This window comes from Ascaphus truei, chromosome 1 (assembly GCF_040206685.1).
Source record: "Ascaphus truei isolate aAscTru1 chromosome 1, aAscTru1.hap1, whole genome shotgun sequence".
Classification (NCBI taxonomy): Eukaryota; Metazoa; Chordata; class Amphibia; order Anura; family Ascaphidae; genus Ascaphus; species Ascaphus truei.
The window spans coordinates 94,137,844-94,261,975 of record NC_134483.1 but is presented as its reverse complement, the minus strand read 5'-3'; the positions used below and the strand labels follow the sequence as shown (position 1 = coordinate 94,261,975).

At 41.6% G+C, this 124,132-nt stretch overlaps 4 protein-coding genes across 8 annotated transcripts in view; 3 read left to right on the top strand and 1 right to left on the bottom strand.

Moving 5' to 3' along the window:
• Positions 1 to 1,036: 1,036 nt before the first annotated feature.
• Positions 1,037 to 5,824, top strand: LOC142490159 (baculoviral IAP repeat-containing protein 1-like). Of its 2 annotated transcripts, XM_075592047.1 has the most exons (4): positions 1,084 to 1,178; positions 2,512 to 2,617; positions 4,116 to 4,280; positions 4,502 to 5,824. In XM_075592047.1, the coding sequence occupies exons 2-4, from the start codon at positions 2,614 to 2,616 to the stop codon at positions 4,864 to 4,866; spliced, it is 534 nt and encodes a 177-aa protein (XP_075448162.1). In that variant the 5' UTR covers positions 1,084 to 1,178; positions 2,512 to 2,613; the 3' UTR covers positions 4,867 to 5,824. The 2 variants fall into 2 exon arrangements, with proteins under 2 accessions (XP_075448152.1, XP_075448162.1); XM_075592037.1 differs by lacking the exon at positions 2,512 to 2,617 and having other exon boundaries at positions 1,037 to 1,178.
• Positions 5,825 to 14,297: 8,473 nt separating this feature from the next.
• On the bottom strand, positions 14,298 to 27,465 carry LOC142490144 (survival of motor neuron protein-like). The gene is made up of 9 exons (XM_075592010.1): positions 27,276 to 27,465; positions 23,327 to 23,398; positions 22,572 to 22,700; positions 21,843 to 22,043; positions 19,243 to 19,398; positions 18,841 to 18,912; positions 16,348 to 16,458; positions 16,142 to 16,216; positions 14,298 to 15,326 (listed from the first exon to the last, which is right to left on the bottom strand). Exons 1-8 carry the CDS (start codon positions 27,324 to 27,326, stop codon positions 16,166 to 16,168), a joined length of 843 nt encoding a protein of 280 aa, XP_075448125.1. The 5' UTR covers positions 27,327 to 27,465; the 3' UTR covers positions 14,298 to 15,326; positions 16,142 to 16,165.
• Positions 27,466 to 39,964: 12,499 nt separating this feature from the next.
• On the top strand, positions 39,965 to 114,577 carry BDP1 (BDP1 general transcription factor IIIB subunit). 4 transcript variants are annotated; one of them, XM_075591996.1, is made up of 46 exons: positions 39,965 to 40,522; positions 42,638 to 43,220; positions 46,702 to 46,811; positions 47,474 to 47,536; positions 48,998 to 49,123; positions 50,306 to 50,436; positions 54,033 to 54,127; positions 57,656 to 57,710; positions 58,945 to 59,082; positions 60,092 to 60,370; positions 61,541 to 61,825; positions 63,054 to 63,231; positions 65,340 to 65,496; positions 67,502 to 67,581; positions 69,677 to 69,824; positions 69,910 to 69,951; positions 70,509 to 70,588; positions 71,221 to 71,452; positions 72,097 to 72,290; positions 75,263 to 75,479; positions 75,759 to 75,934; positions 77,623 to 77,857; positions 79,288 to 79,502; positions 80,001 to 80,223; positions 84,446 to 84,639; positions 85,252 to 85,420; positions 86,316 to 86,503; positions 88,094 to 88,232; positions 88,425 to 88,633; positions 88,986 to 89,205; positions 89,892 to 90,085; positions 90,396 to 90,753; positions 93,315 to 93,419; positions 93,991 to 94,024; positions 99,528 to 99,611; positions 102,020 to 102,242; positions 104,786 to 104,943; positions 105,482 to 105,617; positions 106,139 to 106,208; positions 106,563 to 106,632; positions 107,028 to 107,211; positions 108,890 to 109,067; positions 109,874 to 109,910; positions 110,832 to 111,123; positions 111,587 to 111,875; positions 112,427 to 114,577. In XM_075591996.1, exons 1-46 carry the CDS (start codon positions 40,155 to 40,157, stop codon positions 112,553 to 112,555), a joined length of 8,070 nt encoding a protein of 2,689 aa, XP_075448111.1. In that variant the 5' UTR covers positions 39,965 to 40,154; the 3' UTR covers positions 112,556 to 114,577. The 4 variants fall into 4 exon arrangements, with proteins under 4 accessions (XP_075448111.1, XP_075448083.1, XP_075448094.1 ...); XM_075591968.1 differs by having other exon boundaries at positions 106,028 to 106,208; XM_075591979.1 differs by lacking the exon at positions 69,910 to 69,951 and having other exon boundaries at positions 106,028 to 106,208.
• A 4,280-nt stretch (positions 114,578 to 118,857) lies between these two features.
• Positions 118,858 to 124,132, top strand: part of MCCC2 (methylcrotonyl-CoA carboxylase subunit 2) — a 55,132-nt gene continuing 49,857 nt past the window's right edge. Inside the window, exon 1 of the mRNA XM_075591956.1 lies at positions 118,858 to 119,077. Coding sequence (XP_075448071.1) covers positions 118,946 to 119,077 — 132 coding nt within the window. The 5' untranslated portion in view covers positions 118,858 to 118,945. The remainder of the gene's footprint in view (positions 119,078 to 124,132) is intronic.

Genomic DNA, 124,132 nt, shown 5'->3' with positions numbered 1-124,132 from the left:
CTGGACATTGAGGGACTGCGGATCAGGTAAGATCCAGGTGGGATTGCTGCTTTAGATATTGTGAAGCGGGGACGTCCAGACACTGGTTAAGGGGTACAGGAAACTAATGTAATACAATAAATACATTTATGTCAAAAACGAATGTTGTTCTGACTAGGAATTTATTAAATGTATTTTATTTATATATTTTATTTTAAAGCGGGGTTGGGGGCGGGACTAGGCGGCGAGTAGATTTTTTGGTTGGGCGAGTAGATTTTTGGGTGATTTGTCGAACACTGTGTATATATATATATATACTTATATATATATATATATATACTTATACATATATATATACTATATATATAGTATATATATATATATATATATATATATACAGGCATACCCCGCATTAACGTACGCCAATGGGACCGGAGAATGTATGTAAAGTGAAAATGTACTTAAAGTGAAGCACTACCTTTTTCCCACTTATTGATGCATGTAGTGTACTGCAATCATCATATACGTGCATAACTGATGTAAATAACGCATGTGTAACAGGCTCTATAGTCTCCCCGCTTGCGCACAGCTTCGGTACATGTAGGAAGCTGGGTATTGCTGTTCAGGACGTGCTGACAGGCGCATGCGTGAGCTGCCGTTTTCCTATTGAGCGATATGTACTTACTCGCGAGTGTACTTAAAGTGAGTGTCCTTAAACCGAGATATGCCTGTATATATAATGGAAAATATTACTGTATGCTCATTTTGCATTGTCTTAGACAGGTCTGCAACCCCGTCTTTCACCATTATCACCCAGCACACAGCACTTCCACTACAGCAAGGGATTCTGGGAAATGACATGCAAATGAGAACACAGTGCCACCTTTTGTCTCAAGCTCACATTACATGAACAACCCTTAAGCCAATGCATGCTGCTATAAACACAGCTTTTAAACATAGGCTGGGATGAGGTCATTTCCATTTGCTATATGCTTTACTGTGCAGGGTTTTTGTCACTTTTTACCCACCATAACCTTAATAATAATTATATATATATATATAGTTCAATAGCATGCTAACAGTTTTTGTCCTTGACTTATTGTTCCTGTCAGCATCAGCATTGAAGCATTTTAAATCCTTGAAGGTTCTGGACCTGGAGAAGCAATCCATTACTGCCACGGATATTTCTGAAAACTTCGGTAAGATCGGCATCACATCCCTCTTACTTTTCTTGTTGTCTTTTATTCTGTAAACAGAATCTGAGCTGTAACTTTGTACCAGAAATGCACAGCAGGGTGTGAACTGCTGCAGCACATCGCACAGTAACTCCTTTTACGGCCAAGCTTCGTGAAATGGTTCAATGGGTTGTAGTCCCATCCAGCACATTAAGGACTCACATAATTCCCTAGAGACCCCTTACTAGTCCTAAAAAAAATTAAAACCGGGTAACGGGTACCCGGAGGATTTGGCACCTCGTACCCGGCCGGGTACCCGACTACACGGTTTTTCACTTACCCAGGGGTGGGGGAAACTTACCTGGGGTGGAGGAAGCCCGCGGCGACATCTGAACAGGTAAGCAGAGGTGCAGGGGCGGCATCAGCGTCAGTGTGGAGCCCGCGCGGGAGCTGGCTGTCCAATAGGAAAGCTTCTTCTCCTGCTCCGGTCACATGGTCCCAGCTCACAGTGCAGTATGGAGTCCTGCAGCTCCCGCGCGGGCTCCACACTGACGCCGCCCCACCGCCCCCGCACCTCTGCTTTACCTGTTCAGATGTCGCCGCGGGCTTCCAGCAGGTAAGTAAGAGAAACTTTTCAACTACCCCGACATTACCCGGATACCCGGCGCCGGGTCCACTTCCCAGCAGCCGGGTCCGGGTAATTTCCGGGTAGCTGAAAAGCGGCCGGGTAACGCCGGGTACCGGGTAGTACTCGGTACATCACTACCCCTTACAGGTTAGGGGGGGTTCCTGCGGCTGGTGAACACAAGAAGAAGAACATCGCTATGACATGCAATGCACTCGTTAGTCATTGTCTTGCTGCATATACAGGATTGCTTTAATTGCATTCTTAGACTAGTAAAGATAACAAGTCCGTGCGGCCAATGAATGCTGACAAATTCTGGCCAGATTATACAGCGGCTTTAAAGCAGCAGTTCCCACATTTTTCTTATTTTTTTAGAATAGGAACTGGGGTATCCCCTGGCGCTGAGCTACGGTATGCTCTTCTCAGCTGTTCCAAGCTCGTGGGTCCCCCATTCGCTGGGATATTTATTTGCCTTTTCAAATTGCCAGGTAAAATTAAATCAGAAAATCAAAATGGCCACCGGGGCCGCCCTTTGAAATATATATTTGCCTGGATCTGGTGGCCCTTTGAACTGAGATTTGTAAATAAACAAGGGGTTAGGTTAAAGGTTTTTAAAGGTGCCTCCAGGCTCCCTGGCACCAGAAACAGAAGACCTCCTCTTTTTGTACTGATTGTTAGGCTCTTGGAAAGCCACAGTTAATTTACTGGCCAACGTATGAAATCTCTTTACAGGGAGGCCTGACAAAAGTTCTTTTCTTCCATTGACTTGCACTAAGATTAGGAGAGTTTTTCTTCACTGGGAACATAAAAAATTTGATACATTTTCAGCAAACTATGGGTAAGTTTGCAAAGAATGCCAGCCAGTTACAAGCAAATATGTCAGGATGTTAAGTGAACGTTGGCCATTCGCACCCTGCTCACTGGGTCGGCTTGTTCTTTTTGCGGGGCTCGGTACAGGGTTTTTCGCGAGGCCTCTTATCTGGCTGGGCATGGAATCTCCTCCTCAGACATGACATGGCAGCACAGCGTCATGTGACATCACCGCACCATGTGGCATTACGATGTCATGGCAACGTGACGCCATTTGATGTTGCGGCACCATGATAACCGGACGCTGAAAGAGGAGATGCCGCTGGACAGGTCAGAGACAGTTACATTGGCCCCACGCTCTCTCCCGGCAATCAGCTTTATTGTCGTGGGAAAGAGCGCGGGGCCTCTGTAAGGCCGGGGCCATGGTTAAAAATACAGCGCTCAGCCGCGCTGACGCTCATGCTCAAGCAGGAGCTTTTTTGTGTCCTGGCATGAGCGTCAGCGAGCGCGCTTGTGAGGCGGAACTAGCGCGTCACGGCGTCGACGTCACGGAGTGCCATTGGCTTTTGCCGGTCACGTGACCGGCCCTCCGCTTCCTTCAGCGTGAAAAATAAAAAAATCAGTCGGCTGCAATTCAACACGCCTCCGCACGCCTGCGGAAGCGTCTACCAAAGCCCCACACATGCCGGATGCAGGAGGTAGTTTCCTGGCTCAGCGCGGCTGAGCGCTGTATTTTTAACCATGGCCCCAGCCTAAGCAGGGGGCTCGGTGCGATGGCATCGCCATCACGCTGGCCCTGCCTGCCCCTTTTACCGTTCAGTCAACATCATAATAGGGCACTGTACAACTTAAAGGGGCATTAACTCTATGAAAAAACGTTTAGGCGCTACATTAAAGCGTTATCAAAATGTAAACTATGAGGAAGATGAGATCACCCTGTACATATAAACTAAATATTAAGTTACCCCTTAGATGAATATATTGCTGCCCCTCCAGAACAGTCCAGTGAGTCCCACATACAAATATCTTCAACCAGAAGGCGCAAACATAAAACATAAATTAAATATATATAGTGTTGTGGTTCCGAACTAACAAACAGTGAGGGGTAACCCAACGCACTCACATGTACACAGTGGAATTCTAGCCCTCAATCCATCCTCCTGACCATCATAAGGGGTATGTATAGGAACGAGAGGTATGCTTCTAGTGTGTAGTATGCTCGATACCAACTTAGAATTGAAGGACTCACACTTACAAACAAAAGAAAAATGAGCTTTATCAGAGATCACCAGGAATGCTGCTGCATGTGTCCCGCGTTGTCCTCATTTCCGGTTCTCGGATCACATGGTTCACAACACGTCAGGATCTTGTTTTAAATTTGCTTTGATACATTACACCCTTGATCTCAGTAAAATTATGTGCATTTTCGTGGAAAACGGCGTGCAATTCATTTGACACTGAAAGGGTTAAAAAAAAAAAAAGTAAATACACAAAGTCAACTGTACTAATGATCGCTTTCTCCCCAGCTCTTGCTTTGGGTTCTCTCGTTCACCTGGAAGAGTTGCGGTTGCCAACGGGGGAGGGGATGGCACAGGCTGCTAAACTGTTTATAGCACAGTTGCAGAAACTTCCTAACCTCCGAATTTTGATTCTGCTCGAGATTTTAAATGATGAAAGCATTTTGGAGTTGGGTAAGTCCTATTTAAACCCTTCACCCCTGAAAGGGCTAACCATGCATCGCATCAGTAAAAAGACAGCAACGCAACACAAAGCTTAACAATTGCAACACAAATCATGTTTATTCTATTTAACCAGGCAAAGGAACTGCTGCTTTTAATTAAACTTGTGAAGTTTTTATTGTCACTGTTGCAAAAAAATGATTAACATTTACATTTGTATTTCCATTTCTTAGCAAGAGCAGCAAAAAATGGATACCTGAAAGGCCTTCGTCAACTCGACTTGAAAGTGAATGTCAGTGTCACAGAATCTGGCTGGAGAACCTGCTTCCAGACAGCGGATAACATGCCTGAGTTATGCAAGCTGGATTTGGGCAGGATGTACACTCATCAAATAAAATGTCACGCGACCACAGTGAAGTCCTTTGTCCAGTTTGTGTCCAGACTGCCCAGCCTTGTGACAATCGTCATGCATGGATGGCTGCTGGATGCAGATGACTTGAACATGTTCAACAGAATGAAAGACAAGCATCCTCAGTCCAAAAGCCTACATATTGTTTGGCAGTGGTTCTTGCCCGGTTCACCAAATATAGAGCAATAGGACTATTTTGTTTATTTTCCTTCTACTATTTAGAAAAATTGCTAATATGCAGACAGTCTCGTGAATAGAGAGCAAAACTCTCAAGGATGCATTTGCAACGTTTTAGTAATGTTCTTCCTGAGTTTAATTTCCTGCTGAATGCTTCGCCAACCCTCAAAGGGCTTATAATTTAGCAAAATCGGTACGCTTTCAGTGAACTATGAAGTAGTGAGATAAAAGAGCAAAACTTGGTGTGTGTCCCCTTATGTATAGTCTCAGCATTAAGGGAATCAAGTGATTGTAGAGTATGTTGCAATCTGGTATGTTAAAAGATATAGCAGTACACATTGGCTTAATTCTTGGTGGATCTTGGACTTGAAAGCTCAGCTGTGGCATTTTCAGCTACTGAAAGGCGGCACATTTCCAACCTCGTGTAAAAGCTTTGCAAATCTCTTCTAGTGGACAAATCCTGGTCTTTTCAGGGCAGGAATTAAAATGGCCTTAAAAGTATATACATCAATATTCAATATGTGTACATTCTCATTTTCTATAGGAAATGAGACACCAGTGCATAGACTGGAAGAGTAGAAGAGAAGTCTAAAGTACTATCTGAACAGAGATTGTAAAGTCTGATTAACAAATTTCCACCAGCTATACAGAACCAGAGTATCTTGGCTTAAAGGAGCAATGTTGGCTCTTTTTAGTTTCCAAATATCAGAATCAGATTTCATTGATGCTACAAAAAAAAAAAAAATTGATGTTTAATTACTGAGACAATAAGGGATTATGTTGTCATTTAAATGTGTTATTTTGTAAAAATTTTTTTTTAAAACATATGTATTTCATCAGCATGTTTAACTTGTATCTGTATCAACGATTGGCCAAAATGATGCCCATTTTTACTAATATGTTGGGAACTGGCAATGAGTTTCCAGAGATCATTGTGCTTACTAATAAAGAAAAAAAATTGTAATGTAAATAGCCTTGTTTCTCATTCTTCTGCATAAAAGGCAGGGTTTTTTATGCTCATATTGTGATCAAATAATGTTTTAACATTAAGAAAGTGGTTCCCAATAGTTTATATCCATAGGGTTCCCCGCAGCAATAAAGCAAAAATGGGTTATGAAAATAGTTTGTTTACTTACAAGTAGAAAAACATACAATTAAATGTATTATACATATAATCAGTGTATAAATTAAATAATCACGGAAACACACAGTTTTGTGTGTCCAAAAAGTAGACAAACACTATGTATTATACAGTACACAGGTCAAGCTACAATAAAGCTATATTAGAGACATCTGAAGGTTAGATGTCCAAAGGTCTGTGTCTCTTTGTTGCAATGTTGCTAAGAGCATACGTTCAAACCCAGCATAAGAGAGTCTGGAAGTGTAAAATAAACTTAGACAAAAATATATAGACTATTTAACCTGATCAGAAAAGGGAACACACCAAAGCAGAAAACACAAAAGGTGAACAAATATAGTCGGCAAACAAAGGGGGGGAAATCGGTACCCAATAGTTTTACACCTGAGCCTCCAAACAATTTTGTTGTTGACATTTTTGACCCCCTTTTTTTTAATATTTGGGCGTTACCCTCGACCCTCCTCCCCTACCCCCCCCCCCCCCCCCAATCCCCCTGCAACACCAAAAAAATCCAATTTTATTGGGCACATATTTTTACTTAGTGGGTTAATGAAGCCGTGACATTGCCTTCTTTCTCTCTCATTATCTTTTGCTCTCTGATATCCTCTTTCTCTTTGTGGCTCTCTGTCCTCTCTTATGCCTCACCCAGTGTTCATGTCCCCCTCGTCACTCTAGACCTCTCAGGTTGGGAAACTCTGCATTAACAATTATAACATGATGTGGTTTAGAAGCATTACAAATGTGAGCATAGCATACATGGATTAAAAACATGGGCAAAACAAGTCAAATCTTTCTCTTCCAGAGGGGCTTATAACATACTGCAAAGCATTTCCATGTCTTGGTCAAAGATCTAGTAGCCATATCCGTCTTGGAGATATGTAGCTTAAGACGAACAGAATCCCTATATAGCACTCTCTTCCTGTGTGAGATGGTGAATGAGTTCAAACATAGTTATTCAAAAAACTTCGTTAAAACAATGGGGTTTAAAACATTTATTAAATAGTACCAAGTGTTTTATAGACTCTTGGGGTAGGTTACTCCAGAGGAGTGTCAATTGGATATTAAAGTCCAGTGTTGGTGAACTCACTGGCCCTAGTAACCCTCGTATAGAGCGATTAGCTAGAGGTTGGTGTTGTATAGGAACGATAGTAATGCCCCGAATACTGGCCTTGAAGAAGCATACTCGCGAAACGCGCGCATCGGCACCACGCAGTCACGTGCACGCGCAGAGCCCTCGCTCACAGACGCTGACTCTATGCAACTAGGAAAAGTCAGCGTGGCTCGGCTGCTGCACAGCTACTGGCTCTAAACAGACCTGACAATCTTGTGAGCCACTATAAGGGAATGATCTAATATATCTGGCTCACTACTATCTATATTAAGGGAATACTATCCTGCTATTAACCTACAACTACATTGAGTTAAAGGATTCTACTTTGCAAGCAAACAGTATCCAATCCAGCTATTAACATCTGGAGTGCCAGTTCCTTACCATATATGGAGTAGTACTACACCAATTAGCGAAAGGTTTTATATTATTAACCTGCATACTGGTCCTACAAGGTGCAGTACTTAGCAGTTACTCCTTATTTGATCATACAGGAGTTTCAGCAGTGCCCTCACTTATCAGTAATTAACCTCCTGAGTACTAGTGTTAACTTCAGATCTGTATACTTCAGATCCCAGGTTCACACGTTATAATATTACCGTTCATTCCTTGCACTCACGCACAACTAATCCTAATTGGCATCAGTGAACATCATTTGGTGCACAACTACCTAGAATTGTACACAATACAATCAAATCTGTATAACTGGCTGCAGCATCTAGCAGCACAGTAACAGGTTCTGTGTGTCAGTGCACCAATTAGTACTCAATTACTGTGGCATTACATATATGGTCATTACTATCGTTCCTATACAACACCAACCTCTAGCTAATCGCTCTATACGAGGGTTACTAGGGCCAGTGAGTTCACCAACACTGGACTTTAATATCCAATTGACACTCCTCTGGAGTAACTTACCCCAAGAGTCTATAAAACACTTGGTACTATTTAATAAATGTTTTAAACCCCATTGTTTTAACAAAGTTTTTTGAATAAATATGTTTTAACTCATTCACCATCTCACACAGGAAGAGAGTGCTATATAGGGGTTCTGTTCGTCTTCAGTATTACCACTATTTTGCCCCTCAAAGCACCATTCCCTTCACCACAAGCTGTAGCGGGGGTAGCTAACAAGTGTAAGAGATATGTAGCTTAGTTGTAAGTTGTGACACCTTTCCAGAGATATAATAGGTCTTCACAGATTAAACTATAGTGTGTAGACCTTTCAAACCCTTACAGGTTTCTTCTTCATGCGTGACTTGGGGATAAGAGAGATGAACAATTAACATATACCAACATGAAACATAAAGATATCTCCTAATCCTGGACCCAGCCATATACATACCTGCTCTCGTTCAAACCTCCCATTTAATTTCATACCTATTCCTTGTTTTTCTTCCTTCTCTCTTCCCTTCTCATTTGCCCTTTGGAATGTCTGCTCTCTGACTAACAAGGTTCTGATTGTGCACAACCTCTTCTGCTCTCATCCTCTTCATCTCTTTGCTCTAACAGAAACCTGGCTCTCACAACATGACTCTGCTATGGAGGTTGTCTCCTATGGAGGTCTCTTTTTCTCACACTCCACGTCCTGATGGCCGGGGTGGAGGGTGTCTTCTCTCCTGCTGTCAATATAAGCTCTGCCCTATGCCTTCATCTCTTTCTTTTAGGTTCATGCTATCCACCTTCTCAACCCTCTCTCTGTGCACGTGGCAGTCATCTCCACAAACCACAAACCTCTACAGCCTCTACCATCTCCTTTCTCTCTGATGTTCCTTCTGACTCTCCTATCTTTTTACCGGGGCACTTCAATTGTCACATTGATGATCCCTCAGTCTAAAGGGCATCTCACCTCCTCATTTGGTCTCCATCAGTGGGCCAATTTCTGCAGCTACAAGGATGGTCACTATCTAGACCTGGTCTTTACTAAAAACTGTTCCCTTTCTGATTTCACTGTCTCCCTCTTTCCACTCTCTGACCATCACCTCCTATCATTCACCATCACTCATTCCCCTCCTACCTGTTCTATTCACTACTCCCGAAACCTTCGCTCCATTGACCGCTCGGCTCTGGCATCCTCCATGAACGTTAACCTCTCCTCTCTGTCTTCTTCCTCTGAACCTGACCGTCTTGTCAACTCTTTTAACTCTATTTTCTCCTCCTCTCTTGATCTATATGTCCTCTTCCCATTTCCAGAACACCTATCCTTTTAACCCATGGCCTTGAATAAATTCACAAACACACTTCCTTCACACCTACACTTGCTCCCCTGAACCCATTTGGAAGAAATCTCACACTTAGGCTGTTTTTCTGCACTATAGATGTCTCCTCTCCTCTTTTAACTCTGCTCTCTATAAGGCCAAACATTATTTTTCCTCACTCACAAATCCAATCCATTACTCCTTTTCTCTGTATTTGACTTCCTCCTCCAGCCTTCTCCTTCCTTCACATCTCCTCAAGCCTTTCATTTGTCCTGGGCCCCATGATTTCTGTTGGCGGCCTTGCTCTCCCCCGTTACATGATACTCATTAACTCACCCACTGAGGCTAAGGCCTGGGACCCGCTGCGCCCGGCGGCGCGGGCGGTCGCACGAGCGTTCCCTACCAGCAGGGGAATCCTCCCGAGCCGGTCCCGGTCCCCCCTGGCTGCACAGCTCACTACATGCTGTGACGCGTCAGCCGCTAGGGGATTCAAGAGAATTGTAATCCCAAGCGTCGACGCGTCACGTGGTGTGGCTGTGAGCCAATGAGGAGGGGAGGCTTCGAGAGGAGGGGAGGCTTCGGGGAGCGGGGAGGAGAGTGTGGAGGGAAAGCAGTGCGAGTGCCTGTCTGTGTGTATGTGTGTGTGTGTCTGAGTGCCTGTCTGTGTGTGTGTGTGTGTCTGAGTGCCTATCTGTGTGTGTGTATTTGTGTGCCTGAGTGCGTGAGTGCCTGCCTGTGTGTGTGCATGAGTGCCTGTCTGTGTGTGTGTGCCTGAGTGTCAGCATGTGAGTAGGGCAGCCCGCAGCAGCTCCCTCCTGCAGCCCGGGAGCCCAAGCCCGTGGAGGGAGGGGGGGGTAGCGGGTCCCTCCGCTTAAACCACGCCCCTCCCTCCCACTCCAGCCCCGCCTCCCGCTCCCTACAGACCGCATATCGCGGTCTGTGTCTGTCAGCGCCCCGCCTGTCTGCAGTGCGGGCACGCTGATTGAGGGAGCGGGGCCTTAGCCTTACTTACCTTGAATCCACACAGATTACGGCACAGCAGCTGACTTTCAGCTACTCCTGTTCACAGCGGATTGCTGCATATAGCTGATCTTGGTAATCTTTCGCCACCAAGGGGAACCAACAACATTCATACCAGATACTACGCTGGAATGTATATCACTTAGTTTTATTGGATATATTATATCACGCTGTATCTGTGTCTCATTTATTTTAGTTCTGGTCTATGGACTTATTAAACTTGGATTTTAACGTTTACACTAACATAGTTCTCCACCCGTCAGGGACGTTCCTTATGCCATTTGGTTGCATTATGGGCACTTAACCCTTTAGTTACTCATACTTTTTCATATTACTGGCAGCGAGTGCATGCTATTAGGGGGCTCTCGTTCCTCGCCCAGTCTTCATCTCTGAGGAGTATCTAGGACTTTGGTATTTTTTTTTGTCCACATATCCCTCCCATAATGCACCCTCCAGCTCACTCATTATTAGGAAGCTGAGTGGGTTCTTTCATTTCTGTCTTTATACGGCTAACAGGCCTTCCTTCCTCTCAAAGTTCTCCTTTGCAACCTATCCAAAATTCTGCTGCTAGAATAATTTCACTTTCTCCCAAAAGTCTCTGCTCCTCCCCTGCTTAAAGGCCTGTCCTGGCTTTCCATCAAGTTTTGGATCACCCACAAAGTTCTTCTTACCTTCAAAGCTCTCCACTCATCTTCTCCTCCCTAGATATCAGCTAAGATCTCTCCTTATACCCCTGCTCATCTCCTGCGTTCTACCCACAACTCTCTCCTTTCACCTCTACTGCCCTCTCGCTTTAAAACCTGTTTCCCCTCACTGTCCCTTACATGTGGAGCTCCCTCACACTAAGTATACGCCAAGTACCTTCCTTCCCCACCTTTAAGGCTAACCTTAAAACTCACATCTTAAAGGATGCGCTCCAATAGCTTAGACCAGGGTTGCGCAAAGTTTCAGCGCTGCGCCACCTGCCACCGCTCCAACCCCCCTTGCCTTCCTAGAGCATCAAATGACGCTGCAGGGTCATGTGATGTCATCACGTGACCCCGCAGTGTCATTTGACGCCACAGCAACGCGTCTTCTGCACCATGGTAGGAAAGAGTAGAGAGGCCTTGCACTGTCCCCGGCATTTAATTTAAATGCCTTGGGGAAGAGCAAGGGTCCTCTGTATGCGCCGCGCCACCCCAAAACAATCTTGCGCACCCTTTGCTTAGACTCATGGCTACTGTCACACACCCAGTCATTCCTAATATTGACTTATCTACTGCACTATTCCCTCACCTGCGGTCTGTGTAAATTTACCATTATACCACTTAAAGATTGTAAGATCTCCGGGACAGGGATTTCCTTTCCTATTGTCTAACCTTATTTGTTGCACTTCTTGTACTATAATTCCCTGTACTGTATTGTATGTCTTTATTTATATAGTGCCAAAAATGTACTCAGCGCTTCACAAAGAATACAGTACAGGGAATTTTAAAAATACAATAAGTGCAGCAAAAATCAGACAATGGGAAAGGCAATCCCTGCCCCGAAGAGCTTACAATCTAAGAGGTTTGAGGAGAAATTTACAGAGACAGCAGGTGAGGGAATAAGTGCTGTAGATGGGTGTGCTTGACCACAATGGGTGGTATTAGTGACTGTGGGACAATAGCCATAAGTGCAGACTATTGGGATGCTTGATTTGTTGGGCAAGTTTTAAGGTTAGTCAGTGTTAAATGAAAAGGTTAACACCATTTACAGGGGAAGCGATGGCAGGGAGGCGTGGGTAAGATCAGGTGTGTATGTCTGGGTATTGCCTCTCTTGTAAAGTGCCAAGTACAGCTGTGGGCACTATATAACGATATACAAACATGAGTAATTACAAGAAAACAAGTATAATCAGGTCAATTTAGCAATAGTGTGCACTGTATATAGACAGAGATACAACTAATGGATAAGGATATGAACATATTCAATATGAATAAGTAGCCATATAAGCAACTATATAGTTTTATACATCACTGTCACGAAAGCACACAACTAGTTGCAATATAGAAGGTAGAAATAGATTATTAATGCTTGCTTTACATCCAGGTCTACACTCCATGGAAACAAGAAAAAGTGGGGAAAAAATATCTAAGACCCCAGTCAGGAAAAATATTTTAGCAGTGACATAGACGTAAGAATTTCCACAATAGGAGGCAAAAAACAAAAGACGGAATGCTTATTAGATATTGCTTGGTCCAAAAAGGGTTGTCAGAGATTAACTTAAAATACTTCTGAAACTCTCATGTATAAAAAAGGGAGTGGTGGTGTCATGGAATGTTATTTGTTACCTATTAAAGTAGGAAAACGTGAATTATTATGTTTGTTTCTTTTAATAAAGAAGTTTTGTAGTATTAGATAGTGACGTTTTTTGTTTTTATTCAACTCAATGCCATTTTTAAGGTGTTTTAAAGTATCCTTTGATTTCTATAGCAGGTTTGCAACACTTTTCTTTTTGGGATAATTTGTTGCAAATGTTTCCAGGAGTTTGAACTGTAACATAACTAACTCCCTGATGAAGTGTCATTTGACGCAAAACGCGTTGAGGTTTAAGTCATCACGCTGTAACTACGTCAGACGCCATGACGGACGCATAACCTCCATCCACAAGGACGCCAGCTGTAGTTCTTGGACACTGAAGCGGTTTAGGTTTTTTCCCTTATACCATCAAAGACTTTGTCTGGGACCTGTTCATCTTAGGACGTTATACCCGGCTAGGGACCCCTGTTGAAAAACACTATTAACCAGTGGCAGAATAGTTTCTTCTAAACTGTGGTGTTTGTCAACTCATTCTAGTATTGATGTTTAATAGCCATTAATAAATCATCGCTACCACCTGTGATGAAACCCTTCCGTTCCCACAAAACTCTGGTGTGTACCCAATCCAGAATAGCGACCACCTCCAATTGAGCGTTTTCTAGCCACCTATTGATTCGATCAGTGCATGGGTCCTTCTTTAGTGTTATTGGATTCATTTTATTTTTACTATACACATACCTTTTCACGGGACAGAAAAGCCAATTTAAATGTAAAAACCCTTGTAATGACTTACAACAGGTCTTAACACTGCCCTCTTAAATCTCAACCCTCATCACCAAATACATACATAAACCCTCCCCTTTGTTCTGCCCACGTCAACCTTTCCTCCTCACTCCCACAAAGTCTCCCGTGCTGCCCCCTCTCTGAAATTCCCTATGATCTAGATAAAAAAAAAACCCCTCTGAAAACTCACCTTTTCAAGGAGCCAAACAGCAGCCCCCTTAGGATCAGCTATGCAGATGGACGAATCCTCCTCCTCCCCCCCTCCGTCCATACCCCCAAAACAAAATCCTAATGGAATCAGCTGTCGGGCTGGGCCATATTCCAACCCGAAATACTTTATCCTACAAGAAGCAGCCACTTTACATTCGTGTCAACATTGTCCCTCAGATTCTCTCTAGATTGTACAGCGCTCATGAGAAGGGCTCTCATTACCTTTGTATCCGTTTGTGCAAGTGCCCCATTGTACCGCGCTGTGGAATAGGTTGTTGCGTTACAAAGTCAACGATCATTGTACTCCCATATAAAAGGGAGAATTCACTGTTATCTGTATTGCATCCCCCTTCTGTTAACCACTTATTAGCCCAGACAAAAAGTTTTCCTCCGAATACACACTGTGATCAGTCATGTTAATCTCAAAAATCAAAGATAGCGTTGTCATGATCAAAGCTATACACCAGCCCCAGACAGGGATAGAGCCAAATGGATGTGCAGTAATCATACGCTCCAGGTAACATTAATGTTGCAAATGTTCAGCATAAAAACATTGTTGAACAATGTAAAACGTAAATAAAGTGACAAATACGTCTATGTAGAGAGCACTAAGGAGGTCATCTGATACAGTATGTTTTTTATTGGTATACCAACTGACATGATTGTGTAACAGAGCCCCTCAATGTATAAGAAAAAAATCAAAATGTTGACGAAAAACGTAATTTTATTGTTTCCTTATTTTAAAAAAAAAGTATACTTATCAAAATAAGTAAATTTAAGATGTAAAAGGTTTGACAGCCTTATCTGGACCTTCTTGTATCATTCATAAAATGGTTTAAACTTTATGGGAGAAAAGATTAGTAGTCTACAAACTTAAAATTGATATGGTGTGACCCTTAACATTTGACCCAAATTATTCAAAATATTAATCTTCTTATGTGACCTGTAGATGCAGATGAACTAAACAAAAAGGAGATTATTAAAACATTGTGAACAACTAGAGAGCTCTCAATTTGTCCAATGTTATGTCTATAGCCAAAAGCTGGAAGGCACCATGACAATCTGTAGCCTGTTTACTATTACATGGGTCTAGAAAGTGATCTGCTCCCGTCTCAAATACTGCGCATTGATTTTTCCGCACACAATTTAACATACTGGTAACTAAACATAGTAACATTTACGGCTTCGTTTGCATTGTCGGGAATGTGCCACAAGGTGCCACACAGCTTAGCAATGTTTCGCAGAGGGACATTCCGGCCGTATGAAACATTCGCTCCGGCTATAATTAAACCTCTGAAGACAAAAAATATTGTGGAGCCCCAAGGTACATTAAAACAAATGACTATATTTCACCTACAGAAATCATAAAAAATAAAGTTTCTGAAGGACAAATATGAAATCTGAAGAAAAAAAAAAAGTGCTCTGTACACAAAGATTTTACATTTCCTGTTAAACATAGTGTATAAGACAGATGAAATGATTAAATTAATAACAATGAATAGGTTACTGGGCAGCATCTTAAACAGAAATATATATAAAAAAAATGCAATCTCAAGCTATGGCAAGAAAAGATAATCTTGAGCAATGTTACAGTTTCAATGATCGGGGTAACCTGTAACCTACAAAATAGCGAGATAATTCAATGTAGAATGACAGATGAGATCCAGAAACTTGTAGTTTTCATTGTTCAGTCTTAACAGCCCAGAAAGACATGTGCTCTCCCTAGGAGAGATGCCTGCAGTTGGGAAAAAATAAATAAAAAACAATTATAGCTTTGCATAACTAACACACACACACACACTAACACACACACACACACTAACACACACACACACACTAACACACACACACACACTAACACACACACACACACTAACACACACACACACACACACACACACACACACACACACTAACACACACACACGTTGTTGCGTATGCTAACATACAATGAATAGATAACCATATACATCACCCAGCACTAATACCACGATTCTCATCTCAGTTCTCCCTGAAAGGTCCCTGCGAGGACCGAAACGTTAGCTATGTGGATAGACTGAAATACTATTTTTCCTGTAATTTCCCTGCGTAGTGCTACACTTGTCTTCTAGTCTGATCCCCCCAAAAGAATAAGGTTTTTTTGGGGCTAGGTGATCTATATATAGAAATAAACAGCACCGGACATTGTGGGATATTACTATCAAAATGTACCACTGTGCCCTCCCTAAATGCACAGTTATTAACCCATCGTGGAGCAGGAGCTGATGAACGTGTGATTTCTAAGGATTGATTCCAAAATCCCTAAAATCACATTGCTACATTTTCACTTGTGCTGGACAAGTAGCTTTGTCAAAGCTCCGAACATTAAGACAAATGTATAAAAATTCCGTTCTGAGGGAGAAGACTGTTACTTGCCCATGGTCACGAAGAATTAACCTTGGGATCTGAAGGGGGCTTCCTCGCTGTCAACGGCATCATGTTACCACAGAATCATACTTGCCCCACATACTCCATGCTATGTATTTCCCCATAAGATACTGGGATACTTACATGTTAGTGAAGGTATGTTTGATGTTACTTCTGATTAGGGTGTTTAGCAGCTTCCATCCGGCTCTGTTTTAACCCCTATAAGAAAATACACAGAGCAGGATTCCCTAAAATGTTACACGCTGGGACTGGTAGACTTAGAAAGGATACAGCAACAGAGAATAAGGGAAGATAGGAGATCTAAGCAGAGTACATGACTTGCAACTTACCAGGTAGTAACCAGTGTGATACCCACTCATGTACCACGAAATTAACATACTTCCCAAAGCATCTTCATCTTCACAGGTATCAGGACCCATTGGAGGGGGAGGCGGAATCAGCTAAAAACAGAACAGAACACAGAGCTAAGAGAACATGGGACCATAAATCGTCCCCTCCACCATGTTCCTATTCCAGATAAGCGTTTGTAAATATTAAGAAAAACACCTCATCACTAAACTGCTTACAACAACATGTCAAAGTAATTTGTGCCGATCTGTCCTGAACATGACACAAAGGAATGCATATCTATATCAATTCTTGAACCATAATAAGAGAGTACAGAATCCAAGAGACAAACTGTAGAAACTCCAAAAAGAGCCACTCAAAAATAGGTATAGCAAATTACTAATTATAATATTTATTGAAAAGTCAAAGATCCAAAAATGGACAAACCGTAAAACCAATTAAAAAACATATATAGTGTCTAAACCAGATCAGTACAAAATAAGACCAAATGTATGCGGCAAGCAAAGAGAAAACAGGGTACTAAATAAACAGCATGAGAAGTTGAATGTAAATGAGAAATGCTGCAGAATGTTACTGGTGCATAGTAATCCCAGTGACCCCTACAAAACAGGAGGGGTTCAAGAGAAACCTCTCCTGAGTAGAGGGATGACTATCCAGCTGTAAGCAAATGCATGAATCTAGAAGCAAAACCATGGTGGAACATATGATCAAATGGTCACAAAATATAACGCTATATGGCGAGATGTAATACAAACCAAATTGGTTGCAATGATGTGAAAAAGCACAGACTGGTTATAAAGGAGTACCGGAGCGTTAGTAAGTCCGTCATAGGCAAAATATATGTTTCAATCGATGGCTGCTAGTTTGTGGTCTACAATCTACATTTGCTGTAAATAGTGGCACCCCAGAACGAACACCGAATCAACGGCGCACCACGGTCACGGTTTACTTGTACGTCAATGAACAACTGCTAGTTCACGATCCGTGGTCAGCGGTGGCTGTAAATAAAAGCACCCCAGGGCAAACAAAAGAACCGCTTCAATGAACGGCTGTTACTTCAGGAACTGTGGTCAGCGGTCTACGATCTGCAGAGTGCTATGACCAAGTGAAGGCCCACCGGGAAAAAACCACCAAATCCACTGCGCACCATGGTCATAGTTTGCTTGCGACTGATCTGGAACGTAGGAGGCGGCGGCGCAGATCGTAGACCGCTGACCACGGTTCCTGAAGTAACAGCCGTTCATTGAAGCGGTTCTTTTGTTTGCCCTGGGGTGCTTTTATTTACAGCCACCGCAGACCACGGATCGTGAACTAGCAGTTGTTCATTGACGTACAAGTAAACCGTGACCGTGGTGTGCCGTTGATTCGGTGTTCGTTCTGGGGTGCCACTATTTACAGCTAAATGTAGATTGTAGACCACAAACTAGCAGCCATCGATTGAAACATATTTTGCCCATGACGGACTTACTAACGCTCCGGTACTCCTTTATAACCAGTCTGTGCTTTTTCACATCATTGCAACCAATTTGGTTTGTATTACATCTCACCATATAGCGTTATATTTTGTGACCATTTGATCATATGTTCCACCATGGTTTTGCTTCTAGATTCATGCATTTGCTTACAGCTGGATAGTCATCTCGCTACTCAGGAGAGGTTTCTCTTGAACTCCTCCTGTTTTGTAGGGGTCACTGGGATTACTATGCATCAGTAACATTCTGCAGCATTTCTCATTTACATTCAACTTCTCATGCTGTTTATTTAGTACCCTGTTTTCTCTTTGCTTGCCGCATACATTTGGTCTTATTTTGTACTGATCTGGTGTAGACACTATATATGTTTTTTAATTGGTTTTACTGTTTGTCCATTTTTTGATCTTTGACTTTTCAATAAATATTATAATTAGTAATTTGCTATACCTATTTTTGAGTAGCCCTTTTGGAGTGTTATGGTTCATTTTCCTTTCTGCTCCTGGGTGCACCGCCTATAACATTTATTTTTAGGTTAGATAGGTTATTTAATTTATTTTTAGGTTAGATAGGTTATTTAATTTACTTTCTACATGGTACTAGAGCTCTTCTCAGTTTTTTCTCTACATCAATTCTTGGATGGAAAAATGTATGCATCAATATTTTAAATTAATCTATTTTAAAAATGAACTGACAAAAGAACTGACTTTTTTAAACAATACTTTTTTTTATTATGTTAGCTGGTCACCACAAATTAATCTACCAAGTAATAAAATTATAGCCAGTGGGCAAAGCAAGTAAAAAAAAGCAGTGTACAACGGTGCATTTCAGTATATACATAAATGTGCTAAATTTCCCTCAGGCCCGAAAGAGCGTTTTATACAATATATCATGTAAAAAATTAATTATGTGTAATATTAAAAAGCGATCCCAATTAAACCTTTCACTATTTGTATAAAGGGACTGTGACCAACAACATCCCAATGCTAAATTCCCATGACTTACAGGGGGTCCCGCAGGAAATGGTGGGGGCCAGCCAGCCAGGAAGGGAGGGGCTTCATTTGGCTTCTCCCCATACTGCAAAAAAGAAATACAGATTACATTTGTATACACTGCAACTAGGAAATGCATGTGTTTAAGATCATTACTCCTTCCATGCCAAAGGGTCCTGCTTTACAACATGCAGCAAGAACTGTAAGGTTAGCAACTTTCAAGCGAGAGAAGCAGGGACACTAATGGTTATTAATCAAGCCTACTACAAAAGCTGCATTTGGCTGAAGCAGGCAGTGGTGACAGGTAGCTAGAAAACTGTTTTAGCTCCGTCCATCCTCTGACTTTCCTCCAGCGGAGGAATTCAGACAGACCTTGTGCTGTAAAAGATATCAAAAAGTGTCTTAACATTCTTACCCTGCCCAGGCCAGGCACAAAAGGAGGTGGAGCAGGGGGGAAGTGGGAGTTCCATTGAGATGACTTTGCTGTGGTCCGGTGAGGATGATTCTTGTTTTCAGGGGATCTGGACGACATGTCACTTTCATCTGTTGAATTCTGATCTCCATTCACATCCTGGGAAAAAAATAACAGGGTGTAATATCAGTGGACAAGTGTTGCATTACTAGAGTAAATGGATAGTCTACCTTTAATGGCAAATGTTACTGTTAATTATCAACTGGACATTAAATGTAAGAGAGAATAGTATTAGCGTCACACTATACAAAAAATAAATAATATTTATCAATAAACTTTATTTTTCTAAGTCCTGAGATGAGTAGAGATACATAGATACATATATACACATACACACGCGTGCTACCTTCAGTGAGATAGATACATATATACGCGCACTACCTTTAGTGAGATAGATACATACACACACACACACACACACACACACACACACACACACACACACACACACACACACACTACCTTCAGAGGTGTGGTTCCCCCCCCCCCTTTTGCCATGTGGTTAAATTAAGCAATATGTATATTGGGGTTAGCTGTATATTGGACACCACATTTGCATGTAACTAAATAGATGACGAATGATTTATCACAATTTATAAAATCGCGAACGTCAAAATGGGGGCCCGATCCAAGAATTTCACAAGTCAAAATTATAACATTTGCAAATCCGTTCCCCACATTCCCCACATTCATACATCCCCAACTGTTTGATCCGTGAGGGGAAGGTCATGGTAAAGACACGGGGACAACAGATGTCCTAGTGGTTGTTCCCTCACTGGGATACAAATTGGGCGCTTCTGTATCATGGGTACCAGCCAAGTCTGCATCCAGGCCCAAGACCTACCAGCGTTTCCTCAAAACATTACAGATGGCACCAAATTCCAAACTAAAATTAGTAAAAAACTTAGGGGCCATATCTTTGCCTGTGGTAAAACGCACCTAACCAGCATGACTTTTTCTGCCTTTATATTTAAAGAGGATGAAATAAAACTACCACACTTTTGATAAACCTGTTCCAAAATCCACGCTGAATAGCCACGTTCTCTAAACCATTAAATCTGATCGACAGCAACCCCCCCCCCCATTTTTAACCTTTCCTTACTTTAGGCAATCCAGGGGTCCTGCACAATTCAGTCATACTGCTTCAAACTCCAGGGACCCAATGGTTGCTGATAAATATACATCTTTTACATGTTGCTAAATTATAAAAAGGCTCATCAACAGAAAGCCGCAACACCATCGGCCGGCTGCTGGAGCCAAGGCTGACCCGGCAGCCATATTCTTCTCCTGGGCAAGTATTTTTGTCTGGGAGATTTAAAGGTTAATTTTAACCAGCAACCGGGGAGTCCCTGAGAACAAGAGCGGTGCGGTTGAACTCTGCAGGGTCCTCCGAGATATACAAAAAAGGTAAACAAATTAATAATGTCACCCCCCCCCCCAAAAAGAATGAGCAGCACAGAGTGCTGCTTTAAGTACTGTAGCTCAGGAGCCTGGAGTGTTCCTAGAACTAGCACCATCGACCTGGGGCAAGTCACCAACTTTGCTAAGGCCCCTATTAAATCCCAGGGAAGCGGCGTCACTGCATATTGAATCAAGCCCATGTCTCTGGCATCACAAATCAGATTGCGACCTGCCTGTAAATTAAACTATGTACAGCAAATAAAGTTAAAAATGCTCATAATAAAAACCGTATTCAAACAATGAAGGGGAAAAAAAAGTTTTAAAAAAACCTGCTGCTATGTCCAAAGAGACGTTTCAAATTTTCAGTGCAAAATTAGAGTTTATTTTTGGGGAGTTTCTACAGTTTCCCTTTATATATTGAGGAAAGATTTTTTTTTTTTTTTTTTTTTAAATTAAAAAAAAGGTTTCAGTGTTGGTAGGGATTCAGTGTTGGTAGGGATTCAGTGTTGGTAGGGATTCAGTGTTGGTAGGGATTCAGTGTTGGTAGGGATTCAGTGTTGGTAGGGATTCAGTGTTGGTAGGGATTCAGTGTTGGTAGGGATTCAGTGTTGGTAGGGATTCAGTGTTGGTAGGGATTCAGTGTTGGTAGGGATTCAGTGTTGGTAGGGATTCAGTGTTGGTAGGGATTCAGTGTTGGTAGGGATTCAGTGTTGGTAGGGATTCAGTGTTGGTAGGGATTCAGTGTTGGTAGGGATTCAGTGTTGGTAGGGATTCAGTGTTAGCACATTTTTGCCTGTTACATAGTCACTGTATCTTGGCCATGAAAATCACACTGACAAATAGCAAAGGCAACACCTTATTCTATTTTGTCCCTACCTAAAACGAGAAGAAAAATCTCCAGTTCCAAATTTACAATGATTAGGACTGAATTATAAAGTGGTTTTGTTAATAATAATAATTTAAAAAAAAATCACAATTCAAGATTAATTGTTTTCACATCACTTTCTCCAAGACCGAAACGACCGAGTGATTTTAGAACAAGGTATGTGATCACAGGGAAAAATGCAAAGCAAAGGCCATTAGCACAAGAGTTTTTGATTTGATGGGAAAATACAGTGGGGATTCCTCTTCAGATTTCCTACCTGTCCTGGATCCCTCTGATCACTCTCTGCTTCAGAAGTGTCCGGGAGGAGCAGGTCGGACAAGCCTTGCTGCTCGGTGTTGCCATAGCCTGTATAAATAACCATGCAGGTCCCTCTTTTTGTATCAATGGCAGAGATGGTAGCTGGGTAAACACTGCCGTCCTCTGACCAAACTGCGTTGCACAACTCTCCTACTCGCCACTGGAAGATAAAGATTGGTACAAGTCTTGAACTGGCTGAGCCACAAAGCTAATGCTATGTGAAGCGAATTAAGAAAAAAAAGAAAAGAAACTTAGCACTATTTTGCAAGTATAATAATAACCTTTTATTTCATATAGCGCTTTTCTCCCAATGGGACTGAAAGAGCTTCTCAATTACAATATAGTGCGCAGTAATTAGCATTGTACATAGGATTATACAAAAACGGGTCCCTGTCCAGATGATTTTACAATCTGTGTTTTTGGTGCCTGAGGCACAGGGAGATAAAGTGACTTGTCCAAGATCACAAGGAGCCGACACCGGGAATTGAACCAGGCTCCCCTGCTTCATACTCTCAGTTTCGCTATCAGAGTCAGTGTGTTTACTCTATGGTTAATATAATAGGTTTGTTCTGAGCACAGGTGTTTTATGTCTATACAAACAAAATCAATAATTGCCTTTTAAAGGTCAAGAAGCCCAGCAGCATGTAAAACACAAGCAGAAAAGCTAGACATTTCCATTACAGATCACCTTTTTTAAAGGGGCTGTGTTACTCTTCTTCCTGCATTTGTTTTTCTTGTTATTCTTTCTTTTGGTGCCAGCATGTTTTTCTTCCGGTCTCTTGGGGGCAGCCGTACATTCTCCGTTCTTCAGAGCTTTCTGCAAGCGCAATATAATTCAACAAAAGTAGCAACATAAACACCAACAAGTGACGCTGCGGAGTACGAACGCTCCATCATCATGTACACATTTTCTCCCGACAAAGCAAGAATAGTCTTGCAAAACACGTAGAGCAGAGAGCAGAGACCTTGGAGGCAGAGGCAGCCATTCAGGCTGTCAGCCGTTTGCTGTAACAGCTGCTGTGCCTCCGAAGGCACAAGCAGGGAAACCCACTAGTGACGTAATTCCACCGTCACGAGGACGCCGGTGCAGCCGATACCTCCCAGGCCACCGACTGCGTGGAGCGGGACGCTGATCGGAGGAGACTGGAGAGTCGTGGCGGGTCCCTCCCGCTGGGGTAACACTACATGCTGTTTTAAAGCTACCTGTTGGTAACTGCATCCAATTAAAATTAGGCTTTACACTATTAGGGGTGTCTGTGTGCTCTTCTATCCCCTTGTTCCCATCTACACATTTGGAGTCACATTATCTTTCCAATTAAAAATGGATTCGCCCCATGTTCCATAAATTAGTTTTTATTCAAATGTTTGAATGCCGCTTTGACCACTGCAGACATGTGCAAAATAAACAAACCACACAAAATAAAAGAAAGCAAACATTATTACCTTAAATGATACCACCGCCTTATCATACGCTTTGATCAATGCCGTATCGTCCCAGATATCCGAGTCGTCACTCTGGGGAGGGAACGTTTCAGTTTGTGAGTCGCCATAACAAGAGAAAGAGCAGAGTAACTTCTGTGACACCTCAAATCCCATCTAAAAGCTGCAAAGCCCCATAAGTTGCTTTTGTAAGTCGCATGGCTGAGCTCCTGGCATACAACAGTGTGGGATCAAAGCGAATACCTATACTTTGCTTGCTCATTTCCAAACCTAGTGTACTACTTTAATAACTAAAGAAATATAATTCAATAGTAACTATAAAGTTAGTTATTACTGATGTTAATTTAAGTTTATTATCTATAAATATACTTGAAGCACAGGCTATTCAAAACAGGTCCAATAAAAGCAATTTCAGCTAAAGTATATAAAAACACAAAACACCCAAAAATGGGGTTAAACTCCACTAATCGGCAGATTTTTTTTTTTTTACACAAAATAAAATTATTGTAGCAATATCCATAGAAAAACAAATTAAATATCTTAAAGCAGCAACCTCTTCTGGGAACATCTATATTTTTCTACTCTTATAGGGGTCCTCAGTACTGATATGTAATCCCTGACCTGTCTTTTTTTGTTCAATTTTGACACAAAAATAAAAATATGGTGGTGCATCACAAACATGGACGATAAGAGGCCACAATATCAGCCGCTTTCGCAAACCCTGACCCAAACAGCCATATTGTTTCCCCCAATTAGCCTGGATGACTTACAAACACTATAAGGGTATTGATAATACAATAATTAATATATTTTTTTTAAAAATACAAAATTAAATGTTTTGTAAGCTTTATAATTTTACTTTTTAATTATATCCCGTTTTGGTAGATGAAGCAATTACTTTGTAAACACTAGCTTTTTATACCAGCTTCTTGCCCCAAATGCCTACATCTGATGCTCCCACAAATTCACAAATATACACTGGTGCACACAATCTAAACAAAGACACACTGATGTGAACATGCACATTGATATACACAGACCCACACATTACATACACATATAATAATACATACATATAATATTGTAATCCTGGGTTTTGCTTTTTGCTTATATATGAGTGCCATCTCCCTTCAAAAGGAAAGCACTGTGTCCATAAGGTGCCCCAAATATTAGACGCTTTCTGCTACAAGAAGCTCGAGCGGACTAATTACCTACAAACTAGTAGGTAGACAAACGAGCCATGGCCGTCTCAGTCTGTCTCTTCCCAGCCCAGGCAAGAACAGTGCATGTAAACGCAACCTGCAGCACCGTGATTAATGATGAGCAGGTTCCAAGAAGGATGATATGTAGCAAAGGTATAAAATGAAAACGCAACCGTTCGTTTGATTTAAACACTGCATTATAAAAGCATGACGTGGAGCAGGGCTGCACAAACTGGGGGGCGCGGCGGTTGCAGCGGTTCCGTTCTCTTCCCCCAAGGCATTTAAATGAATGCCGGGGGATCGCGTGAGACCTCTGCAACGTCACTTACCTTGTCTTCGGCGGCGCGTCACCATGGCAACGTGACGTCACACTGCGGCGTCATTTGACGCCGAGAGCCGGAGATAAGGTAAGGGAACGCAACAGGGAAAGATTGTGCACCCGACGTAGAGCAGAGGTGCTCAACTCCAGTCCTCAAGCCCTCCCCCAAACAGGTCAGGTTTTCAGGATATCTTAGCTTCAGCACAGGTGGTTCAATCAGGGGCCTCTGAAGCAGGGATATCCTGAAAACCTGACCTGTTTGAGGGGGGGGGGGGGGGGAAGAGAGCTTGGTCCGGGCCCTCAAACATGCAAAGCATACACACAGTTATATTTGCTTTTAAGTTGAGGCTTTTAAAATCAAATGTAGTCTCACGTTTTTTTTGTTTCAAACTTCACCACCCATCATCCTTTGCATGACTTATTCAGAGCACAGCGCATTGCATCAGCAACCTATTACTAGGAGTGCTGAAAGCATTTGCAATGATCCCATTAACATATGCCCAGTCTGTAAAACACAAATATCCCCATGCAAGTATCTCCTTACCAGGGCTGCACTTTATAGTTACGGGGGATGGACGACTCTGCTATAGTTCTTTATATTACCCTATTTCCTCGATTCTAAGATGCACTTTTTTTCACATGTCTGAAATCGGGCTGCGTCTTAGGCTTTATCCCAGCATGCTATTGCAGCGCCCGCTGTGGTGGACGCTGCAGGGACGAGAGCCCTCCCCTCAATGGCGCCGGGCCCGAGGGGGGGCCGCAGCGCTGTGGCGAGAGTTTCTCCTGCTCTCAATAGAATTGGGAGCAGGACTCGTGACGGAGCACTAGGCAACGCCCCCCGGTGGTTCAGCCAATGAGGGCAAACCTGCTGGGTGACGTCATGGCCGCGCCCCCCTCACTCCCTCCCCCAGTCTCTCTTCCTGCAACTCACTGCAGACCGGGGAATCGGCTGCACGCGCCGCCAGCCTCGCGTGCGTGCAGCGGAGGCACTGGGACCTTAGCCTTAGAATCTATGCATTTAAAAAATTTAAAAAAAACAAAAAGTCTACAGTACCAACCCCCTCTTTTCACTTAGCAGGTTTCAGGAGAGGTCCCATGTCAGCGGAGGACGAAGAGGGCGGCGGCAGGAGAGGTCCCACGTCTGCAAATGGTTGAAGATGGACAGCGGCCGGGAGTGCGGCAGCAGGACAGGTCCCAAGTATGCAGGTAAATGAAGATAAGACAGCGGGCGGTGGCGGCAGGAAATCATAATAACAGGAGAGCTGAGCAGGAGCAGAGCGGCACAGGGGAACGGCTTGGGAGGTGCACACTGTAACCGGAAGTTAGATACCGGTCAACTTCCGGTGTTATAGTGTGCACCTACCAAGCTGTTCCCCTATGCCACTCTGCTCCTGCTCTGCTCTCCTGCCGCCGCCTCTTCTTATCTTCATTCACCTGCAGATTTGGGACCTGTCCTGCTGCCGCACTACCGTCCGCTGTCCATCTTCAACCACCTGCAGACGTGGGACCTCTCCTGCCGCCGCCGCCGCTTCATCCTCCGCTGACATGAGACCTCTCCTGAAACATGGCAAGTGAAAAAGTAATTTTCCTTAATTGTAAGGGCCAAAATCGATGGCGCGTCTTACAATCAAGGAAATACGGTAAGTGATCTGGACAAATTAAGTGCAACAGATGGGAGGTTCATGCAAAGGCCACATCAGTAAGGAAAAAGGAGCAGCTCTCGCAGATAGTGGTGTGGCATTCATTACCAAACGTTTCGACCAACGCAGTGTACCCTTTTCAAGGTGAGCAGCTCCACTGCGTTGGACCGAAACGGTGATATTAAATGCCACGTCGCTATCGAAATGTATCCGGGAGAGCTACTCTTACTTTACGGCTATTGTGGACCTTGCTTCCCGAGTTCCAGCACCCGCAAGTATTGATCAGTCCAGTCTTTGAGCGCACGTCTACCGTTATATATAGGCCCGTGCAAAGAACACGGATGGAAACCCGGAGCACATACGCATCAGAGAGGAAGGTGTGCGAGAAGAGATGGGATGAGCACACACAGGAAACATATATGCAGATAAGATAGCACGCTATTTTATTACAGCTTATCCAGGGGTAGAAAAAAAGTGCAACACCTTTCCTGCCAGAGGGGCCAGCACCGCATTGCAATTCTCAGAGCTTAGAGTGACTATATCTCTACATAGGAGGGGAGTACACTAATGGAGAAAGAGTGATATTGTTTTTCCCCTCATAGTTTTGTATTTGTAAGTTCTAAATACAGTATAATCCGTATAAGGATGTGTATTTGTGTCCGTTTAGTAAGTTGCGCCTCTCCTGAAGTCAGGCCCGGTTATACTCCACTAAGCAGTGACGTCACAGCAGCCAGCCCGGCTCCCTGGGTGAGTGCGGGGCTGCGCTGACTGTCTCCTGCGGCTCACCGTACCTGTCCGGCTCCGCGTCTGAACAGCGCAGCTTCATCCTCCGCGCCTGCCATCAACACGCCGCTACCGCCGCGCGTGCACACACGCACGTTTTTTTAATTTTTTTTTACAGCGACCGCCCGAATGTTCCTTGCGACGTCATAGAGTTGCGACATATAAACCAAAAAGCCTTGGGTGGGAGGCGCCTTGTGAGGCAGCTGCCGACGGCCTCTCCCGACTCACGTCAGCCAATCATCGTGGACGGCACGCGCCATAGCACGCGGGCGCTGCCAGCCCTCTTTGTTGAAGGCTGGCGCCATCTGTAATGTGGGCAAAAAAAAGAGTCAAACTTATAAAAGCGTGAAATCCACACGGCAGAGACGGGAATCCACGCGATTCATTAACGCAGCAGCAGTAGTAGTTAATGACTGTTATGTGAGAACTGGCCTTAGTGCCGGACAGGTCGGGTATTCTGGCAGCTCAGCCATATTTGTAATCATTATCTGGAGATGTCTGCAGTGCACACAGATAGTGAATAACTGCTGTTTGATGATATAATTTCCCTATGAAGTGCTGATTATGTATCCCAGCTCAGATAAATATTACACAGTTATCATTTTATTTTCAATGCACCTGTGAGTAAAGTGACTAGTAACAATTTCTGGACAAACAATACTCGGCTATCACCTTATGTCACTAATGAATAGAGCAGAAATAAGACTGAAGAATGAGAAGAAAATATCTGCCTTAGCCCAGTGTAGGGGGGAGAGGTGTAGTCGCACAATTTGCCATTAGTTCCCTATTCAACTCGCCTTTTTTCACCTCAATTACATATGTAATGGTGAAATTAACCGGTATTTGAGTTGGCATTTTGTTACTAATGGTAATGAAGCATTGTTGCTGTTGATGCCATTTGAGAACTTCTAAATCAGTGTTTTTCAATGGGTTTCCTGAAATTGTCAGATCATTTGAAAATTGTACAAAATACTGTACAGAAGAATTTACAATGCATTTGATCCCAGACACAGTATTAGGGTTGGGGTTCCTTACAATGCATCTGATCTCACGCTATTAGAGAGGGTTGGGGTTCCTTACAATGCATCTTATCTGAGATGCGCTATTAGAGAGGGTTGGGGTTCCTTACAATGCATCTGATCTCAGACACAGTATTAGGGAGGGTTGGGGGTTCTTCAGAATTTCACAATATAATTATAGGGTTCCTTAACCAAAAAAAAGGTTAACAAATCCCCACTGCTCTAAATACTAATATAACTCAGCCCCAATCTCTTAAACTTTGAAATTGCAGCAGCATTCTGCTCTCTACGATCTGAAGAGTGATATATTACTATGCTTTTCAGTCTTTTGGGCCTACCTTTTAAAATATCTTACAACTGCAACACCCCCCTTTATCTCCTTTTTCATATTGCCAAAGGAAATCAAAGTACCTAAAATATTCAGGCCCCACTTAAAACTTTTTGTGAAGCATCTTTGGAAGTTGCTTATTGCGTGTTTAAACATGACGGAGGAAACAATACTTATTAGCTTAAATAATGCAGCTTTTGGTTAAAATGCATAATTCCATTTCAGGGCTGGTTTTACGTAATTGCATGTGTGGCCATGCTAGGGCACCACACACCAAACTATGGTCAATTACATTAAATTGTCACAAAATGAGGAATTCAGCTTGCCTTGTTACTTAGATTTACTTACCCAAACTTTTCCAAGGAAAGTAGGGACATTCAGTCATGATTCCCAGGTAGCCGTAGGTTAGGTCCACCTGTAACCAATTCTGTAATAGCAAAAAGTAGATAAACCCTCTAATACCTTTGTATGTCACTAAATATACACTCAGAAGTTACTATCAGTTGGCACACTTCTAAACAAAAAGAAAAGGGTACCTCAAATAAAACCAGATAGTAAACTCGGGTTGCTCTGATTTCAGACACGCTATTAGAGAGGGCTGGGGTTCTATATATATATTTATATATATAGCCTGGCCTTCGGCAGCTATTGCTAATTCTGGGCCTTTCCTCTGTCAGTCCTGTTAGAACAGGCAGTGGAAAGGTTAATTCCTTCAGTTGGCCTGTTTGTGAGTTTCAGCTTGATGTGTGTGTGAGCCAATCGGTATCCAGCTTTGAGTTGTAATGAATCAAAGTTAGGCCTCGTTCAGGGTGCTGGCTTCGGAGGGAGGGCGTGCTGCCGTGAGAAACAAAGTATTCAATTTGAATACTTGTTGTCAGGGTAGCAACTGCCCTGTCTCCGAGGCCAGGAGTTGAAGCTGACTACAGTTTCAATAAACGAAAATTTCGTTTTTTGGAACTGCAGCAGCGTCACAGGAACCTCGGCAGCCAATGAAATCATTCTTCAGAATTATTTCATGACTGCAACTTGGATACTTACCCTGCCGTGTGTAACCCCGCCCCCTCCCCAACGCTGAAAAGTCTGCTGGGGGATAAACACAGATCGCCCAGCAAACTGCAGCACTGCCTCCCTCACGCCCTCCCTCCGAGTCCTGCAGCTGGCACCCTGAACGAGGCCTTAGAGACACTCCCTGAGGATATTCAAATTGAGACGTGTCTCCAAAAATATAGTATGTCAGTTAGTTAGTAGGAGTAGGAGAGAAGAGATTGAAGAGAGGGGACAGAGAATCGTTCTCCCCCTCTTGCCCCACCTGGGTAAGGAGGGGGGGGGGGGAGTTAAGCTGCCATGAGCAGAAATGCAGAGAGCAAGATCAGGCCTATGATGTTCTGCTGTATATGCTGCTCTGAATAAAGAACCACAGAAAGAAGCTGCTGTGTGTGTATCACTGTTCCTGGTGTGAGGAGAATGGAGTGTCAGTGGGGGTCTCTCCTCTGGAGACCCCAGGGGATCCCTACTGGCTGGAGGCACTGCACCATCCAGAGAGAGCAAGGTAACCTGTCCCACACCTCCTGTCCCTGTCCTGGGTTCTCCCCACAACACCGCGGAGCCCTCAGCCCTCCTGTTTACCAGCAGGTCACAGCACCCAGACCACTCAGAGTGACCAGAAGGAGTGTACCCCCTAATCTCATGTCGGGTGGGGTACCATAGAAGGGTTACAAATATATATATACTTACCCCGGTTTAAGGACACCCACTTTAAGTACACTCACGAGTAAGGACATATCGCCCAATAGGCAAACGGCAACTTGCGCATGCTCCTGTCAGCACGTCCTGAACAGCAACCCTGAACGCTCTCTACCTGTACCGAAGCTGTGCACAAGCGGGGAGACTATACAGCCTGTTACAAATGCATTATTTATATCAGTTATGCACGTATATTATGATTGCAGTACAGTACATGCATCGATAAGTGGGGAAAAGGTAGTGCTTCACTTTAAGTACATTTTCGCTTTACATACATGCTCCAGACCCATTGCGTACGTTAATGCGGGGTATGCCTGTATATATATATATATATATATATATATATATAACAGTGTTCGACAAACCTATACATTTGCTCGCCCCGGGCGAGTGGATTTAACCCCCGGGCGAGTAAATATTGGCCCAAGCAGCACACGTTTGGTATTAGGTGGCGAGTAGATTTTTTTGTGTGGCGAGTAGATTTTTTGGTGATTTGTCAACCACTGTGTGTGTGTGTACATATATATATATATATATATATATATATATATATATATATATATATATATATATATATATATATATATATATATATATATATATATATATATATATACACTGGCGACACACTTTATTCGAGTTCGGCTAGTCCCACGAATTCGGGTATACCCGGGTGTATTGAGGTTTGTGACTGTTTTGTGCCCGAGTGCATTGGGTTATTTTCCAGGCAGGGATTGAAGCATTTTATTCCCGCTGGCTGCAATACTGCACAGTATATATATATATATATATATATATATACTGCATTACAATTCATGAATTTATGCCATCTGGTAGACACACGAAGCATTGCAGCCTATTAAATCCTAATCATTATCATTTAACAAATCAGCCGCCCGTCAGCCAGGCATGAACCCAGGCTGGGAAGGCAAACGCAACGGGGCTTGTCAGAGGTGAGGAGCGGCGAATTCCAGGTATCTGCCAGGTACATACTGGGTATTTGCTTGAATAAAGTGTGTCGGTGCAGTATACACACACACACACACACACTATAGATGAAAAGACTGTCCAGTGATAATGTGCAATAATCAAACAATGATATAAAGCCCCTTATACCTGGGCTAGTAGTATAACTGAAACTCCACTCCACTGCTCCGAGCATCTAAACTGTTTGCCACGAGTCTTCGTCCAGCAGGAACTCGCGATGTCAGTAGCTGACACATGCTTCCTCTGGAGTCAAACCTCCAGTGTTTTTGCACAGCACCACGTTTGGCAAAAAACAAACACAGCATATCAGCACAAACACCTCATACTAACTGTCAAGCACAGTGGTGGAGGGGTGATGATTTGGGCTTGTTTTGCAGCCACAGGACCTGGGAACCTTGCCGTCATTGACTCGACCATGAACTCCTCTGTATAACAAAGTATTCTAGAGTGAAATGTGAGGCCATCTGTCCGACAGCTAAAGCTTGGCCGAAATTGGGTCATGCAACAGGACAATGATCTCAAGCACACCAGCAAATCTACAACAGAATGGCTGAAAAAGAAAAGAATCAAGGTGTTGCAATGGCCCAGTCAAAGTCCAGACCTCAACCCGATTGAAATGCTGTGGCTGGACCTTAAGAGAGCTGTGCATAAACAAATGTACGCAAACCTCAATGAACTGAAGCAACGTTGTAAAGAAGATTGGGCCAAAATTCCTCCACAACGATGTGAGAGACTGATAGTCATACAGAAAACGATTACTTCAAGATATTGCTGCTAAAGGTGGTTCTACAAGCTATTGAATCATAAGGTGTACTTAGTTTTCACACATGGCTTCTCCATTTTGGCTTTATTTTTGTTAAATCATGACACGGAGTAATATGTCATGTGTTGTTGTTCATCTGAGGTTGTATTTACCTAATTTTAAGACCTGCTAAGGAATTGTTATGTCCTGATAGGTAAAACCATAGCATTCAAAGAGGGTGTACTTTCTTTTTCACACCACTATATATGTATATATATATGTATATATATATATATATATATATATATATATATATTTTATTGTCAGATATACATTTTTGGTTTCCATATCCACGCATATAATATTCTGGGTAATTAATGCTTTATTACTGTTTTATTCATTCTCAACCAGTATCTGTTATTGATGTGTTATAAGACACACTACTAACGTCCATGTATGTAATGTTTAATGATCACTATTATCCTAATTGCAGTTTTATATAAAAAAAAGGTGCTGTTGGGAACATATATATGTACTGTATGATTTGTAAATGTATAAATTAAGAAATTTGTGTTAGGTCTAGTAACCTTTATACAATTTCTTATATGGAGTAATTCAGACAACTATAAATTAGATCTAAATGCATTTGTAGAATCAGTCTTTAGTAATTAACAGTTGACCCCAGAGTGATTATCACGTTTTTAAGAATCTGTAAACAACTGTGACCAATGAAACATAATGCCTGCAAGGGTATAAGAGATACGTCTGCTACACGATACCAACAGGAACCTAACGAAGCACAGTTGTTTGCGAAACGCATAGTTCTGCGTTGGGACGTGTTTCTTTTTGTCCATCGAAGGCCACAGTAGCCTTCGCAAGCGTTCCGTCTGCAGTCCTGTCAACCGGACGCAGGAAGTAACTGCACCAAAGTATTCAGAGTGGCTACCTGTACCGGAGATGTTTTGTACATGTGAGTTATTGGATACTCTTACTTTTTAACTATTAAATTGCAAAGTTTATACCTTTCCTGTGGCTGTCATCCTTATTGGGCCCAATGCAAGGACGCTGGGCGTCTACACATGCATGACACCAAGTGACCGAGGGACGAACAATCCACTGGTGAAAGAAGTTACAGACAGTGCACAAAGAAACACCTTATGTGAGCTAGTCTCACACACGGCTGTGAGAGTACAGTCTTTATATTCACATTTCTCCCCCCCCCCCCCCCCATCTACAACATATTTTTTTATTACCATCTTTGAGGAAACTATCACCACTAATAAGTGTTACTATTTATTTATTCTTTTTTGTGCTCACCGCCACTTACCTTTACCGTTCTACGAGGATCAAGGGAGGATCCTTTTTGGTTGAGCAGCAGCATATTATAGGGCCAGTATAATACCATTTGGTTTTCTGTGCATATTTTATGATTGGTTATTTTTACATATACTGAGGGAGCGCCACAGTTATTTTCTATAGCTCTTTAACTTTCCCCCACTGGTGGCAGCAACCCTATTACCTTTACGCTTTCCAGTTCTACACTTTAAAAAGATCTCCGCAAAATATCAATTGTATGGAAGAATCAGGTGCAATTATGTAAACACTGAGTGAACAAACTGAGAATGTTTTCACTAAGAGATTACAGAGAGGTAATGATATTGAAAATAAAATGAAAATCGGTAGAAAATACAAATCTAAGTGAAACTGAAATCATTAACGGAGTTTGATCAATTAGATAAATTATTGAATAAAGAGACAAAAAAATGGTGGGATCTGATTTATCTTAAAAAATATTTGTCAACAAAACGTATTCCGAGAGGCGTTCGGGTCTTTAAAAAGGCTTCTTTTGAATTATATGAAATTGAATTCACTGTAGCATGGGAAAGAATTTTGGACACATGTTCTAATGATTTAATGCACCTAATTTTTAGACACCGTAGGATCACCCTAGCAGCGATTGACAACGAGATAAATACCATAAGAGAGAAACTAGAACCACTGATAGATAATCCTGCCTTTACTAGCAGAAATAAAATCTTATCAGATGAAATTGATGCTCTAGAAACGATTATTCTGGAGATTAAGAATAAAAAATTCAGAAGAGACGAAAATTATTATGTAGATGGTAACCATAAAAAGTGGCAAAAAACTACTCAAGAATAAACCGTTTGAACAAGAACGATTGATTTTAGAGATAAAGCTAGTGATTTTATTAAAAAAAAAATACAAATTTTAATGACAATCATAGAAGAGAGAAATCAAAGATATTAGAAAGGTATACTTTACCAGAAGAAAGGCATACAGTTAGGTCCGGAAATAATTGGACACTGACACAATTTTCATAGTTTTGGCTCTGTACGCCACCACAATGGATTTGAAATGAAACAACTGAGACGCAATAGAAGTGCAGACTTTCAGCTTTAATTCAAGGGGTTGAACAAAAATATCGTATGAAACGTTTAGGAATTGCAACCATTTTCATACACAGTCTCCTTATTTCAGGGGCTCAAATGTAATTGGACAAATTAACACAATCATAAATAAAATGTTCATTTTTAATACTTTGTCGAGAATCCTTTGCAGGCAATGAATGCTTGAATTCTGGAACGCATGGACATCACCAAACTCTGATTTCCTCCTTTGTGATGCTTTGCCAGGCCTTTACTGCAGCTGTCTTTAGTTGTTGTTTGTTCGTGGGTCTTTCTGCCTTAAGTTTTGTATTCAGAAAGTGAAATGCCTCCTCGATCGGGCTGAGATTAGGTGATTGACTCGGCCATTGCAGAATATTCCACTTCTTTGCCTTAAAAAACTCCTGGGTTGCTTACGCAGTATGTTTTGGGTCATTGTCCATCTGTAAGTGAAGCGCCGTCCAATCAACTTCGCTGAATTTGAGCAGACAATATATCCCTATACACTTCAGAATTCATCCCGCTGCTTCTATCTTCTGTCATATCATCAATAAACACTAGTGACCCAGTGCCATTGTAAGCCATGCATGCCCATGCCATCACACTGCCTCCACCGTGTTTTACAGATGATGTGGTATGCTTCAGATCATGAGCCTTTCCAAGCCTTCTCCATACTTTTTTCTTCCCATCATTCTGGTACAGGTTGATCTTAGTTTAATCTGTCCAAAAAATGCTGTTCCAGAACTGGGCTGGCTTTTTTAGATATTGTTTGGCAAAGTCTAATCTGGCCTGTCTATTCTTGAGGCTTATGAATGGTTTGCACCTTGTGGTGAACCCTCTGTATTTGCTCTTGTGAAGTCTTCTCTTTATGGTAGGCTTGATAATGATATGCCTACCTCCTGGAGAGTGTTCTTCACTTGGCTGGATGTTGTGAAGGGGTTTTTCCTTACCATGGAAAGGATCCTACGATCATCCACCACTGTTGTCTTCCGTGGACGTATAAGTCTTTTTGTGTTGCAGAGCTCATCAGTGCATTCTTTTTTTCTCAGAATGTACCAAACTGTTGATTTGGCCACTCCTAATGTTCCTGCTATCTCTCTGATGGATTTTCTTTTTTTTTTGCAGCCTAAGGATGCCCTGTTTCACGTGTATTGAGAGCTCCTTTGACTGCATGTTGTGGGTTCACAGCAACAGCTTCCAAATGCAAATGCCACACTTGGAATCAACTCCAGAACTTTTACCTGCTTAATTGATGATGAAATAACGAAGGAATAGCCCACACCTGTCCATGAAACAGCTTTTGAGTCAATTGTCCAATTACTTTTGGTCCCTTGAAAAATAGGGGGCTACATATTCCTAAACCCTTCCTCCAATTTGGATGTGAATACCCTCAAAGTAAAGCTGATAGACAGCACTTTAAGCCCATATTCATTATTTAACTGTAACTTGAATTTATTTTGGTAAACAGTCGAAATAACAAAACTTGTATCAGTGTCCAATTATTTCCGGACCTAACTATATGGGAAACCCCTCTCCTTACCCGGCTCAAAAGGATGGTGTTGCACAGTGAGGAAGTGCAGATGTTATGCACTAGACTCTTTTAGCATACAATACCTTGATCTCTGGGTCTTCTTACAGCAATGCTTCCCTGGATACAACACACTCTATCCAGGGAGGTCCACATGGTTTATGTCATCCTTGTGATGCACCTCCTCAGAGGGAGGAACACACTGCATACTATTGATGGCGCTAATACTAGGGGGTACTTTCCCTACCTAATACAACATAATAAAAAGGTGACCACACTTACATTGAACAAGTTTCACACAAACACAGATGAGACCCCACTCCTTCCTCTACCCTCATGTTGTGGGCTCCTCCTGGAGTCTGAGGCCTTAAGTCCCCACCCCCAATATTTATATTGAATGGTGACATAACAGATGACCATGGATACCTTGGAGGTATTAGAGACCCCTTAATCTACACCCTGTATGACAGAGTGGGTCCTTTCTGGAACAGGGGTGGGCCAGACTGTCAGTTGCTGAACTGCAACATTAAATGGAAGTCTTATGACTTACTTTACCAACACGCATTAACCCTTTAACTACCTAATGATAATCCCAACAGGAGAGTTACATATACATATATTTATATATATATATATATATATATATATATATATATATATATATACAGTATTCGACAAATCACCCAAAAATCTACTCGCCCAACCAAAAAATCTACTCGCCACCTAGTCCCGCCCCCAACCCCGCCCCTAGTCCCGCCCCCAACCCCGCCCCTAGTCCCGCCCCCAACCCCGCCCCTAGTCCCGCCCCCAACCCCGCTTTAAAATAAAATATATAAATAAAATGAATTCCCGCAATGTTATAAGTTGGAGGGGAGGTGTTCCCTACCTGTCTTCTGGGTTAGGGGGGATTCCGATGTCTTCCGTGTGAAGCTTGAGTCAGATCTGGAAGAAAGCAGTATAAGTTATTTTGGTGTAGTATAGGACAGTTAAGATATATAGGGTAAATAAGATATCCAGATACAGAGAGGAGGAAAGAGAGGGAGAGGAAGAGATGGAGAGGAAGAGAGGGAGAGGAAGAGATGGAGAGGGAGGAAGAGAGGGAGGAAGAGAGTAAGAGAGAGGAAGAGAGGGAGAGAGAGGAATAGAGAGGAAGAGAGGGAGAGAGAGGGAGAGAGAGAGGAAGAGAGGAAGAGAGGGAGAGAGAGGGAGAGAGAAGGAGAGAGAGAGGGAGAGAGAGGAAGAGAGAGGGAGAGAGAGGAATAGAGGGAGAGAGGAATAGAGGGAGAGAGAGAGGAAGAGAGGGAGAGAGCGGAAGAGAGAGGGAGAGAGAGGAAGAGAGAGGAAGAGAGGGAGAGGAAGAGAGAGAGAGAAAGAGGGAGAGGAAGAGAGAGAAAGAGAGAGAGAGAGAGAGAAGAAAGAGAGAAGAAAGAGAGGAGAGAGAGAGAAGAAAGAGAGGAGAGAGAGAGAAGAAAGAGAGGAGAGAGAGAGAAGAAAGAGAGGAGAGAGAGAGAGAAGAAAGAGAGTGGAGAGAGAGAGAGAAAAAAGAGACATAGGAGGGAGAGAGAAATAGAGACAGAGGAGGGAGAGAGAAAAAGAGACAGAGGAGGGAGAGAGAAAAAGACAGAGGGGGGAGAGAAAGAGAGAGGGGAGAGAAAGAGACCAGAGAGAGGGGAGAGAAAGAGACCAGAAAGAGACCAGAGAGAGGGGAGAGAAAGAGACCAGAGAGAGGGGAGACCAGAGAGAGGGGAGACCAGAGAGGGGGGAGACCAGAAAGAGGGGAGACGGGGGGGACCAGAGAGAGGGGAGACGGGGGGAGACCAGAGAGAGGGGAGACGGGGGGAGACCAGAGAGAGGGGAGACGCGGAGAGACCAGAGGGAGGGGAGACGGGGAGAGACCAGAGGGAGGGGAGACGGGGGGAGACCAGAGAGAGGGGAGACGGGGGGAGACCAGAGAGAGGGGGGCAGGGGTGACTGACTGACCGGGGCAGGGGTGACTGACTGACCGGGGCAGGGGTGACTGACTGACCGGGGCAAGGGTGACTGACTGACCGGGGCAGGGGTGACTGACTGACCGGGGCAGGTGACTGATTGGGGGGGGGGGGGTACCTCTGGTGTCACACACATACTCCCATACACACATACACATTCTCCCATATACACACACACACACACACACACACACACACACACACACACACACACACACACACACACACACACACACACACACACACACTCCCATATATACACACACTCCCATATATACACACTCCCATATATACACACACTCCCCATATATACACACACCCACATATATACACACACACTCCCACATATATACACACACACACACACACACAGGAAAGGCAGCGGGACCGAGCACCACCACTGCCCCCCCCCATGACCATCTCCAGCCCGGAGATGCCGGGACAGGGCGAGAAGGGGGAACACCCCCACTGCAATCAGCGGGACGCGGGGACGTAGCAGAGAAGGAGCAGAGGGGCCGCAAGACGGAGGATTGGAGAGTACTTACTTACTCTCCAACAGATCTCCGGCCAGAAAGAATGGCCGCTCGTTGGGGGCGGGCTCATATAGAGCCTGGCCGCGCGCCCACAAAGCCTGGGAGCTCGCACCAATCAGCTGTCAGGTAGGGAGTTTTTTTTTCCAGCCAGCGCGAGCAGGGAAATTTCAGCGCGAGCGGGGGGAAATTTTAAAAAAACGCACGTGGCGCTGCTTGGGCCAATATTTACTCGCCGGGGGGTTAAATCCACCCGCCCCGGGCGTGTAAATGTATAGGATTGTCGAACACTGTGTATATATATATATATATATATATATATATATATATATATATGTGTGTGTGTGTGTGTGTGTGTGTTTGTGGCAATGTAATCTGTGTGCAACAATTGTCATCAGCATTAGTTAAAAATAATAGAAATTACTTTAGGTACAGTAATATACACTTCCATATATCATTAATGCAGCAACAGTGCCCGCAACAGCAATGTCCCCCTGCAAATACTGTCAATTTGGCTGCGCGACATCAAATGGCACTGCGTTGCCATACGAACGGGAAAGTCACGTGACGTCCGTTGCCATGACAATGAGACGCTACATGATGTCATGCGGTGCCACGTTGTCATGGCAACTTGACGCCGAATGACGTTACATAGCATCCTGTTGTCATGGCAACAGTGTCATTTTTTTAAAAAAAATCTCCGGGTTGACCGTCAGTCGAAGGTGGCAACCCTGGTTGTAGTTCCCCATAGAGCTTTCTATCATTGGGGCCACGTGCGCGATCTGTAATGGCCGCCACTGCTCTCAACTGCGTAGGCGCAACCTTGGAAAGCCCCTGTGCTACGGAAAGCCCGTTGCCATTTCCCAAACACTGTTATGGCCGCCGCGACGGTTCGCAGAAGCGACACATTAAACATGGCAGCGTCCTGCCGCAACTGCCACCGGGAGCCCCCGGCAACACGCTCGCCCCCGCAGCAGCACACACGTAAGGGAGAAAGGAACCGGGAGACAGGGGGACCCTGGCTACATACATATATATATATATATATATATAAAATGTAGAGGTATCTGTACCATGTTAGCCGAGCTTAATAATCAAAAAGAAATAGACGATACCGTTCTGTGGCTAACAAAATGCTTTTATTTGTGCGAGCTTTCGCACAATATAGATATTATTCAGACTATCTCCTCAGATTCTCGTGATATTTCCTGGTTTTCCTATGCCAATACCAGTGCACTCAAATCCTCAATTGTCTCTGATTTTCATGATCTGTGCACATATGAAAAAGAAAAAAAACCCCTAGGACGGTAGTTTACATGTATGAGAACACACATAGTTTACATGTATGAGAACACACACGTTACGTGGCCTACAGTATGTGCTGCCGTGTGTGTGTGTGTTTTGTCTCCACACTGTTCCATAGACGAGACCACGGCGTCTTTGCTTTCATGACGCCAGTGGAAGTCGCCGCAATATGACCTCATTGTGAAATCCCTCCACGCCTCACGTTCACCACATGACGTAATTTTCAGGAAAGCCAGGGCCTGGCGGCGAAGTGCCGGATCGGGGCTCGCGCGGGATGAAGAGCAGCAGTTGATCCCACCGCGCGACACCATGTTCCGCAGAGCGAGGCTCAGCGTCAAACCCAACGTGAAACCGGGCGGCCGCGTACCGGGGCCAGGAGGAGGAGTGGGACCGGGGACTCGGGGAGCAGGAGGTGGAGGAGTGGGACCGGGGACTCGGGGTGGAGGAGTGGGACCGGGGACTCGGGAAGGAGAAGGAGGCGGCGGTGTCGAGCCCGCGGCAGGTGGAGGAGCCCCCGGGCCACCTCGCCCGGAGAATGAAGATCACAGGGATGATAACGCGGCGGCGAGTCAGGAGGTCGGGGGTAGCAGCTTGGCAGGGGAGGTCAGCACTGTGCTGCCCGCAGCGGAGAGCGGGGACCTGCAGGCCCGGGAGGCGGCGGCGGCGGCGAGAGGCCTGTGAGTGCTGGCTCTGAGTTATTCATTCATAGGGGGTGTGTGTAACAAGATCTGTCTGTCTCTCGTGCCAGTGGTACGGTATGTGCATCCACTGTATACCCTTTATATGTAGGGCTCGTGCCAGTGGTATGTGCATGCATTGTATACCCTTTATATGTGAGAGGGCTATCAGATGTGCAGGGTTAGATTAGTTTTTAAAACACTTATTCCACTTGGTGACACCGTCTGTAAAAGCTTAAAACAAGCTGTCCAATCATTAGAGGGGCTCTCCACCATGTGTCACACTTGCGGACGCGTCTTGTGGCACTGGGCTGGAGCTCTGTACTGTACCGGTCATGCTGCCCAGGAAAGTATGATGTGATTTGTTAACTCCTTTACATCAATTATGTGTGACGTGTGGCTGTAGCATATGCTTCAATATTTAAACTTGGGTTCAACTCGGTGTATATGTCTACAGTATGTGTATGTATATGTACAGGCATACCCCGGTTTTAGGACACTCACTTTAAGTACACTCACGAGTAAGGACATATTTTCAATAGCACCATGCCCCTGTGTCTGTACGCTCGCTTCGCGAGTACGGACATTTATTCTGCCTTAGGCCGTGCGTATAGTGCCCGTGACCGGTGATGGGTGACGTCACCCGTCGCCGCTAGCGAAGTTATATTTCGCTTTGCGGCGGCGTCATGTGCTTCTGGTCATTTGATTTGTTCAGGGGATGTCACATGAGGCGACAGCCCTTGAAAAATCAAATATTGCGGCTATTTGCACTCAACTGTGAATATCCACTGCCTGCATTATGAGGCAGTGTATTGATTACGTCTAGTTATTGTGACTCGGCAGTCTCATCCTTTGCCAAATTTGCATTATTGTTTTTTTATGATGTCTTTTCTTACTGTGCTAACGTGATCTAAAATGCTAGTCTAGCTGTCGGCTGATATTGATACTGGAGAGCTCCTTGATTCTTTTTTTTAATGAATGTTGGTTGCAAATTTTTTTTGTTGGGAACTGTTTAGTGATTTAGTGATGAAACTGATTCTTGTAGCTGGTTCAGTCCAGTTAAAATTGTGAACAAAATTAGTACTTTACTACTACAGTAGGTGATAAATTGAAGATCACTACTGCCTGACCTGAGAGAGAGATCATTGCTTGTCTTTAAAACCTAGTACTTTAGAAGTACTCCTTCACTTATTAACTGGAGCACATTTTCATAGCATGAGGGAGAGTAGCCTTCCCTACTGTATAGGTGAACCCTGAGCATGAGGAATGTTTTTATGTTGGAAACAACTGGAGGTTTGAGAATAACCGCTGAATGTACTGACACGGGCACCTTTGCCCATTGTGCTGATCAAGTGAATGGCAAATGTGCAAGCAAACGTTTTTTTTTTAGCAATTACACTTGACAGATGAGCTCAACAATGTAAAACTTTTAGTTATCTGAATAAGTTTCTTAAATACAACCTGTTTACTACTAGAGGGGCCCGCAAAGTGTTCTATTTGGAGTGCAGGAAATGAGAAAATTGTAAAAAGGGCCGATAGAGTTGCAGCAGAAATTTGAGTGGATTGCTGTACATAAAAGTAGAACAAGGAAGGTAACTGAGTTAGGAAATGAGATTAAACTGACTTGTAACTAAAATGCAAAAGGAACAGTTAATACAATAAGCCAGGGATGCGCAAACTTTTGTTTGCGCCCCGTGTCTGTTCTGCCCCCCCTCTACTTACGCCCCACCCCCCCCTCTTAACCGTCTCTCTGGCATCAGTGACGTCGCGTTGCCATTTGCCTTGTCATGGAGACGCGTCGCCGAAGAGCGACAGAGCAGGTTAGAGGCCTTGCGCCTCCCCCGGCATTTAATTTAAATGCTGTGGGGAAGTGCACTGGGCCTCTAAACGCCGCCCCCTCCCCCCCCCAGAAAATCTTGCGCACCCCTGCAATAAGTAAACATTGTACAACGGTCAGTTATGTAGGTTTTTTGTGAAGGATTGGTTGGGGATGAAACAAAACATATCAGCAATGATGCTAAATTGGCTAGGGCAATAGAATAAGTCATTGCATTTTTCACTTTTCTAACACTTCTTTCTAATCCTGTTATCTCAACCTTTTTATTTTATTGATAGGGATGAAAAGACGGCCAGTGCGAGCAATGGAGGTCGACCAAGTAGACCACCTTCTGCAGCACTGCAGAGAAGAAAGCGAATTTCTACTTTGCCCAACCTGGCTAAACCAAGGGCTACCAATTCCGTACCTGCTATTACTCCAGCTCAGAAGACTTCTCAGGGGGAAACCCCTCCATCACTACCCAGCAACAGTATACCTCTAAAGAATGACGCTTCTCAGCCTGAGAAGACAAAGTTACAGAGCTGTCCAAAGTCTCCCACTCTGAATGGAGCTTCTCAGGCGCAGCACCTGTCTCTGCCTGAAAAGAGGACCCCCGTACCTCAGGTGCCCCAGTTTTCCCCTTACAAGAAATCTGTCCTTAAACAGCCAGAAGTAGGTCCTACCAAAAGTGTTGGGTCTCCCCAAAAGGAGGAGCTGTGTCCTCTTAAAGAGAGACCCTCACAGGACTCTAGCATCCAAGAATCATCTCTGTGTAGTACCAATCCTTCTCTTGTGAAGAAAGTGGGTAATTTGGAGCACGAGAGACTGAAAAGAGCCAGGAAATTAAGGGAATTGCTTAGAGATGAACTGAGGAAAGAGCGGGTAAGAGCCATTTCTTTCAATGTCATTACTAGCTGTTGATGTCTCGTGAAATCCTAAACTAACCTCTTCTATGCTTGCGGGACCTGTAACCCATTGCAGTAAAAGCTCTTCAGCAAGGTGCAGGATATATGCAACTAAGGGCGCGCGGCAGTTGTAGTTGGCTGAGGTTAGTCAGACTTTCTATAATGGTGCCGCACACGGCAGTTTGCATGGAACCAGCCGACAGGGGGGAAGATGAAGAAAACACACACACACACACACACACCCTCGCTCACAGCATACACACAAAAAGTGTGTGGCGCACAGGGTTGCGCGCACGCACGGCCGCACACACTATAGAACGGCCCTTAGCCATGAAATGTTACAAACTTGTGTGCCCTATAGGAGCAATATGTTAGAAATACAGTTTATAATAAAATGACTGGGATTTTTCCTAACATTAGTCAAGAAGTGGCTAACTTTGGCTTATGATTTAATGGCAGGTACAGAATGGTGCAGAAGGCCTATACAGTAGCTTTGGGTTTGTAAGCAGTAGTTACAATGTAAATAATTCTGCATGATGATGGCGCCATTTTATGTGCCTGTGCTGTGGTCTCCGAATACAGAAAGGAGGAGTCTCAGCCAGAAGGGGTTTCTTGGCATTAAATTATAACCCTTATGACTGTATTTCTTGGTACATAGTTAACCTTTGCTCCAGATGCATCACAGAAACAATTCTATTGACTTCTTTCTTTGATATGTGGTGTCGTTTTTGCACCAAAATTTTACCCATTTTGTCTTGATACAGACTCAAGTTTTCTGTGTTGTGCAAGGCAAAATTATTTGGGTGTTCTCTGTTGTTTGTGGAAACAAGATCTCTCGCGCTCTCTCTCTCTCTCTCTCTCCCCTGTGTACAGTGCTGACTCACCTGATTGACAGGTCAAGTCACCGCTGCACAGCTCAGTGGGGATCGGAGCGTAGGTAGCACTGGGGGTGGGGCTTGTCGGAGCGGAGATGCGAGTGCACGTGTCTGTCTTTGTCACAGATGCAATCTGTCCTACACACCGGGACACAGAGCAGATGATGGGTGGGGAAGGGTAGCTGGAACGCCCCTGCGCCTAACACAATTCTAGCTCCTAAAAATTCTGTCTTGACTACTAAATATTTTGTGTGCATGTGTATGCATTGTGATGCTTTTTTTTTTTTTTTTTGGAAACCAGAACAAAGACAAAATTATATCTAAACAACAATAAAGAATACATCTTTAAATATGAAGCCGAGACAGGCAAAAGCAGGAAGCTCAGTCTCCCACAAAAATAACAAAATGGCAAATAAGTATGTCAGAGGCCCTATTGACGTACAAGTTAGGTCAGGAACGCTATTTTTTTAGGGAATAGTTGGCTAAATGTTGAAGTAATCGCATTGCTGGAAATGCCGCTGCACCTTTGGCACGAAGGTTAATCTGTAGCCTCTATAGCTACAATGGCAGCCTTTAGACTGCACTGGGCCCTGGGAAGGGTTTCATTTTAACCACGGACACTTCATATTTCATAAGCTTGTATCTCCTGAGCCAGGGACAGCTTGTAATTTTGTGGGGCTCGGTGCAGGGGCTTTCGCGGAGCCTCTTACCTGGTCCGGCAGGCCTTTCTCCTCCTCAAACGTCGAGGTGTCACGTTGTCATGGCAATGCATCATGTTATCATGGCAACGTGATGCCACATGACATCGCGGTGCTATGATGGGACACTGTAGGAGAGGAGATGGCGCCAGATTAAGTAAGAGATGCTTAAAGGAGCCCTGCGCTCTCTCTCCGACAATCAGTGTAACTGTTGTGGGGTCAGAGCGCGGAGCTCGGTGTGATGCCACCGATATAACCACCATCAAGCTGGCCCTGTCCTGAACAAAGCATCAGACGTGATCACCTAAAGTAAGTAAAAATACAATGCAAAAAATGGTGATCAGCCGGACTGTTGCTTTAACCCTTTGGGTGCCCCACGATGTAGTCACTACATCGTGCTGTCTGGCACTCCAGGTGCCCCATGACGTGACGGTCATACCCAAAGAGGGTTGTTCTTGCTGCGTTCCCATGGATCTTTCCAGTAGTGAAACGGAGGACTCCTTTTCTGTGTCCTGAAAAACCACTGCAGTCACATAGGGGCCGTGGCACACGCGTACTGCGAACCCTCTGGAACGCCAAGGGTTAAATGCACAATGGGTCATTAATGGATTTATTTTCCCATATCTACATATTGATTCATATAAGCTTTATTAATGCCTCACTCAATCTGCTATGCAATTCATGCCCATCTAACTACAGAATAGTTAAATGTGTAGTCGGTCCCACGTAGGACCATCTTGAACCAATGAGTGTGCCCGTAAATCAGATGTGTGTATATATAGTGTAAGGTTCCTGTTGACGAGCGAATTGGTGACTACTTATAATGGAATCATTGTTACTGATGTCATGCAGGCAGAAAGTTTTGGCTGATGGGCATATAGTTTATAAAGGGCCAGTCTAATGAAGTGGCTCAAACAGTGTGGTTTTTGTTTTTTATTTTTTTAAAGCAACGTATTAGTGTAACTAACTTTCTTACAAAAATATGAAATCACAGGGCATTGCACACACTATGGGAGCAAAAGGTTCAATGTATTACATGCCCCTCGGGAAGCAAAAGGGTTAAAGTAACTGTTTTTCTTTATTTGCATCTTGTGACAAATGTGCATTTCTCTAAACACTGCATTCAAGCATATTAATTATAAACATAACATTATTGAAAAAATAAATACACATTCTCAATTCGCTACATTTAATCTATTAAACATTATTTTAAGGACAACGTTTCTTTGAATAAAAAACAAAAATGGATTTTTGTGGTCTGGAGATCTCTTGGTGTGTAGGATCACTGCAGTTTCACACCACACAATGGTTTAATAGTGTTTATTAACATAATAATGAGGTATTACTGTTCTGAAGGATGTTTCCAGTCACCAGTTAATCTGTTCAGCAACTACCGGCTCCTGCTTAGTGGCCATAGGCTTTTTGGTGTTGTAACAAAGTTTTAAAGACCTCTGTTTCTTAAAGCAATCTGCGCTGATCACCATTTCTTTTGTATTTTCTTGCCCTTTCCAACAGTGTTTTGTTGTTTTTGATCTGGTGCTCCATTCAGGAGATGTGTTAAAGATATTGTGTGTGTGTGTGTGTGTGTGTGTTAAATGGAGTCCTTCCCAGGGCCCCGTGCAGTCTATAAGTCACCACGGTAACCTCTGATGCTAGAAATGAAGAAAATCATGACATTCTAAATTGAAAACATTTTTTTTATTTAAAACGCATAATTATATAATTACGTGAGTTGAACTTGTATAGACTTGTGGGGGGATTGCTGCTTGAAGGTATAGACTGTCACTGAAGAATAAAATGACACATTTGTCCTTTCATCGACTGAAGTTTACTACGGATGACTTCCGCTTGGTATTTACTATGAGTGTTATCTTCTGCTTTGTAGAAAGTATGGAAACAGATGCATCCCATTATGGACACCAGTACACAGCCAGAACGCTCCAAAATGATTATGAGAGACTTCGTGTACTTCATCCCATTTAACAACCCGATGACGTGAGTGAGGCAGGCGCACTGGCCTCGTTTGGTTTCTGAAGGAAGTGTTAGTTGGTTTTCTTGTCTGCTATGAAAAGAGGTCTGAAAATAAAAGGGGTTGCAGGGTAAATGTAAAAAAAATAGCTATTCTCAGGCAGAAAGTAAGGAAGGAAGAACGTGGCACCGTTTTATGGACAATATATATTTAATATTTATAACAGCATTTTGAATATCTGTACGATGAAGTATGAGTTACATGGGGAAACGATTTTGTTTTATATTTGGTTTTCATTTTTTTTAATCCTGATAATTTAATTGTAAAATCATGAAGCAGATTCCTATTTTGGTGAAATATTGATTTCTAGTTAACATTTTGATCATCAGCAAAAGTATTAAATGTGGTTTCCAAGCTCTATTGAACCTGCAGCGTAGGTTCAGGGCACTCACGGAAAGCACAAACTCTCTATTCTCTATTTCCATGCTCTATCACCTGACTCTGATCATCAAATCATTAATTTTTCATTTACAAAGGAATCTACTGTTATCCTTGTACTTAAACATGTGTTTTATTTTTAGAGGTGACACTCCAACTGTTACTGTAACATTGTGTTTAAAAGTACTAATTGCATTACAAAATCTTGCTTACAAATGTTTTCTCCCCCCCCCCCCCCAACCTTCTTTAGATCTTCAATTGAGGAAAAAAAAAGTTGTGAAAAGTCGCCACCTGCAGAGACTCAAACCGCTGTGTGAGTTCAGTCTTCAGCTTTCAACTATTCTTGACTGTCTGTAGCATGTAATCCAGCTCTGCCAACCTGAAAGAGTATGTCCTGTGCATGGAATGTGTTCGGCTATGGCCATATTTACGAAGTGGTGCCACTTCATAAGAACCCTCCTGTACTGAGGGACACTTACCAGCCGGACTCATTTGAATGGTCCATAAAGCGCCATACTTGGTAATCGGTGCTCTACCTTCTGTGCCAGAAGATACTTTACAGCCCATTTATTTGAATGATCCATAAAGGGCAGTATTTACCAAGCTGTAATAAAATGTCTTGCAGAGTAGCACTGCTTGGTGAATATGGTCCATTGTCTTAAACTGTGGTGCTTCAGTAATGCGTCTGCATGTTCCAGGGCTTAGTGCTGTCACGTGTTTGCAGTCTGGCTGCATGACACGCTACAGTGACCCTAGTGGACTTTCAGAAATATTTTACAGCCCTAATCTGACATCAGCAAACCACTCGGTGATGATAGTATTATTAGAACCTGTGTGGGTTGTTAACCATTAATGCGTTGTAATGTATTGGGTTGCTATAGCAACTACTTAACAATCACTTCCTCTTTTGAAATGGGAAGCCATATTCGGTGCCCTGGGAAACTGGGTGTTTGCCGATCAATTGGCAGTTTAGGTAATTACGTTACCTTTATAGCAGAGATGGTAAAGTCCCAGGGGCCTAAAATGTAACCCCTGGCGCCTGTGCTGTGCGCAGTGATGACTGACAAGATTGATGGGTCAAGTCACTGCTGCACAGCTCAATTAGATGAGCGGGAGGATTGGAGAGCAGGAGGCGTGCGAGGGCTGGGGGCAGGGCTAGGGAAGGTGTCGCAGAGTGAGTGTCGGGGTCACAAGAGACAGAGGGACGGGGCTAGTGTGAGCCGATACCTGAGTTTTTAGTGAGTATGTGAGTGTGTGTCTGTCTAGAGTGTCTGTGTGAGGTACGCACAGACATACAGAGTGACACATGATGGGTGGGGAGGTCAGCTGGGTAACCGTAAAACTCCCCCCTCCCCCCCCCACCGTGCTTGCGCCGAACAAAACGTGGATCTATATTTAAAAAATAAATAAATAAAATACTTCTGGCAAGAGCCAATGCCACTTGAAGTTTCAAACTCTGACAGTGATTAATTTTGTCCTACTGTATGTTTCTTTTTATATACTATTTCTGCACTGTTTATGCAATCCCATTTGTACGCCTACTGTATGTTGGATATGGGGTTGGTGCTAGTTACAAATGAAGTCTCATGTGCCTGGTAAAGCCATGAAGGCAGAATGTATTCTAAAGTAGTGACCAGGCCTTTAGTTGGTGTGATATGTCTTAAAACTCTAGTGAGAGAAGTGGCCTGGAATAATTATTCTCCAGCCACCTGCTGACCTACGTCTGTCTGTCTGTATGTAATTTTTTTTTTATTCCTACTATTTTATACTTCAGGCCAGAACCAAGAACCATTCCCAATGAGGAGGATGGTGATGCAGACGAGGAGGAGAACGACAGCCAGTTAGTTGTCCCTCGTGTGAAAGTGGCAGAAGATGGGACAATTATTCTTGATGAGGAGAGGTAAACACAAGAACAGTGTGAGTGGTTGTTTCTAGAGTGATACACAGTGGGAGTTGTTAAACATTGAAGTTGCCTAAATGTCTCCTGTGTGTAAAATGGGATGGATACTTCACTAGTTGCAAAATTAGTGCTTTACAATCTTTAAATTACTTTATGTCCAGTGATCTCTTGCAGGATTTATTGCTCAATTTACAAGTAAGATTTAAGAGTGGCAAGTGTAAGAAAACTTTGAAACATCTCCGTGCTAAGCGCACTTACAATCAGAAACATTTTCTATGAATATAAATAATTCTTCTCATTTTACCACCCAACACGTTAACTCCCCCCCCACCCCCAACTCCCCAAATCAGCAGTAAAAAGTGTATGCACTTAAACTAGATGTACCCATGCTTTCTTTAATTATGAATAGCAAGAGGTTTGAATTCTATGCAACGACCATTGTTAGCCATTGTTTCCCTTGTTTAAACTATTTTTGGTAGTTTTAAGGATTATGGGGAAAATGAATGATTTGATGTACTTAATCCACATATCTTACATTTTGGACATCCACAACACACCATTTCTCCTTCAATGCTCTATGAAACACTATTATGACACACCTGAAAGCTTTTACATGTTAGACTCATACCACTAAAGAGCTCATTATGCTTTGTTCTTGTCAAGGTGTACTTGTTCTAAGCATATACATTCATAGTCGGCAGTTTTCTAAACAAAATTGGCCCAAGATGATTTTGTGCAAGGAGGTGGGGGGAGCTTGAATTGACATTTACAAGTACATTTACATCAGAAGAATAAAAGGTTGACAGCGGGTCATTGTATAAGGGTCCTCTCTCAATTAGATTTTTTTGCTTCCATTATATATACATAGTGGTTCTAAATTCCCATTCACATTCTAAGCTACAAAACATATATGTATATCTTGAATTATATAGCGCCACCATGTAAATAGTGCTTCACAGCAGTAATACACGTGCCAATAGGAATAAGAGCGTCATACATAAATGTAGGTATTGGGAAAAGGAGTCCCTACCCCAAAGAGCTAACAATCTACGTAACAAAATATATCCTAGTCTAACTTTTTAAATTAAGCTCTAATAATTGTACACCTATAAATGAATAATACTGCCAATCCCCTGCAATCTTGGTTATTCAGGAAAACAAGAAGAATGTCTGTTTTTTCAGTTTAACAGTGGAAGTCACAAGAATCAAAGCTCCAGTGGTTGAGAGCGACGATCCCATTTTTGAGCGAGGCTCCACGACCACCTACTCCAGTTTTCGAAGGAGTAATTACACTAAGCCTTGGTCGAATCCAGGTAAGGACATGTTGAGGGCGTTGCACACAACACATTACATCAAGTGCTTGCCAGCCACCCTAGTGTTAGAGGTTGTGTTATTCTATCATATACGTATCATTGTAAGATCTGTCATACTGACATGGATATTGGTTCATTATTATTATTACCTGCTCGTTCACACTGACATACTTACAGGATCATCATTATTATTGATTTAATTTCAGGCATGCAGATGAGAACCACTAGGCCCACCTAATCTGTCCATTTATCTAGATGCTGAAAAACCTCAGAACCCTTTGTGGCCTTCTTTTACATTTCCAAAGTCGTAATCCTATCCCAAGCATTTTTAATTGACTTACTATATTGGCCTCTACCATCTTTGTTGGCCGATTTTCTTTTATTCCATGAATCTGCCACCCTATCCATAAAGCAGTACTTCCTCTCATTGCCCGTAGCCTGCCACCCCGCAGATTCAGAGAATTACCTCTTGTTCTAGCACTTCTCTTTCTCTGAAATATGCTTTTGTTGAACCCATTTGTAAATTTTAAAACGTTTCTATTATTCCTCTTTCTCTCCCCCCCCCCCCCCTCCCAAAAGCTGTACAGATTCAAGTTCTTCAGTCTGTCCTGATAAATTTGGCTGTAGCCTGTGCACATTCTATCATTTGTCCTTGTGGAGATTTGATTGCCAGAACTGAACACAGTACTCTATATGAAGTCACACCAATGACATATAACGGAGCCTCTATTTCTTGTGCCAATACCTTTGTTTAATCAACCTTGCATCTTACTTGTTTTCCCCGTTGCTTTACTACGTTGCTCGCCAACTTTTAAACCAGCTGAAATTACTCCCAAGTCCCTTTTCCTTTGTAGTAGTTGAGATTATAGTGCAATTCATCCTGTATTCTCCCTTTGGGTTTTTCTGTCCCAAGTTCATTATTTTGCTCTTTTTGGTTTTAAGTAGCAGTTACCACACTCCTGACCATTCCTCTAATCTATCTAAATCATTAATAATGTTGTTTAAGCTCCCGAAGCGTCATCCCTGTTGCAGATCTGTGTCATTTTTAAAAATGGCATACGTTATCCTCCAGGCCATTTGTAAAGATATTAAAGAACACCAGTCCCAGTGCAAATCCATGAAGTACTTGACGTCACCTCCCCTCCCCCCCCACCCCTCATCTGAATGCAATCCATTTGTAACAACTCTATGCCATATATCCTTCACCCAGTGTCTTATCCATTCAACGAATTTACAACTTTGGACTGTGTCAAAGGCCCTACTAAAATCTTAGAAAATGTCCTTTAGATTCCCCACTACTACGTCAGGCTCTCACTGGCCTGTAGTTAGCTGCTTTACCCTACTGCTGCTTTTGTAAAGTGGGACTATGTTTGCGCTTCTCCAGCCATCTGCAACTTAACATGTTAATAGTGACTTGTTAAATAGCTCCTTTAATAGCACTCCTCTAAGATCTCTTCATATCATTGGATGTATTCTATCTGGCCTCATTGACTTGTTCACTTTTAATTTTGACCGTTCCATTAGGATGGTCGCCTGTATAAATGGGCAAGTCTCCACACTTCCTTCACTTGTGAAAACTGAGCAAAAACTAAGGTGATCTTCTATGCCTCTGTCTCCCACAAAAGGACCATCCTCTTCTGTCTTTTAGTTTTACAATTCCTCCTTTTTGTTTTTATCCTTTAACAAAACTTTTGTTTGTTGGTTTAAATCTCCTACTAGGGTCTTTGCGCACCTGATTTATATGTTTATCCTCCTTCTGCCTAACCCGATACCGCACACTATCTTCTTTCTACCCTGTCCTTTTTGTATAGCTGTGTCCCAGTCCTGATCTTCATTGTACCATGGCTCTAACAGGCATAATATCCAATTCATTCATTGCAATTTGGTTCTCCTATTATATTTCCCGCATTACAAGCATTTGTACCCATAGAACAAAGACTTCGATTACTGCTTATCTTCATCCTTCCTGTTTTTCCCATACACCTCATTCTGGTTGTTGTGGTCGGTGGTCTTTTTATTTTTAATAATGGCTCAATGGCTCACTGAATATCTTGGACTACATCTGCTTTGGAGGGAGCTCACTTATAATATAGGCCCATATCTAGGGATTCTGTTTTTTTTATTTTTTTCCCTTCCATAAAATCAGTGTTTAGTTATGTGTGTTCCTGTGTTTCAATTTTTTTAGACATTTTTTTTAAATATAAATCAAATGAAAACACAGGAACACAAATAACTAAACACTGATTTTATTGGAATAAAATAAAAAATAATCTGTGTATCAGTATTAACAATCAAAAACGAATTGCCACGCATTTGTATTTGGTGTTTGTTGGTGCACTTTTTTTAGTTTCTAAGTTCTCATGTGATGCCCTTTGTCTCCTTTCTGTGGACGACAGGCTGCCACAAGAGGCAGAATTTAATAGGAACTGATGCTTTATTTCCTATGTTTTATCGGTTTTAACCGAAAGTGCAGTGGCACAGATTGGGATGTGCCTGTGATCTAAAACTCTCACCCTTCCAGAGCCCACAGGAGGAGCAGCAGGAGAGATGTTTTGTCTTGCAGGCAGACGCGCTGGGGGGTCGGGAGGGGGGGGAGCGTTTCGAGGAGCGTGGCCGTGACGTCACGGAGCTGGTTCATCCTCATTGGGCGAGGGGGGGGGGGGGGAGCGTTTCGGGGAACGTGGCCGCGAAGTCACAGAGCTGGTTCACCCACATTGGGCGACCCGCTCAAGTGACCCGGCTGTCGTGCGGCAAAGACAAAAAAGTTTCTCTGCAAGCAGCTCTCCGGCCAACGCTCGTGCGTACATGCGCACTATACACAATCACAATACCCTAATGGGATTCATCGCGCGCATGCAGCATGGACGCGGCCTAACAATCTCCTCCCGCAACAGAAGTGCCAACTGTTGAGACAGTAACTAAATGTTCAGAATGTCTAACATAAAGTTACTGCCTTGCAACATTACACTGTACAACACTAAACATTGTAGCGGGTTGTAAATGCTACCGACTATGTGCTTTGTTCAAACGCTTGTTTAAAACGCTCACTTCTAAAACCAGCTGCACTTGGAACAATAATTATGGGTCTGACCGAGTTTCCTTTTAAATTTTTATTATTATTTTTTTCCCAAGTGTATGAAACTTTATCTGTAATGAGATCAACTTTACATCTATTTTGAATATTTCGAGGAAATTCAAGTTTAGTTTTGAGAATGAGTTTGCTAATAACAGCTGAGCTTTAACGGCTGATTTGAACTCATTTTATATTCGCAGCACGTTGTTCCACATGCCAGTATGTTTCTAATGAGACAAAAAAAAAACTAGGGTAATAAGGTAACACAAGTACTTGTACTGTACACAATAGGACATTGTCACGTACAGTTGGTAAATGAATACTGCGGGTCCACCAACAATTGTATAAATATTTTGTTATTCTTTACTCTTTATTGCTCTGTTGATCGTTGACTGGGGGTAATTGGGACAGTTTTGGGGAATTGGGGTGTTCCGTAGGTCTGTATTGCATAAACTGCTTTATAACTTTTGTTTCCCTGGAAAATGACATGAAATCTTAACTTGTTTTTGACTGTTTCCCTTAGAAACTGAAATGTTCTTCTTGGCTATCAGCATGGTTGGAACAGATTTCTCTATGATCGGCCAGCTTTTTCCTCACAGACAGAGAATAGAGATAAAGGTAACTGTCAATCTTAAATAGTTGGACATGACAAATTTTTTTTCTTGTTGAAGTTTTATTCATAGGTTGCAATCCCCCATAAAAAAAACATTTTTTATTTTGCATTCTTTGACTCTTATTTGGACCTTCAAAGGCACTGGGGGACTACGGGAAAAATAAAAACTGTGTGGTTACTAAGGGAGTTTGATTCTGGTGCCCTCAGGATATAGATGCTATTTTTTGTCTTTGGTACTGAAATAATAATAAAGAGATATATATATTTAAGTAAAAACAATCAGAGCCGCACTCATTGCTGCGGAAATGTGAGACTAGTTCATGTTGGTAATATTGCCCCTTTAACGCACCCAGTTACTTTTGAGTAATATAGAATCTGAAGCTTGGTCTGTCCTGAGCGTGAAAAAGATATTGATTTGAGGTTCAATGCAAGGAGCCTGTCCTCCATAGTATAGTAGTTTACTTAAAAACACAGAAAGAATAACCAGAGGTGTTGCCCTCACAAACACTTGAAGTGAATAAAGCACGTGTCCGGTTGCTTCCTTTTCCGCTCGTGACGTTACGCCAATGGGGTTTGTAGGGCCGCCCCTCCACCGCGCTCATATGTAGTGGCTAGCTGGGTTTTCTGATCGTCCGTTTAGTTCCGTAGTAAGGAACAGATCCCATATCCGTGCATTCAAAAACCTTTGTGGTATTACAATATAAACTGTATAAATGTTCTTGTGTTTCCAAGGGTCTTCCTCTTGTTAGAAATTAAGGATTTCCATAAAATCAGTCAATAGAAGCATCACTCCAATATACACTGTGACTGCAAGGGTTAAATGACTGCACAGTAACAAGTGGGTATGTCACATGATGGATTAACCCTGTTGTCACAACTGGAAGGTGCATTGAGTGCAATTAGTGAGTAGGTATGAAAATCAGTTGTCCTGTGGCAGCCAGCCCCCAGTATTGAAGTACTCGCTGAATCCTCACGTAATCCTTGGAAATAGGAGTCCCATCAGCGTGCTGCAGCCAAGTCACAAATGCAGCAGAGAAAAAGAGCAGCACTGCGGTGCACAGCTTGAAAAAGGGCCGGACTGCTTAGAAGATAAAAAAAAAACTATTTTATTGGCACGTAACGAACCTTAGATAGGGAAAGAGTAGTACTCTAACCTGTTTTGCCCGCCTCTTGGCGATTTATCAAAGTCATTATCTCTAAGCAGTCTAACCCTTTTTCAAGCAGTGCACTGCCTTGATTTTTCTCTGCTGCGTTGTTCATCTTCAAGCTGCAAAATTGAGGATCGTAATGGTTATTTACCTAACGTTTTCTGGTAAAAGGATGAGGGTGCTCAAAAGGTAGTGTTGCCTATTCAGGTGGTCCTCAGTATCCGACGGTCCATTTTTCGTCGAACGGCTCATCCGACGCCTCAAAACGCAATTCGCTGGACGCATTATCGGAACCGCTTATCTGACACTCGCCGCTGCGGATTTACATGAATCCGATTGTCCGTTATCCGACGACGGATAAGGGTGGAGCCGCGTGTGTGTATATGTATGTATGTATGTGTATATGTGTGTGTGTGTATATATATATATATATATATATATATATATATATATATATATATATATATATATATATATATATATATATATATATATATATATATATTCATGTAGAGGTATACTGTATATATATATATATCCATGTAGAGGTATCAGTACCGTGTTAGCTGAGCTTCAATAATCAAAAAATAAATAGATGATACCGTTCTGTGGCTAACGAAATGCTTTTATTTGTGCGAGCTTTCGAGATACACTGATCTCTTCTTCCGGCGATGTTACAATGAATGAAGCAAAAGGTATACTTAAAAACAGTGTCTCTTGGAATGTTATCTGTGCTGTTCCTTCCCCCGGTGTGGATGTGTTTTATGGCTAGAGGTGTCAAAAGGTTACTGAAAGCAAGTGAAGAAAGAGTGTGTATGTGTATCAGTGTGAATAAAAATGAATGGAGAGCCCACAGTATATACAGTGCTTTACACAAGGTGTGTGTGGAGTGGGAGTGGATATAAATGGTGTGAGTGGGTGTGGAAATGTGAGAGTTTGTATCACAACTAAAAGTGTGTGTGGATACTTAGTGGTCCCTATGTGGTTCCATCCCTATTCACCAATAGGGACCACCAAGTATCCACACACACTTTTAGTTGTGCTACAAACTCTCACATTTCCACACCCACCCACACCATTTATATCCACTCCCACTCCACACACACCTTGTGTAAAGCACTGTATATACTGTGGGCTCTCCATTCATTTTTATTCACACTGATACACATACACACTCTTTCTTCACTTGCTTTCGGTAACCTTTTGACACCTCTAGCCATAAAACACATCCACACCGGGGGAAGGAACAGCACAGATAACATTCCAAGAGGCACTGTTTTTAAGTATACCTTTTGCTTCATTCATTGTAACATCGCCGGAAGAAGAGATCAGTGTATCTCGAAAGCTCGCACAAATAAAAGCATTTCGTTAGCCACAGAACGGTATCATCTATTTATTTTTTGATTTTATATATATATATATACACACTAACTAAACTGCTTAGAGATAATGACTTTGATAAATTGCCAAGAGGCGCGCAAAACTGCAATACAACTCTTTCCCTATCTAAGGTTCGTTACATGCTAATAAAATAGTTTTTTATCTTCTAAGCAGTCTGGCCCCTTTTCAAGCCGTGCACCACAGTGCTTCTCTTTCTCTGCTGCATTTGTGCATATCTATCTATCTATCTATCTATCTATTATCACACACATACACCCCCCCAAAATTATCTAGCAAAAACCCTATCGAGCAACTACAAAATGGTCTCCGAACAGAATGAATAACTTTCCTAAATAAGTCAAAACTGTATATAAACCCGGATAAATAACATTTTGTGAGCAGCAACTACGTATCAAGGAAGAGGACACTTAATTGGAACTACTTCTGGAAGGACTTCCTTGAGTATTTTTACTAATGATACATTTTGGATTACTGTTTGGGGGGGGGGGGCAGTGTATATATTCAGTTTTTACTTATTTATCGGAAGTAAAGAGTAAAGGTGCACTCTTAAAGGGTTATCCGTGTTAACTTTCCGTACACTTGTGCTTTTTAAGCAGGTTAGCCTGTAAATCTGTGCTTTTTAACGTGTTCCTGAAGGAACCCCAGCCAGACCATAGGTGTAGGCAAATGTATCTACTTTTATGTTAGGGTGTCCTTAGTAGACAACTGTGAAACCCTGCTGTTTCAAAACCACTTCTTTCTGGCGGTGTATTCCTCTTCAATGCTTTGTCTTTATCGGTAAAGAGGTTAATGCAAGCATTTTTTGGTGTGTTAATATACACATTCTTTTGAATCCAGCTTTGCTGCTGCGGCTGCTGCTGCTGCTGCTACTCTAGTTGAGTGTTTGAGTGTAGCATTCACGTGTTGAACTGTACAGTTATAATTACCTAAGCCTTATTCCATAGATCATTATTTATTTATTCCCCCCCCCCCCATCACTTTCAGAACAAATTCAAACGGGAAGAACGAGCCAATGGATGGAGGATAGACAAAGCTTTTAGTAAGTACTTTGGTGTATCTTAGGCCGCGGCCAGACTGGGAATTGAGCGCCGTGACGTCATTTGCTGTGTTTGGCCATGCGATTCCTGGCCAGCTAGTTGCGTGCGTGTGGGGGTGCGGCCATGATGTCACAGAGCTGGCACGCACGCACCCGCACAAGCACATTCAGAGTTACCACTCTGATCGTGCTAAGCACGAGCGCGCGGGCCGTTTCGCTTCACCCTGGCCACAGCCAAAGTCTCAGATTTCCCAAGACAATCGTGTGTGTGTGTGTGTGTGTGTGTGTGTGTGTGTGTGTGTGTGTGTGTGTGTGTGTGTGTGTTACAAGGTGTTTGTAAGAGGGATGGATAAATGTGTTTGCTCTTTGGGTGAGTATGTGACAGTATTTGTGTAAGATGCATGTTGAACACTGATTTTATGATAAAGATGGATGTGAACAGAATGAAATGTTCACAATGTAAATTGAAATTCTAAAGCAGCCTCTTAGTTGTGCCTCTAGCTGTTGGATCAGGTACTTTTATTAGGATCTTGACGTTAACTCCCGAGGACACTTTTCCTCACGATTCACTAAGCTTCGATAAGTGATATTGGAGCTCAATCTGACATTAACTGCTACTAACTTCTATAGCAGTTCATATCGCCTCGAGCTCTGATGGTCCTTATCGGAGCTCAGTGAATACTCCCCTTTGGCAAAATAACATGTTACTCTACCTGCACGTGTTTCATGTGCCAAATTTAGATTATTAAAGCAGCAAAACAGGTTTCATTTATTGTGAGCCTTTTACATGTCGTTATTATTACAGAATTAAAGCAGGGGGTCTCCAGAGCTGAACTGTGTTAATTTCAGCTGGGGACCCACTGCTACCAGAGATACTTATCTTCATAGTGGTGCCAGTATCTATGCAGCCAGGGAACTGTGTGCCTAACGAAATGGCGACGTTTAAATGTCCCATGAGCCAATAGGAAACAGTGACTTCATCCGGTTCGGCTTTCTATTGTCTTGCGTGACCAGGACATTTAAACTCCACATAGATACCGGCTCAGTGTAGAGATTTATTGTGCCTGTATTGTTATGTCATGCATAGTGCAGTATACAATGGGACATTTGATAAAGTCGTGTTATTATGAGTGTTGTGCTTTTGCTGCCAGATGTATCTTCAATGCGTTGCAGACCCCTCTGGCAGTGAAACGCTTAGGCATTACATGCACGGTGACGCTTTCTTTCTGTTACACAGGAGAAAAGACAGCGTTTGATTTTCAGTTTTTTGCAAAGCTTCTTGAAGGAGCCCTTACACAGCAAAAGAACAAGAGGCCGGCAAAAAGTAAAAAAACACAGGAGAAAAGGACTGCTAAACCCCGCAAGAAAAAAAGAGGTAACGGCATGAATCTTACTACAGTATGTTTTAAACAACAAAAGACAGAATAGCCCAATGCTACATCCAATGTGACAAAATATATAGTAAATAGTATAGAGATAAATACTTCAATAATAATATTATCATGAGTAAGGGTCATTTAGTTAAACCCTTTGGCCAAAGCGGTATAAGCCTGCAAGCCGCGTCAAGGCATAACCAAATTTGCAGGTTCTTATACTAAACTGTGAAACTTCTCTCTTACCTCTGTTGGAGGGAGAATGACCGCAGTGGTTCTGTCCATGCTGCAAAATTAAAAAGTGGGCAGGGGTGAGTTTAAACCCTGGGAGGAGGGGCCACTAACCTCCAAACAACTGATGCCAGTTGAAAATAGAAATTAACAAACACACAAAGGTTTTTCATGTTGCTGATTAGTAGTAAAAAGTGAGTTATTTATGTTGTATTATTCCTTTTCTGTTGTACCTACATAGTTTTGCACCACAAAGAATAGAATTCTAACTGAACGCATTCCTTAAACCGCACCACTAACACAAGACACAAGTAGGATTGTGGTACAGTTCTCCTACTTCGTAAATAACTCCCAAATGCTGCAGTGCAAAGCTCTGGAAATCATATATATTCGTCCTGTTGAAGTGTCTTTTTCTCTTAGGTTGGTACACACGATGATTGCATATAGAAAGAACAAATCTTGTAGGTTTGCTAAAATACGTGACAGATGTATGCTTAAATGGAAAGTTCTCTAATTAGAACAGGTAGCTGTTTGCTCTTAATAAAACATTTCCACATAGCAAAGGTAACTTGCAAATAGTAGTGGAACAGAGGTGGATCTGCTCTAAGACACCCAGGTTCACGGTCCGATTAAAAAAATATTTTTGTTGTTACTTTGGGGCGATGGGGGAAATATTACTGCACGTCTCGTGTATCACCGTGTAGGAAAGCTCTCCTACAGTACGTTTGAATTACAGTTTTGCTATGTATGCTTTGAATGATTAACTGTCAATAATCCCAGGTAAATCCACTGAAGAACAGAGGAATAGCCTTAGTGATCCCGAAGCAGACAATTTGTCCGAAGGAGAGGCAGTAGATGCCAGGACAGCTGAGAAAGAGAACGAGGAGTCTCCGTGTGTCACAGACGGTCAAGCTGCTTCCGATCCTGTCCCTGGTAAAAAGAGGAGAGCACGGAAGAAAAAAGACAGTGACACCAAAGAGCCAGCAGCTGAGACTTGTTCGGAGGGTCATATTGACCTGCCTAAGTTATCAAAGAAGGGAAGGAAATCCAGCAGGAAATGTGAGACACACAAATATCATGCTTTCTAAATGCACAGAAATAGTATTTGGGTGGGAAATCAAAATACAATGTTTTGTATTCTAGTAAGTGTGCGACTTGAACGTATGTATGAGAACTGCTCATTTTCATAACAATCCTCATTTTTTTTGTAGTTCTGTACATACGTTTATTAGTGTTTAACAACTTTTTATTAAATCGGACAGATTTATACATAAGTTAATACATCTCCTACATATTTTTTAGATGGGCTTTTAGATTATGGTTTGGAACAATAATTTATAGAATTGCTCATTAGTCCGTTAATAAGGTGAAGGTAAGTGTTAAGATGGTGTCTCGTTACTTTTCTCTCGGAAGTAAGAGCAGTAAATGAAAGCAGTATTCCTACATTATGTTCTATATTAGGCCCCCTTGTTCATTCATTATAAAATTAAACTAAATGCAAACCTAGAAATCCTAGCTTGGTTATATAGTCATCAAGGTTTCCTCACATCCAAACACACTCTTTACAATCTAATCACTTGTTTCTCTCTCTCTCCTTATGTGTGTTTTACCGTCCTCTTTTTCCTTCTTTATCATGTCTGTACACTTCTGCAGCCAATGAGTGGGTCTTCTGATCAGAGCAATCCCTGTTGAGGCTGTTCATGTGAGGTGTCTGTTCTGTGGATCAATGGTATCTGCAAAGGGTTTGCTAAACAAAATAATCAATGGCGTATCCCTGAGCCCGTGTGAGGACTGCACACTTAGTAAAGCCCCAAACGACCTACCCTGAGTGGTATAGCTGTCAATTACAGCAGAAGCTTCCAAAGTCGCTCCCCACAATGCTTTGTATTCACAGCGGCAAGGCATGGGCGGCCATGGCTTTGGAAGCTCCCGCAGTAATTGAGAGCTAAAGCACCTGTGCTGCCTGCACAAAGAGATGCAGTTTGGGGCCTTCTTAAGCATGTCCCCCCCCCATGAACTGAGGGCACTATGCTGACTGGGATCAGTCAGACAGTTTTGTTAGAAATAGTGTTAGTAAGCAATAAGATGGAGTAATATTTTCTAGCAATAGGTGCATAGTGTAAATAATAAAAAAAAAAGTTGGGAACCCTTGCTGTAGAATAATGCAGTACCCTTTGCTCTTTTAACAGATTGTTTTTATTGTCTATTTGTTTTATATGACTTGTACAGGTATTGTCACCGCAGGAGAGGAGGAGAATAGCCCGGGTGATCCTGAAACAGCGGGTCTTTCTGAGCGGGCAGCAGTAGCAGAGGGCGATATTGCAGGCAATGAGAAAGAAAGTGCGAATGTTGCAGAAGGGCAAACTGCTCCTGACAGCATCCAAGGGAAAAAGAGGAGAACACGGAAAAATAAAGGCGACACCAAAGAGCCAGAAGGGGAGAGTCCTTCAAAGGGTCCTGCAGATCTGCCACCGTTATCCAGGAAGAAAAAATCCAGACGAAAAGATAGAACAAGTAAAGACCAGCTGTATACTGTGTAGACATAGTAAAAATATCAATATAATTGCATAGCCTTCATTGTGTGCTGAAATTCTAAGCTTCAGCATTTATGTAATGCTATAATAATGCCATATTAGGCACTTTTTCTTATAAGGAAAAAAGGCTCTGAGGCTTAGTCCCCACTGGCTACTGCAGCGCCCGCTATGGTGGGCGCTGCAGGGACAAGAGCAGCGCCGGGCATGCTGCGAGGGGCGGCCGCCGCGCGGTGCGTTTTCCCAGGAGACTGGAAAATTGAGATCAGACCTAGCGACGGAGCGCTAGGCCACGCCCCCGGCCATTCAGCCAATGAGGGCGAACCTGCTGGGTGAAGTCATGGCCGCGCCCCTGTCACGCGCCCCCCGCCCCCCCCTGTCTTTCCTCCTGCAGCTCATTGCAGACTGGGGAAGTCGGCTGCACGCGCCGCCAGCCTGGCAGACGCGCGTGCAGCGCAGGCACTGGGGCCGTAGCCCAATATTGGTGGGTAAGAATACATCTTGGGCCCCAGGCAGTCTGTGAGCCCTTTTGACCACGTAGTGCATTACAGCACAAGGCATGCTTGGTGTATTTCAACAGATGAATGGAAAGCAGCAGCTCTCCCTCTGGAAACACTGTCCCTCTCATGCCCATCACTAATTGAATAAGCCACTAAAAAATGGCACCCCATCAAAACTTTATATGCACACAGGCATCCATGATGTGGCCTCTGCTTCTGTTGTATCTAGAAACCCTAGAAAACTGCATGCACTATAGAGATTTTGGTTTATAAAGCCTGCATCCTGAAGCATTATGCTGGTCTACACAAGTATATTCAAATGCTATTGTTATTAAATCAATGAGGTCTATATGATAGTTTTCAGGTGTGAGACCTGTTTGAACAGCTTCAAACATTTGTGGTTATCATTTCACAACCGTTTGGTTACTGCTATAAAAAAGGACTGACTGCAATGCTTCCGTTTTGTTCTGCACAAAATAATATTAATAGTTGCGCTGGTCTCTTATTTTGTTAGACTGTAAAAAAAGTTAATAAAAAGGGAGTGTGAGAGAGTTGTCAAAACAAAGTTCAAAGGTTTCTTTGTCAAAAAACGTCCTTTTCTGCCAAAGAAATGCAGTGTTTAAAAGCTTGTACACTGTATTTTTTCTAAAGCTATCACACCTACTTTTCTTCTACTTAAACATTTATATTTTGTCCTTAAATGGTTTTTAGAGAGTTGTGAGGTACTGGAGGACAGTGTGGAATCTGTTGATAATGTCTGTGAACTCCCAGAAGGCAGTTTATCTCCAGCAGCAGTAACAGCAGACGGGCCTTCTGGAGAGGATGAAGAAACACTTGTACTATTCGATGAAGATAACGAGAGCAGCATGGGTCTTGATCAGTTATCCAGGTATAAAATGTTAGATGTGCCGAGATCATCCACTGTGAAATTAACCTTTATGCCTAGGCACATACTGTATATGAATATTTTAATGGCTGGCACACACGTAGCCGATGAACACTTATAAACATTGTTGCACTTCCGTGGCCACCGCTCCAGTGCATACGGGGGTTTTACAGAGCTTGCGTTGTTACCTGAGCATGCAAGGTCGTCCTTTACCCCAGATGCCCATCATTGAGGATGGCAGCGTTAACATGATTCAGCTTCTCTCCCTTGTGTCTCTCTCATTGTTTGTTGTATTTGCAGAGATTTGTCTTCAGCCTCTCTCCGTTGTCACTAAGACGCTCTCACTCTCTGAGATATTTACTTATTTGATCTTTACATTTGCGTTTTATTATTTGATCAGTAGGTGATCTAAAAAATATTTCATTTGTATTTTATTACTGGGATATCTTAACATTTACTGTTGATTTGTATATAACTTTTTTTTATTTTGGTGAATATTCCTAAATTCCTGCTCAATTAACCGTGCAGAGAGTAGAATAGTATCCTAACTGAATACCCCTCGGGTGTATACTTTTAAAAATCTGTGTATAGTTTTGCTGGGGTATTTTGTGATCTTGGGGCGGTTATGCTTTGTCAATTGTTATATGGGGCATTATACTCTGACATTGTCCAGGCTGGAAACATCCACATTTTGAACACTTAAATACCCAAAGCATCTATAAATATACGTTATTCCTATATTCAAGAGGAATAAAGAATATGATTCTGGGTACCTTTTTATATTTGTAAAGTTTCAGTTTCTAAACATTTACCAATTGTAACACATTGGCAAAAATGCAAATGAAAGATGACACTTTTTATTGATTTATCAAAAAGTAGCAATTTATTATTATATTTTATATTACATTACATTACTCTCCAAATATATAAAACATTTGTGAACTAGGTATCATATTTATTTGCACAACAGTCATTCTGTATTTTGTTGCCTTTATCACATACAGGTCATTTTTTATAAAATTGCACACGTCTTTGACTTAATGTTTTTTTTTTTTTTTTTTTTTAATAAAATATATTTTTCTATGTTGCTTTTTATTTCTTGCCGTTAATTTGGCAAGCTTTGGAAAACATTGTTACTTGAACAGTGTAGTTTGAAATGTAATCCTAAAGAGTTTAGCCAAATACATTGCTATGTAATGTCATTTATTGCTAAAATTAAAGCACAAAATTATTTAAAAGCATAAATAACATTATTAGCCAATACAATGGAGTGCAAAAAGGGAAATCAATGATTTGTCATAATACCAAGATGGAAAATGCATTTGGCCATGCAAATAAAACATGATTTCTTATATAGTTGTACCATAACATTTCTGATGAATAAAGCAATTAATCAATGTGTCACTGTTGAGACTCTTGAAGTTCTGTGAAATAGGATAAGAGGTTGGAATACACATAAGACTTTTATTTTTTCACACCACCTACCTAAATCACGTGGCCAGTTATCCATGCACAGATGGCATCGGTTGAAAACTCCTTATGTGCTGAAAAGAGACAGCAGAGCAGAAATGTGAACATTGCTTTGGACATGTCAACGAAAAAGTTTAATTAGGTCAAAATCATACCTCTCCTAATTCTGCTATACTTAAACACTAAACCATATAGAGGTGTGAAATGCAAAAATGTTTCTCATTGTTGGGGAATTCTGTGGCATTTCTATTTGTCTCACCTTCACCTCCTTACTAATCCTAATTGTGTTAGGTTTTATAGCCAGTCCAAGATGTAAAATGTTTAAAGCTTCAGCATCAATGAGACACTAGCTTGGTCACATTACTATACTTAAAGAATGTATTCATTGCATTACTGGTCCAGCCTTTCCATACACATGTATATTTTCATCATGGTAAGTACTGTATGTGTGTATCCTGATGAAGGTATAACTGTTTCTAAACTGATACAATGCTCTGAGTATATTTTTGTTGTTATATTGATGTGCTCGCCCTATTGCCCCTTACAGTTGCTGCAGAACATAGATCTTTGATGTAAAGGGTCTCCTGTGTCTGGTTTTGTTTTTAGTAATAACATTTGTGTTTTCAATTGATATTTTTCAGCATGTTGGAGAGTACCACTGTTTCAGACGTACATGATTCGCCTGTGTCGGGGGCTTCACAGGTGTCCTTGATTGATCAGAGCTCCAAATCTGAAGGAGATGTTCAAATGGAGACGACAAGTTACAAAGAATCCAATAGTGAAACGAGTGGCTGCAAGGTAAATATTCTCTGTATACTTTCAACCAGGCCACCTGAATTTAAATGACTAAATAGTTGGCACTTACTGGTCTTTTAAATGATAATCAAGTGTTTTATTAAGTCAGCGTATCAATGTTTTGGTCCACACAAGGACCTTTTGTCAAGAACGAAATCTTGATACACTGATTTAAGAAAACATGTTTTGCGATCATTTACAATGATTTGAGTGCGAAATGGGATGTTTGGCCGCGGCCAGTTCGTCACAGGTGCTTCGCCGCCAGGACTACTCTCCGCATGCCGCCATCAACAATCTTTAAATGTCCTCAGCGCTGCTTGGATCTCCCCAGCCGAAGGGCACCACACTGAAGCCATTTTGTGAGGGCGCGGGTGCACTCACAAATGGCGTTGAAGCAAGGTGCCCTGCGGCTGGAGAGATCCGAGCGGCGCTGAGGACATTTAAAGATGGCGACGAGGTGTCATGTAGAGAGTAGTTCTGGCTGCATAGGGCAGGTGGCGATTTGGCCATAGCAAAACGTCCTAGGCCGGATTGAGTGCCAGTTTTCTGTTCTCCTGTGAATATTACCAGCCTCACAGGTAGGCATGGGCGGTTGCATGGAATAATATGCGAGTGCTCTTGTTTTCAACATTATCTACTGAATTTACACTCCTTGCTGGTAAGAGGACTTCTCATGGACCAAAAGTCACAATCTCCGGAAAGTGGTTTAGTAATTTATTTTATTGTACAAACTACAGCATAAAACAGTCACGTCTAGGACATAACTTCTAATATAGCACAAAGGCAAAAATGAAATGAAACTAAAAATCATATTGTGGTTTATAATAAAATATGAACTGTAATTACAACAGTTTAATAGAGAAATGGTATGTATTTGTTCTGTTACGTACTACATTAACTACTGTCTCTGTACGTTCTCCCTCCCTACCAATTAGACTGTAAGCTCCTCGGGGCAGGGACTCCTCTTCCTTAATGTTACTTTTATGTCTGAAGCACTTATTCCCATGATCTGTTATTTATATTATCTGTTATTTATTTGATTACCACATGTATTACTACTGTGAAGCGCTATGTACCTTAATGGCGCTATATAAATAAAGACATACAATACAATATTAAATCGGCATAATTTATTTTGGTTATGGCTTTGGAATAGACCATGCCAATAGCATTAAATTAATCCAGATATTGTCTCAACTGATAATTCACACACACACAAAAGTAGACTACAAGACTGGGAATATGTACAGCTTGGATCTGAACTGGCAAACTGCACACCGTTTTCTTGACTTTGACGCAGTCAGTGGAGCACGGTGGTAATATAAAATACAAATGCACCCCTCTGCTCGCATTTTCAATGCTCCTTTAGGGCTTGCTCCTGTGAATGCTTCACATTTCTGAAAAATAGTGTATTTCTAGGTGTAATAGATGTGGGCATTGTTATGCTGGGACTTGTGATTTCCTGGCTTTTGACCGGCACCTGGGTGGAAGGAGTTGGCATGCAGCGTCCCGATTACTGCGAGTTTGAGATTTGTATTTGCTTTGCTCTATGTGCAGTTTGTATAACTTGGCGTTAAACGAAAGTTGTTCTATTACAAACATTACATTTTTGCGACTGACTTGTGGACAGATTTTTTTTTTTTCTTAGTCAGTTGTAATTAAATATTATTGGAAATTTGAAGGCCCCCCCAAAAGTTAGTCATTTTATTGATGCCTAAACTCCTACGATGGGTCATAACAGAAACCTATGGTAAAAGGGTTTGAAATGACATTGAATGGATAAAACACAAGTTGTCACCTGTGCAGTCAGTGTACCGGGATAGCATGAATGAATAAGCCTCCAGTGTTTGATGCCAGCTGTGCTGCGTTATATAAAACCTGTAGTTGTTGATTATAGAAGTGACTTGGTTATCCAAATGTAAAGTCATGCAGTTTTAAATGGCTGTGTTCTGTTATTTGTCCCTTCTTTGGGTAATATTTTGATGAGCATTTTTCTTTGTGCCATCAGAGTGATGTTGTGTCTGCTAAAGTTCCAGCTGAAAGAGCTTGTGCACCTGATCACAGGCTGGATTCAGAAGCTAAAGACAGGTAAGTGGTCACGCGTGCATTTTGTCCTTAAGAAATAGACGTGTTAACCCCCTGGGACCTGTACATTTTACGATGAGGTTACAACTATTGAAAAACAAAAGCGAGTTGTTTGATTCCAGAATATGTGCAGACCTGGTCCTGACCAGAATTGTGGGATTTGTTACCCTTATTAAATTATTAATGTAAGTGTTGTGTCCCTTCATCTATTAGACATGATAGTCCTAGCAAAATGTAGGTTTATAGCAGGTCATTACGGGCCATATTTACTAGCAGTCTTCTATCATGAGACATCTTCTGACACTGGAAGGCACCTTACACTCCATATCAAGAAGACATATGGTATGTTATGGCAGACGACTACTTCGTAAATATGGGCCTATATGTTATAGTGCAGCCCTATGGCTGCCGTAGGACTGAAGTAGTAGTTGCAGAGAGAACTTACATTGGTCACTTCCTGATGGGACTCTGGGAGGGAAGATTACATCGTAGGCATTGTTGATATTGTCTTCTCTAGCCAATGATCTTGTATGCGTACCCCCTTCAATACAGAGCACGAAAAAAGCCTGAAATAGTGGCGGGTCTCCAAGCTCTTGTTTTAGCATATATGTTTTAATATATATGTATTAATAAGACATCCTCAATACATCAGTTCCACTTTTCAAAAGTATTGTAACCCCACACTGGTGTTTAAAGGTGCATTTTAATGTTTAAGATTTCCGTATACTACTGTAGGCTCACCAGTAGGGGGAAGAAATATTTAAAAAAAAAGGGTATTGGACAGCAGGAGTTGGCATGTGAAAGTTCTCCATATGAAAAACCACTAGAATAAAAAAGAAAATACCATCACATTGAGCTCACTTTCAAGATTTAATTTTGAGGTGGAAGAATTGTCCCCTTAAACTAATAGACTATATCACCTTTTATAAATGTTCTTGGCATCTTTCATATCAAAGAAACACAATTGGGAGGAAGTTCTTCCTCCCCCTCCCGCACCCTCCTACCCCCACTGTAATAAAGTGAGTTTCTGATGTCTGGTGTTCAGGGGCTGATTTGCTAAATCCCCTGATTTTACCACCATTGGTCTAAGTCTTAGATTTTAGACTCTAAAAGACAATAGGATAGCTTGGTTAGCTACAGAAGTCAAAATGACAGTCAAAGGCTCTTCAGCTGTCTGGGATTGATCATCTGCAGGCAACAGTTTAAAGCCGCAATTTAGAGCAGCCCATGCAACACATTCATGCTGACATATATACAGTAGCTAAGCACTGCTCATTTACTATTTTTTTTTTTTTTTTTAAGACCCTGGGAATCCAGAAATTAACGACTTCTACCAATAATGAATTATAGCCGACTACTCCTAACAGCAATAGGAAAATATACTTGACAGTAGAGAGACTTTCATGCTGACTTTCTCTGAGAGGGCAGATGAGCATACACCTCTGTTTTAGGCTTATATGATTTTTGCTACTTTTTGTCCCCTCTATAGCGTAATAATAGTTTTTAGACACTATGTGCATCATTATACAGTGTTGATGTTCATTTTTAGGGGAAGGGTCATACAATTGCACCATGAACAAGAACTACAGCTTTGCACCCGTTGAGCGTATAGTGGTTGCTTAGAAAACAAAACATAAAACAACTGATGCTAAAACCACTGTTAAATTTGTCAATAATAATAATAACTTATTTCATATAGCGCTTTTCTCCCAATGGGACTCCGTGCTTCACAATTACAGTATAGTGTGCGCTAAGTAGCACATAGGATGTCTACAGACACCATCCCTGCCCAAATGAGTTTACAATCTATATTGTTGCCAAAGGTCAGATGGAGCTGATACTGGGAATTGAACTAGGCTCTCCTGATTCACGCTCAGTTGTTCACAGAGGTAGTGTCTTTACTCACTGAGCCGCTCCTTCTCCTTAGGTCGGTCACTATTTTTGTAGCTTTTCAAAAAAGGGTTTTGATACCAAAGGGGTTATCATCGGAATATATTGAGATTTGACATATGCTTAGAACAATATGTACTTTTAAAAGGATACTAAATAGCTATTGACATTTTGTGATGCAACTAAAGAATGGGTTTACTGTTTGTAGTGCGCCTTCCCAGCCAGTGAGAGGGCGCCTGTCGAGACCCAAACCAAACTTGGCTAAAGCTTCTGGAAAGAAAAAAGCAGCTGCCCAGGATCAAGCTCTTACAGAAGTGGAGACATGTCCGACTGATCATACGAAAGATGCTGGAGAGGTATCTTGGCTGAATCCAGTGTACTGTAAATGCCATGCTAAACTTTAACTATTCATCAGAGAATTTAGTATTAAACATTTCCCAGACTTTGGGGAGAAAAGTTGACATTTCAGTTAACCTTGATTGTGTATGTAATTCGGTACCATTTGTAGCAAATGGACATCTCTTAATTTGAGCACTCTAGGGGTGATGTATGAAGCAATGTTTGGGCAAATTGCGATTTGAGGGGTGTCAATAGGAAGAGTTTGAGAGGACTGTACAGATTAAGGTGCATCAAACTCTGCTTCTCCGTCCATCACTTTTTTAGTCTTGTATTTGCATAAAAAATAGTTTCCGGTTCTGAGGTAGGTGGTGAAAGCTTTTCAGAGAAACCATTTGCATGAAATAGACACCCTTCCATTTGGCAGAAAGGGGAGCAATGCATCCAACCCCTGTTTTATATGCACTTACTTTACATTGGTCAATCTGCACTACTGTTTGCACATATGGAATTCCATTAATTAGGTGCAGGAGCTGCACTGGTTATTATAGTGCTACATAATGAACATTGCTGCACTTAATGACGTAGCATTGCTGTCTTCTAAAAGAAGTCCTCTTATTTTACTGAAGCTCTTAGCGTTTGTGTTCTGTTGATTTGTGTCTTAAAGGTCGTATAAGATCTTCTCTGCTGTTTTTTATTTTTAGATTTCTGTTAAATCCAATGCTGCCCAAAATCCTCCTGAAGAAGACAGTGCACTGCAACAAGGAGCCGAGGCGGGAGCTATGTAAGAGTGTAGTGGATAGAGCGCGTTCTAATACAGACTAATAAAGTAGACTAGACGGACGCTGCAGTGCTACCTTCTCTGCAACCCTGAATGGGTTAGCGGCACCGTATTACCGCTTTTATAGTGGTTTATTAAACCGCTTTTAGAAGTTACTTCTGACTGTACTATTGTCAGTTAAATAAGTATGTTCTGATATATTTCTAGGGTAATGTACAAGGAAAATAGGTTGCTATAGCTCTCAGTACTGGGGAAGGAGTGTTGTGGTGGTTAAGATAAGTAAAGGAGCCTGAGGGTTTTATTATTGTGCCTCTTAAAACTCTTGTTATGTTGGATTTACCACTTTTATCTACTTGTGCTTTCCTAGGACATACATAGTAATATATATCAATATTTCTTTCTGTTTACAATATTGCAATGAAGATATAATAGCTGCTTTTATGTATGAAAATCTCCCCTTCAATTAATAATGGATGAAAAAATGGGGACATTTGTCAATAAAAGGCACCAATGTAAGTTTCTTCGCCAGTTTAACACAAAATACATATATTCTAAATTAAATCTTTAAAGACATAATTGATGTAAGCTTTTTGGGGGGGATTTTCCTGTAAAAGTGCCATTTATTTATTTTTTAGGGCAGAGGAGCTCTGCGCTCCTCAGGATGAATGCAAACTATCAGCCATTAAACCCGCAGCACTGGCAAGAGGCAGGCTCCACAGACCAAAGCCCAATGTAGCAAGGGTGTCTGCTAGGAAAGGGAAACCGGAAGCCAGAGGGGAGACAGAGGAGGAACGAAATGACGCTGCAACTGAAGACGTGAGCAAGATCCCTCCGACTCCCACAGAAGAATCATCCATTTCTGTAAATGTAAGGATTTATTTTTAGTGCAACAAGGTCAGATGTCAATCTAGTTAATCAGACTGAAAGAGTTCAGGACATAATGGCTAAAGCACGATTGCAGGTATTTCATTCTCCTTTTGTAAATCTGAATCAGGTGGTGGAAGGTAAGGTAACCCTTTTTTTGTGAATGTTTTATTTTTAATTATTATTTATTTTTTTAAATCAAGGATTTTCCAAATTCATTGCTCATGCAAGAATATTTAAAGGTGTTTGTAAAGATTTTATAGAGAGAAACGTAAAATATTAATAACAATGTCGAAAATAACCCAACATAAGTAAAAGGTGCAGTTGCTAAATATTAAAACATGGAATCACCTTCTAGAGAAACAGGGAGATAAAAGTATAGAAGTTGCAAATATGAGAAATGAGTTAATTTATATCTCTGCCACTTCTGGAGAAAATGAAGTTCCACTATGGTTCACATCACCATGTGTACACAGCTTTAAAACAAAGCTTTTCACATTAAGTATAACAAATGTTTAGTTCTGCTACCTTTTACATTATAGTCTAGTGTACAATGATGAAAGTATGATTTGCTACATGGTTTAGGGCCACTTTACCTGGTCTTGACATGTAACTATATATGTTAAACTGATTTCTCTTACTATTAGTGTGAAGACCAAGAAAGGGAGGCCTCGCCAGTAGATGAGCGCTGTAGACCAGAAGATTCTGCTTCCAGTCCACTCGCTTGTAGCTCCCCAAAATATTCACACTCCGAGCCCACGGAGTCAGCACTGCCATCGATTGGAGAACATGATTCTGTTTCAGTAGATGTGGGAAAAGGTGACACGCAGGAGTCTTCAGTGTAAGTGTCTCGTTTGAGGTGCAGGCTAATGTTTCAGAACTATATAATAGATGATGGCAAGATACCGCTCAAACCCAAGTGTAAAGATGTATAGAAAACCTGGTGCATGGGGAAAATATATATATCAAGATACAGAGAAAGTGACAAGGTCACAGCAGTCCCCTTTTCACATTGCACTCAAGGCAGAGGAAATAGTAATGTACATAAAGATATAGTATATCTCTGTATCTTGATACATAATGTTTCAGAACTGCCAATTTTTTTCACCAAGTTTGACAATTGAAAGCTCTTAAGCCACAGACTAAGTGTTGTTTTATTTTTTTAATAGGATGTTGTGATTTCTGTATATATAATTTTAAGAGTTTGTATATCTGCTTAGCTTGTATATCAAATGGTTTCAGTAATATATTATATATGTTAGAAAGAAATACTTGGTAAATAGTGTTTTGGAGCAGAGTAGTGTGTAGAGAAATGTGAGACATTGGTACCCAGAGAAACATGTCACGTTTGGAAGATTATTTTAGAAATAACATTTGAACATCTTATTTCAATGTGTGTAGAATGAGACGGGCATAGGTCAGTTTAATTTTCCTGTTTACCAAGTATATCTCAACACCTGCGACTTTGAGAAAACAAGGATTTATGCATGCGCCCTCTGTCCCTGGATACGAACACTGATAGGGGCAGGTTAAAGCTGCAGTTCAAGTTGCCGTTTTTTAAAAATATATATATTTTTTTCCCATTCAATATGTGCATCTATACAATCTGCACACTGACAAGTGATTAGCTAAGCTGCAGATCGATCCGTTCTCCTGTAATCAATCGCTTTGCTCAGGGTTATTTAATTCAGCATTATGGAAAATGTAGTCCTGGAATATGATTGACTGGGCAGTTACTAGATACACTTGGTGCACTGCTAGAGAGAGGGCGGGGCTCAAGAGCCAGAGCTTCTCAGAAGGGGATGGGGGCTGTCACTTTAGAAATGCTTCCTACATTAGAAACATTAAAAAATGTCTTAAACATTTTTTATTTTTTTTAGTGTTTTCTCACAGTACAGAACTGATTTATTAAAAAAACACACATGTAGAATATTGCTTGAACTGCTGCTTTAACATGTGGAGAAGGCAGCATATCCCATTCTAAGTTTCATGTTACTATTCCTGCAAGTATTTCCTGGATACACTTTCCAAAAAGTTATTTGTAAATAATTTTATTAGTAATGTCGTCTGCTCATTTTGGGATTTAACCTTTAACACCTGTATAGCTCAATGGGCCTGTTACTGCACACAAGTGTAACCGCTATTTGTTACATTTATTGTGTAGATCAATATATACATAGGATAGAAGAAATCTACATAAATCAGCATGTATGCACTTTGTCATAAACCTGCTTGCAAGCTTATTTTAAAAGGAAACCTTTCTCCAAGCGCGAAAAAGGTTATATCAAAAGCATTTAATGTTTTGGTTTTTTTTCTTGCTGAGAATTCTTGTGCTGTTAGTGTACTCCGGCACTTCTCTGGAGTGCTGCGTTTTTAAGATCTGAACTTTGTTCGGTTTCCATGGAAATCACAAATGGAAACTGCTTGTAAAGGAATAGATGTTGCAGACGCACACGGAGTGCAAAGTTAAAATGGAAATGTACATTATTTGCTTTATCTTCAGGTACAGGTTACAGTGCTCTTGAGGCTATTCCTGATGAAATGAAAAAGTACAAATACAAAAATATTACTACCTTGCTCACACCCTCATTTACAGTGTTAAATGTATATGCAATGGCCAGCTGAAAAATAATCTCAATATATTGTGTCCCAAAATGTCCAGAGACGGCTACATGGATGAATTATTTCATCATTTCCCAACTATAACAAATACAAACAGTATAGTGTATAGACAGCGCACTACTGATCCACTCTTCGAGAAAATGGTATAGAGTAGTGGTACAGCGGGACCCTAAATCCCACAAAATAATAACATACATACACACAGGGTTCCCAGCACTCTGCAAATTAAGAAGTAAGAGCAATGTTTTGAAAACAAAAAAAGTATTTTACTTATATTAGTAATGAGTTGTGATAACACCGTCACTTGTTACTGTATAAAGGGTAGTAATCTAATCACACAGATGGGCATCAGTGCAATATACAATGTCTATTACTGTATTAAGGGTTATACAGAATCCCTGGCTGCTGTGGAAGCACTGTTTGCTAAGCAATAATGGGAAAAGACAATGTTGCAGACCTCTCTGAGACATGCAAATACACCACATATGGTATTTTTATTTACTGTATTACGGGTAGTAATATAGCCACGCAGATGGGTATCGGTGTAATATACAATTAAAAAAAAAACACTTGCTAAATAAAACCAAAACTGCTCCTGAACAGCAAGCCAATAAATACTTATCTGGAAGCAGAGTGGTGAAAGGCAGAAGAACAATGACATTTTCAGAGGAGACTACAAACACAAGGGAACAGTGAGGGGAAGAGTGCAAAAAAATAAATAGGGAAAATAGGACTACACAAGGAAATTCTTACTAAAGGTAGGGGAGGATAAAAAATTAAATAAGAGGCAATGTTTCGGGACATGAACTCCTTCCTCGTGCCCATCCCCACAGGACAAATGTCTATGGTACTTCCCTAAGTTCTCCTCACACGTAAATGTGTGTGCCTAAAAAGCTTGATAAAAGGGGCATTCAGAACTGTTCCACGGAGATTCCGCCTGGTAGAGGTACAGAAGAGATGTACGAATGCAGTTTATGGTACTCCGGTCGCTGTGCTCTCCCTGTGTCGCTGTGATCAGTAGAATGCTGCACCTTTAATATTCAGTTAATGCATCTTGGAAACGTTTGCAATATTTATTTTAAGGATATGGATATAGCAATCTGCAGATTTCTGTGCCTGCAGTCTTACAATTTGCTGCTTCTTTTTTTTTTTTTTTTTTTTTTTTGTGTGTGCAAATATGCACGCTTACAGGTCTCTTGGATCATCTTCTGAGCCGGAAAATAATTCTGTAACTGTGAACACAAATCCACCTGTAAGGGGCCGATTGCAAAGGCCCAAGCCAAGCTTGGGAACAATAGCTGGAAGGAAAGTGGCAGTGATAGAGAAGGAAGAGGAGAAAACCAAAGGGGAAGATGGAAGTGGTATCAAGCGCACAGAAACGGCGTTCAGTAATGTACACCAGGAAACTGTGAGTCTGCATGTCTCTCTCCTTACTTCCACGTTAAGTTAAAATCTCGGTATGTAGAAACTATTCACTCGGTTTTGAAATAACAAAAACTGAAATTGGCTGCATTTAGGATTAAAGTAAGATATGAATAACGTACAATGTATTATCACCCAATATACTGTATCATAATTATTGATCTACTGTAGTTATCTAAAATATGTGGGTCTTATCAATGTAGGACGACTTTTAAGCATCAAATCCACCCTGAAAATAACCACCACTGTTTTTGTTAAACCCTAGAACGTTGCCCCAAAAGCCTCATCAGTTTCAGAAGAGAACCTCACCAAAGGTGAAGTGACAATGGATGACCAGGAATGTTCTAATGTGTTTCATCCTGTGGAATGTTTAGCAGTGTGTCCAGAGAACATCGAGGGCAGACCTGATTTTCAGCAGTCATCAACGTTAAAACATATAGAGTAAGTATAGTGTAGCTTTCTAATTGAAATATATGTATAAGAGCAAGTTGAAGGAGCATTGAGAGGTGGCCAGTTATGAAATATATAAAAATCCGAAGCAGCGGTGATCTCGGCTAACTTCGAAACTATTGTAGGTGGTGAATCAAGATACACCGTCCAGTCAGGCTGCCGGCCTGAAACAATGCCTGCCTTATTTTGCAGAAATCGGTCATGGTGACCTTGCTAAGGTGGATGGTGTATGTCCACTTGTTTGTAGAAAATGTATGGCATTTGATGCTGACTCCTGGAATGGAGCGCAGTGTTATGTAGCCCTTCTTGCTATAATTTTCTTTTAATAAGTCGGTTCATAACGACTCCATTAGGCAGTGGTGCTATGCCATGAAAGTGATTTATAGATGGGGGGAGGGAGGGAGTATAGCCTTATCTCTCCTTTAGCTCAGGTGAAGGAAACATTACTCGGCGATAAAAATAATTTGAAAATTATCTATTTTAATCTTTCAATTAATTTTTTTTTTTAAATATATAACAGTACGAAAACCATGTGGCTGTCTGAGCCAACCCCCACTATTTTTAAGCTCTGGGTACCCCACATTCCTGAGATTTACCAGTAACGTTAGTTTAAATCTTGCTCAGGGGGGACAAAATAGCCGCCAAATTTCAGGCCAATAGGAAGCTTCAATATCGTCGGTTGTGGCTTCCTATTGGTGGATGGCCATGTAAATCCTCTTTAAAACCAGGAAATAATACCGGTAACTTCACCACTAAGGGTCTTGGGAATCGATGGACACCTCTGTTCCAATCCTGTAAAAACAAAATGTAAAATAACTATCAGACCTAAACACCAAAAATAAAATGACTGTTTTCCCTAATTGCAACATTACTGCGTACAGTAGCTTTGTTTACTCCTGTCCATAACAGCCTGTGACGCATAACAAATGTATGGTAGTAAAGGTAAGGTAGTAAACTTCTGTCACACACCATGCACAAAAGATTTCAAATGAAACTTTGCATGGTGTTGATAGCACAGTATTTTCTTTGTCGTGCATATTACAGAATCAAGCTACAGCTTAACCCCGTTATAGCGCGGTCCTCGGGAGCCACCTGCGACTACCGCGTTATAAATGGGGTCGCGGAAAAAAAATGGCCGCCGAAATGTAAATTATTTTTTTTTGTGGTGGTGGTATTGTGTCCGCCGGAGGGGGAAAGCTGAGAACTCTCCCAGGGTTCCCAGACCCGGTGGGGCAGCGGCAACAGCACTTACCCGGCATATGGCAGCTCTTCTCTCTGTCTCTGCTTCCTGCTTCTGCTTCCGTCTTGTGAGAGCAAGCTCCCTTAAAGAGACAGTGTGTCTCTGTGTGTGCCGTGTGCTCTGAGTGTGTGCCGTGTGCTGCGAGTGTGTGCCGTGTGCTGCGAGTGTGTGCCGTGTGCTGCGAGTGTGTGCCGTGTGCTGCGAGTGTGTGCAGTGTGCTGCGAGTGTGTGCAGTGTGCTGCGAGTGTGTGCAGTGTGCTGCGAGTGTTTTTTTTTTAAATTCGCGGTCCACGCTCAAACCGCGTTATAAGTGGATCCGCGTTATAGCGGATCGCGCTATAACGGGGTTGAGCTGTATAACGTTTATTACATTGAAATGTTTACAAAGGCAAATGAATTCCATTTGGCACAGATCAGAGTTCTGCAATTTTGTTTTCAGTTTCGCAGAAGAAGTCGCAAGTTCTCAAGAAAACACAAAACCTGCAGCGCTGAAACCTGCGGTCTTTACAAGGGGCAGATTGCAGAGGCCAAAACCCAATGTAGGACGACGGGCAGCTTCAAGGAGAGAAGTGTTTGCTTCACAGGAGGCAACTAAGAGAGGAGACAGCAGGGAGGCTGAAAAAGACACGGGTGTGGAACAACACACTGGAGACCAGTTGCCCTCCGATCCAAATGTAAGGGACTGACAACTCTGTCGTAAAGAACTGTTACTAGTATTGATGAATGTCCCTTGTATTGATGTTTTCACTTCCCATAATAAGGAAAATAATAATCTTTGAGATGGGACTATTTATTACTAATGTGAACGCACAATATTCTTGTGGTTTATATTGTCATATTGTGTTTAGACTGGAGGAATAACTATGCATTTGACTTTGAAACTTAGAGCAATTTTTACTTTATAAAAAAAAAAAAAACTAACCTTGATCCTTATTTAATCTAACAGAAACATTTAAAAGCTGCCCTTTTAGAAGTCATCCTATAAAATGAAATGTCAGATTGTAATGGATTTACATTCAGAAGTCCACATGGAACATTCCCCTACTCCAATAAGGAAAAGTGTTCGTGTATCTGATACACTTCTAAAACATGTATTACTAAGAGCAAATAATAAATAATAAATACATACATAAATACATAATACATACATAATAAAATAGTAAGGAAACGCACATTTAATCCAAAGTAAAATTGAAGTTTGTTTTGAAAAGTAGAACACTAGGGGACAGAGTTTTATCATTTCTCTTAATTCGGTACATAGTATATTTAAAGCACAAGTTCCTGCTTATAATCTAAATTGTGATGCCTGAAGCACAGAGAGATGTGACTTGTCCAAGGACACAAGGATTTGACACTGGGATTTGAATCTGTTTCACCTGCGTCTATGGCACATGCCTTAGCACTGCATTACTTCTACTTAATAATTAAATAATACATAGGATGAGCGATTGTCCGGTGATTTTTACAATACTTGAATATAATTTTAACTAAGGAACGTACAATCTTACATTGATCTGTGTTCTGCTGAAGATTCTGCTTTAAAATGAATGTATGACATGTTGAAACTTGCTTTAAAAAACCCCCCAAAAAAACCTGTAATGAGTTTTGTTGCTTCTACAACAAATTTAATCTTTAAAATCTCAAGTGTTTGAGATTGCTAACTACATGTTACAGAGATGAGCGATAGGCGGATAATTATGTGTCTTGTAATACCTATTTAAGGTAAGAAACGTTGTAATGGCAAATGCCTTGCTTTAAATAATCTTCCATGTGGGGTGTTTACACTTTGGGACCCTGTGAAGCTGAGCCCAAAGTGCATGCTGCTTCCATGTTAGTCACTGCTTCATCCACACCCACAAGTTAGGGTAATGGGTAAGTGTCTAAAAATGTCTGTCAATGCTATTGCATTAAAAAAAAAATGTGTATTGATTTTGACTTTTTCATGGTAAGATTTTGATTTTGGAAAAGGTACACCTTAGGGCTTTACATTTAGCTCTCTGATTAACAGTGGTTGACAACCACTGATATGAACTAGTGTTATGTGCATCGATCCCCATTCTGCAATCTCTTTATTGTACTGTCTGGTTTCTAAATATTTCTGCAGGCGGTAAAATGTGACGAAGAAAATGCTTCATTTCCAAGAAATGCTAATAAAGAAAGCTCCAGCTCTCCAGGGAGGGCAGCCAATCTGTCAGATAGCAGCATACAGCAAGCACTTCAATCTGAAGGGGCCTTATCAAGTGTGAATGTGGCTAAAGAGGAAATCTCGACTTCACCTTTGGACCATGTTAAAGATAATACTGCCCAAATGTCGGTCATGTAAGTTTTTGTATACATCAGGTGTCCTTTGTATCCTTCTTTGCAATTACTACAGCGCTGAATATCTTAACGTTTTGTACAGTTGACCTACTATTATTAGGTAGACCATATAGACCCTTTGGTGTCTATTTTTAATAAAGTACACTCTACTGACTACGAGAGCGTACATTGTTTTAACTACACGTTCACCGAATTTAATTAAAGAATTACATAATTTAAAAAAAAAAAAATACTGTTTATTTCACCCCTGACCGTTTATTACATAAAGGTCTGCGGTGCGCCTACCAAAGGGATTCTTTAGTGTATCCTCTTTGATACACCTATATAGTCATTTCTGACCTATCCCTAGGCAGCACGCCTCCTCCACCAAGGGGTATCAGAGCGAGGTTTCCTTCTATAGTATCTCGTTTTGTACAGTTGCATTGCCAGTCAACTTGCTGCTTCAAAATGTCTCTCTTTCGCATAATGAACTGAACACGGATGCTGTATTTATTTCAGGTGTAATGAGGAGTTCTCCAGCTCTCAAGAAGAGCGAAAAGCAGTATTGTTGAAACCTGCGGTGCCAACGAGAGGCAGATTCCAGAGACCCAAACCAAATGTAGGCAGAGCAGCTGCAAGGACAGGTCTATCTGCTTCACAGGAGACTACCAAGGGAGAGACTAATGATGCAGGAAAAGAACAGGGCATTGACCACACACTGACCACACTAACCATCTCAAGTGTAAGAGAACTTGTGCTCAAATGTAGTTATGACTATTTTATTACAGAATTCATTTGGCTTCCATGTAATATGAATACAAATTGGTGGTAGAGGTTGTAACTGCTTATTCTAGAAAAAACAAACCGCTTCCATCGAAACTGCCATTCAAACATGAGAACGGTATCTTATACATTTTAATATTAAGTAGAATATGGCCGTCCTTTAGAAACAGGAGCATCAGCTGAAAAAGTACAGATGCAGTGGCCCTTATTTTAACAAATCACGGCGCCGTTTTCATGTGCGCTGCTGTATTCCACGCAGCATGAATGCGGCCAATCGTCCCAGGCACACGTGTTTATCGCGGTTGCTTTGTTTGAATTTCATGGATTGTGTGCAAATAAATGCAATGAAATGAATGAATTGTAATGTGTACAGTACAGGCAGTCCTCGCTATGCAATGCATACCTATATTCATTTTTACAACGCCAAAATGGCTTATCCAACGCTCTTACGACGCTTTGCAACGTTGTGTATGTGTGTATATATATATACACATTCACATAAACAACGTTGCAAAGCGTCGTAAGAGCGTATATATATATAATATTATACTATATAATTATTTATTATACTATATAATATATTATTTATTATGTTATATCTTATACTATATTAGTGAAAGCACTGTATGTTTGTTTGCCTGCCTGCCTGCCTGCATGCATGCCTGCCTGCTGGATGTCCGGTGTCCCTAGCGGCAATCTCATTGGTCCCTTGGCCCGCCCGCCCCCGCACACCTCTCGTTGGCCTCACACACTCACACCACCCCCTTGGCCCGCCCCCCACACCTCTCATTGGCCTGAGGCGGAGTGACGGGCCAAAGGTCCAAAAAAATAAAAAACACACACACACACACACACACACACACACACCTCTCTCCCCTCTCCAAATCACCTTTTCCCCCTCCCCAGCGGCATCACCTCTTCCCCCTCCCCAGCGGCATCACCTCTTCCCCCTCCCCAGCGGCATCACCTCTTCCCCCTCCCCAGCGGCATCACCTCTTCCCCCTCCCCAGCGGCATCACCTCTTCCCCCTCCCCAGCGGCATCACCTCTTCCCCCTCCCCAGCGGCATCACCTCTTCCCCCTCCCCAGCGGCATCACCTCTCCCCGCTCCAAATCACCTCTCCCCGCTCCAAATCACCTCTCCCCGCTCCAAATCACCTCTCCCCGCTCCAAATCACCTCTCCCCGCTCCAAATCACCCCTCCCCGCTCCAAATCACCCCTCCCCGCTCCAAATCACCTCTCCCCGCTCCAAATCACCTCGCTTCCCGCCTCCCCGCTCCAAATCACCTCGCTTCCCGCAGCTGCCACGCGGCGCGTAAGATGGCGGACCCCCTTCCTCCCTCGCGGCGCCGAGTCAGACGGTGGCGGCGCCCGGAAGTACAGGTAGGTGTCGCTCCCCACCTCCGGCGCCAAACGGAACTGAGAAAGGGCGCATCAACTGAGGTGTGTGTGTGTGTGTGTGTGTGTGTGTGTGTGTGTGTGTGTGTGTGTGTGTGTGTGTGTCACTGTCCACTGCCCCCCCCTCCTATCCACTGCCCCCCCCTCCTGTCCACTGCCCCCCCCTCCTGTCCACTGCCCCCCCCTCCTGTCCACTGCGTCCCCCCTCCTGTCCACTGCGTCCCCCCTCCTGTCCCCCCTCCTGTCCACTGCCCCCCCCCTCCTGTCCACTGCCCCCCCTCCTGTCCACTGCCCCCCCCTCCTGTCCACTGCCCCCCCCTCCTGTCCACTGCCCCCCCTCCTGTCCACTGCCCCCCCCTCCTGTCCACTGCCCCCCCCTCCTGTCCACTGCCCCCCCCCTCCTGTCCACTGCCCCCCCCCTCCTGTCCACTGCCCCCCCCCTCCTGTCCACTGCCCCCCCCCTCCTGTCCACTGCCCCCCCCCTCCTGTCCACTGCCCCCCCCCTCCTGTCCACTGCCCCCCCCCTCCTGTCCACTGCCCCCCCCTCCTGTCCACTGCCCCCCCCCTCCTGTCCACTGCCCCCCCCTCCTGTCCACTGCCCCCCCCCTCCTGTCCACTGCCCCCCCCCTCCTGTCCACTGCCCCCCCCTCCTGTCCACTGCCCCCCCCCTCCTGTCCACTGCCCCCCCCCTCCTGTCCACTGCCCCCCCCCTCCTGTCCACTGCCCCCCCCCCTCCTGTCCACTGCCCCCCCCCCTCCTGTCCACTGCCCCCCCCCCCTCCTGTCCACTGCCCCCCCCCCTCCTGTCCACTGCCCCCCCCCTCCTGTCCACTGCCCCCCCCCCCTCCTGTCCACTGCCCCCCCCCCTCCTGTCCACTGCCCCCCCCTCCTGTCCACTGCCCCCTCCCTCCTGTCCACTGCCCCCTCCCTCCTGTCCACTGCCCCCCCCTCCTGTCCACTGCCCCCCCCCTTCTGTCCACTGCCCCCCCCCTCCTGTCCACTGCAGGAAATGCAGGGGGAGGAATCCATGCCTTTGAGGCGCCCCCCCCCCTCCCTTTGACGCCCCCCCCCTCCCTTTGACGCCCCCCCCTCCCTTTGACGCACGCACGCACACACTGACTGACGCGCACACAAAGCCTGACTGACGCACGCACACACTGACTGAGGCACACACTGACTGTGTGTGCGTCAGTCAGTCTGTGTGTGTTTGTGTTTCTGCCTCAGACTCACTGACGCGCGAGCAAACACACAGTGACTGACGCACACACGCTACATGAAGCTGTAAAGGAGGGAGGGAGGGGGGGGACTGGATTGATGTGAATGGGGGACAAACAGAGAGAGGGGGGAGGAGAGAGAGGAACGGGAACATTACATCCCGGGCAACGCCGGGTCTCTCAGCTAGTTATATATATAATACAGTATATACACTATATAATTTATGTGTGCGCTGCATATCTTATTGCCTGCATAAAATATTTGGTGTATTTTAGTGTTAAAAATGCCTTCAGGAACGGAACCTTTCATTTAAACAGTGCTCCTGTGGGAAAACGTGTTTCGCTTTACAACGTTTCGCTTTACAACGCCATTTTGAGTAACGCATTGTGTCGGATAACCGAGGACTGCCTGTACTGTGCTACTGTGTCAATTTCAGGTGTTTAAAAGCCAGAACACTAAAATACCATTTTATGCACTTTCCTGTACTCACGTCTTAAGGCGCTACGGTTGGAAGAAATCCCGCGCCATGACATGGGTATTCCGAGGTATACACCGCGTGATTTGTTAAAATAATGGTCGCTGCATCTGTAACTCCTACATGAATGCGTTGCCCCTCAAGCACTTCAATGATTTTGGTCGGCTTTTAACATCATGTTGTGGTGACTCTCTTGCCGTAGCATAGAGTTCTTGGGGTTGGAGATAAGAGGACTTGTAAACATATTCATTGGTACAAACTACACACACCCTGTCTCCAGCCAGCAAGTCTGCTGGTAGGAGGTAGGCAAGAAGTGTGTTATCTGCCACGTGTTTCAGCTGTCTTTTGTCACTAAATATGTTAAATCCAGGTACAGTATTTGGCTACTTCACAGAATGGCATAGCATATTATTGAATGTTCTGCAACGTTTTATTTTTTAACTATTTGCAGATAAATATAACTGCACTGCAGCAGTATAAATATCATTTTTAATGTACGTAAAAGCATGTTTGCAATCTTAGCACAGGAAATAGCCTTGTGTAGTTTACTAATGGTTTGAAATTGATATCACATCTTTGTGATAGTATGAAGGCACCAGTGTGAGAAATTATTTCTTTATTATTCCTAAACGAGCAGTTTAACTTTGACTCTCATTGGTGTTTCCCCCTATGCAAAACCATATACTATATTATCCTTTTCATTTGAAAAATGTATATATATATTTTTTTTTACTATTGAGCCATTTTCTTTTGTAATTAAATGTAATATTGAAACAGATGAAAGAATACTGCAGGAAATGTTTTTATACTGTAGATGCCCAAATACCTAGATTCACGTTACAAAAATATAAGCCAAATTAGATTTCATCAGATCAAAACTTAAAAAAAATAAATGTAAACACCTTAAAGCAGTTTTATAGTGTTTAATATAGACAAGAAACTGTTAGATATTGAAGAAGCCAATAATCCTAACATGAAGATATTTGTGGTCCGATATCCAACCTTTAAACACCATTGCCCTGAATTTTACACTGCCAATATTACTTTAGTTGTGGCAATCCTTTGTGTATTTACTGTTTCCTTATGTCCTGCAGACATCGAAAAACGAAGAACCGGTTTCATCATCACAGAGTATGGTAAAAAATGTTTTTTCCAACTCGGAGAATGCAGTGTGTTTGTCTGGTAAACATGTAGAAGAGGAAACCCAATTAAATAAGCTTGAGGATGATGCATCAATCTCCGTATTGACAGAATGTAACCACGAAAATACTATAAAAGTGCCCGCATTGTAAGTATTTGAGCTCATTTCACACTTCCGCCGCACTAACTAGTCACAATAGGAATGATTAGAATTCCTTTACTACTTGAATGGTCAGCAACGCGATAGTTGCCGCAATAACAAGGTCTCCGATGTGTAATCGGTTAGAAGATGAATGTTAACACGTTTTCATCTTTACTTTGCTGTTAAATGTTGCTTTGATACCCTTTTTGCACCACAATATTTGCAAATGAAGGATCAGTTGTTGTGTGAAACTGGTTCAGTTGCTGTACTGTAACCATTACAAATGTGAGAAATGCTCTACATTGCAGTCATTTTTGTTCAATCGGTCCAATCCTTTGAGAACCACTATGAATCATAAATATACCAACAATATAATACATGCGAGAACTGAAGCAAAACCGTAATAAGCGCATCACCGACCCAAGTAAATTATTAGTATCCAAGTCTCTGCCACAAAGGTAAATACTTCTGTATGTGGGAAACCTACAGAGACAAGTGGTTTAGATATATGTACATTAGCGATATTTGCGGACCAACTAATAGTGGATCTGTATAGTTGGGGACATTGTTGGCTATACCTTGGTCTGAGAATTGTAATTGTGACTGTGTTTTTTTTAGGACTCAAGAAGCCACCATTTTTGAGGGACAAAGTACACAGACAGCAGTGAAGCCAATGCGATCCAGATTCCAGAAACCCAAGCCCAACATTGGAAGAGCAGCTGGAAAAAAAGAGACGCCTGTAGTAGTCAAAAAGGATGCACCAAAAGAAGAGGCTGGATTGCCAGATGTGAGTGATGGAATAGAGCACATAATAAACAAATGCTTATCTTTGTCACGTAATCTTACACTCCCCTACTGGTCAACAGTATGACATAAGAAAAATACCATACTGTACATTGTGATTATTGCTACTTATTGCTACTTGTTGAAAACTTGTATCAAGATATTGGTCTAAAGTTATTTTAAGTAATTCTGAAATTCAAATGCAATAATTGCAGTAAAACATATATCATGAAGACACTTGCTCAGATGTCCGCATAGCTTGATATTCTGGCACTAGTATCAAATGTATGTTTCATTTTGACAGTCCTGAATTGCCATGTAACTTTAACTATGTAATGTGTAAATCCATCATAAAGTGCGTTCTTAAAGATTATTTTTTTTTGTGGAACAAAGTGGTAAAGATATCTGCTGTCAAGGGAGTAATGCCACTATCCAAAAAGTGCTGTAAAAATATACATTTTAGTAAATTTCTAGTTAAACAAAGCAGGACATTTGACACAAAACAAAGAATACAGTTCATAATGCATATACATGTACTAGTGCCTGAAAGACACAATAAATCAAAGTAATAACCTAAGCTATATATTATGGTGGTGATCTTATTAGTTTATTTCATATTTAGTATAATTGTATTTAAAGCCCGTTCTTGTGCCTGCACATTATTACACTGTGAGCAGTGATTACAAGTAAATGCCATGCCAAGGACCAATGGGCTGTGTGTGGTGCTTACACACCAAGTAAACATTGTGTCTGGAATAAAGTAGCAACATCTAAGCCTTGGTTGACCTTAAATCCTTATAAATGGTACAGAAATCTGTTTCAACAGTTTTTTTTTTTTTCAACAGTTTTTTTTTTTTTTTTTTTTCAATCGTTTAAAAAATGATTTTTTTAAATTTTAGGATCAACCTAAATTGGATGCTTACCCTGATCCTCAAGAGCAACTGGACAGAGTGGACAAGGGAGAGGTCACAGATGTGCTGGGAACGCCTCCCTTACATAGCAAAGATGTGCTTCCCATCAGTCATGCACAAAATAAACATCCCAGCCCTGCTAAAGACCAGGAAGCTGACACAAAGGCAACTGAGCAGTACGTATTCATAACAAGAAATGTAAAAAAACACCCGTCAGAACATGGTAGTAAATATATCTTTAGCGCTCATGTCTTATGCAAATTGCATAAAATCTATCTTCCATTTTTTCCTTTGTATTTACATGTTCCCTTTTGATCCTTATTCTGTTAAAGGAGCAATATTGTATAGCTTATTACCACCTTCGGAAAGCTGGCTAGTACCAACAAATCATCTACAAACTATTGATTATCCCCTTTGCTGACACCTTGTTCTGTGACAATAGTCTTTCCTAATACTTAAAGGTATCTTCATTTCCAGTTTTATTGAATGAAATGTGTTGAAGTGCTGCTGATATTGATGTAGCTATTAAGCATTAAGCTGTTTTGCAGCAATAATCTGCAAATTCTTTCATCTACTTAAGCGGGTATTGCACTTTGTGCATAGATAATAAAATACTTTATTCCCATATCTACTAATATATGCAGCAGTATGTAGAAGAATACATAAATGTATAGGTGCATTAACTATAACATAGATTGAGCAAAGCAAAACAGAAAAAGTATCTCAGGGGTCTTTAATAAAGGATTTTCATTTTGTGTATTAAATAAAATATAGGTGCATATTTACTAAGCAGTCTTCTGTCTTAAATGCAATATCCTACTATAAAAAAAAAATCCGTTCTGTAGTATTGGATAGTACTTACTAAATTAAAAAAAAATTAATTCATAATGCCATTTTTAATAAGTTTTAATATACTGAACATCCTTAGATTTCTATAGCAGGTTTATCCCACCTCCCCAGCAGTGCAAGATCTTTGCATTACTTTCCTGTTTGTGATAATTTGCTGCCAATATTCCGAGCACTTTGACCTGTTAAATGTAACAATAGATAATGTTACCTTCGTAAAATAAGAATACATTGTAGCTGCTGAATTACATTGACTGAAGGATTGATTGAAACTGATAGGCAGCCATTTAGTAAACCTTGGGAAGCAGGATCTTTGCTAATCGATTAGGAGAGAACAAATCGATCAGCAGATAAGGTAATTGGTTTTCAATAAAGGTAATGAAAGGCTGCATATATATATATATATATATATATATATATATATATATATATATATATATGTATATATGTATATATATATATAAAAAAAATATATATATATTTAGTTATTTATTTTGTTTTTATGTGTTGTTTGGATTGCCTCTTTAAGACACTTTAAAGTCCATTGACTGGCTAAAGTCAATGGGTTCTAAGGCGCTCCAGTGCCGTACGGTGTTTATGGCACAAGACTTGGCTTAGTACAAATGACCCATAGTGTACTGTTAGGGACATTTGGAAAGCAAACCCATTATCACACAAACCGAAACGGGAAAATAGTTTGGTCTGTTATTGGATATAATCATCACTGCTTCTTTAATCTGTTAAATGCTGAATTCTGTCCTAATTTTACACTTTGCCCACTTTCTTGAACCCAATGATTACAATATGTATTGCTGTAGAGAAATGTTACATATTTTATCTTTGAGTAAATGTTCATAATTTTTTTCTTCTACTGTTTTGAATTGTTTAAAAATGAAAACTAGATTTCTGTATGCCAACAGAAATCAGAGTCTTAATGAGGGTAGCAGACAGAGTCCCACACCGCAAGCGCCAATACTAAGAGGGCGTCTTCAGAGGCCAAAACCAAACTTGGTCAGAGCAGTGGCAAGAAAAGGAGCTCCTGTAACCCGCACAGATAAGGTACCGGGAAACATGCTGGGCATTTATAGAAATGTAAAGTCTTATGCAAACAGAACGGTTATTTTTTACTTTGAAGTGATTAGCTAGTTTTTCCAGTATAAAAACGCTGGTTATAAATGTAGAACAAATGTTTGCAACTATGTTACAAATAATTATTCTATTTATGATATATTGTTCCTACTGTATTTCTAGAAGCCGCAGGATGACTCCTCAACCGTTCCCGTTATTGAAGACAAACGCAGTGATGCAGATGCCAGTGACGGGATGTCTACTGAAGAATGTAAACCAGTCTGTCCAACTACGTCTCCCAAGAAATCACCAGCCTATAGCAGAGTAGCAGAAGATGGGGATGTCTCTAAACCACTATCTGTTCAGAATACGCATGCTGATGTATCTGCAAGGTAATGGATAATGAATATGTTTGTTTATCTTTGCATGGCTTGAGAGGGATGTCTCGAACAGATGGAGATGTTGGAATAACAAAACAAGTTGGGATGGATTTCTCCCTTTTTGATTTTCAACTAGAACCAAAAAACCTGTTTTTTTTTGTTTTGTTTTTTAATTAATTTATTTTTATTATATAATTATTGCACAAAAACATAAGTTTGATATGAAATTTGCCTTGTCATGATCAAGTTATACCATGGTAGGAGTTTTGTAAAGAGGAAAAACCTGTGTGTATAGTTGTCTAATAGAAAAATAGATATTAAGGGGTAATGACGTTCCCTTCTCTCGTTTTCTTTTTAAACCTAGTATGAATGAAAACAGTAATTTAAGTGCAGCGATAAAACCGGCTCAGCTCAGAAGAGGAAGACTTGTACGGCCAAAGCCAAACCTGATAAAAGCCGTTAACAGGGGGGAGAGCCAATTGAAAGATAAATCTGATCTGCAGACGAAGACGGACCATGGTGACCTGGAAGTCTCTCCCACGCTTCATGATTATACCTCCACGCCACCACCTCCTTCGCCCACAGTAAGAACTGGCTTCTTTTCCAGATTGCTTTTGCTCCTTCATTGTTTGAGGCCTGAAGCTCCAGAACGTGACACCTTTGAGTCGGATGTCACTGCATTTGTACAGTTTTATACGTAGTGCAGACAGTGTGCTGCACTTGGATGCAGAGCACATACATTAATTAAACCTTAGTGTTTTCAAAGAAAGTGTTACACTTTAATTTTGTACACACGGTTACTGAAAGTGTTTTTATTTACAAATGATGATTTGTGCACCATAGTCATGATTTCTTTTGCTAGCTTTTCAGGATGACACTTACTCCAATAGTTCAGTGAGAGGATGACCACTGCTGTTTATAACCCTCTAACCTGCAGCTTCACTTTGCAGCTGTGGATTGCTCACATCTCCATCACTGCAGTTTAAATCAAGGATTAGAGAGTAATACGTTTCATTTAAATCAGTTAGCTTAGTGTATCCCTTTTTGTTGCAGATCGATGCATAAAAACATTTTGACCCCTCCGTACTCAAGTTACAGTAAATCCTTATAATAAATGCAAAGATTACGTTTAATGAAGCTGGCCCTACTCTTTTCCCCCCTACCCGAGACGCCTGCCGTTTGACACACAGGATTGTTCCCGGTTTTCACTGTTTGTTGTTGGTTGTCACAGTATAATTTTAACTGGTCCAAATTTGTATCCCCGTTTTAGAAGAGAGAAAACGCTGTCAATGAAGTGTCTGTGTCCTCGCCTATCGGCAAAAGGAAAGCTGCTGATGACTCTAGTAAGGAAGTGTCCCCTAAAAGATGCAGGTCCTCTAGCATTGTTCAGACACCAACATGTGAATTAGACTCTGTATCTTTGACCACAGGAGGGCAGGAGGATAGTCCAGCAAAACGAACCAGGTGAGCTTTAAAAGACCTAAGGAGAATGGCTTGGTGCACATTCACCACGTCTGTATAACAAGGCTGGTTTCTTGTCTTCATTCTTGATTTGACTTGCTAGCAACCTTGGTGGTGGAGTCTGAAGACTTTTGTTTGTTAATTGAATGTGTTCTATTACTTAAAAAAAATAAAAATTCTTAAGCAACATTTTTAAAGCCACAATCCCTGTTTGAGCGCTACAAATAAAATGTGGGTTATTTTTCACTTTTAATATAAAAAGTTCTTAATAGTCTTGTATAATGCTTGCATCTCTTTTAATACAAACTCTTAGATTTGGACGACAGCTGAAAAAGTCCACGCCAGTGACGCCCCCTGTAAAGCCCAAACCATCTGAACATTTGTCTAACAACTCAGAAAAAGAGCGGACGCTCCGAAGTACCAAACCCAGTGCCTGCAAAAGCAGTGAATCAAAACCCACCTCCATTAAAAGCAGAGGGAAGACCACCCTAGTGAAGCTGCGGGCTTCCCAGCGACACGTGGAGGATGATGAGGATGATGCAGAATTAGACTTTGAAGAGGAGAATTATAATCTATCCCCTGACAAAATGAACCAAGCCCCAGTTTTTGTTCCCTACAGCCTGAGGTCACCAAAACCTGTGCTTGCTGAGGTTGAAGAGAGCATGGAAGAGGTATCGTCCATAGGCGTAATCATTTTTAGGCTGTTTTATTATATATATATATATATATATATATATATATATATATATATATATATATATGTAGCGGTATCAGTACCGTGTTAGCTGAGCTTCAATAATCAAAAAATAAATAGATGATACCGTTCTGTGGCTAACGAAATGCTTTTATTTGTGCGAGCTTTCGAGATACACTGATCTCTTCTTCCGGCGATGTTGTAACATATATATATATATATATATATATATATATATATATATATATATATATATATATATATATATACAGTGTTCGACAAACCTATACATTTGCTCGCCCCGGGCGAGTGGATTTAACATCGTGGCGAGCTCCTATTGGCCCAAGCAGCACATGTTTGGTACTAGGTGGCGAGTAGATTTTTTTTGGTGATTTGTCAACCACTGTATGTGTGTATATATATATATATATATATAAATGTGTGTATATATATATATATATATATATATATATATATATATATCTTGATGAGATTAAAATGTACCCATCTGCACATTTCTACTCGTTTATAGTTGTGGGCTATGCCAATTCTATCCAAGAAAAAAATGCTTTGTCCAAACTTGGGAAATTGGACCGCTCAAACTTGAGCAGTTTTATTGTTCACCATTTGCTTTCTAAGGCTGCGCTTATAGTGCCGGCAACAGCGACGTGACGCGACGTTGCGGCAAAACAAAATGCATTGCCGCCGTCGCGTGCGCTTATAGTAAGCGCGACGGATTGGTCGCGATCGCTGGAATTTATCTCTTTGATTTTCCAGCGGCCGTCGCCGGCACTATAAGCGTCGCCTTAGGCTGTGCTTAGAGTGCCTGGGTACGCCGCGACAAAACAAATACATTGAATCCGTCGTATGCACTTATAGTAAGCGCGACGTAGCGTCAAAAAATTTGGAAGCCAGTGAAATTTGATTTTGGGAGAGACAGTCGCCACGTGACTGTCTCTACACCAATCACAGAGCGCCTACTGCTCTCTGCCCTCCCCCTTCGTGACGTCACTGGCCTTGTCGCCAGCGACGTCACTCAAAACTAAAGTTTTTAACTTTCGCAAACGGCGTCGGGTGACGTCGCCGGCACTATAAACGCGGCCTAAGTCTTTAAAATTCTATTTCATTTCTGAAATGCAAAAAGCAGTAAGGACTGTTTTTCGTAAAATGCCATAATTCGTTTTTATTAGCTGTTTGGTAAAAGGGCAGCCCATTCTAGGACAAAGGGAACTAAGGACATGTGGCTTGTTTAATAGTTAAATGTTAAATGTACCGGATTGACACCTTGAGTTTAAAAAAAAATCACAGTTTAGAAGTATTTTAGATCATTTTTTTCTAAAGGTTTTTTCCCTTTCCAGGGTAAACATGCTTAGGAGGGGTTTTTCCATCTTTAATGAATATCAATCTAGAATTTGTCTACTGTTTGTTTTTTTAAAGTGTCAATCAGCTATATTGAACCTAAACATCCATCCGTCTTTCTTACTTTTGTCCTGGGGGGAGGGGAGGGCTGGACCTTTAAGAGTTCTGTACTATGTTGGACAGCTGTTTTTCTGCTTAAAGCCACAATCTACGCTGCTTGTGATTTATTCCTTTTGCAAACTTGCCTGGACCTGGGAGTCCCGTAGAGCTGATCTGTGTTCCCTCGACATCCAACCAGGATGCCTCGACCAGGATGCCCTGGTTCCCGATTGCCGAACCATTTTCTTGTCTGGTGGACACTAAATAGCCCGGGTTGAGGGCATGCTCCTGGGGCCAGTAGAAATTTGCATAGTGACTGGCCAAAAAAATTACAACTTTTCTATACGTGACCCCGTGGCCATATTTTGCAGTTTTTTTTGGGGGGGAAAGGGGGTCAAAAGTGATACAAAGCACCCCGATATCTCAAGAACCGGGAAGTTGCAGTGGCTTGAGGACCTCGGATGAGCTCTGAGGGACCTCCAGGAGTAAGCAAGATTAAAAAAAATAATAATAATTTTGTAGGGAGATTGCTGTTTTTAAATGTGGTAGTGCAAATGCATATGTATCAGCGAATTTGATGCAGTATTTAATTACGCTATTGAAAAATGACCCGTATAAAATATTGTTTTCTTGACTAATTTTTCTATTTGCAAATTGTATTTGTGTAGTTATTTAAATACACGTAAACAATTTTAAGTAAACTGTTAACTGGCCAATTTATGCTTGGGTTGGAAGAACGTGGCATAGGGCTTTTTGAAGCGAAATACAGTACAATCATTGTATTTTGTTTCATTCTGACCAGTAACAGAAAACGGTAGAAATTGAGCCTGCAATTTGTAGTTTAGCAAATAGTTGCATAATAAATTGACATTGTTGTCTTCTATCCCACTCTTTATCTTTACACTGTAACTGTTAAAGCCAGACTAGAAAAGTACAGTTTTTCTTTTTCTTTTTAGGTTTACTTGTATATTAACATATGTTCGGTCTGATGGGTATTTGTTGCACCTACCAAGTCGGCTTGCTTTTAGCAAATTTCCCAACTGAATGTGTGTTTATTGATGTTTGATGTATTAAATGCAGCTTGACATACCAGTGGAGGTTTTAGATGTGCAGAATATCATTGAAGATGGGCCTGAGGACCCTAAGCTGTCCTCTACTCCAACTACAGCTGACATGTCACAGAATGTAAGTACTGTGTGTGTTGTATAAAAACAAAACATGCTTTTGTACTGCTAGATTATGGAGGTATAGGCATACAGTATCAGTGCAAATCAGGACCCATGACCTGCTTTAAATGTAGAATCTAGTATTCTACTAAGATTGTTTTTTTATGCTTGAAAATAGTTAAAATACCAGCACATAGGGGGAGATTCACTATGCTCCAATAAGGGGTATTGGAGCTGGATTCCCACGTTAACTGTCATACAAGTCAAGGGTAGTTCATTCTGGAACATGCTCCAGTAACCCTTGTTGGAACGTAAAACACACACACGCGTGCGTGCGCTCACACACCCACCGCTCGCTCACACACACACCGCTCGCACGCACGCACACCGCTCGCACGCACGCACACACACACACCACTTAATCTGTGGGAGATTTAACAGGACAAATTGTGCCACTAGTTATTTCCATTGAAAGATGTAACCGTACTAGCTACTTTATAACTACAGTATTTGCTCATGTTTGAGCTGCTAGTTAAGTACAGCATTTTATTCTAAACATTATTTATATCCCCTGAATTTCTTTTTCCTAGGCATTAACATCTCATGCGGGTCAAGATGACACAGGTAACAATGAAACAGCCACTTACAAATGTGTATATGTAATTACTATAGTTGCAATACTTTTCTCTAGCACAAATAGTGCTGAAGCTCATAGTTGGGAAGTGGTAAGGAGGAGATAAGTAACCTTGTGGTTAAGCCCTTCACCGCCATTAGTGCATCATTTCTTGCTGGCCCCAATGGCAGCAACGGGATTAAGGCACCAGCCTACAGAGTTATGGAATGGGTTTATAAATCCAGTGAAGGCTCTGTGTTATTGGTGAAATCACTAGCTCTGTGCGTTGTGTAAAACATTATACTGTAAAGCAGTGATGGGCAACATGATATACATTAACGGCCTGGGCAGGTATGGCCTTCAGCCCCTAAAAGGGCCACATGTAATCTATTGCCCCATATAACCCCTCCCTATAACTCCTGTTATCCCATATAATTGTTTTGTATAACAACTCTGTGCTGAGCTTGCTCCTCTCTCTCTCTCCCTGCTGAACTCACTCCCTCTCTCTGCTGAGCTCGCTCCCCCCTCTGTGCTGATCTCGCCCCGTCCCATCTCACTCACCGTGCTGATCGCTCTCCCACACTCTTCATCCCCTCCCCTCCGTCATGGGTCAATGCTTTCCCTGCTGTCTGTAGCTCCACCCCCGTATGCATCTGCGATTGGATGAAAGGAGGAACGGCTCAGGTGGCGGGGGGGGGGGGGGTGAGAGGCGGTTGAGGCCTGCAGAGGAAGCCCGTATGGGGGCCGCCAGTTGCCCACCAGGGCTGTACTGTCTTGACAATGTTGGTTGTAATAATAGGTAACTTTTTATGTGAATGTGTGGCTTGCTTGTGTTTCTGTTAGAATTATTTATCATATATGTTTTGCTTTGAAGGGTGCTGAAAATTAATTTTGCTGCAAAAGGTTTCTGTTGTGAAAAGTGGTTGAAGTGTAATGATACTAGGAGTATGGAGTACCACTACTTTCTTTTTTAAATTTTTTATACACACACAGAGTTCCATTTTATTTGCATTTACAATCTTACTATAGTCTCCTTTTGCTTCTCTGTCTCCCTTTTTCTTCTCTTTGGGGATTACCATGTTGATGACCCCTCTCTTCCCTGGGTTTACTGCTTTCTCTCCACAAAAGCTTCCTTTGGCATACACTAATGGACTGCTGCCAGCACTCTCAAGGATGGGCCACTACCTGGACTTGTTTTTTTAATTTAGTAAACTGCTCTATGATTTTCCTCCCCGCCCCCTTCCTCTCTGACCATCTACTTCATCTCATTTCCTCTCTCAGCTCTGCCTAAACTAGCGTACATGCATACATACACTCATGCTGTGCTCTAATCTGGACACCTCTGAAGGAAATCTAATATTCTTGCTGACTTTCTCCATTACAAGTTCCTCATTTATCAACATTCATAAGTCTAACCCATGGCTCCTCATTATCCTTCACTCTCCCCTGTACCTCCATTTGTAGTGCTACCTTTCTTGTTCCACTACACCGTAAACCTTTGATAAGTATTTTAAGGCTAAGGTGAGTGCCATTTGCCATGTTTTCCCCTCTGTAACATCCTCTCATTCTACAACTCTTCCTAACTCTCCTTCTCCCCCCCCCCTTGACTCTTTCTCCCCTGTGGCAGAGGAGGAAGTGTCTAATTTTCCTCAACCTCTACAATTTGCCCTTCTGACCCCCATCCCTCCCCATCTCCTCAAACCATTTGCTTCCACTCTAATCCTTGCACTCATCCACATTTTCATCCTTCATGCATTTAATAGTGCTACATTTTGTCAACAAGAACACTGTGGACCCTACATGCCTCTTAATATTGCTCGGTCTTTCTTCTGCCTTTTGACCACAAACTCCTTAAACGCCTTGTTCTATTGCTTGATCCATATTTGTATCTCCTGTGCACTCCCAGACTCTCTCTAATCTGGTTCTGCACTGCTCACTCCTTAATCTGAAGCAGGCCTTACCTAAGTAGCTAAAGGGCTTCATGCTGCCGAAGACCAAGGTCATTTGACCCTTCTTGTATTACTCGACCTCTCTGCTGCTTTGGATACTGTAACACCCTCTTCTCCGTCACATTCTCCATGCTCTTGGTATTCATCACAAAACTCTATCCTGGATTCCATTGTACTTTTAAGAACACATTCTCTTCCACTGTCGGTCTGAGTCCTCGGGGGTCTGTCCTGGGGCTTTTTCTCTCTTCTCTATACAAGCATCGTCACAGGTGACCATTTCACATCTTTTTATTTCAAATATCCCCCCTATGCACACGATGCACTCATTTACTTTTCAATCCCAGACCTTACAGCTGCTGCACAGATCAAAGTCTTTAAATGTCTGCCCACAGTATCGTCCTAGATATGGCTTTCCGCAGACTTGTAGAAGACTGAGCTCCCTATAGCCCCTCTGAAGTGTGGCCCTATTGCCCCCTTTCCAATTGCTGTCAGTAGCACTATCATACACCCAGAAACTCGAGCATGCTGCGTAGGTGTCACATATGACTCCTCCCTCACATGCTCCTCTCCAATTATACGGTCGCTAAAACCTGCCATTTTTTCCTCCGTTACATTGCTACGGAACGCTTTTCCTTTGATTTACTGCTGAAACTCTAGTCAATATAGGAGAGAATGAGGGCATGGGTTAATGTAACCTACGGTCTGTCCTTCGTGCGTCTCACCTTTCTCCCTTAACAATATATACTAAATGCTGCTATAAGAATCACTCAAGTTTGTGTTCATTCTACCCCTTTTTGTATCTAAAGTGCTGTCCCGCATGAAACCTTTTTTTACTTTCTGACCTAATTCTCTTGAATGTCTTTCCCTCAATATCCACAAAGCACCTTCTCTCCTCACCTTCAAAGCCAGTCTCAAAACTCACCTCTTTAATGAACCATTTCAGAAGCTCACTATACATGCAAACACATTTACCTTCCTACTGGCTCTGTAACTTCTCCCTACATTACCACTTAATCTCATCCCTCCATAAATGTCTTTTGAGGCACTCCTTACCATTAAGCATTGTGTATTACACCCTTGTTATATTGTTGTTTATTACTGCTGTGAAGCGCTATATTCACAGGTGGCACTCTACACAGATGTAGCAAGACTTGCTGTCACTAGCGCTGTGGACGCACAAGCGGAAGTCAGCGGCGCTGGCGACCGTGTCTGCCACAATCGATGGGCCCCCTGCAGCGTTAGTCCTTCAGTGCTTCGACTACTGCAGTCGCAGCATCGAAGAGGTTAAGTCTTGCTACATTTGTACACATATAAATATGAAAGAGAAAAGAGAGCGTGCAAACTATAGTATATTAAAGCTGCAGTTCAAGCTGGCGTTTTAAAAATTATATATATTTTTTTCCCCCCGTTTAATATGTGCATCAATACAATCTGCACACTGACGTGATTAGCTAAGCTGCAGATCGATCCGTTCTCCTGTAATCCACTGTAATAGATTGCTTGCTCAGGGTTATTTAATTCAGTTCTTGCACAGTATTGTGGGCAATGAAGTTCCTAGAATATGATTGTGGTGTCAAGAAGTTAGGGAGCGCAGTGCACCAGTGGGAACATATGGGGAAAGAGCATAACACAAATGATAGTGCAACACTGTGTGATAAAATGATGATTAACATAGAACTGCAATTAGAGCAACATAAAAGAAGTCCAAGAGACTAATGGAAGACACCACAACTAGTAAAGGATCAACAAGGAAGATCCATTGAAGGTTGAGCTGCAATTTATCACTGGTTATATATTTTTCCTTTTTTATTATTGCTGTTATTTTATTATTGCTGGTTTTTAATTGCCTGATATTGTGTTTTACCTGGAACACCCCCAGGAGCGCCTGGTGATTTTTGTGTTCCCTAGAATATGATTGACTGGGCAGTTGCTAGATACAATTGGTTCACTGCTAGAGAGAGGGCGGGGCTCAAGAGCCAGAGTCTATCAGAAGGGTAAGGGGCTGTCACTTTGGAAATGCTTCTAACATTAGAAACATTAAAAAATGTCTTTAAAACATTCTATTCTTTAAAAAAAAAAATAATTTAAATGCTACAAGTATTTTCTCACAGTACAGAACTGATTTATTTAAAAAAACACACATGGGATATTGCTTGAACTGCTGCTTTAACATATGACCATGTGATGTGTATGTATAGTACTTTCTTTGGACGTGGGTTTATCCTTCTGATAGCTGCTGGAGCCTTCTGGTTTCTATCTCTGTTGGTCACAATAAGAGGAATCAAATTGACTGGTGATCCTTCACTCTATGTTCCTTAAGGAATGTGAACTATTTCCATTCACTTATTATTATCACTAAGATCTTTTAGATCACTCTCTGGCGCTGATCTATTTTCTTTTTTTAATATGTAAATATGAATACATATGCAATTTCACACTCTGCAGAAAAATGGACTTCTATCTCCCTTCCAATTTTTATTGCATAAATCTTGCTTAGACCTTTCTAACATGCAGTCCAAATACGTTTGAACCTAAGTTAAATAAACCTAGATCATTTTAACTCTAGCATAGAACTGCTACTGTTTGTTTTAGAAGCTTCGACCACTAGTCGTGATCTTTGTATGTGGGTTATTTTGAGGAGAGGATTTGTGTGGTAGAAACCATGTAATATTGGAGACTATAACCATATGCGATTTGCCTAATGGAATTATTCAGCAAATATAAAGCTGATAAGTGGTACGTTTCTACGGTCCTGGGTCCAATATTTAAAAATGTTACCTGAATGTTGCTTTTTGTGTATTAAGGGTTACTGTGTGCGTTTGTTGTGTGAGCTTGTTAAGGATGTGTGTAAAGCACATGAGATATGTGACAGGTTTGCCATGAGCAGTACAGGGCTTTGTAAGGTCATTAAAACATAGACCAATCAGAAACCACTTGTGTACAGTACTTCCTGAGAGTATAATATAATGTATGTTACGGAGCCCCAGTTTTAAAGATTTATGCCATCACCATTGTGATGTGAGATGTGCATAACTTTTATGACCCCTCAGGGTTTAGAGGGTTTAAAAAAAGAATTCGATTTCAAGCCTTTGACATTTCCTCCTGAATGAGGAGTAAAGTATCTCAAGCAGATTGAAGAAAGCAGAAATAAATGTTAAGGTTTGATGTTGTTTGACTTTGCATACTTCACCTCCAAAACTTTTTTTTAATGCAAGGTACCTTCTCTCTTGTAACTTGTAGATTGTGGGATTTGGACTACTGCCTACTGAATTCCACAAATATTTGGATTTGTGTTCTCGTTTTGTGTGAAAGTGGTGCTTAATATTGTGCAGTAAAACTGCCCCAGTAACTGAATTACTGCTTGTGGTTGAGCATGCTCGGCGTCATTTCCATGCCTCTCGCATTATATATTCTCTTTTTTTAAATTTGTAGATCACAGCTAATAAATTATTACAAATAAACAATTGCATTGTTCTCAGTATACACCGTACAACATTATTGCACAAATATATATATATATATAATTCTTTTTATTTACAATAGAACTATTTTCTTATTTTTGCAGACAATAGTGATGGCAGCAAAGAAGCTGCCATGGCATTGATTTCAATGGGAAATTCTGCCTTCCAGTCTACAATAGCTATTCAAGGTATATAGAACAGCGTACTTACTATTTTTGAAGTGAAACTTCTTTGCTGGCACCTTGCACAAATCTCCTTCATGGAGAAGGCAGTATGTAACGGAAGTGACGTCATTGGACTGGTGGACACGCATGCGCAGAGGCGGCCGGCGCCGCCACAACCTCGTGCGCAGAGGCTGGGAGAGAGAGACACACATAGTAACTGATATAGAGTTCACTCAAAAATCAGAACATTTCCAATGGAGAGACATTTGAGCACTTGTCTGACATCCACCCTAAATTCTGACCTCCGTGGAGACCTTTTTTAATTTCCGGTGTCTTGGATCCAATCTTTATCCACACGCTGATCTAAGCTGGCACTTTGTGTTTATAGTCGCATTCCAAACGTATCTAAAACCTGTTGCTTATTCCTCCGCAATATAACAAAGATACGCCTTTTCCTCTGTTATTCGACTGCTAAAACTTTGACTCAGGCCCTCATTCTCTCTCGTCTCGATTACTGTAACCTCCTGCTGTCCTGCCTCTTACCTGTCTCCCCTACAATCTATCCTAAACGCTGCTGCCAGAATCACTCTACTCTTTCCTAGATCTGTCTCAGCATCTCCCCTCCTGAAACCCCTCTCCTGGCTTCCGATCAAATCCCGCATCTCACACTCCATTCTTCTCCTCACTTTTAAAGCTTTACACTCTTCTGCCCCTCCTTAGATCTCAGCCCTAATTTCTCGTTATGCACCATCCAGACTCTTGCGTTCTTCTCAAGGATGTCTTCTTTCTACCCCCTTTGTATCTAAAGCCCTCTCCCGCCTTAAACCTTTTTCATTGACTGCCCCTCACCTCTGGAATGCCCTTCCCCTCAGTACCCGACTAGCACCCTCTCTAGCCACCTTTAAGACCCACCTTAAGACACACTTGCTTAAAGAAACAAGAGTAGCACCGTGGCTAATACTATACACGATACATAAAGCTTTGCCCCCTGCAGACGCACTTACCTGAATGCCCTCCTACTGTCTCTGTATGTTCTCCCCACCAATTAGATTGTAAGCTCCTCGTATTAGGGACTCCCCTTGCGAAATGTTACTTTTATGACTGAAGCACTTATTCCCATGATCTGTTATTTGTATTATTTGTTATTTGATCATCACGTGTATTACTAATGTGATGTAATGTGAAGCGCTATGTACATTAATGGCGCTATATAAATAAAGACATACATACATACAATGTACAGGAAAAGGGCAAAGTAAGATCAGGATTCCCGTGTATGCATAATATTAACCACAGAAACACAGAGACTATACAATAATATACACAATTTCACTGACAAAAGGCAAAAAAAATTCACTTGTAATGAACGTGATCGGAACACGCGTCCTTTTTAAATGTGGAATATGTGCAATTAAAACTGGCAAAAAAAACAGAAATGCCCTTAGCATTATGAAGGAAAAATTATCAATATCAGTTTAGAATGTATTTAACACATATTCGCAGCTAGCTCAAACTCCCACACCCACCACATCATGAATATATATATATATATAATATATTTATGTCAAAAAGAGTGCTACTGGGCGTGGCAAATGTATACAACAAAAGACAGGGGAGCATAATGCTACATCCAATTGACAAAACATATAAAGTAATAAGAATAAAGTTTAAATACTTCAATAATAATAATATTTACTTGGTTATTTAGTTAAACCCTTTGGCCAAAGTGTCATAAGCCTGCATACCACGTCAAGGTATAACCAAAATTAATAGAATGTATTTAACACACACCTAGGAGGCATGTTTTTAAATACTTTCTACACTGATATCCATAATTGCATACAAATCATATCCATGGTATGGGAACACTCCTTAGGCTGGGGCCATGGTACAGCAGACCGTGCGGAGGCGTCCGCACGCTGTGCAAACCGACTGCCTTAAGGCAGTGTTAGCATTCGTGCAGGCGCGCGTTGAACAAGAAATCAGTTAAAACTGATTTCTTGACACGACAGGCCGGTCACGTGAGCGGTTCGCCCAATGAGGGCGAACCAGCTCCGTGACGCCATAGGCACGCCCCCCACGGCCCGTCCACCATGGTCACGGATAGCTCCCGCAGCCTCGCACCATGGCCCGGGCCTTATATGTGATATGTATAATCCTTCTAATCAAACTAGAAAGTGCACCTAAGTAAAAGGAATTGCTTTTCCTTTCCCTTACCTTTCTGTATATCCTTCGGTAGCACCTTTGTCAGTTGGATTTAACTTATCAAATCCTTGACTATTATTCATGAGCTGATGCGAAGTACTCCCTCAATGTGATTTGCATATCACTGTATTTTTCTTACCTTTAGAAGTTTTAGAGTTTTTATTGTGTTTAATTTGTCTGCATGATGTATTGAATAATTGAATAATGTTCTCTCTTTCCTCTTACAGGAACATGTCTGAGTTCTGATCATGGCATGAAGGCTGATATGGCTTCTAGTGAGGAAAATCAGAGCGGCCAAGAGCAAATCATGAACCATGAACCACCTGTCTCTCCTTCATTCAGTATTAATCCAATGTGCACCGCATATACAAGTGAAGATCTTCAATCAGACAAGAATACAGAAATATGTGAAGCTGTGGTAGAAGGGAACAATACCCCATTAAAGAAGAGGTTAGCTTCCATCTTCCATTTTGTACGTAGCTGTTTTGAAGTGCTGACATTGTAAAAGGAGTCCTCCGTGTTCATAACTGTCCTCCAGTTCAGCAACTGCATTGATAAACTATGGTTGACACCTACACTAACAACAATACCCGAAAATTACCTGTTACCCGTCGCTTTTTCAGCTACCCAGAAATTACTCGGACCCAGCAGCAGGGCGCTGGACCGGCATCGTGTGGTAACACTTACCTGCAGCCAGCGACGGAAGGTGAGGAAGACCGCGGCGACATCTGGGAGTAGCAGCAGCCGAAGTCCTTGTTCAGCCGCCTGGTGGCGGTGGCAGCAGCCGAAGTCCTTGTTCAGCCGATGGGAGCAGCAGGAACAGAGCAAAGAGCTGATGCTTGTGAGAGCCGTGGAACCATGTAGCCGGAGCAGTAGCATTCCTATTGGACAGCCAGGAAGGAGCCGACTGTCCAATAGGAATGCTGCTTCGGTCACATGGTTCCTCGGCTCCCACAGTCACCAGCTGTTTGCTCTGTTCCTGCTGCTCCCGCCGGCTGAACAAGGACTTCGGCTGCTGCCACCAGAACGTCTGCTGCTGCTGCTCCCAGATATTGCCGCGGACCTCCTCACCCTCCACAGTGGTCTTCCTCACCCTGCAGGTAAATGCCTACCGGGTACCCGTCCGAGTAAAAGGATTCATTTTGCCCGGGTACCTGTTACCCGGTTTTAGGAAAATGTAGGACCCGGTAAAACACTACTAACAACTCTTGTCCTGCAAAAAAGATTTTTATTGTTTAAAAGGCTGGAGCAATGGTGTACAAGGTTGCATTCAAAGTATCCAATCTTAACAAAGTTTAAATATTCATGAATTATTTTTTTTTAATGGTTGTAAGCAATGTAAAACTGTGCTGTAAGTGGGCTGAAGGAGTTGCTTGGTGAATAAGGCAACTTATTTTGAAGCAGGGAAGCCTGGTTCAAATCCAGTTGTCCTTGTGACTTTGGGTACAATAACTTAACTTTTTTTCTTTTTTTTTAAATCAATGTGTTTGCATACCTTTGCTATAAAAGGGAAAAATACAGAAAAGTTTGTGTATTTAATTAAAATAACTAGTTTTAGTGCATTATTGTCAAGACTTTACTCAGAAGTAGGTGATTAAATCGTCATGGATGAGGATCTCAATTACCGTAGCATGGTCCTGGAAAAGCACGAGTTCTTAGGAAACGGGCAGGGAGCCGGCAGATGAACAGGAAAACATGAGGGCTAACACAACAGAACCTGTCTTGTCTTGTACTGGAAAGGATTCAAGGCTGACTGTTGGTTCTGATTCGGTTACCATACAGTGCCAGACATTCTGCTCTTGAAATGTTATATATTTACATGTAGGCCTTCCCTGAAATGTGCAGTTATTTTTATAATCTGCATTATGGTTTTGTGTTCAAGTTCTTGGTATTCCGTATCGGTCCTGTGGATGGTAGATACATTGTGGGCTGTAATACCTTTATGGTGACCAAAATAATGGTTATAAATAGATGAAATTCTGGTTTTCTTCATAAGTGAAATTATAGTGTACTTGAAGAGGAAACTCGTGAGATTTTGGAAAGCTATATGTTTTGGAAAGTTGTCTGTTTGCTATGCATTTGGACACCTCTCAAGATCTCATAACCACATTTTGCATGATGGTTCCAGAAATCAAGGAGCAGGTTTTTGTCTATTTGGAAATCGGATGCATTCTATTTTTAAGTTTGAAAGTTATAAATATATTTTTCAGCAAGTCAGCCACTGGGTGTTATACCTGGTAGGCTTGTATCTGCCACGTGACATCATACTGGTGACATCATAATGCACATAGCCTGGTGGCAGATAAGGAGAGTCAGATAGCTATAAAGTTTACTTGGTGATAATGTAAAAGCACAAACTGATGACTTCAAATATACAAGTGCAATACAAAACAAAATTATGTGAAATGAAGCACTCCCTCTCGGACTACAGCAGACTGGCTGTTAGTGCTTCTTTTCACATATTGGGCACTGCACAGGATCACTATTAATACTTATTTGCGCCTTCACTGTGTGTTAGCTATAAAGTTTACACAGAACTGGGAACAACATCTGGTATTAAAGAAAAGTGATGGGAGAGATATATTTGGGGGGAGGAAGGGGGGGAGAAAGAGGGGAAGGGGTGGTGAGGGATGAGGTTTTGTTTCTTAGGATTCCAAAGCACCACCGGTTAGTTTCAGCTAGTAATTTATAACCGACAGTAAGCTTGATGAAGAAGCTTGAGTTTTCAAAATCTCTGTGCACTTCAATTTCATGAAGAACCCTTATGTAGGTTTCATTTTTGTTTTCAGTACTGTATATTGGGGGTTTTTTTTTTTACACCATAAACCTCTGCAATTTAATATTAGTTTGTTGTATGCAGTTAGACGCATCCTTCCCAACACTACTGTATAGCTTTTTCAAAAGATAAAAAAAAATAGTCCACAAATAAACGTATAAGGAGAAGGGAAGGTTTATTTAACTTGCCCGTTTACTCCAGCTTTTACTATTTGCAGCAGACTCTCTATCCCCTCCTTAAATTGTTCAGTGAGGCTGCCAAGAATCCGATTTGCCAAACCTAAGCCAAACCTCGCAAAGGCATCAGGAATTAGCCGAAAGAGACGCAGTGAACCTCCTGCAGAAGCCCCAGAGTGTTCCCATTCAGAATCAAACGGTAAGCTCCTGCGCACACATGACAAACTTTACTTTCTTTTGATTACGTGCTTCAGTCGAGGGGTTAAAGATATGATTACTTTGTGCAAGAAATAGGACCGCTTTGGGTAACGCCCTTTTGAGCAGAAATTTGTTCCTGGGTACGCAGTAATAAACCTAAAGCAAAAATGCTCTTGGAATTAGAGAATACAATAAGTTCTCTGTTCCGTAATATTTGCAAAGAAATGTCCCAGAACTCTAGTAATTTTAACTTTTTAGATCTTAACGGTCCCCTACAAAAAGTCAGTCTAGAATATATATGAAGTTGCAAGTTTGTGAAATCTATGTGACTGGTTCACTGTAGATGTATTTTGGAAATGTCCCTTTGCTCATTATATGGGTATTGGTAAATGAGACAAAAGATTACTGTAATGATTGTGCTATATTGGCTACGAGGTAATTGAAGCCAAGATGGGTTTTGAATTTATGTATGCAATTGGGGAGCATGACATGGAAATTAAATCGCTTCAACCAATATATGACATTTTTTTATGTTATAGAGAGAACTACTCTAGATGAAAGTGTAATACAGCAGCAGGAAGAAGTAGAGCCTGTTCAAGAACCAGATGAACAGACACAAGATCTGCCGAGTACTAAAGACCTTGTTTCTATGAAAGCAGACACCCAAGCTGACAGGTTTGGATGTTTTCTATATGATATAGTGCACGATTGTACAAATGTTATTGTCCCTGCATAAAATGAGAAATATTTGCAGGTAGATACACCAGTGAATAGACAAACATTTACACTTGACTGTAGGTACAGATTCTGCTTTCTGTACCTCAAAATTCTAACAACTTCCATCTTGATTAATTGAAAGACACCACCAGCTGCCCAAAAACTGCTGCATAATCAAATATCTTAAATGTGTCTTCTCTTAGCAGATGAATCAAAGTATCTTGATAAAGGTCCAATATTAGGACTGAAACATTGATTCATTAATAAACGTGGTTGCTGGATTTCACAAAGCCCAGTGGAGTGCCGCATTATTAATTTCTTTATTCTTTTTGCAAATTACATTATTTTTTTTTTTTAATTTAAAATAGATCAGAAGATATTCATGAGCCTCCCAGCATTAAAACAGAGAGTGAATGTCTTAATTGTCTCTGTGAAGCACAGCCTTGCATCATAGTGCTTGAATGTTTTCCATCTCACAGTTCTGACCCTGATTTATCTGCGGAGAGCACTGGGCCGTTCGATGCAAACTGTACAATTCAATATGAGCAGGTGAGAAAAGGGGGGTTATCCACCTTGGTTAATTTCACAAAATCATGACTGATCTGCTATTTTGTTGGTACTGTACTTTGAATTTGCGAAATTTGGTGTCCGTAGCTACATTCTGCCAATTCATGTATGCTCATACAGCCTTGGGAAAGGCTGAATTCAAGTAGATTGTACATGTTCATAATGGAAAGGGACATTATCACGAGATCCCTGGGAGGGAAAGTTGAGAAAATATTAACCTTTAAAAATCTAAATGTTGAAGGAATAAAATGTAGAAAAGTTTGAGAATGTTTTCTTTTAAAAACTAAAAATGTTCATCGTTTTAAAGCTTCAAATGTTTCTGGCTGCATTTTATAGCACAACAATCACAGTTTGCAAGAAGAGGCACAGGACCATTGTATATTATCACACAATGAAGACATTTCAGGTATGTTGAATACTTGAACAGTAATATATCCAAGTGAAAAAAATCTTATTTGTTTGTCTGTAAGCTTTCTCCAACATTAGTTTGTATCCATCAAAATGATTGTGTACCGAGCTCCGACGAAGAAACCCATACACATCATAAACAAAACATCCCTCTCCCCACATCAATCAGTTTTCCAGGCAACTCCAACCATTAATGAAATAGAAGTGAGCAAACAAATCGCACACTAGCAACATAATAAACCATTGTCTACTATGTTGTCCAGTATTGGTAATATGGCTTTGATTCTGTTTTGCATGCCTATTTTCTTTCTTTTTTCTGTTCCAGCTAAAAGTCCGTCTCCGATTATTGCTTTCTTATAGTTTTCATCATTTTTTTTGTTTGTTTTTTGATAGGCCACCTTGTTGTAAGTGATTGTTCTGCGGAAGAAGCAACATTTATTTTAACACTTGTAGAAATTCCAATACATTCTGACTACCCATATTCATGTGATTCGTTGCCTTCTGGAGAGAGTCTGCCAGCACCTGTGTTGATTAGTTCAGGCCCTGCCCAAACTATCAGACAGACACAAGATCAGAGGTGAGCAATTGGGCTTTGGGAAATCTGTGCATGCATCTTACAATAAGATATAACCATTCAAAGAAGAAAGTACCTATTTACATAAGTGCACTCAAGTTGATTGATGGCACAATGAATGAGTGAATCGATCAATACATAAATAGTTCTTATAAAAAATAAACTTTTTTTCTAGATTAATTAAAACTGTTAAAACCAATCTGACACATTCAAATCCTTTGTAGCTGTTGCCTGTGACTAATCCAGACTAATATGAAATCAATTGTAAGTAATGCACACGCTGCTCGACAAACAAGATCGCCTGTGTCTGCCTCTTATACCAATACTGAGCTGTTCAAACCTCACTGGAGAGCCCGCGCTGCACTGTCTTTCCAAATGCTGGTTGTGTGTCCACATCAGTAGGAGCGGTTTGCGATTTTGAAAGACGGCGCAGCCAGTCCAGTCAGCCAGTCTGAACGGCTCAATGATAGTATACGAGGCAGATGTAGGAGATCTAATTTATCCAAGCAGCGTGTGCCTTTCTATACCATTGTGAGCCTATATATCTGAGCTGATTCCTATACAACTAGGCACTTGGCCTCTTATCCCAGAAGTCGTGGATTTGGTAATACTGGGTATTGTAGGATTTCTTCCTATATAGAGTAGGTTATGCTCGTCTCACCACTTTGTTGAGCTATGATTAAACACATTAAATCATTAAGTTACAATTGATTTCATATATGGAGTGGAGTTCTCCCCTGCATGCATTTAGCTCCCACTTTGGATTAGTCACAGGCAACAGCTACTAAGGATTTGAATGTGTCAGATTTGGTTCTAATTTTGTTTTGTTTTTTGTTTTTAGGACTATACATTTATTTAGGCATTTGTTAATTTTGCCAAAAACCTACTTCTGTAAATAGGTACTTTCTTCTTTGTATGGTTATGTCTACTTTTTACCTATTGAATTGCACTTCCCCCAATACAGGGGATTTAAGTAGTTGGCTAATACGTTTACATTATCTAATACTACGAACTCCTGATCTGGCATGTATTAGTCCTAAGCAAACTCCATCTTTTGTTGCAGTTTATTATTTTACAATAAGATATCCTGGTATATAGTGTGTGCTGAGATGTGGTGTTTTTACCAGGCACATTTGTGAGTTGAACTCCCTGAGGGCTGTTTTACAAGTATTTAGCATGCAGTAATTGATGAATCATACTTTTGAACACCTTTTGATTTGAATAAAGCAAAGAGCTTTGCCACTCACCTGTGTAATGTAAAAGCACAGAAAGCATCAGCTCTGCATCACACACGTGTGTGCTCTGTAGAGAAATTATCAGGACTTGTTCAAAATAAACAGATTATATCATAAGAAGTCAGAGCATATAAATCAGAATAATATATGAATTTAGTAGATTGCCTCTATTTTTATAATATCAGGAAAATGTAATGAACTGCATGTTCACTGCATTCCAGAGGTCATCATTTTATAGCTGCAAGATGCATAGATGATATTTTGTATTCCCAAAACATAAAAATAAACCTTTCAAGTGGCATAGTTACACAAGTGACGTCTAGATTACACATGGAACAATATGACAGCATGCACTGTACACACATTCAGTAGTTGGGTTTTTCAAGTATATTAAAAATGTTCTGGTAATGGTTATTCATTTTTTATTTTTTTTGTTCATTGCTCAGCACTGAATCCCTTGTGACTGCAGTTCCTGCTTCATTTGAGCAGTTGCCTTCCTCTGTGGTAGAGGTGGACTCTATGAGGACATTGAATCAGGTGTCCAGGAAAAGAAATGCAAGTGGCACAAGAGGCAGTGATGAAGCTCCCGTGCACAAGAAACCCCTGCTCGATGACTATCTTAAGGTGGGAAGCAAGTGAACGTTGTTTTGACTGCTTATTAAACTTTTCCTTTTTAAGTGCTGCATCTCTGCACACCGCTCTCTCCTCCCTTTATTTTCTGTAGGTAACACAGCTGTTTCTGACGACTAACCTCTTGGATTTACTGTTGCGTTGCTTTTTGCTACCATGATTCACATAGCATACTGTCAATAGCATTAAATCCACATCACTTCAACACTTGTTGCCAGCTGAAGACATATACTTATCAAAAAACTTGCATCCATATATCTCAACGATGTTCTAATAAATACAACCCCCAAGCCCCCGCTGTGCCACCTTACCTCTGCACTTGCACGATCGCATGCTGCACCAACGGATGCCTTGCCCGTTTGTTTATTTTAATTGCGCATGCGCAGTGCATCAAAATCCCACGCCCCGTGGTTACGTCAACAATATACGGCTCTGCACATGCGCAGTAGATTACCAGACACGCATTGCAATCTAAACAGAGTATTAAACATCTTTATTGATGATAGGAACAGGGTACAACTCCCTGTTCCCCTTTTCCTATCATTGATAAGATGTTTAATACTCTATTTAGATTGCAATGCGTGTCTGGTGATCTACTGCGCATGTGCAGAGCCGTAACAAGTAACTTGGGCTCCATTTTCCACTATGTGAACTTTGGGTGAAACATGACCTAGTCTGCACAAATGTTTTGAATAGAGCTTTTCGTGCATGGTTTTTAATTTTCTTTTATTTCGTGTTTCTATTTGAGAAGAAACTTGTTGAAAGTGTAATATCTATTTACAATGTTGTTCTCCTTATAGCAACAACAGGAATATGAAGAAGTCAAAGACACTGCGGGTAAGTTTTTATCTGAGTGAATCTTTAGTACTTTCTGCTCTGCAATATGTATATATTTGTATGTATATGTAGTGCCACCAATGTATGCAGCGTTTTACAAAAGAGACCATACGTTACAGGGAATTATAATACAACGTGATGCAAACCTAAAAGCAGACAATGGGAAAGGAAGTCCCTGCCCGGGAGGTTACAGTGGAAATGATAGAAAGCATGTAGTTACATTAATACTTTGGCATTACCAGAATTCTTTCAGCTGCATAAAGTAAATTCATTTGAGTTAGCAGCAGCCCCTCACTTGGTTGGACTGTCTATAATTCAGCTGGTTGGGACGGAAAATATCCGAATTTAAAAGACTTCTTACTGGTACTTCTGATCAAGTCTAGGCGCTTTTCCATTCTCAACTGTGAACGAGGTGTGTCGTGAAAAGTCATTTCTCTTATTGAAGTTTCCTAATAATATTGTTTATTTCAATCAATTGTATAACAAAAAAAAAAAGTATAAGCATTTTTTTTAGTAACTTTTCTGTGAATGTGTATATATGAGTACTCTGCAATTTTATTATTTTGTTTTGCCTTCATAAGAGTACTTTTTACTGGCCATGGCCAGTTGATGTAGCATGGTGAACACTTCCAATAATTTCAGGCGTTTATACTTCCAATGTTTCAAAACAGCTAAATCTAATAATCTGTGTTCACCAACCTATCCTTAATATCATTATTTACACCCAGTTTTGGTAAAATCCTACATGCAGACACCCACATACATATACTTGTTTATATTTGAAGGAGCTATTAAGAGTCCATTAAATTATGAGTAGATATGGGCTATAGGGGTGAATTAGAAACCCATATAGTCAGTGTTCTGGCTCATCTTGTAATGTTCTTTTTGCAATTTGAAGTTTTTTTATTTTATCAATTGTAGAAAATAATACTGACCAGACCCTTATTTACACTACACTGGAAACGGCATCTGCAGCATTAATGCCAGAAGAGGCCAGAGGATCTTCTCAGGAGTCAATCCACAGTGTGGCCTTCACAGTTGGAGAAGAGAAGCTGCATGATGACGGTGCTGCAACAGAGTGTAGATCATTTTGTGAGACAGTAACAGCAGAGGGTGAACCTGTAGACCCAACAGTTAAAAAAGAAACATTAAGCAGCGCTGTGCATTTCCGTTGTGCAAGTACCGCAGCATCTTCTAAAGCCTCTTTAGAAAGGTAAGACCACAGAGACAATGATATGATATTGAGGTAATCTCAATACACCTTGGAGATGTTTTTAAATTGGGAGCCATGCTCAGACCATGTTATGAGCGGATCCGCGTTGTAGCGGATCGCACTATAACGGGGTTGAGCTGTAGTATGAAAATGGCATGAGCAGTACAAGGGCCACTTCAAGGCACTTTGGGGACTGCCAGTTGAGGAGCCCTGGTTTATATGCATGCTTTTGTTTCCTTTGCTTGAGAGAGTTAACTGAATGTGAAAAAAAATCCCAAAAAGTTAATTCACGCACTCTGGTATATCTCTATTGATATACAAATGCTGAGTAAAAGTAAACCTAAATGCGTCGCTCGATTTTGCTACAGCCAGACAACTTTCCTTGTGAATTAGACTCCTGTATGGTTAATGTTTCAGCATTTGAAGGCCATCTTTATCATGACTTTTGTGTTTGTTTTCTCAGGCCTGGAAGAAAGCCATTGGGATTTGTTTCTTTACTTTGCAAAGACAGGAACTCTAAGCAAGAAAAAGATCCAAAACGCAGTGAGAAAAGGTTGCCTAAACCAAAGCCTAAAAAGGCTTCCTTAGCTGCATGTAAATCCCAGAGACCAAGTCCTGTTCCAATCCAGGAGGACAACACGAGCTTGCAAGTGCCTTCTCCATCCACAAGCACCTCATCTGCTGTCAATGTAACGCCTGAGTGTGATGATGTAACGCCTGAGTGTGATGAGATGATCATGCCTGCTTCTGAAGTAAGTCTATCTTCAAAGCCAACATAGCTTTTCAAAATGTTTTGTGTATCGACAGAGTAATATATAATTTGAATTGTAAAAAGTATGGAAAATAAAGCGAACGTGATTTTGTTATGTGGTTGTCAGTGGTCCGCATGCAAATACCTGATTTATGTTTGTCTTACCTATAAATTGGCTTCAGCGCTTGCTTCCCCTTATGGTCGAGTCCCCGCTGGCGCTGAGCGCGCTCATGCTTGGAGAGCGCTCCATGCATGAGTGCCGGGTGTCCTGCTTGTACGCACGGGGGAGGAGGGGGGGGGGATTCCAGGTAGTTGAGCGCGCGGGTAAGTATAGTTTTTTGTTTACCTAAGTGACGATCGCGGATGAGCGTGTGTGCGCGAACACCGCGCGCACCGCGTGAGCGGGGACTAATATAGATATATGTATGTAAGTCACCGCCGCAAGCGCCGCCCGCTCAGCGCTAGCGGGGACTAAGCCTATAATAAATAACCCCAAGTATTTAGATTGACAGAGGAGGCTGCTTCTAAACCATTTACTGTTTTACTCTTCAGGCTTCTGAAACTCAACCTACTGAGCTCCAAGAAGAAGCATCAAGTTCAAATGAAGTGGTATCGGAAGAGGAGGCACCTACAGTGTCTGAATATTTTTTTAATGATATATTCATGCCAGTTGACGAATAAGATCTGAGAAGGGGAAAGTCCTTGCAACATGCCTTTAAAGTAGTAGAATGCCTAAGAGATTAAAGATATATATTATACTGTATATAGAAGAAACATTTTAGACAAGTATATAGTCTTCCTATTTATCTCTGTAAATATCATGAAGCTGATTGTCAAACGTTTGCTTTGGCACAGTGCAGCGAACCGTTTGTAGAATGCATGTGTTTTATATGCCATGTCCTACATTATGGATTTTATAAGGTGGAACCATGCCTTGTAAATGCTGTAGAAATAGGTGTAAAATGAGTCTCTATCATACCATTTGTGTAGAGCGACGGAATGTGAAATAGGTATATTTATTTATTTAAAGTTAATTTATGTGCTCCTTCGATCCTGGAGGGGTAGAACGCTGCTACATATTGCTGTGCAATGAATTGCAGGCCACTCTGGCATAAATTATATGGCCACTTAGGAACAAAATGGATTTATGGCAGTAATATATTTAATGAGTTAATCTTGGTGATGAAGTAGATTTTTTTATTTTATTATTTTTTTTTTTTAAGTTTCTTCAAAATGTGTGTAAACAACCATACGATTTTAAAATGAAAACTTTCGAAACCATATTTTTTTTTCTCCAAATAAAATAAGGCTTTCTTTGCCAAAATGAAACACATTACAGTTATTAGAGCCATGCATTTACTTTGGCAAACAGTACAACATTGGAATTACCTTTAGGACAAAACAAGGTCATTGGACGTAAAGAAAGCCGTTACTTTATTTTGCTTTTTGGGGAACAATCTCTAATGACAAGGAAATGTTGCACAGTTATCCATTTCTTAATGTCATTTTAAGCAAATCTGTGCTAATTATTTTGCATATATGGACATAAGAAAATGTTTTTCTCAGGCCCATTGTGTTGCTGAAACATTGGTTACGATGTACAAAGTGATTGCATGTCACATTACTGATCTCTAGCATAAGAACAATTATTTTGGTCATTTCCATTTTGTTTAGCAAGACATTGGGTTTTTTTTTATGCCTATTGCCTGCTTCATCCGGGCACTTATTCTACTTTTCTTCTCCCAACTTTAAGTAGCAACTGAGTAAGCACTAAACTCCATGTAAGTGACGCTTCCTTTTTTATACATAGTCGTGAGCATGTAGGATATAATGGGGGGAAAAGGCACCCCTAGAAATGTTACAAACCCAATGCTCAGTTGCAAAGGGATAACTAGATAAACAAAGGCGATATGGATTACACAGCACTTTTATCATCCATGGTTACATCGAAACACTTAAACTTTACTCTATTCTTGACCCCTTTCCATTTCTTTACTTCCTTTCATCTGATGCACCATGGGACAGAGTTACGAAGAAGTGCTACTCCAGAGGATCCGTTCTGTTCTAGAAGAAGTCTATTGGCCCTATTCATGTGAGTGGGCTATTGAGGGCCTTATTTGCTAGGCCTGATGGAAGGTGTCCTATGGAGCCACATAGCTTCATAAATATGGCCCTAGATCTCCCCTTTGGGGTTGAGGTTTTGCTATTCTTGTTCCACACCTTGGTCCATGCATGAAGTCATGTATCATGTATCCTATACCAAATCTATAATACTTTGCCCTAAACTGTCTGTCTTGTCATCCTTGTGTGCTGATGTTTGTGCAATTAATTTTCACATCATTATTTCCAGAATGAGGTATCCTTTCTAATTTGCTCTGGAATTTGATTTGGTCGACACTAAATCTATTTGAAATCTGAAACATAAGCTCCACATGAGTGTTAAATATGTTGCTAAATAAAGTTTACGGTCTGGTACTGGTGGAAAAGGAGCATGGTTAACAAAACTTAAAGATGACATTTGCTTAATGTAATCATGACCCTGCCTCAAACTTTCTTTGTTTTGTTGTTTTTTAAGGTAAATGTGTAAATCATGTTTAAAACTTTTTCCTCTTTAAAAAGGTTGCAGTTGTTTCTTTTGTAACCCACTTTTTGAAATGAGATGTAAAATTGTGTCAAACTAAATCAAAGTGATTTTTTATTTTACTTTGTGCCGTTTTGTTGCTTACTTGAGTGTTGAATATATCACAATTTACATTCAACAAATGAAACTAAACATGCTCAACATCACTCACCATGTTATGAAATATTTGGGTTTCAGAGGTGGAAGGTCATATTATATTTCACCCACATTAACTGCCTAGTTTGTCCATAGTTCAAAACCCATTATCTATAGAAACTAGATCTAGTGTAACATTCTTCTGTTGGTGCCTAACAGCAACTCTATTTTCTAACCACAAAGAAAATGTCTTCTTTCCTCACCAGTAATTTAGTAATGGACATCCGTTTTTTTAACCTGTTTGTGTACACTACAATGTTGTATTCTTCATTAAAATTAGTTTAAGAGATATGCTGTTCCACTAAATATGCAGCAGATTATGGGGGCGAGTCACCAAGTTGCAGATAAAGCACCTGATCTGGCATTAATGACTATTTAAGTGCATGGCAGTTAATGCCGGATCAGGTGTGTAATCCCGGAACAGACCTATGTGAATTATTCCCTTTGTGTGTGTATAACCAATTTAAATAAATCAGTGATGCTGCCAGGGTTTCTAGAAAACTTTGGCTAATAGCGCTATACCAAATGTAATAAGACGAACGAATGGGAAGCACAGAGGTACACAATCAATAGACAACACAGCACTTTTTATATAAAAGCAAGTTCTGAGCAGAAATGGTGCCCCACACAAGCTCATCACGAGAAAATAATGTAAAGGCTTTGTACATGTGTGTCAGAAGTACTGCACTTGAATGCAATTAAGCTGATGTTTTTCATTTTAACTTGCAGCTCAGATTTTCAGAAACTTATTACATCATTTTAAAAAATGCACTTCAAACCACATCTGCATTATATAGCTTGGGAAACAATATTATGACATTTACATACTAAACTACTATTTAAGCTGTTTATCCACAATTAAAATAAAGCTTTACTATTACAGTTCCTTCACAAAACAAATTTAGTGGGATGTACTGTAGTATAGTTTGCTTGTTTTACTTCCTGCACTGCTTTGGGACCTGTAGTGCATTGTATAGGAAATGTAGGTAGCCTTTACTAGTTTTGTCTACACTTTTTATTCTTTCTTTATTGAAAACTACGATAACTCTCTCTCGGGAGAGGTCATTTTAAAGTGGCAATCCTGCCTGTGTGTTTTTTTTTTTTTTGGCATTTCTTAAACAATTCAAACGGTGTGGGGTTCTCCAGAGCTGCATTGTTTTTGTTTGTTTAAGCTCCAGGGACCCCTCAATTCTCAAAATAGTTACCGGTTTAGTTGCCGATGTTTCTGCTCCCACTTGGAAAATCAAAATGTCGGCCAAATTCAGTGGGTCAGTAGAAAGCTGCAATGTCATTGGAGGGCGGTGTCCTAATGGATCACCGTGGGCACCTCTTCAAAATATACAGAAAGATAATGTCCTGAAACTGGTAAGCATCTCTTGAAGAGCGGTTCAGCTCTCGAGGACCCCTGGTTACAATTCTGTAAAAACAAAAAAATATGCGAAATAGATGCTTTAAGCTTGTAGAGATGAACAACGCTCAGCTTGCAAATAGAGCCACTTAAGTTTAAATTGTACAGTATATGAATAATATATTTTTATGCAACATAATTTGATGCACTTTTAACCATCCTTGCCCGGCTCCTAATGGCGTATACATAAAGTGTCTATTTACATGGCTTTGCTCACTTGCATACCTATCAGATTGCTGGATTTGTGCAGCCTGGGTGTAGATGAAGCAATGATAGAAAATGATGGGCGGCTGGAATGTTTGTAGTACAAACTGCAATCTCTGTTTGGACATCTGGTGTCTGGTCTCTTCACATGTTACATGTATTTTATGTACATCTGCCTTGCTTGTACTTTAGGCCATCTTCCCTAGTTACTCTCCTTATAGACATAGGTAGGTACTGTAGCTTGTACCTGACTAGTATATTGGACCTGTTCATTCTTGTAGTGACGGCCATGCTGACCAATTAAAGATGGTTTCTGATTCGCATCCATTCCTCGTGGGGGGGGGAAGGAAGGAATCCTTAACCCAGCTCTGTGCTCTGACTGCCACTTCTGACAATACTGGGTCTGAATTAGTTATGAGTGTAAAAAAATTATGAGGCGCTTCCAATAAAGGTGTGATAAATAAATATATAAATATATAGTGATCAATATAAATAGTGCTCAAAAATAAAAATAGCAAAATTCGCTGCTCAACCCTCTTAGGAGAAGATCCAGTTCCTCCTCTCGACTGTTTGGAAGAAGCTTGTGGGGAGCGCAGATTTTCACCATATAAAGGCAAGAAAATATATAATAGTGTAGTATATCCAAACACCTGTGTCAATCTGTATGGGGATGGAGATTAGGAACTCGCATTCTCCCAGTTAAAATACAGCATTGGAAGACAATCTGTAAACTCTGTAGTTTGCAGGGGGGTCTTGCCTAGTGTACTCTCCCTGGTGTCAGTAGATCAAACCCTCGGTGGAAACAAAGACAGCTCTAGTGCAACATTGTATGTTCACTAATGGTATATTCAATAAAAGCAGTGGTAATTTGCACTTACATTAGCACCATGTGCATAGACACATAAAAATCAAAGCGCAGCAGCAGTATACACCATCTACCCCACTCCCGGGATCGCGTCGCGTCACTTCCGGTTTCGTGATCGATCTCGAAAAGGGTCCACACGGGTGCTGGGGCATGGGGGGCACACTCTGGGTTGCTGCTGGTTCACTCTACGCGTTTCGCTGGCGTGGCAGCTTCGTCAGGAGTCCGATCAGGACAAACTAACTTAATTTCCCATGCAATCGAGACAGCACCTGGGGTAAAAGTACGTTCCTGTCCTTATAGGTTGCCTGAAAGTCGTAGGGCTCTAAATGCAGGTTGCCTTTCAGGTCAGTGTGTCTGCTTGAGGGTCCAGTGATGGAGGTCTGATTCCTTAGCTCACAAGGGAGCTGACATAAGGAAAAGGAGCGCTGTGTTCTGAGAGGGAGACAAAGGGGGATCAGACCTCCATCACTGTGAAAAACTTTTTGGTAACAAACATATCAAAAAGGAAATACTGCCTGGTTCAAATCTTGCTTTAAAGCAGCAGTTCAAGTCGCTGGTTAAAAATAATAATAATAATAATTAAATCACTTTAATATGTGCATCAATACAATCTACACACTGACAAGTGATAAGCTAAATTCCCGATTGATCTGTTCTCCTGTGATCGATTGGTGAAGATTCGGTTCTGGGGTTCACTAAATAGTTGTCAGTGCAGTTGAAGAGGACCCAAGATGCAAAGTTCAGTGGGGAAGATCATGTGACCAGGCAGTCACTAGATACAATTGGTACACTGCTAAAGAGAGAGAGGGCGGGGCTCAAAAAGGGGTGTGCCAGAGCCGATTTCAGAAGAGGAAGGGGATGTGACTTTGTAAATGGTTGCTATAGAAACAAAAAATACGTATTACATTATAATACATAAAAATGTATTTCCATTTTTTTTATGCTACAAGTATTTTCTCAGTACAGAACTGATTTATTAAAAATTAAAAAAAAACACCTATAGGATATTGCTTTAATGGATGTAGCTTTTAAGAATGGTTAGTGTTTGAGAGCCAATGATCCTTGAATGATTTTGGCTTATCCTGAAGTTCAGTATTCCCTTAATTTGCACTATTGCAACTGTAGTAATGAGGTTACTTCTATTTTTTTCGTTTCATTATATATTGGAGATTGCAACTTCAGCCCATTTTGTACACTGCAAGAGAAGACCTTTATGGAAACAATCCTGCCAGTGGTTATTGTAAATTTATAGGCAATGTAGGCATGAAGTTATACAGTATTTTCCTCTGAGGTTGTGAATGTTGGGCTGGAAGTGCAGGCAGATCGATGGTCAGCCCACTAAGATCGTGTGTCAGAAGTGCATACAAAAGTCATGGTTATGTGATTGCAAACAAACTTACAATACAATTATTATAAAAACATATTTTTAATAAACTACCATTCATTTTCCACTGAAAGTGAACATGCTATAATGTATGAAGCAGTCCAAAGCATTTTGACTGTAGAAAGACATCCTAACACATGAGGCCTATTATGAGTTATTGTCTTTTCGAATGACATACAATGTACAGCATTAAAACCCATCACAATGCAGCTACATTACACTTGGTGGTGAGTGATCTCCGTTGCATGCATGCAGCCCGGGCTTACACTGTGATTGGTCCTGGCTGTGGGTGTGCTGCTTACAATCCAACCATGTACTGGGCGCACATGTGACAGCTGTGGGAGGGTCCCGCGTGTCTCCTCCCATTGACTTCCACGGGCAGGGAGAGTAGGACAGGGGGTTGCAGCGGTGTGCCACCCCCCTCATATTGAAGGATGCTGCACACAATGTGGCCCCGATTGGGGCTCTTGAAGGGCTGCTCCTTGGGGTCTCTCCGGCGCCTCTACCACGCAGACAAAGTAGCCACTATCGGATCGAGACCTGACTCTAACACCCCTGTCTACCAGGTAGGCCTGGCCATTGGTGTGAGGGTCAAATAGACAGGACTGGGCTTGCCGGAGCTGGCTGTTTTTGCAGCCCGATCTTTGATTTATGTTCACATGGGTAGAGAGATCCCCCAAATTATGAACTCAAGCCTGATGATCTTTAATTGACACCCGGCAGCGTTGAAGGGCCTGCACTGAATTGCAAGAACTGCCAAGCAACACTTAATGTTCTTGTCTCACGAAAGGAGATGAGGTGTGAAACCTAAGCATAACTCTCCTGATCGTTTGTTGCAAACTAACATCTGGAGTGCTGGAGAAAATGACTAGCACCCGTTTGCATGGTGCTCCAGCGCAGAGTTAGGATGTTAACCTTAAGTACCTTTACTGCTGCCTTCGCCCTGCGGGTCTTGCGGTGTGATTGTGGTGTTTGTGTCTCAGCAAATTGCTACAGACATAAGTAAAAGTACCAATGCACATATTACCCTTATTTATTTTCATACACATTAAAAAGTGAATCAAAATACATTAATAATCATAGTACCAAAATCCTTCCAAATGTACTATTTGGTTAAAGAGAGCAATCCAAGCAGCTTAAAAACATTAAATACAACATTATTATTTTTTTTAAATATATGCAGCCTTTGAAGCAGCCTTTGATTACTTTTATTGAAAACTAATTACCCAAGCTGACTATCGATTCATTCTCCTGTGATCTGTCAGCAAAATCCTGCTTCTCAGTGTTTGCTAAACAGCTGTCATTCAGTTTTAATCAATTCTTCAGTCAGTGTAACTTAGCAGCTACAATATATTCTTATATTGCTAAGGTAACATGATCTATTGTTACAATTTGTAGCCCAAACTGTTGGGAATATTGTCAATAAATTATCACAAACAGGAAAGTGTTAGAAAGATCTTGCACTGCTGGGGAGGTGTGTTCTAAACCTGCTATAGAAATCTAAGGGTGCCCAGTATATTAAAACTAAATGTCATTGCGTTGAATTAAAAAAAAAAATTATCTACAGAACTCATTTAAAAAAAGCGTAGAATATTGCATGGATTACGTCTTTAAAGCAGCAGTCCAAGCTGACATTTTTTTTATTTTTTTTCCCCCTGTTTAATATGTCCACCCTAAGTAATCAGCTAAGTTGCTGATCGATCGGCGAAGATTCAGCTCGGGGGTTCACTAAATGACTCGTTGCAGAATAAGAGGACCAAAGATGCAAAGTTCTGTGGGCAAGATCATGTGACCAGGCAGTCACTAGATACAATGGGTGTACTGCTAGAGAGAGGGCAGGGCTCAAAAAGGGGGTTGACAATGCCTGTTTCAGAAGGGGATGTGACTTTGTAAATGGTTGTTATAGAGACAACAAAATGTTTATTACATTATAATACATTAAAATTTTAATTGAGCGTTGTTTAAAACAAATGCTGCACGTATTTTCTCATAGTACAGAACTGATTTATTTAAAAAACAAAAAACAAACAAACATACACGTAGGATATTGCTTTAAAATGAAGGTAATCACCATGTCCAGCTGAAAGGAAGTACTTTGCTATAAAGAACATACATTACGCATCTTGACTGAGTGGTAACTAAAGTGTACTTCATTTTGCCACAGTCTTTCTATCACAACACACCTGAGCAAGTATGTCAGAGCTGCACATGTATAACAATGAAGAAGGCCCCCCATAAAAGTAGTTCCTTTTCCCCAAAGTAATGGTTTTCCAAAAGTTTCTATTCGCGGGAGCCTTTGTGGAATGAGCAGACTTGTGTTCGTCTCTGCTTATTCCCAGTGGGGAACAGGAGATTATATATGTGGCATGTATGGTTGGAATGTAATGTGCTGTAATGGTGCTGGCCAGGTACGTAGTGCCATTACATTTACAACCCCAGGTTACCACTATTTTTTATATTGATAAACCTATGGTTCGATTTTATAGCTAATGAAAATTTGGATTCATTTTAGGAATCTTTTCTGCTTTTTAAGACAGAAAAAACTGTATAAGTATTATTAAAATATGCTCACAATAGGTTTTCCTCAAGGTTGAATACGTCTAGAATGTTTTTATGTCAGACACACAACTACTTCTGTACATTTGTATATTTTTAACTTCTACAGGGGGCTTGCAATATACTGCTAATCCATTAACTACATATGCTGGCCCCTCTGCCAGCAAAGGATTTATTATCTTTTAACGTGTATCAGTACTCTGTAACCCTAGTACCATGACGTGCTGCCTCTATACCCATCTAAAGTCCTGCTAATCTAAAATTAAGCTCTAAAAAAAATCTGCTCAAAACACTTGGAAAATGACATACTACCAGGTCATTCAAACTACTAAGGGGCTAACTGCTCCACAATGTTATACAATTACACAGTGTAGATTTGTAATTCCTTCAGATTCTCAGCTTCTCGGAGCAGGGACCTCATCATGTATTATTTGTGTAACCCACCTTGCCCGGCTCCTAAGGAGTTGACATCGTGTCTCTTTAGGTTTGTAATATAGTGCGCGCGTCAATGATAATTGACTGTGGGAGGCTGACGTTGATACAGTAGATACAAACAAAAAAAGGGGCGCAAAAAAGAATACAAAGATTTAGTTAAGTCACAAAATAATATATATATATATATTATAATATAACCATAAAAACATATATAACTTCCACGCAGTCTTGCTCTGACCTGTAGATCCATTATGATCTCTTTCTTTTATGTGGAAGTTATATATGTTTTTATGGTTTAATATATTATTTTGTGTTTTTAACTAAATCTTTGTATTTCTTTTTTGCGCCCCTTTTTTTTTGTTTGTATGTATATGGAACTTCCCCGCTGATCACGGGAGACTGGGGGCAGCGGAAGGAAAAAGCTTTGATTTGGAGAGAAGATTTAAAAGGGACTGCGCACACTGAGAACTCTTTTTTTTGTTGATACAGTGGAGACGCGAGCACGCGCATGGCCGTGAGCAGTGGCGCGGCAGATCAGAGCAAATACAATAATTTTTTATTTTGCACTGCTGGCGCGTCACGTGACTCTGCGAGTCAATCACAGCGCGGCCTAACGCTGTGACGTCAGAGCCACGCCCCCTAACCGCGCACATCACCGCTGCAACATACAAACGAAACGTGCGCACCACGTGCACACGTAGCGCCGCACGCACTATATTACAGACCTTGCATGGCTGTGCTCAGTCTGTGTTGCCTTGTCAGGGTGCTGGATTCGTACATGCCGGGCATTGACGATGCAATGAAGAGTGCCAGTAACTATTCATACAAACAGGAGCTTTATTTATTGCCGTAGACAAGTGCTCCGTCACATTATACACTTTACAACATGTACAGTCTTTCTCCACTGTTTGTATTGTTTCTTTCCTCTTCCCTAGCTGCCCCAATCTCGGGCGCGCCAGGGAGGTGCTGAGGCTTTAGTCATCCTGTTACCTAACTACAGGAGTGCGCAAACTTTCCTTAATGCCCCCCCCCCTCCCTGTCTTCTCTCCCCTCTGGGTCGCACCTCCCCCCTCCCCCTGCACGACCCCGGAGTAAAATGATGTCACAGGGTCACGTGACCCCTGCGACATCATTTGATGCCGCTTGCAATGGAGACGCGTCGCTGGAACCAAGACATTTACAGAGGCCTCGTGCGAGCCCCAGCATTTATATTAAATGCCTTCAGGGAAGTGCGGGGCCTCTGTAATAGCCGTGCCGGGGGGTGCCCCCCACTTTGCGCACACCCCTTACCTAACTGATCCATTTCCTTTTACAGTGTCTGTGGCACACTTACTCTTGTGGGGCCCTTCTGGGCCTTATCCTATCTCCTCTCAAGCTGCCCTCTATATCAGCAGCGCGCCGCCCAGGGGGCGCTAGATTTTCGGGTGGGGACGCGGCAGATATAGAGGTCCCGCGCTCTCCCCCCAGGCATTTAAATTAAATGCCGGGGGACCGCGTGAGGCCTCTATAACACACTTGCTTTCCAGCGACGCGTCGTCCTGGTAACCCGGGGTGACGTCACGTGATCCCGCACGTCATTTGATGCCGGAGGTGCAGAGGAGAGCAGGCAGGGGTGCGCACGGGGAAAAGTTTGCGCACCCCTGCTCTATATCACACTCTCGGGTACTGAATGCCACCTTGTGGCCTTCAGAGTGAGCATTAGCTAAGGACCCTCCGATTGGGCAGATCCTGCTATGCTTCGAGGTCCTTGTTTGGGGAGCCCTTGCTAGTTATAGGCTTCCTCCATATACAATAGGAGAGTAGGGCATAGCCATCTCTATGGGCACTATCTGGGAAAAGCACTGTCCTTAACGCCAAAACAAGAAAGGGGATCCCTGCACTATTGTAGGATCATACACTAACCCAGGGGTGCGCAAACTTAACTTAATGCGCCCCCTGTCTCCTCTCCACTCCGGCTCGCCCCCTCCCTCTCCCCCCCCCCCGCACGTCACGTGACCGTGTGGCGTCATTTGACGCTGGTTGCCATGGAAACGTGTCGCTGAAACCAAGGTAAGTAAAAAGTTACAGAGGTCTAGTGCGATCCCCGGCATTTATTTTAAATGCCTTCAGGGAAGTGTGGGGCCTCTGTAATAGCTGTCTCCCCCTTCCCCAGAAAATCTTGCACCCCTGCACTAACCTATATACACTATATACTGTGTACTCAAGAGCCCTTTCCCCCACTATATATTCTTATCCTACCGGCACTATCGCCAAAGCCGCTTTGGAAACCTTTCGCTTTCTGGCATCCCACTTATGTCAGTGGACATGACACACACACTTCGATTATAACGGTTGATTTGTTGAATGTTTTATGTGTAGATTGGTATATGTATTGGTTGTTAAATCTATTGAGGTTAATGAATATTAAACCTTTTATATGAAACTAATTATATTAAACACTTTATGAATCCCTGATTTACTAGAAGTACAGGCATACCTCGCTTTAAGTACACTCACTTGAAGTACACTCGCGAGTAAGTACATATCGCCCAATAGGCAAACGGCAGCTCACGCACGCGCCTGTCATCACGTCCTGAAAAGCAATACCGGCTCCCTACCTGTACCGAAGCAGTGCGCAAGCGGGGAGACTG

Coding starts and splice junctions, on each gene's coding strand:
- LOC142490159 (XM_075592037.1), top strand. CDS start 1,052: ATGCTAACAGTTTTTGTCCTTGACTTATTGTTCCTGTCAGCATCAGCA. Junction 1,179..4,115: donor GGATATTTCTGAAAACTTCG/GTAAGATCGGCA, acceptor CTTTCTCCCCAG/CTCTTGCTTTGGGTTCTCTC. Junction 4,281..4,501: donor TGAAAGCATTTTGGAGTTGG/GTAAGTCCTATT, acceptor TCCATTTCTTAG/CAAGAGCAGCAAAAAATGGA.
- LOC142490144 (XM_075592010.1), bottom strand. CDS start 27,326: ATGGCAGGCGCGGAGGATGAAGCTGCGCTGTTCAGACGCGGAGCCGGA. Junction 19,399..21,842: donor ATCAGAGGGATCCAGGACAG/GTAGGAAATCTG, acceptor TTTTTTTCCCAG/GATGTGAATGGAGATCAGAA. Junction 16,459..18,840: donor CATTTCCTGCGGGACCCCCT/GTAAGTCATGGG, acceptor TTCTGTTTTTAG/CTGATTCCGCCTCCCCCTCC.
- BDP1 (XM_075591968.1), top strand. CDS start 40,155: ATGTTCCGCAGAGCGAGGCTCAGCGTCAAACCCAACGTGAAACCGGGC. Junction 69,825..69,909: donor ATACGAAAGATGCTGGAGAG/GTATCTTGGCTG, acceptor AACATTTCCCAG/ACTTTGGGGAGAAAAGTTGA. Junction 80,224..84,445: donor CCACACTAACCATCTCAAGT/GTAAGAGAACTT, acceptor TATGTCCTGCAG/ACATCGAAAAACGAAGAACC.